The sequence below is a fragment of the Podarcis tiliguerta genome, assembly GCF_965153285.1.
Source record: "Podarcis tiliguerta genome assembly, chromosome: 5".
Lineage (NCBI taxonomy): Eukaryota > Metazoa > Chordata > Lepidosauria > Squamata > Lacertidae > Podarcis > Podarcis tiliguerta.
The window spans coordinates 33,403,056-33,537,003 of NC_139538.1; the positions used below are offsets into that span (position 1 = coordinate 33,403,056).

General features: G+C 43.2%; 5 protein-coding genes and 2 long non-coding RNA genes across 14 annotated transcripts; 3 read left to right on the forward strand and 4 right to left on the reverse strand.

Annotated features, from left to right (window-relative positions):
• Window positions 1-13,344: 13,344 nt before the first annotated feature.
• On the forward strand, window positions 13,345-34,884 carry ITM2C (integral membrane protein 2C). Its single transcript, XM_083443029.1, has 6 exons — window positions 13,345-13,626; window positions 25,559-25,708; window positions 27,161-27,346; window positions 27,778-27,888; window positions 31,029-31,179; window positions 31,953-34,884. Exons 1-6 carry the CDS (start codon window positions 13,507-13,509, stop codon window positions 32,042-32,044), a joined length of 810 nt encoding a protein of 269 aa, XP_083299155.1. The 5' UTR covers window positions 13,345-13,506; the 3' UTR covers window positions 32,045-34,884.
• A 988-nt stretch (window positions 34,885-35,872) lies between these two features.
• On the reverse strand, window positions 35,873-42,166 carry LOC310678662 (G-protein coupled receptor 55-like). Of its 6 annotated transcripts, none has more exons than XM_083442942.1 (3): window positions 41,978-42,166; window positions 37,610-37,682; window positions 35,873-37,007 (listed from the first exon to the last, which is right to left on the reverse strand). In XM_083442942.1, the coding sequence occupies exons 2-3, from the start codon at window positions 37,625-37,627 to the stop codon at window positions 36,066-36,068; spliced, it is 960 nt and encodes a 319-aa protein (XP_083299068.1). In that variant the 5' UTR covers window positions 37,628-37,682; window positions 41,978-42,166; the 3' UTR covers window positions 35,873-36,065. The 6 variants fall into 6 exon arrangements, with proteins under 6 accessions (XP_083299068.1, XP_083299067.1, XP_083299066.1 ...); XM_083442941.1 differs by having other exon boundaries at window positions 41,815-42,166; XM_083442940.1 differs by lacking the exon at window positions 41,978-42,166 and adding an exon at window positions 40,182-40,433.
• A 4,479-nt stretch (window positions 42,167-46,645) lies between these two features.
• Window positions 46,646-53,229, reverse strand: LOC310678630 (tubulin alpha-3 chain). 2 transcript variants are annotated; one of them, XM_083442860.1, is made up of 5 exons: window positions 53,069-53,229; window positions 51,942-52,164; window positions 51,547-51,695; window positions 49,752-50,432; window positions 46,646-47,351 (listed from the first exon to the last, which is right to left on the reverse strand). In XM_083442860.1, the coding sequence occupies exons 1-5, from the start codon at window positions 53,069-53,071 to the stop codon at window positions 47,055-47,057; spliced, it is 1,353 nt and encodes a 450-aa protein (XP_083298986.1). In that variant the 5' UTR covers window positions 53,072-53,229; the 3' UTR covers window positions 46,646-47,054. The 2 variants fall into 2 exon arrangements, with proteins under 2 accessions (XP_083298986.1, XP_083298987.1); XM_083442861.1 differs by lacking the exon at window positions 53,069-53,229 and adding an exon at window positions 52,702-52,828.
• Window positions 53,230-66,737: 13,508 nt separating this feature from the next.
• On the reverse strand, window positions 66,738-67,806 carry LOC310678696 (small ribosomal subunit protein mS25-like). Its single transcript, XM_083443037.1, has one exon. It carries the CDS (start codon window positions 67,663-67,665, stop codon window positions 67,036-67,038), a length of 630 nt encoding a protein of 209 aa, XP_083299163.1. The 5' UTR covers window positions 67,666-67,806; the 3' UTR covers window positions 66,738-67,035.
• A 2,214-nt stretch (window positions 67,807-70,020) lies between these two features.
• Window positions 70,021-104,523, forward strand: LOC310678736. Its single transcript, XR_014511914.1, has 5 exons — window positions 70,021-70,531; window positions 98,933-99,065; window positions 100,499-100,649; window positions 101,514-101,763; window positions 103,982-104,523. It is a non-coding gene; the product is annotated as an uncharacterized lncRNA (long non-coding RNA).
• LOC310678676 (G-protein coupled receptor 35-like) lies at window positions 78,771-85,605 on the reverse strand. 2 transcript variants are annotated; one of them, XM_083442978.1, is made up of 3 exons: window positions 85,099-85,605; window positions 82,407-82,558; window positions 78,771-80,391 (listed from the first exon to the last, which is right to left on the reverse strand). In XM_083442978.1, exon 3 carries the CDS (start codon window positions 80,377-80,379, stop codon window positions 79,417-79,419), a length of 963 nt encoding a protein of 320 aa, XP_083299104.1. In that variant the 5' UTR covers window positions 80,380-80,391; window positions 82,407-82,558; window positions 85,099-85,605; the 3' UTR covers window positions 78,771-79,416. The 2 variants fall into 2 exon arrangements, with proteins under 2 accessions (XP_083299104.1, XP_083299105.1); XM_083442979.1 differs by lacking the exon at window positions 82,407-82,558.
• A 15,305-nt stretch (window positions 104,524-119,828) lies between the features above and the next one.
• Window positions 119,829-124,257, forward strand: LOC310678763. Its single transcript, XR_014511947.1, has 2 exons — window positions 119,829-120,431; window positions 123,945-124,257. It is a non-coding gene; the product is annotated as an uncharacterized lncRNA (long non-coding RNA).
• Window positions 124,258-133,948: the final 9,691 nt, after the last annotated feature.

Below are 133,948 nucleotides of genomic sequence, written 5' to 3' on the forward strand. Positions count from 1 at the left end.
TTCAAAGTTCCATGGAAATTTATGGTTTGGTGAACATGTATATTTGGGTGAAGATGGTGAGAATTCAGTTAAGACACTCAAGCCCTCCTCATACAACTGCAGCTCCACGAGAGAGGGAATGACTTAAGCCCATTTTAATATGGATTTGTTCCCACAAGCCACTTGGCGAGGTGGATGAGTTTGCCACCTATCAATCAACACGACACCTGATGCAATCACCATGCAGGCAAAGGAAGTGCACAGAGTATTATGAATGAGATGCTGTATTGCATCCTAGGTTGCCTTGGCTAATTCCAATCTAAGGCAGCTTCACACGCCTACCTTTGGGGGTCTCCCCCCACTCCCCACTCCCCATTAATCGGAGGTTAATTTACAACCTTAAAAAAGAGCAGTAAGGAGCAGTTTTCCCCCAGTCTCTTTATGTATATCATATTAAAACTAGCTATGGTCTTCCTCTTCCTTGTTATACACTTATATTGTGTATCTTGAAGCCTGACTCTAAGGTTGGAATGTAAAACTTAATGCACCTTTAAATAACATCATGTTTGTTGAAGTACAGTTCTCATAATTTCTGCAGGATTCTTGACGTCCTCTTCTATCTTTTACCACTGCTCCCACCAGAATCAAGCAGACTGCCAAAATAGCAGGGTGTCCTTTGGGCTTAGCTGCAAAGCAAGATAAGTCAGGTGTTAAGTTGATCCTCACCTCTGTACAAAAGTGCAAATTATATTTAAATCTTCTTAGCGGTAAACCAAATTGGGCTACTCTAGGAGGGAACTTTTAAATTGCTTTAAATTAGGATCTTTCTGAGTGTTCTTAACTTCTTAACCTAGGAGTGGGTAGGGGGTGTCATTAGAAGTCATATATGGATATCTGGTTTCCCCAGCTTTACTACTAATCCTAACCTAAAATACCCTGTGAATCAGCAGGTGCCTTCATTTAGTGAATTATTTTAACACCTTGCCACTCCATTTTGGTAGGAATAGATCTTACTTGGGGTACTAAGTCATCATCTCTCAGTTCCCAATCTCTGCATATACAACTCCTTTCCCTGCTTCTCACTCTTTATTTATTTATATCCTGCCTTTCTTCCAGTACAGAACCCAAGGGCTTTGTGGGCAATCTTAGAGGGGTGGGGCCATCACAATATGGCAGTGGTGGCCCAAGTGGATAGGGCAATGGTGGGCAGCTCTTGGCTTTAATTGTATGGTAGAACACATTCCACCCACACAAAGTCAGAGGTTTTTACACACAGACGCACCCCTACACCTTCTCCCATCTCGTATCTAGGGAAGCATGAGGCATTATCACAGTTCAATGACACAATCTGGTCAAGCCAAACCACTCAAGGGTGCAAAGTAGAACTGATGAGAAAGTCCTGAGGCAAGAAAAGGTGCTGGAACCAAACTATACTTGACTATCACTGCTTGGTCTCCGCAGGCGCCATCACGTGGGTTTGTTGGTGTTACAGAGCCTGTAGGCACTGCTCTGGTGACTTCCCCAATAGCACTTTGGTCCTGTTTCACACTAGTCATTTTCAATTACAAAAAGCCTCACTACCTGTGGCATTGCACCTGCTTGGATAACAACTGAATAACCTTCGGGTACAGTTTGGCAGCAGTTCCCTTGATCATGGTGACATTTTACCCAGTAGCTTTGAACACGAGAATTGATTCGTCCATGATTGCCTCGTTCATACCTGGCAATCTATACAGAAACAAATTCCTGTGTCAAAGTGTCCATTGAAGGAGAATGGACAGGGTGTATAAAATTTCTCCCTTTTTAGCTACTCGTCTTCTTTGCGACATAAATTCATCACTAGTCTGCCCATCCCCTGAATCTTTGGGGTCTTCCAGCATTATTCTTTTCAAAAAGCTCAATAATCTGGCAGGTGCTCTCAGCCATGTTTGAGTCTTATCCAATGGCCTCCTCAGACGTGTTTTGTTAAAACATCCAGACATGTTTGTTTTTAATACAATTTTTATTGATTTTTGCACAAATTTTCCAACATAACACCAAAACATCCAGACATGTTGTATTCTGCAACATGCTTGACACTGTCATAGTGCACTAGTAATGGAGTTAATTCTGTTTTATTAGTTCTGAAATGCTCCCATCATTTCCATGCATCACTGCCAAACTTTTGGAGGCACGGATGGTGTTGAAAGCAGGATCGCACATGACCAATAGCATCATGAGTGCAAATAATCATGAATGCACAATAAAAAGGAGATCTGGAGGAGACCCAAAGCTGGCTCCTTGTCTTCCTTCAAGACCTTGCGAATTGATACCCAATTACTGGCCCAGAGAAGAAAATGTATGTCTGACCAAAATCAGGGGAAATGGGCAACTGTGTAAAACATACAGTCTATGGCAGGCTTCCTCAACCTCGGCCCTCCAGATGTTTTTTGGCCTACAACTCCCATGATCCCAAGTTAGCAAGACCAGTGGTCAGGGATGATGGGAATTGTAGTCTCAAAACATTTGGAGGGCCGAGGTTGAGGAAGCCTGGTCTGTGGTGTTACCTGGCCTAGCTGCTCCTGTGGAGCCAGTGTGGTGTAGTGGTTAAGAGCGGTAGTCTCGTAATCTGGGGAACCGGGTTCGCATCTCCGTTCCTCCACATGCAGCTCCATATGCAGCTGCTGGGTGACCTTGGGCCAGTCACACTTCTCTGAAGTCTCTCAGCCCCACTCACCTCACAGAGTGTTTGTTGTGGGGGAGGAAGGGAAAGGAGAATGTTAGCCGCTTTGAGACTCCTTAAAGGGAGTGAAAGGCGGGATATCAAATCCAAACTCTTCTCTCTACCACTAAACTGCAAATCTAGCTCCCTACCTAGCAGAGGCAATAATTTCAGTTGCTAGCACCTCTGATCCAAGGATCCATATCTCTACACACGCTGGAGGTGTTTGCAGTTGCTGGGTGCCTGCTGTGCAGAGTCCCTGCTTGGCATCTTCAGTTCTGAGCAGCTTAGATGTGTTTCCTTCTAAGTTCACAGCTCTAACCTTAAAATGCTTCTTCTTTGCACTTTGGTGCCAAGAAAATCACTAGGAATTGAGGCAGCAATTTTATACTTCTGTGGCGTTAAAATAAGCATGACCCTTGAGAGTTTTGGTTTTAACTCAGTGTCTCCCAAAGTATCCCCTGCTTTTTTTAAAACACTGGTGGATATTAATTCAGCATATGAATGTACATCAACTATGCTATCTATATTTGAAAATAAAATAGGGTGGGAAGTGGACAACAAAATGCTAAGCAGTATGGGTAGATGCAGAACACTTAACAGACTATGAAGGAGGACTGGTACTGTGTATACAGTGATGTAGTGGTAAACTTTGAAGCGCAGGAGCTCATCCTAACAGTCCCCATATCCACGCCGCTCCCCTCAAGAGTTCAAAACTGCAAACCACAGTATCTACCAGCTTATTATACACAAACCACACACCAAAGAAGGCAGAACCCACAGGGCCAGCAGATTCAGCTTGTGATGCAATGATGATAATAATTAATAGCATAAGAAAATACAAAGGGACTTAACCGGTCACAGTTTCCTTGTGCTGATCTCACATCAACAGAGTGGCTGCATTCTTCAGCACTTGCTTCGTTCCCAAATACCAATGAACAACTATCAGGAAGGGATTGCGGCCCCATTTACAATTGTTAAAACTGTGCCGCATCTGCAACCCTCCCTATATAGGCGAGTACTTTGGTGCAGGCTCATGGCTCCCATATCTGGGACCCAACTCTTGAGGGCACCCCCTGGGGTATGGTGCAGCTCTCAAATGACAATACTTTGTCGCTGGAAAAATATAATTTCACTGTCCGGTGAAACCTGTGGTTGACTGGAATGCGGTGTGACAAGTGTCATGGGGCACGTATTGGTTAGCACTTACGAAATCAGTGCTGACCAGTGGTAGTCTTCCTGTGTCATTTTGTGAGCACATTTTAATATGCCTTAAGGTAATTTTTGAGAGCTTTCAGCTGAACCATTCCAGCAGAAGCAGGATGTAGCATTTAAAAGAGATTGGAAATGGGGTGAGAGAGAAAAACGGGTTAGCATCATTGCTCTTTATTTGTTTACTATGCTTACTAAGTCACTTATTAGTGTATTACACTATTTGAAATAGTGTAATATCCATTTAGGGACGCGGGTGGCACTGTGGGTTAAACCACAGAGCCTAGGACTTGCCGATCAGAAGGTCGGCAGTTTGAATCCCTGTGACGGGGTGAGCTCCCATTACTCAGTCCCTGCTCCTGCCAACTAGCAGTTCGAAAGCACCTCAAAGTGCAAGTAGATAAATAGGTACCGCTCCGGCGGGAAGGTAAACGGCGTTTCCGTGCGCTGCTCTGGTTCGGCAGAAGCGGCTTAGTCATGCTGGCCACATGACTCGGAAGCTGTACACTGGCTCCCTCGGCCAATAAAGCAAGATGAGCGTCGCAACCCCAGAGTCAGTCACGACTGGACCTAATGGTCAGGGGTCCCTTTACCTTTAATATTCATTTACATCCATCCATCCTCCCAAAGAGCTCAAGGCAATCTACAGCGTTCTCTGCTTTGCTCACCAGGTTATCCTTACAACAACCCTGTCAGGTACACTAGGCTGAAGTAGCCAACATGGTGACCTGTGGATGCTGTTGAACTACAACTCCCATCAGCCCCAACCAGCATGGGTAGCAGCGGTCTGGGATAATGGAAATTGTAGTTCAACAAAATCCAGAGGTTACCATGTCAGCTGCACCTGCACTCAGCTGAGAGATAGTGATTGGCCCCAGGTCACCAAGTGAGCTTCATGGCTTGGTAAAAGGTAAAGGACCCCTGGATGGTTTAGTCCAGTCAAAGGCGATTATGGGGTTGCTGCGCTCATCTCGCTTTCAGGCCAAGGGAGCCGGCATTTGTCCACAGACAGCTTTCTGGGTCGTGACCAGCCTGACTAAACTACTTCTGGCACAACGGAACACCGTGATAGGAACCAGAGCGCAAGGAAACACCATTTACCCTCCCACCACAGCAGTACCTATTTATCTACTTGCACTGGCGTGCTTTTGAACGCTAGGTTGGCAGGAGCTGAGACAGAGTAATGGGATCTCATCCCATCGCGGGGATTCGAACCACCAGCTTTCTGATCAGCAAGCCCAAGAGGCTCAGTGGCTTAGACCACAGCGCCACCCACATCATGGCTGGGAGGAGGGATCTGAACCCTGCTCTCCCAGATCACACTCCAGCTCTCCAACTACTGCAGCACATTGTTGCATTATGAGTCTACCATTTCCTCTCCTGAATTCTTTTGCAGGCACCCCACTGCTGTAACACAACTATTTCTCCCTAGAGACACGCTATTCCTTTCTCCATTGAGATGTGGGTAGAGGCAGTAATTATCAGTGTTACTGTAATGCTAATAGTCATATGGGGTCAGGGAGCTTATTAGTGACAACATATCTGATGCAAATTACACCAAATTTTATAATGGATTCTGGCTGCGGTGAGGAGGCCAACGCAGGCTGACAGTAAACCATTTTTGAGGGCAAAATGGCCACAAAACACCGCAAATTTCTCTCAAGGTCAGGAAGAAGCAAGCTCTATTAAACGTGTAAATGATGGCTGTGAAGTGAAAATGTTGGGTGGCAGGGAGTCTTCTTTGCCTTCAACATAGGCCCAAACAATTAATGTGTCTGCATGTTTCATGAAAGAGTCAAGCATCTTCTTTTGATGTTCTTGGATCAAGGACAGTCAGTGTTGCCCGATGCTTCCCTTATTGACCGCTTCACCTAACAAAGTGACAGATTTTAATTGCATTTGCTGTTTAAAATTCAGTTATATTCATTAAAGGAAGTCTGAAGCGGAGGGAAACACACTGACCTTGACTATGAAAATCTCCTGGCTTAAGAAGCCCGCTGGGAATATGACTTACCGTTGCATCAGTACTGCAGAAAGCTGGAAGGGTCCAAATTAGAAAGTCGAATGTCTCCAGCTCCTCTTGATGTAGATTATCCGATAAATTTGAATTGATCATTTAAAAAACAAAAAACAGGGCAGGTCCAAATAGAGGCTCACATGCAGCAATGCAAATACTTAGCAAGACATTTATGGCAACTACATGTTTACAACAGAACAATTTCACACAATAACTGTCTACTTTTCATTTAAAAATAAATAAATAAATAAAAATCCAACTACAGTGTACCTCAGGTTACATACGCTTCAGGTTACATACGCTTCAGGTTACATACACTTCAGGTTACAGACTCCGCTAACCCAGAAATATTACCTCAGGTTAAGAACTTTGCTTCAGGATGAGAACAGAAATCGTGCTCCAGCAGTGTGGCGGCAGCAGAAGGCCTGATTAGCTAAAGTGGTGCTTCAGGTTAAGAACAGTTTCAGGTTAAGAACGGACCTCCGGAATGAATTAAGTACTTAACCCGAGGTACCACTGTACTTGGGAGCTACTGTATGGGGTTTACTGTTGACTGAAAATATCTCAGTCTGTGGCTCAAGGGGTCAGTGCATCTGGATGTTAACCAGAAGGTTGGTGGTTCGAGCCAAGCAGGAACAGCTGTGGGCAGGATTCCTGCATCGCAAGAGTTGAAATAGATGACCCTCAGGGTCCCTTCGAACTTTGCAGTTCTATGATCCTTCTCTTGCCTCTTTCCAAAATATTGCTACCCACATTATTCACTTATTACACACTTCCTTCAATCTCCACACTGCTTCCAGCACCCAAGGATGTCCCCAGTGGGAGGGAAAGTCTGGAGAGCCAGGAAGACCCAGTGGAAGCTGCAACCCTATTATCACAAGTAAAAAACAATAATCATTCATTTCTTAAAAATTACATCCCTGTTTGGAGAACACAGCAGGGAGGAAGATGGCAATGAAATGAGAATGAATTGGCTCTGCCCATCATCAGCTCTGGCTCCACCTACTGCTGGCCTTCCTGTTTTCTGCCCCTACCAGTTTCAATGGGCGCCAGCCCCCCACTGATCCTCATCCTTGCCTTCAAAGCCCTATGTGGCTCAGCTATCCTGCTACATTCCTGCCCATAGCTCTGCCTCATCACCATCTGCTGTCCAAAAATCTTCTCCCCGCTTAAATTACTCTGCACTTTCACCCTTGCTGCCCCTGATGCCTGGAAGCATATAATAATAATAATAATAATAATTTTTATTTATATCCCGCCCTCCCTAGCCGAAACCGGGCTCAGAGCGGCTAACAACAGTAAAATGATAAAACATTCTAAAATCATTCCATTATAAAATGAATTCCAATCAAATTAATGGCAACCATTGGGTTAGAAGTTCTGTGAGGATTGCCAAAGGAGGGAGTCAGGCTGTGCCCTGGCCAAAGGCCTGGTGGAACAGTCTTGCAGGCCCTACCAGAATGCCTGTGTGATGCGACCTTTCTCGCTTCAAATTCCTCTTAAAAACCCACCTATTTTGTGGAGCCTCTGTTCTCCGTGCCTTACAGTACATGAAATAAATGCAGATTCTTCTCCTTGTTTAACCCTGCCTCCATCTCTCTCCCTTTCTCTGTTAGGACTAGCTCCGCATCGACATTGAATGCTAGATTGTCAAGGCTGCAAACAAACCAGACATTTAAAGCGCATTTGCCTCCCAAAGAATCCCGGGAACTGCAAAAGAAAGTTTCCGGGATTTCTTTTTTAAATGCATGGTTTGCAGCACGTAGCCAATGTCCTTGAGCCATGGGCTTTTATGGCCCTGTAAAGAGAATAACAACATTCGACATGTTGAAGATGAGTTTTCTGGGTGAACAGATGTTATTTGAAAATGAAGCACTGATGGCTCTATTGCCCACAGCAGATAGTGGTTATGTCACCTTTGACAACTGTCGCCACAGCATAATTTGTTGCTGGATTCCAAGAGACCTGGAACATTCCTTCTCCTCAGAAGATCTTCAAAACAGGCATAATTAAATGGCATCATCAGTCACTTGGTGAGATTCTCTCCCCCTCAAAATGATATGAATTCCCTCATGACCACATCCATTTGTCTTTATGCTAGCAATAACTCTGCAGAGCTCTCTGGTAAAAAACACAAAAACCTCATTCATTTCTGGTTCAGAATTTTTAATAGGCTTTATTTGGTGTGTGGAACAGACAGGTGAGTCTGCATTTTGTACTCAGTTTAGGGTTGTTGTTTTTTTGCAAGAGACACTATTGCTCAAATTACTGCTTTAACAATCAGGCACTTTAGGTAACTTGAGAAGAGGTCATAGTAAGCAAAGCAGAATGCCTTCTCACCTCTTTTCATGTAGGCGCCATCCCTGCGGGGATCTCAGTGCTGCACATCTGACAAAAAAGAAGTGGGGTAGCATTTATTCATCATTTGTTTCCTGCTACGTTTGAGTGGACGAACTGTCATTGCCTTATATTCTGCCTGTATCTCTGACACACAATTCAGCTGGATGGAATGGATGGATTGCTTTCGGGGTGGAGTGAGAATGGGTGGTATATAAAAATCTGTAGGAAGAATCTATAGATCTACAAATCTGTAGAATTAGGCCACAAACAGCCTCTCTTTTTTGGTACAAACTCCACCTGCTTAGTCACGAATTTTGACTAGCTCTGTTTGCTCAGCCATTCCTCAGTATGGTTAGGTTCTCCTATCTATTGAAGGACCTCACTGCTGTTTTCATGCAAGTCTGTTTTCTCATCAGTTAAAACACTTTAGTGTATAACTGTTACTTTTTCACTGTATGTGGGGCTATTTTGCATAAAAAATATTGCATTTCGAGATCATTATGAGATCAGGCAGCAACTCCAAATTCATTTCCCCTAAGCCACAAAACCTTGAAGTTGCCCAATCCCTGAAAACAGGAGCAAAATTGAAATTATTGACCATGTTGGATCCAGTATGGTAGCTGCGTACAGGGCTGGATTTAGGTCTGATGAGGCCCTAAGCTACTGAAGGTAAGGGGGCCCATTATATGTCCAGCTGTCCTTTGTCAACAACAAATTGTCACTGTTTTTTGTGTTGAATATATGCTATATGGTAATTTATGGACCTAATAGGTATCTAAAGCCATTTGCACATAACAAAATATGTATTTTATCAAAGTAATTGTTGAACTGAAATACAATTAAGAAGAAGTATATTAATAGTGAAATACAATTAAGAAGAAGTATGTTGGGGGGGGTGCAAGAGAGTGGGGCCCTAAGCTATAGCTTGTTTAGCTTATACGTAAATCCAGCACTGGCCATTAAACATACAGCCATTTGGGATTTTTTTAAACGAGTTTGGACTCAGCACATCCAATACAAAACCACTTCTGTTAAAAAGGTTCGAAGAGTTAAGCATCCAGCCTCCAACCTGATTCTTGTGGGCAGGAGAAACATAATCCTTGTCGATAGAGGCAAGGCAATAATGAAAAGGCTTCTTCATCATTATTTTTTGCTATTTATAGCACCATCAATATGCTTGGTGCTTTGCAGTTGGACAACAAAAAATGAGACTAACAAAGGAAGAATATCTGTTCAGTTGCATGTAAAGATAGGGGAGAAGTTTGGTTTGAATATTAATGAGAACTTAATGAATCCATACTTTCCAAAACAATATGTGATCCAAAACACAGCTATCCTTCAAAATTTGCACCTCTCAGAATTTTCTGATGCAGTTTTTCAACCAAATAATTTGCAGGAAAATGTGTATGTTACGGGAAAGTGTGCTTTAAAAAGCATGTATTAGTGAGGACAACATATAAAATGCATTATATTGGGAGAAATTGTTTGCAAAAATGCATATATTAGGAGAAATTAGGACTAAATGCTGGCAAATTTTCATAAGGATTATTTCTTTAAAATAAACTAACATTGCAGATTGAGGCAGAACTGTGAACTGATCTTGAGACGGAAAAAATGAGAAACTGAAATTCATCCCTCTCTAGTTACATCAGGGGATGGAGATTAGAAGACCTTCCCTTGCACATTAAGAGCACATGAAGGAGCACACAGATGTTGTAAAGGTGTGGTGATGTGTCCAGGAACAATTCCATTGAAGAAGCTAAGAGTGGTTACCCAAACCTCACTGCTGGTTGCGAAGGGGCCCCCATGGTAAATTTAAGTTTCAAGGACCCCCAAAGGTAGGTCCGCCAGCCACTGATCTGAACTCCTCTGGACTGAGCATACAGAAATTTGGCAAATTCCCCTTTGGTGTGGCAGATTTTAATACGGCTTCCAGAATGTTCAAATTAGGATTCGGATGTGCTGGAACCATATTTCCCCCATTATCCCACTTCCTTTAGGACACTGGTGCTGACATTACTGATGCCCTTAGTTATGCAAAGAGATCCAAGGCTTTAAGCCTCATTATATATGTTGTGTATGGGACACGGGTGGTGCTGTGGGTTAAAGCCTCAGCGTCTAGGGCTTGCCGATCGAAAGGTCGGCAGTTCGAATCCCCGTGGCGGGGTGCGCTCCCGTTGTTCGGTCCCAGCACCTGCCAACCTAGCAGTTCGAAAGCACTCCCAGGTGCAAGTAGATAAATAGGGACCACTTACTAGCGGGAAGGTAAACGGCGTTTCCGTGTGCGGCTCTGGCTCGGCAGAGCAGCGATGTCACGCTGGCCATGTGACCCGGAAGTGTCTCCGGACAGCGCTGGCCCTTGGCCTCTTTGAGTGAGATGGGCGCACAACCCTAGAGTCTGTCAAGACTGGCCCGTACGGGCAGGGGTACCTTTACCTTTACCTTATATATGTTGTGTAAGCCGCACAGAGTGTCTGGGAAAACCTAGCCAGATGGGCAGAGTATAAATATTATTATTATTATTATTATTATTAAGCTGAAAACATCTGAGGTTGAGTGATTACGTGGGTTGAGTGCAAAGGCAAAAGCAGATCTGTCAAGTCCAGAAGCAAACATTGCCTTTTCTTAAGAAATTTCAATTGGCCTATACTGTATTCATAGTTTCAAGGTTTGTGGTTCAGTCTTGACACAAATGCTCCATCACCTAGGCAATGAAACTGGCTGCCATAGAAACCTCAAGGCTGGATTACTCATCAGCTGCTTTTTCAGAAAGCAGATGGCTGCCTTTTCGCAGGAGGTATTTAAAATAGCTGTTATCTTATGGCAGGATGAAATCAACTTCATATGGGTTAAGTCTGTTCATTTAGATTTGTGGCCCATCCTTTCCTGTGGTTTCAGGATAGGTGATACAGTTACAGGTGCACAAAGATGGACCCCTAGGCCAAAAAAATCCCCGAATTCAGTGCTGCACTCTCAAATATACTTACGTTTGCAAATTTATTAACTAGAGCTTTACCTGTAGATTACTATTTGCTTCTGGATTAATAGGTGTAGATGAGTTTTTAAGTACGATGGTGTCATAATGACCTAACTGCGGCACACACGGACAAGGTTTGAGGGCACCTTGAACCTTGTATTGTGAAAAATCCAAGTGCAAAAGATATCCGTCTCAACATCAGAAATAATGTTGTGACAATAAGGGCTGCTCAACAGTGGAAAAGTCTTCCTCGGGAGGTTGTAGACTTTCCTTCCTTGGAAGTTTTTAAGCAGAGGTTGGATGGCCACTTGTCATGGATGCTTTAGCTGATATTCCTGCATTGCAGGGGGTTGGACTAGATGACCCCTGGGGTCCCTTCCAACTCTGCAATTCTATGATTCTATATGCCACCTCTTGCTTTGGGCTGGACACTCTTCAGTTACCTCTGGTCCTTATTGCTAGAAAGAAAATAACTCTGGTTTCACCATGAAATGCAAAAGATTATGCAGCTGTTGTAATTTAGATATTATATTTTATGTGAGGGAGTCACTGGGAATTTTGGTTATTATGTACCGTATTTTTCGCCCTATAGGACGCACTTTTCCCCCTCCAAAAATGAAGGGGAAATGTGTGTGCGTCCTATGGGGCGAATACAGGCTTTCGCTGAAGCCTGGAGAGCGAGATGAGTCGGTGCGCACCGACCCCCCTCGCTCTCCAGGCTTCAGGAAGCTTTGCACAACCCTCCGGAGCCCGGCGCGAAGCCTCCGGAGGGTCGCGCAGAGCTGCCTGCCCTCCTGAGCTCCGTGCAGCTCTGCGTGACCCTCCGGAGCCCGGCGCGTTTTTATGGAAGACAATCTTACTCAGCTACGATTGATCACTAAAGAAGAAGCCTGGACTTTTGTTGTGGGGACGGGATGGGATGGGACAGAACCGACGTGATTGGTCCGTTAGTGAAGTATGTCTATTTTTTTACTTGATCTTATTTCCATTGTTTTACTTGATTTGATACTGCAGTCATGAAATTAAAAGACCCCTGCTTCTTGAGAGAAAAGCAATGACAAACCTAGACAGCATCTTAAAAAGCAGAGACATCACCTTGCCAACAAAGGTCTATATAGTTAAAGCTATGGTTTTCCCAGTAGTGATGTATGGAAGTGAGAGCTGAACCATAAAGAAGGCCAATCGCCAAAGAATTGATGCTTTTTGAATTATGGTGCTGGAGGAGACTCTTGAGAGTCCCATGGACTGCAAGAAGATCAAATCTATTCATTTTGAAGGAAATCAGCCCTGAGTGCTCACTGGAAGGACAGATCCTGAAGCTGAGGCTCCAATACTTTGGCCACCTCATGAGAAGACTCCCTGGAAAAGACCCTGATGTTGGGGAAGATTGAGGGCACAAGGAGAAGGGGACGACAGAGGACGAGATGGTTGAACAGTGTTCTCAAAGCTACCAGCATGAGTTTGACCAAACTGTGGGAGGCAGTGGAAGACAGGAGTGCCTAAACGACTAAACAACAAATACTGTACTTGCTGCTTTGTTGCTGTTTGTTGTTTAGTCGTTTAGGCACTCCTGTCTTCCACTGCTTCTGTTGTTTAGTTGTTTAGTCGTGTCCGACTCTTCGTGACCCCATGGACCAGAGCACGCCAGGCACTTCGTCCCCTTCTCCTTGTGCCCTCAACCTTTCCCAACATCTGTCCTTCCAGTGAGCACTCAGGGCTGATTTCCTTCAGAATGGATAGGTTTGATCTTCTTGCAGTCCACGGGACTCTCAAGAGTCTCCTCCAGCACCAGTACTTGTTGCTAGATGAGGCCAAAAGGCCTGTCTAGTCCAGCGACCTGTTCTTCCACGGTGGCCAACAAGTGATGCCCACAAGCAGGACTCACCCCACTTGAGCCCCACCAGCAACCATCATTCACAAGCATCCCTGCCTCCAACCGCGGAGAGAGACCGTAGAGCTCCGAATCTAGGAGCCTTCGCTCTCTCGCTTTCCCTGAGCCTCTTTGGGGTGCATCCTGAGCGCGGACTCTAGCGGCCACCTGCTCGCTCGCCAGCGCAAGACGCGCGTCCGCGGAGCCTCGTTAACTCTTGGCTTCTCCCGCGAAGGCGGGGGGGGGGGGAGAGACGCGGGAGGGGGGGGCGGAGAGCTAAGGCTGCACTTCCGGCGCTTCCTCCCGGCGGCGGGGTGGGCTCGACGGATGGTCCAGAGAGCCGCGTCGAGCGCAGACGAGGCGTCGGGTTTCGCTTCGGACGCTGCTGCTGCTGCTGCTCCTGCTCAGCCATGGTGAAAATCAGCTTCCAGCAGCCGGCGGCGGGGCTCAAGCCCGAGAAAGAGGCGGCGGCGGCGGCAACAGGAGCCAACTATGGAGCCAAAGCCGAGGTCCTCTTGCCCCACGACTTGGTGAGTGGCGGCGACTGGGAGCGCCTTTAGCTCAAAGGATAATGATGATAATAATAATAATAACAACACATTAAATAAAGAGAAAGCGTTTCGATGTCAAGGGATGGGTTCCATTAGGGGGACTTGAAAAGAAAATGAGCCCCGGAGAGTTGCTTGGGACGGAGCCCCCTGGAAGGCACAGCGCGATCCGCTGCAGAGCCCGGCCGGGGCGGGACGGGTTTGCCTGCCGGCTTTTCCCTTGCAAGCGCCGACCGGCCGGACGGGCGAGCGGAGCGGAAGAAAGAAAGTCGCCTGCTTCCCTCTCGCCCCCGAGGGAGGGCAGAAAATGGGCGCGTTTTGGGTAAAGGGAGGCTGTGCGGTGGTAGAAAAGTGGGGCAGGATTGCGGGTCGGGGGGGGGCGCATGATGGCGAGAGGGCGCGCCGTGGCGCGCAGCCCTTCCCGTTCGCTGGCGAGCCTTGTCCCGCGGCGTTTCCCCTTCCGCCGCAGGGTCCGGGGCTCCTGAGGGTGCCCGCCCAAGCCCCTGGGTTGCGGGGCCGGGGAGGCACTTGGAGGCGCCCGCCTTGGGCTCCTGCATCCGTAGGACGCGAGAGAGGAGTCGGAAAGTTACAGCAGGAAGAGGCCTGGCGCCGAGTTGCAGCAATAGTCCAGCAGCCCCAGCCGTAGAGGCAGCTCGTAGCTTCCCGCAGGCGGAGGCAACTTTTGCCCATTCCTGAAGTCTCGAGTTATTTATTTATTTTTCAGGAATGACCGGAAAAACGTGCGCTTTGACCACGAGTTCTTCCTCCCCCCCCCCCATTCGTGCACCATCATTTGAAAAACCCAGCTTTAGGAAACTGTAAAATACGTCTTAGAACTCCTGAGCTTGTGCAGATATTTTCCCCACAGAGCGTTTGTTTCTCAACATTTATATCCCACCAAGAGTCTCGAGGAAGTGCAATTATTCCCTTCCTCCGTTTTTGGTCTTTGCAAAACAACAACCATGCGAAGTAGATTGAGGCTGAGCAAGAAACTGCTCTGAGGTGATCCATGCTGTTATCTCCTGACCAGGGCCTGCTGATCAGGGAAGGGCTTCTGGGCCAAGGCAAGAGGGGGATAAGCATAGCTGTCAACTTTTCCCTTTTCTTGCGAGAAATCCTATTCGGAATAAGGGGATTTCCCTTAAAAAAGGGGAAACGTTGACAGCTATGGAGATAAGCTATCAGACATGCTAGACCTTTGTTGTCTCCCATGTTGAAGATTAAAAAAAAAATAAAGTATGTGGGGCTTGTTGGTTTCTTTGAACCCAGGGTCCAATCCGTGGCCTAGAAAAAAGGCTGTTTCAGCTGTGGTTCTCCTAGTTGAGAAACCAGCATCTCCACAATGAGTGGTGCTTTGGGTCTCTGTTTAGATTCCCTCCACCCCTGGGGTTTGCCCTGCTGACTGTGACCTGCTGAGTTTGGGGTTTGCTGTTGATTCTTCCCCTCTCCTGCCCCCTTGAATAGAATCAGTGGTTGGCATTCTTTGGCGAGATTTCAAAATATCCAGTTACAGTTACAGTTACAAAGCTGAGCAGCCGAAGCAGCCGAAAGGTTTCTGGGCTATAGTGGCTGTGTCCTTTACCGCAGGGGGCTCTTGCTAGTGTTTCTCTCTATATCAGTTCCTATCCAGTGGGTGGGTGGGGAGGTGCTGAGCTGCCTCCATGATCTCTTCTAAAGTAATGGGAGCCTGACTTCATCCTTTGTCGTTTGTGTGTGCTGCATAATATCTGCCCCTGTTTTCATCACACCAGGAATCTCCGCTTGACTCCCGCAAATTGCATTGCACCGCCTCTGTTTACTCCACACAATTTCTCTTTCTAACTCGCTGTCCCGCTCCGCCCCCATGAATAGCCTGCAGGACATCCAGCATGCTTAGATAATGTTCTCATTCAGCCAGATTGCTGAGCATTTCCAGAGGCTTTCACTGACACGAGGAATGCGCAGAAAACTGAGAAACGAGAAGCGTTGTAAAATGGAGGTTTGGATGACCAGGATTCTTCTACATTTGAGCTTAAAGTTTTGTACAGAGCACACACCTTTTGTTCATTTGTTCTGTTATAGCATCCTCCTTCCCAAAGGAGCCCGGGGGAAGCACTTTTCCATTCCTCCATATATATATGCGCCATTTATCTTAAATTATTGGCAGGGGTGAGGAGTGTGTTGCAATGACAGCTGCCTACCGTTTTGTTCCTGTAGATGTGTTCTTGTTGAGTGGTTCAGGAAGTGAACAAATTAAGGTCTCTCCCACTGTTGCCAGAACTGGATGTGCAGAAGAAGCTGCTTTATATGGACCATTGGGCTACAGAGCCCAGTCGGGCTGGTAGTGGCTGTTCTCTGTCTTCCCCACCATGTGCTTCCTGACCCTTTTAATGCAGGTGCGGGAAAGATTTGGCCCACCAAGTGTTGCTGAACTACAACTTCCATCATCCCAGCCATTGGCTGTGTTTGCTGATAACGGACTGTAGTTCAGCAAGTTTGGAGGGCCAGAGGTTCCCAGCCCTGGAGATGCCAAGATCGAACCTGGAAACATCTTTGTGCAACATGCAGAGCACCACACTTCTACCAATAAGCTATAGTCCCCATACCTGCTGCATGATCTGCACTTGTTCTCATTGGATTTGTAGCTTGGAGTTCTCTACCCAGATAAAGAACAATTCTGCACCAAGTTAACCCAGATTCTGATCCTAGGAAAGCTGAATTCTGCAATCACAACGCAGTTTGCAAATTGATACAATTTTTGTAATATACTCCGCAATTTCAAATCTTTTGCTTCATTTGCCTTTGCTATTATGGGAAAATTCAAGGAGCTATGCAGGACTGTGAACTCATTGAAACTCCTCTTTAGAATCCTAAAGGCTAGAAACTTTTTAAAATCAGACCTTGTGGTTGTGCATTCAGAATAGTATTTTGCATGGTTTCCCTCCTCTTTGCACTTTTGTGGAATAACCAGAATTATCACCATATTCACGTTGGAGAAGGCTCCTGGCACAGTTTTGCCTACTTGTAAATTTATAGTGCTAAACTGACTTTCCATGGCAACGGTCAGTGGTGACATCACTGTACCATGAGGAAGATGCTGGTAGGGATTCCTGACATGTTTTTTTTCCAGTTAAAATGAAGAAAAAGATAACACAGTTTCTAACACCATTGAATGCGCTACAGTGGTACCTCTGGTTAAGAACTTAATTCGTTCTGGAGGTCCACTCTCAACCTGAAACTGTTCTTAACCTGAAACACCACTTTAGCTAATGGGGCCTCCCACTGCCACCACCGCACGATTTCTGTTCTCATCCTCAAGCAAAGTTCTTAACTTGAGGTACTACTTCCGGGTTAGCGGAGTCTGTAACCTGAAGCATTTGTAACCCAAAGCATTTGTAAGCTGAGGTACCACTGTACTAGGATTAGTGTTCCCTTGCAGTCATCTTGCAGCCCTTTTCCAAATCCAAGGTGAAGAGAGACTTGTAAAAATTGTTTTTATTTTTCCTTTTCTTAAAAAACTATTACAATAAAAAACTTTAAAAAACTTAAACTACTCTAGAATTTATTTTATGAATATTATAAAACTGAGCGAACACAAATCTATATCTTCTCCAAGCTATGCAGCTTGCATTTGAAAGGAGCAGCAACATGAATATTATGCAATCAATTTACTTTCTTACTTCAAGTTGAGTGCATCGTATCTCAACTACTAGGATGTTTAGATGACTGATATTGAGCAAGCTGGGCTACAGCTTTTGTCTGAGGCTCCTCCCATAGAATTCAGAGTCAGCATGCTTGCTAATCTACTTCAAGTCACTCAGAGATCTACTAGCCTATTTCATCCGACCTTCCCCCCATTTCTGCTTTGTACAGGGGAATAGGAAGCTCCATTATACAGAGTCACACTATCGGTCCATTTAGCTCCATGTTGCCCACACTGACAGACAGCAGCTTTCCGGGATTTTAGGTGGGGGACATTCCTAGCCCTACCTGGAGATGCTGGGGATTGGATCTCGAATCTTTTGCATGCTGCAGGCACAAGCTCCTCTTCCTCTCCTCCCACCTGAAACCCCTTTTTGCTCCCAAAAATCTGCTTCAGAAGGTTGGGGAACTCTGCAAAACCAGGTGGGGGGAGATGAGGCCGAGGCGGATGGAGAAGTCATGTTGCACAAGCAGGCTTGCACCACTGAATGTCACTTAAGGTACAAGCCTTTAACACCTGTGCAATTTCTTCCCTCCCGCTATGGAAAGGGGTTCCAGGACAAGGAAATCTGGGTGGCTCCAGCTGCTGTCAGACCATAAGCTCTTGGCATTGGGCATGCTGAGAAGGGATGGTGGGAGTTAGAGTCCAACAACATGAAGGGACTCCGTTTCTGCCTCCTAGTTTTAGAGTCACCCTGAGGGGGCTGGGGAAACAACTGTTGGGAATTTGCATGTGTTGGCCTCCCTCTCAACCCACTCCCCTTTCCACATGACGGTGTACATTTGTCTTCCACTATGGGCTGATAATCCTGCACTTCTCTGATAGAGGAAAAAGGGTTAAGCAGCCAGGGTTTTATTGAATTCCCTTGTTCTGATTGCACACCCACACGAATCAGCACCCTGCCACCTCTTTCATTCGTGCAGTGACAAAGCTATGCATTAATTAGAAAAGCAGCTTTATTGGGTATTTTGTGCATGGCTTGCTGCCTGTAGCCTCTGCTTAGGGCAGGTGGGTGAGCATTGTTTCTCAAAACACATGGCTGGTGTCAAGGATGCAATCAGACACATCATTGTGATTGTTCTCTTCAAGTGTCTTCATTTGAGATCCCAAGTGTTTGTGACTCTCTGTGGCTTTGCACGAGTACCACATTTCACATGCTCTCTGCTGAAAAACTGCTTGCCGTGAAGACTGCATGTAGTACCTTTTCCATTCTAAAGCAAACCTTTTGAAACAGTCTGTATGCATAATTGCGTCCTGGTTTCTGTTGATGTGAGGAAACAAGAGCCATAGTGTTACGGCTGTGCTCTTGACTTCCTGGGGTCATGAGGATCTAGCTCAAAGCCAGGTACTAACAAGAATTCTTGGGTGCTAGAGAGGACAAGGTGAGAGGTTATAGGCAGTTTACATGTGCAGCAAGAATAGTTCCCCCCCCCCCTCCACCTAGCTCAGGATGTCCACTCCAGTAATCTATAACTTTTCCGACCTGGAACCTGCCCTCAATTCACACATGCCTTTAGGGACCCACTTCTTAATTTTTCTTCACTAATACATTAGTACGGCCCTAGTGTTGCTGTTGCAACACATATTAAATCAGGCTGTGCCCAGTAGTGGGTCACACGACCCACTGGGTAAGACAAATGGCATACACTGACTAGTAGCGACACTCCAGCTACTACATTTCTGGCCCTACCTGGAGGTGCTGAGGTTCGAACCTGGGCAAAGCAAGCAGTGATAGAAACTCAGATATATAAACTAATTGCCAAATGGCACCTTAACGTTACGTTCGCCACAATGGAATGCCTAGGGGCAATGAAATTATTTCATTGCATTTCTAAAGGTAAAGGGACCCCTGACCGTTAGGTCCAGTCATGACCGACTCTGGGGTTGCGGCCCTCATCTCGCTTTACTGGCCGAGGTAGCCGGCGTACAGCTTCCAGTTCATGTGGCCAACATGAGTAACCCGCTTCTGGCGAACCAGATCAGCGCACGGAAACGCCGTTTACCTTCCTACTGGAGCAGTACTTATTTATCTACTTGCACTTTGACGTGCTTTCGAACTGCTAGGTTGGCAGGAGCAGAGACCGAACAACGGGAGCTCACCCCGTCGTGGGGATTCAAACCGCCGACCTTCTGATTGGCAACCCCTAGGCTCTGTGGCTTAATCCACAGTGCTACCCACATCCCATTCCATTTCTACACCGCTTTATATTTCAAAGAACAAAAAATCTCAAAGCAGTTACAAACACATTAAAACAATCCAGAATAAAACAAATTCAAGCTTCAAGGAAAATATATCAGATCCTTCTCTAAATGACATTTTGCTTTCCCCTATTTATTTGCCTACATAATTTATATGGCTGCCCCATAGCAAAAGTACTGTAGGAAGCCAGAGCAGTGTAGTGGTTAGAGTGTTCGACTAGGACTTGGGAGATCAGGATTCAAATCCCCACTCAGCCATGAAGCTCAATGGGTTACCTTGGAGTCAGTCACAGCTTCTAAACCTCACAGGGTAATTGTAGGGATTAACTGAGAAGGGGGTGAACCATGTACTCCTCGCAGAAAAAGGTAATTAATAAGCTCTTCTGCTTACTTGCTTAAGAAAGCAGGCGATGGGGCAGCCAGATGGGGATGTCTGAACCAACCTGGCATGCAGAGATCTCCATGTGGTTGCAGTTGGATCTGCACAAGTCGCAAAATGCGTCTGGCACGTGGAAATTTCTTATACTGCAAAGCAGAGGTTCTGCTGCTGAGCTGCAATGAGTGCATTTGGGGTTCTTGTGCAACAAAGCCATGATAGAAACATGGAAATTTTTTGTTAAGAAAAGCAGGAAAAGGTGCTGGAAGGTTATTGTATAACCTCCATGCAAGCAAATTGGAATGAATGAATGAACTGCAGTATGGTGTGACCTCTGTAAATGTTGTTCAAACAGATCAGGATGAACGGTGAGTAATGGGGTTGTCTGGAAGAGCTCTTAGCAACATTTGCTAAGGACATATAGCGGCACTGAGATGCTGGTGGACATGCCCACCACTTCAAGAATTCATTGTTATGCCGCTCAGGAAACTGTGTGCCTGTTCTCCAAACCCATGTGTTTTTTTCTAGGCAGGAGGCTCTTAACCAGCATTGCCTGCAAAGCTCTCAGTGCGGAACAGAAATAATCTGCCAAACTCACAAAATGCACACATTCTCTGTGAGCACATTTTAGCTGAGGTCATTTTCATATTGCAATCTTAGTACAATATATAAGCCCTTTGGGAGCTGCAGACTGTGGTGGAAGAAATAAATAAATGGGGAAAGAATATTGAGGTCCCAGCAGAATAGAAACGGGAAGATTTCAGGGCAAGTCATAAATAATGATGCCGTTCCCTCTGTGTAATTGAATGTTCCCATCCCTGAAAAACAACAACAGAGGACCAAAATGTGATAAGAGGTGAAGGGCTGAGTGTCCTTATTTGGGGGAAATGGTCTAGGATGGCAACAGCTGGAAAATGAAACAGATGAAACAGCTTTGGAAAGCTAAGTGAGCAGGGGAGATGAAAGGACTTCTCTCTGACGGCACTGAACTCGGGTAAACTTGCTTTAATTTCCTTCCTCTTGTTTACATCAGCGGAAATTTCATTGATCAAACCTGCCCAGATACAAGCAACTGTAAGCTTGGCTGTCGCTTATTACATCTAACCTTGAACTTTATCAATGGCAACTGATTTCCTGCTGATAAAAAGGTCGCAAACGACTCTGGGGTTGTTGCGGCTCTCATCTCGCTTTAAAGGCCGAGGGACCTGGCATTTGTCCACTTCCGCAGACAGTCCCCCCTCCCCCCGCCAGGTCATGTGGCCAGCATGACTAAGCTGCTTCTGGCGAAACCAGAGCAGAGCACGGAAACGCCGTTTACCTTTCCGCCAGAGTGGTACCTATTTATCTACTTGCACTGTGAGCTTTTGAACTGCTAGGTTGGCAGGAGCAGGGACCGAGCAACGGGAGCTCACCCCTTTGTGGGGATTCAAACTGCTGACCTTACAATCGGCAAACCCAAGCGGCACAGTGGTTTAACCCACAGCGCCACCCACGTCCCTGTTGATACATACACGTAAATTATATATAACACACAGGCATACAACCCACCCTGTTTAGGAGGCCCAGGTATCTTTTGTACCCTGCCTTCACAAACATCCTTATTTCACCTGCGAGTGCTGCATTTCCCCCTTAAATCGGCTCTGGTTAATTTGAGTTATTTTCCTCTTGCCCTCCCATGATTTTGGGTCAGGTTTGCTGTACTGCAAGAAGAGGAGGCATGAAAGGAAGAGTGGGAGATACTTGCTCTAGGCCAGAGGCTCTCAAACTTTCCACCCTCAGAGCCCAACTGAAAGGGCTACAAATACCGAGGCTCCAACTATCACAAAATAGCTGTGTCAAGGTTATAGCCAGTTTCAAAACGGAGGTGGAGGCAGACATAATAAAATAAATGGCAGTTGTGGGCAACATTTTCTATTGCTTTCTTTTTTTTTTTTTTTTTTTTTTTTTTTTTTTATAAATATTTATTAAGTTTTACATAAACAATAAAGAACAACATAAACAACACATAACACAGAAAAAATACACAAACATAAAACACAAAAACAACAGTAATAAACAATAAAAATAGAGAAAATTAAAAAAAAAATACCCTTTTTATCTTCATAATGACCTTGCATTTACTTGTTTCTGCGACTTCCCCCAACCTCCCTACTCTGTATTCCAAATCAAATGTTCTGTCTGCAAATTCTTTCCCTCTATCATAATTTAAATTTCTCATCATCTTAAATCCATATCCCATAATTATATTTCCTTCAGTCTAGATTTTAGATCTTTTTCTGTTCACCTTTCTTGCTAAAAACCAGTCACCTTCAGTCCGATATCTTCAAATGTTCGTTATCTTGCAGTATTTCTGTAAATAGTCTTTAAATTTCCTCCAATCTTCCCTCACCGTCTCTTCTCCCTGGTCTCTAATCCTGCCGGTCATTTCTGCTGATTCCATGTAGTCGATGACTTTCATCTGCCATTCTTCCAGAGTGGGTAATTCTTCTGTCTTCCAATACTGTGCAATAAGTATTCTTGCTGCTGCTGTAGCATACATAAAGAAAATCCTATCTTTCTTGTGCACCTGTTGGCCAACCATGCCCAGGAGAAAGGCTTCTGGCTTCTTCGAAAATGTGTATTTAAACACTTTTTTCAGCTCATTATAAATCATCTCCCAGAATGCCTTAATCTTAGGGCACGTCCACCAAAGGTGAAAGAATGTGCCTTCAACTTCTTTACATTTCCAACACTTATTATCGGGCAAATGGTAAATTTTCGCAAGCTTGACTGGTGTCATGTACCACCTATATATCATTTTCATTACATTCTCTCTTAGGGCATTAGATGCATTTTCTATTGCTTTCTAACCCCTCTTTTAAAAATGGATTGTTTGCCACTGTGAGTTCCCAGCAGCAGGGAGTTCCACAGGTCAGCTTTACTCAAGCTTAGTGCATACATTGGGTTCTCCTGAAATTCTTTTTGTTTTAGGCAAAATGTGATGACGCAGAAGCTCCTCGCAAGTATTTTGAGTAGCCTCCTGTAGCTTCTTCTCTCCATCTCCTTTCACACTTGTACTCTGTGCCTACCCCCAATCTGACAGTTTCTTTCATCCTTCCTACCTGGGCCATTTACATTCACTCCTTCCTCCTAACAGCTTCCATGTTTTATCCCCTTCTTCTCTTATCCCCAGTTTATTACACTCGCTTTTGGAGATGCTACTGCTAGCACCTGCCCAACCCAAAGTATCACATAGTCAGGGCTGGGTGGGTTATAGCGCAGAGGCCTTCCTGCCTGAAAGTGGGTTGAGGCTCCCTAGTAGTCCCTGACCCACAGCTGGAAAAACATGGCTCTAGACGGCTTTCCTATTAATAATGAATATATTTCCATCCGTGTTTTCTCCCTGAACCAATCTAGCATCGTTTCCAAGGAAAGAAGAAGAAGAAAATGTCTCAGAATAACTCAGTCAATCCTGGTGTGTGTTAATTTATTAACCTGCCCTAAAACGGGCCAGATGTTTTTCATGGTCCTTTTGTTTTATAACAAGTTTGGGAAAGCCTGCCTTTTCATAGCTTGTTTGTTTTTTGCCATTCTGTGCCTGCCGCTCGTTGCTCTGCTTGGTTTTCTGCAGCAGACTGTGCACCAAGCTGATCTACTCCTTCCTTTATTGGATCGTACACTCCTATATATCCTGCCTGCCAACTGGGACGGACTTAAAATGCCAGAGCATGCTTCCTGCAAGTCTGCCAGGGAGACTGTTCTCACCCCCTTACTTCAAGGCCCTCCCAGCTCCGACTATGCCCACCCCACCCACTCTCAACTGAACTGTGGAGTATCTGTGGTGTTCATGGAGCTCAGCCAAGCTACACACCCTGCCTTGTTGATAAGTTTATTATTTTTCTTCCTTGCCGCCCCGGTGGAATGCTCGCTTCTCGCTTCTGCCGAATTGCATATGTCTGTTGCATACAGGGGCTGCTGCAAATGAGCTCATTTAATGTTTTCGTGCAGTGCATCCTGAGCCGTACCTTGTTTTAAGGATTTGCAGCCACAGGCTTGCTCTCAGCAGTGACCCTTCATTGTTTTCCTAGACTGTGTGCCTGATGTTACTGTGTTGAATTAGCATTATCATTGTGCAGGCTGATCTCATGAGCGCTGGAACAGTGATGTAATGCCACACGCCGGATTCCAGTTGCCCGTTTGAAATTCATTTATCTTTGCCCCTCAGATGTGTCCAAGGCAGTGTGCAAAGCTTAAATTAGAAAAGGTTCGTTAGCAAAACAGGACCTCAAACCAGTTTGGTGTTGTTTTGTGAAGTACAGACGGAAGAAACCACAGTTTCCCCAAGTTATGGACATAACAGGAAATTGTGGTTTATTCAGAACTGTATGTGAGTTTGCAACCTACAGCCTTCGCATGTGAACAAGGCAGGGAAGAGATGGGAGGGCAGAGCACCCAAGGCTCTTTGCACCTTCTTCTTTGTAACTAAATAAACTAAACAAAAATGGTTCACTGTTACTTTTGAGTCCTGATTATATAAACGAAGCAACAAAATTATTGTATGCTAAATACTGGGGAAAATAAAACAAGCTACAGGATTATGCAGTAGTGCCAAAGATCAAAACGACTATGAATTAAGAAGGACAAATTCTGGATATTTTTTTAAATCAAAAGTTATATATTCTTTTCTGATTTTTTGTGACATGGTTTTTGAATATTACAAAACATGATGTTTGTGTAATTACTATTAATTGTTTTCCGTAGTGTGTCCAAGAGACTCAACAGGGACAAAAATATTAATGGCAGTATTCAAATAAAATATGAGCCACTTGGTCTGCAGAAACATACCTTCCAACATTTAGCCATTGAAAAAAGGGACATAAAATTAATGATAATTTTACTGTTTATACCCCACACATCTTATTGGGTTGCCCCAGCACTCTGGGCAGCTTCCAACATATATAAAAACCTAATAAAACATTAAACATTAAAAAATTTCCCTATACAGGATTACCTTCAGATGGCTCGGTGTGTGTGTCTGGATAACTCCATACCTTCCAACATTTCTCCAGTGAAAATAGGGACATCCTAAGGAAAAGCGGGACATTCTGGGATCAAATCAGAAACCGGGATGGCTTCTCTAAATCAGGGACATCCCTGGAAAATAGGGACACTTGGTGGGTCTGTAGAAACATCATATCTGTATAGGGATTCCATAGTAAGTAAGTACGGCGTCCATATTGTTGACGGGGATGCTGAGGCTGAAGGAGAATGACTTGCTTAAATCTACCTAGTGAGCTTATGGCAGGGGCAGAATTTGAGTCGAGGCCTTCCTGGTTCAGAGCGCACTGTCTTAACTGCTCTTGACTAGTCATCACAAAATATAGTACAGAATACAAATCACACACCAGCAGTAGCATACCTGTTTGCAGACTACCTGTTTTCAGGCTTTGCTTTCTTTGCTTGGCACAATTTGAAAACAATAATAATCAAAACTGAAAAAGGTCTGCTCTTCATCATGGGAAACAAACTTTCTGAAATGTTTTACTCTGTATTGCCCTCTTGACTCTTATCTTCTGAAAATATTCCATGCAGCACTGAGAAATCCTGACCAGTGTTTAAGCATGTCTTGCATTGCTCATACCAATGTTTCTGTTACCTTGTCTCCTCCTTTTAAACAGGAGGAGCAGCCCTTGCCCTTTCCAGTGGAGACCAGGAAGCCTCTTAGTCGCATCTTCTACTGGACGATGATGATGTTGTTGTTGCTCCTCGGCCTGATTTTGACATCAATGTATGTCTACAGATACTTCTCCTACACGTTCCCAAATCAGGTATGTCTGGGGCAGTGTGAAGGGTCTCTACCTCATCCCCCCAGGATTCTCAAAGTTCATGTTGACTTAACCTATTGCCTTTTCCCCATTAGTCATTTGATTCCTTCATCTCTTCCCCCGCCCCAGGTTCATTTATCATTCATTCCTCACTTTTGCTTCCTAGGGAAGCCCAGATCCCCAAACAGCAGACAAAAACAAAAAGCCAGAATGAAAGATCTCTGCTGTATATAACGAAATGCAGCATAGATCAAAATATAAAACAAGTCAAAGGCAAATTCAGATCAGCAAAACAATAAAACTGTTAGATACCTAAGAATTAATTAAACAACTTAGTCTTCTGACCTTAATTTTCCCATCCCTTTTCCATGGTACCGACAGATAATTTTTTTGAGAACTCCAGGGTGGAGTCTGAGAGAAGAAGAGTTTGGATTTGATATCCCGCCTTTCACTCCCCTTCAGGAGTCTCAAAGTGGCTAACATTCTCCTTCCCCTTCCTCCCCCACAACAAACACTCTGTGAGGTGAGTGGGGCTGAGAGACTTCAGAGAAGTGTGACTGGCCCAAGGTCACCCAGCAGCTGCATGTGAAGGAGCGGAGACGCGAACCCGGTTCCCCAGATTACAAGACTACTGCTCTTAACCACTACACCACACTGGTGTAGAGAGAGGTGGACCACAGCACTTGCTCATTAAGCACACTTTTTCTTTTTTCTTTTTTGGCAAAATAAATTTCCCATCTTTAATATTAATCTGCAATTTTCATTTCCAAGTCCTTTGTCATTGGCACTTCTCTTTCTTGAGTACATTCCTGGCTCTCTTTTTACTCACTGGAGAGTTTGCTCTGTATGTACGCTGTGGTGGAGGTTTGTGTAAAATGTGTTCTGTGAGGTGATATTTAAGTAATGCAGGTGGGAAGCTGAGACTTGTGATATATACAGCTGGTCCCAGAGAACAGGAGGCAGGAAAAATGGGAAAGGTGGCCGTTGTTGTTGTGGTTGTTGAAGACTCATCATGTGCTTGATTTTGAGTTACATAGAAGCTTTGGGCAGAGAGGCAGCACTTCCTTAGAGTCACACTTGGGAGCCAGCTGCACATCATATGCAAATGTGTGCAACAAAGCTCCAACTGTCGCTTGTTTTAAAAGAAAAGCAGCTTCAGAAGGCAGCCATGTTGAGGTTGTTTGTTGTATTTGCCTCATCTTAAGGGCCTTAGCTCAGTGTGTGGGATGCAGAAAGTCCAAGCTTCAGCCCCTGGTCTCTCCAGAGGTGGGTGGGAAACACACGTCTGAAACAATGGGGAGCTCGTAGTGGAGCCTACACAGCTAATGCAGAATTTGGTGGGCCAACACTGCATAAGGCACTGTCTGCTGTTCCTGTGTGAAAGCTTTTTCTCTGACTCTTGCAACAAAGGTCAAAGAGCCCCTGGATTTACGACCACCCTTTTTATTTCCACAGTATGGCCTGGAAGATCAGGAGCAGGAGATGCTCTGCCAGCTTTTCTACGTAGACGAACTGAGGGAGCAGCTGGAGCTGCATGAGAACGTGAGGATTTACCTCGGCGAGAATTACGAGCAGATCAGCATCCCAATGCCCCACTTTGGTGAAAGCGACCCTGCAGATATTATCCATGACTTTCAGAGGGTAAGAAACAAGCAACAGGCTACAGATATTGTGACAGCTTCTGAGGAAGGGCTGCGCCTTGGCGTCTCCTGAACATGCTTGTAGCAGCTTCAGAGACTTGCAGGAGAGACAGGACAGGAAGCCCACGTGAGATGCAGTTTTCCTGACCATGTTTTTAGTACAGCTTTCAAAAGAGGTTCCTGCTCAGTTAGGTGTACCAGTTCTTTTTCCTAACATTACGTCACAGGTATCTCCTGTAAGCAGAGCTTGTACTAGAAGGATCTTTCAAGAAGAGGATGCACTAATGGTTAATCTTTGCTGTTGCATGAGATGTACTAAGGTTGCTTAGGCTGAGGGAGGCTGAGGTTGTTGGAGTAAACCTCTGCTGCTCTCTCACCAAGACCAACATAGCCTCCCTTGTGTGAGCTCATTCTGCCTGTTTTTCCTTTCAGGGTCTGACTGCCTACCTTGACATCAGCTTGGATAAATGCTATGTCATTGAGCTGAACACCACCACTGTCATGCCACCTCAGAGCTTCTGGGAGCTGTTGGTTAACGTAAAGGTAGGGGGGAAATGTTCCTTCTTCTCACAGGGGTGCTTTGAAGATAAAATGGAGTGGACACGTGAAGTAGAATAGATAAAAATAATTGTGCACGGTCTGAAACACAGGGCAGGATTCACCTTACGAGCACCAGGGCTTTTGCTTGTGCAGTTGGGACTTCCCCCCTCACTTTCTTTCCTGGAACAGCCCCTTAGTCGAGGGGGAGAGGGATGGGAGAACCCCCTGAATAGTGTGCACTGGGTGGGGACATCACAAACATGTGTAAATGAGGGGGTTGCGTGTACAGTGGTACCTTGGGTTAAGTACTTAATTCATTCCAGAGGTCCGTACTTAACCTGAAACTGTTCTTAACCTGAAGCACCACTTTAGCTAATGGGGCCTCCTGCTGCCGCTGTGCCACCAGAGCATGATTTCTGTTCTCATCCTGAAGCAAAGTTCTTAACCTGAAGCACTATTTCTGGGTTAGCGGAGTCTGTAACCTGAAGCGTATGTAACCTGAAGCGTATGTAACCCAAGGTACCACTGTATGTTGTAAACTGCCTTGATATACTTTATAGAACTGTTGATTATCAATATTTAAATAAAAATAAATAGATATAGTCGGTCATCCAACCTTGGATTTAACAAATAGGTATTGCCAGGAAATGCGTAGTAGGCCTTGCACACATGCTATCTTCTTTGTCAGTCTCCTTCCGTGATGCAGATAAACAGATAGCTTGACTTTTACAGAACAGCTCTGCTGGCATTGGAGAACTCTCCTTAATTGACTGAGACAGCAATATTTTACAACAGGCTATTGATTTAGCTTGATGTGGCAGCACAACAGCATAGCAATGTGTTAAGATGCCCTGCTCCCATTGAGTTTTCTTAATCTCCCAGGAGATAATCAATCATTAGGTCAGGAAGTGGGGTGGGAGGGCATCTGTGGCTTGGGATGCTTGCCAGGGGAACTGCCTATTCAGCTGATGCCATTCTGATGGTATCACTGTGGGATCACTCTGCTTGCCTCCTCTGCGGTTTTGGAATGTGTAGGTCAGTTTGCTGGTTCGCTTAGTAGATGGTCTTATGTTGGGGCAGGTGGCTGCTTTTAAAAATTAATTTCATTTTTTTTAATGCTGCCTTATAATTGTGTAATGTTAGGGTGGCTAACAGATTTAAAATTTGGGGTGGGAGTGAGGGTTGGTTAATAAAACATAAAGCAGGACTAAAACAGCCCAGATACCAGAAACTTAAAGTAGAAGCAAAAGGCTTAACAAAATGAAAAGGTCTCTACCTGGCACCAAAATGTTATCTAGGTAGTTGCCAGGTGAGTCTCTCTTGATAGGGCATTATATAATCAAGGACCATTGCAGTCTCAAGCCATTTCAGGTTTTAAGGGTCAAAAACCATTGCTTCTATTTGTCCCCAGAAATGGTCTGGGAGCCAGTGAATCTGGCAACACACTGTCCTGTTTCCTAATCTCAGTTCAGCAGTGTTGCAGCTCAGTTTTGAACTCTGATGTTTACAGACCATCACTGGTCCTGTGCATGGTACACAATGGGAGGTCGCCCAGGGCATGGATAACTGAAGCTGGGCTATTCCTGTCCAGGTAAGGTCACAGTCAGCACCCAGCAAAAGTGCTAAAGGGCTACACCTCCTGTGCCAAATATGGTTCAAGAAGCACCCCCAGACTGCAAACCTGATTGTTCAACCCTATCCAGAACACAACTCGCTTCACTATCTTGTTTGGGTTGAATTTCAATGTACTGAGCATCATGCAGTCTATTAATATGTCCTGGTATTGATTTAACACCTCTTCCTCCTCGCCTGAGTCGATGAAAATGAGAAATTGGGAGTCAACCACAAACTGACTTCGCTGAAAAGCTTCCAGATGACCTCACTTTGTGGTTCGTGTAAACGTTTCAGAGCACGTAGGCAATAGAGCAGGACTCTTGTGGGGCCCTGAAGCACAAGCACCCAGATATGAAGTGAACTCTCTTCTAGTCACAAACTATTTTCTAAAATAATTTGGCAAGTTGAAGCAGAACTACTGCAAAGCACTGCCCTCATTTCTCAGCACAAGGCAACCTAATCCAGAAAGAAATCATGGTCTTTTTGTTTCTAAGGAGCAAGGATTGAATTGGCACAATCTGACCTATTTGGTCATTCAGATCAGATTGAGTATGAGGATACTTGTATACCCAAAGATGAATGAGGATAGAGTCCTGCACTTAGCAGGCTCAAAACCAGCTATATTTTATTATTCTGTCCTAATATTGTTTGTTGGAAGCCTGTGGGGTGAAGAAGATTAACCCCTGCTTATTAAACTAGTTCTGTTTTCTTCCACCGACACATTCAGAACCATATTGTACACCTGTGACTTTGCAATATCATTTCTGATTCCCTATTTAGTGCTTCTTAATTATAATTCTAGCGTCCTGTGGCTACATTTAGACCATTGAGAAACAAAGCGACACTGGGAAGGTGGTCTGGCTCTAAATGGAACTGCAGTTTTCCAATTCTGCTAGGTGATTTGCTTCAGAAAAACAACCACCACCTCTCTAAACGTCTTCAGTGCGCACTCTCTCTCTCTCTGTATTTGTTCTTTTCCTCCATGCACTCCAGGGCCAACTAGCTTGATTCCAAGCCAAAGGCCAGGTGGAACAACTCTGTCTTACAGGCCCTGCAGAAAGAAATCAGATCCTGCAGGGCCCTGGTCTCATGAGGCAAAGTGTTCCACCAGGCCGGAGCCAGTGTTGAAAAGTCCCTGGCTCTGGTTGAGAACAGGGGACAAAGGTGGAGGCCCCCTAGAGGGTCTATGTGTTCATTTTTGGCCTTTTGATTTATAAAAACCAATTAAGCCATGAGAAGATTCCACCTGATACCTGTTTGTATTGATTGTCTTCAGAAAGCTTACAAAAGAATGATGTTCCTGTCAGAAGTGTGCTGCTGCTCCTGGCTGGTTTTCAAAATGCCAATTAAATCCTTTGCTGATGAAGATGAATGAATGTTGCTTGGATCAAAATATTGAAGCCCTGATAAAATCATTTCTGAGGAGCAAAGATCATGGCTGTCAGGCATAGTTTCCCCCTGAAATTTAATCCTCATCAAATAATCTCAGTAATAGTTAAGATTTTGTGAATTTGATTCTGTGGTTTCAGAAAGGGGCATACCTGCCACAAACCTACATGATCCAGGAGGAGATGATAGTGACGGAACATGTCACTGACGTGGACCAGCTTGGCTTCTACATTTATGCCCTGTGCAGGGACAAAGAGATATATAGGCTGAAGCGTAGGACTGCGAGAAGACGTAAGTTTTTGCTGTTGCTGTTGCTTCTGGAGTTACACTGCTCAGCTGGGCTTTGAAGTCAGAACAGCATTTATCTTTGCAATTCCACAGAGGATAACTATTTTATTTAGACATTTATTAACTGCCCATCAACCGTGGCCACTGGTTGGTTTACAGCAAATGTCTGAAACAGTAAAATATACACTAATGATAAATTAGAACAATAAAATCAGTAAAAACATTAAACTCAACACAATATGCATAAAACCCCTTGGAAGGCTGTTAATTCATCTAGCTGATTTACAGTAGGAGTGACTGTATGCTTTTGTAAAGGATATCATTATGATAGTCTTTATTACTGAGAGCCAGTGTGGTGTAGTGATTAAGAGCAGTGGACTCATAATCTGGTGAACCGGGTTCGATTCCCCGCTCCTCCACTTGCAGCTGCTGGGTGACCTTGGGCTAGTCACACTTTTCTGAAGTCTCTCAATCTTACTCACCTCACAGAGTGTTGTGGGGGAGGAAGGGAAAGGAGATTGTTAGCTTCTTTGAGATGCCTTCGGGTAGTGATAAAGCGGGATATCAAATCCAAACTCTTCTTCTTCTAAAAAAAGCTTATTTCTTTAATAGAATAAATGCCTTGATGGAGGCCAATTTTTAAAAAATGGTTATGGGATTATTTTTGTGCCCTTGCTTCAACATCCTTGATTGTTGAACCAGTTCTATTTCAACACTCATCTTCTTTCTTCGCCACACTATTCCTTAATCTGACATTTCTTTCTACTCTCTTCCAGATATCCACCGACGTGCTGCTGAGACATGTCATCACATCCGCCATTTTGAAAACACTTTTGTGGTTGACACAGCCATTTGCCAGAAGTTGTGAGAGCTGCACTCCCAATGTAACCCTCTTGGGCTTTTCCTCTACTCATCCGCGCAGGCGTTCTTGCTCTGTCCTTGAGAGAATGTGTCTTAATTTACTTCTTGCTCCCATTGCTTGCGCATTACTAACTTCTCAGGTCACATGTGGCCAAACACTGGGCCTTGGGTGTCATTGTTCTGCATTTACATTTAACATTCACACATCACTGGGCTTAAATTTACACAGCGGCCCCAAAATGTTGAGTATTGGGTTTCTCTTGAGAAAGCTAGCACAATAATCTCTTCTGAAAAGAGCATGAGAAGCTTGAGAATTGGGAGGCCCTACTTCAAATCTGTACCCAACCACAAAGTTATCTGAGTGCCGGTGAACCAACCACTCACTCTCAGCATTACCAACTTCACGATACTGTTATGAGGATGAATGGGGTTGGTTTGTTGGTTAGGAGCTGCTTGGAAGGTGGATTGTAAACGTAATAGTGAAAAAGAAGAGTTAGCCTTTTTCACTAGAGTGCCACTTCCTTGTAAGGGACCCTTCTCAGCACAAAGAACCATTTGTATGAATCAATTAACAGAAAATCTGCAGTGAAATTTATTCCCTAAAAGGGCAAGGAAGCTGTATCAGTATCCTTGCAGCTCAACATCGAAATTTATGGACTTGTTATTCTAGGTCAGAGCTTTCCAAACTTTTCACGTTGGTGACACACTTTTTAGACATGCATCATTTCGCAACACAGCAGTTCAGTTTTACTAGCAAACCAGAGGCGAAACTGACCCCTTTTCAGCCTTGAGGAGCAGTGCAGGGAACATTTGCCTGCAGTCAGCACACTGACGTGTCGACACAGTTTGGGAAGCTCTGTTCTAGGCTTTACATAGCAGCATTCGTTGCCTTTCTGTGCAAGCTTGCCTGCCATTTTTTCCTCATTTCTCTGTAAGAGGCACAATCCCACAATGCAAGGGATGCGTGTACCACTGATCTGCATGCAAGATTGGTTGTGTTCTCCTGAATCTTCAGGAGAAAGAAAAGCAAACTCTTAAAATCCTGAGTTTGTAGACCAGCAAGAACAAACCATTCTGGGAGATGTTGCTGGTGAAGAGTTCAATACAGCTGGCTCTCCCAGTGTCCAGATTGTCTCACCATCTCCAAGTGAAACAGGGCCCACTAGTCTTTTTACCATTGGATAGATGACAACTGAACTTGGACCAAATGTTTGTCTTGATTGACTTATCTTTGGGATCTTAATATCACTTAATATCACTTAGCAATTCATTTTTGCCAGATGTTTATAATGGAGGTTTTGTAGATGCAACAGTCAGATTGAGCTCTTGCTTTGTAGGAATGGATTGGTTGAAATAATGATGAGGACCTCCATGCAAATAGGTAGTAGGGCTGTGATTCACCCTCCACAATAATAATAAAAAGAAAGGGATTAGTAGCATTGCACACTGGAGGAAAGATTGGCTCCCCATTTCCTTGCACACTATATACCCATTGGGTTTCTAAACATCAGAAGTTGAACAGTAGATTACTATCCAGGTCCCTAGACATCTGCTCTTGTAAAAGAGTGGTTAAACAGGAAAAATCAAATGCAGTTGGACTGCAGTTAAACAATTTTCTTTTTTTGTGGCAGATGGAAAAATGTGGTTGAGAACACCCCTAGACAAGTAGAGTTCAGGGAATATGAGGAGGGAGAGGGATGCACAGAAAAGAGACCAACATTCGTTTAGCAGAACTTTGCTAAACACTTCCTACACAGTAAAATTCTCCCAGAAGATAACAGAACTAAAAGCTGTGGTTGCGTTTAATATACTGGAAATGCAAATCGCACAATCTGAAGCATCAGAAGATCTGTGGCAAGGTTGTCTCCCATAGCATGTAGTGGGAGAGAACTGTGGGTCTCATTGATCAGCTCCCAGGTTACAGAAGGTCTGAGTTGTCAACACATCTATATTTCAGGAATGTGCCTGCATCTCGAATTGAACTCTTGGTGCTTCTGAACAAGGTTTAGGGCAGCTCTGCATGAACAAATTGCAGTACAATATGTGCTTCAAGTGTCCCTATGGCATTTGCTCCCCGCGATGAAGTAGTGGCCTGGAGTGATCTGCCACTGTGCTGTCGGAAACCTGCCCACCCAAATATAGGGCATGATGACACCTTCTCTGTAGGGCAAATTGAGTGGTTTAGCCAGTGTTAATAATCACAAAATGCCTAATGTCTGGCTGCTGCAAAATAGAGAAAAACTCAAAAAAATGCACACATTTTGCCATGTGGAGGTGGACTCAGTGTGATTCCAATTAAAGCAGTCACAACATAGAGGCATATTACTTATAACCATCCTTGGATTTTATTTTAACTTTTACCTGCCCATGCAAACAGAATTTTCAGCTCCTTTTGAGGTATGCACTCTGCTTGGTTAGGAGTAATGTTCAAATTCCTATTGATTTTCATTGCAATTTCACCTGAATGGTACAGATCCTGAAGGGAAAGGAGCATCATAACAGTTTCTTTAGTGAGCATCGTGGCACAGTAATAAAAACCAGGCTTGCATTTTCTTCTGCGCTACTCAAGTTGGAAATCCAAACTTTTTGTGTTTGGTTGTGCATGTTTTAAGCCAGTCTTTAACCTTGGTAACTTTGTGCAAAACCTGAAACACACGGACAAGGCCTTAGTTCTTTGCTGGAGCTAAAGATGATTCAAAGAACAGAACATCAGTTATCAGGTGACGAGATGGGGGGAGGGTGGGTGGAACAAAAGAAAGACCATTAAATGCTTTATATATTTTGTCTGAAAGAAATCTTACCTTTTAGGAGAAATGAATGAGATAATAAAATATTTTACTTCTGGTTGCAGTTGTCTCTTATTTCTGTGTATGTATTCCTAAAGGATTCTCCCAGTGCTACTTTCCTAGAAAAAGAGGTGCCAGAACTTCTCTTACAGTGACAATGGTAGCCACTTGAGATGTGCCAGAACTGAGTTCTGGTGAGTTGTGGCTGAAATAGAGCCCAGATTATACATGTCTTCAGGCCTTGCAAAGAGGATTAATTAAGCACATGGAGGAGACAGGATGAGCGCCCCAGCTCCCACGCCACCACTATTTTCATTGCTTTCCAACCGTGGAGGGAGATGGTCTGGAAGGAGGTGTTTTGGAGCTTTGAGCTTAGAGGGGGGAAAGTGGTAGTTGCAATGAATGAATGCATTGCAACACAAGTGCTTAATTTCATGCAATTCCATCAGCTGAGAACCCCCTAGTTAGACAGCACTGAATGTCATGGCCATCTGGATGTACAGTTCCTACTGCTCGTAAAGCAACAGTAGGGCAATACCTTTATTACAACTAACTAAAATGTCACAAAGCAGTGAGCAGACTTTCGAGTTCCCTGAGAGGCCTTCTCTAACATCAGTCTTTCCATCTTGTAATTATGAAACCAAAGCTCGTGAACCAAAAGAGAATGGAAGCTGCTGAATCATATTTCCGAGTAAAGTAAATGTTCTGCAAGCGTAAAGCCCACCATGCATCTTCCTGTCCAAAGCATTACAATTTTGCAACGTAAGAGAAAGCTTGATGAAATGCAGAAAACTGTGCCTGAATTGGCTGTGCTATTCGTTTTACTGGTAAAAACACGGGAGTAACATCATTACAGCCAATGGATTTATATCAATATTAAATGACAAAAACCAGTACAATAATAGAGAAATCAGTTGCCTGTAAACTCAAATACTGTATGGGTTTGGGGACAACTGCTACCTTACCACAGTCCTCATTGTGAGCCCTGGTTTGATTTCCAGGAAATTCTGAACATAATGTGATTTAATTGGTGCACACAAGTCTGGATGTCCCTCTCACACAGTTTGTTTTATTTATTTAGGAACTGAAATGCCACTTAAAAAAAAAAAAAACAGTTTTATCAAGGTAGCTTATAATTAACATCATATGACATGAATTTAAGCACACTTCAGCAAAATTGTTCCAAGGGGAGAAATTTCCGCTTCACAACAGCACATCCAAAATGGCTGCTCGCCGAATACTTTAGTCGATGGTACTTGCTTGTGTATTCTCGGTTGAGGCAAATTTCATAAACTCCTTTAAGACGAAATAGTAGCAGAAACCATCCAGGAAGCAGTTGAGATTAGCCCAGCACAGGCTGATCTGAACAAATGAGCGAATCATCTGCCGGCAATCATCCAGTATTTGGTTCTTCACAAGATAATATAACACAAGGGCCACATGCAAAGGGGTGAAGCAGACGAGAAACGTAGTCAGGTTTGCTGTGATAATATTGATGGATTTGCTCCTGTTTGTGAGGGGCTCACCAGGCGTTTGGTTCCTTCGCAGGCATACAATGATCCGGACTGTGCAGAAGATCATAGCTGTCATGCAAATGAGAAAAGCTGTTTCCAGGGTGGCAAACAAGATGGTGTTTTTCCAAATACTTCCGGAAAAGCCATAGAAGCAGGGGCCTCCATGTTGGTGAAGTTGATACGTATATGCAGTTCCTGCCCACACCCCAGCTGAGATGACAAGACAAGTTGTGGCTGCTTTCTTGGGAGATCTTAGGGTCCTGGCGGCAAATGGGTGCAATATAGCAATGTATCTATCCACACATATGCATGTGGAGGTTAAGATGCTTCCGTACATGTTCACAAAATACAAGCTTTCCAGGAAGGAGCAAAAGGCACCCCCGAGAACCCACTCGCTTTTGTGATAGGAAATTATCTTAAAGGGAAGAGCAAAGAGCATCAAGGTATCAAAAACCATCAGGGATGCCATGTAGATAATGGGTTCTGTCCATTGCCTGATCTTGCGGCAGGCAAACCACATCGCCATTCCGTTGAACAGCAATCCCAGGATGAATGTGGGAATGTATATAGCAAGTTGGAAGCGTTCCACATAAGGTGGAATGGGGAGGCTTGTGTTCCCTTGACTAGAACAGTTGGCTTGAAGGCTGCTTGTCTCCATCAGTTCAGTTTCCTTCAAAAAAGAGACAATGAGGCTACTGAGGTGTAGGCCACTGGATGATAGTTTAAAGAACGAGTCAATTGGTCAGTGCCCCCCACCCACCCCCATTCAAAACCCATCTGAACCATGAGCTCATTCCATCAGGGAATCCATTTTCTTTCAGTCTCCCATGAGGTAACAATAAGGTAAAGGTAAAGGGACCCCTGACCATTAGGTCCAGTCGTGACCGACTCTGGGGTTGCGGCGCTCATCTCGCTTTATTGGCCGAGGGAGTCGGCGTACAGCTTCTGGGTCCTGTGGCCAGCATGACTAAGCTGCTTCTGGCGAACCAGAGCAGCGCACGGAAACACCATTTACCTTCCCGCCAGAGCGGTACCTATTTATCTACTTGCACTTGAGGTGCTTTCGAACTGCTAGGTTGGCAGGAGCAGGGACCGAGCAACGGGAGCTCACCCCGTCACAGGGATTTGAACTGCCAACCATCTGATCGGCAAGTCCTAGGCTCTGTGGTTTAACCCACAGCGCCACCCACGTCCCCGGAGGTAACAATACTCACCTACAATATTAGGGTTGCTGTAAGGGTTGAACACTTAGGAGTAGTGGAGGAGACCAACCTGGTTTCTCTGAGCCATTAGCAGGGTCAAATCCCACCTTTGCCACTTCCACTCATGTAGGCTGGGCGTGGCCCTGCAATAGGACACCAATGTGTTTGATAGCACTGCAGTAAAGCTTTGAGTCTTAGCATTCATATTGGTCCTACTGCAAAATCAACTAAATCATATCTAGTTAAGGACTTCTCTAATCAACCTGGGTCAATTAGTATATGTTCTTCATTCTCCCATTGAACTGCTGCTGCGATGCAGATGTGAACGTAAATTTTATGCCACAGCACTCAGTGAAGCAGGCAGAAGGTACCAATGGGTTTACCCATTCAAACTCCGAATAAATTATGAAGGAGTAGCTAAAGCTGCCTCCTCCATACAACTGGAAGCTAAAATAAAACAATAGTAATTAACTCAACTGGAACTGCAACCAGATGAAGACAAACATCTGAGAGAAGTAGGCAGTGAAGAGGAAGTCACAGAACTCGAAGAAGGCGACTGGCAGCAAATGAATAGAAAGGGAAGAAAAACAAGACGGAAAAAGACGAAAAGGAAGACGCAACAACAGCAAAAGCAACGCAGAGATGGTTTCCTCTCTGCCTGACATCTCGTTGAAACTACCAGCTGTAAGTTTTAGATCTATAACCAAAACAGGAAATAAATGAGATCTATGAGATCTATAACCAAAACAGGAAAGAAATGAGATCTATGAGATCTATAACCAAAACAGGCAAGAACTGGGCTATTCTTCTCTTATTTTTTGTTTGCAATATAACTATATAAAACATATTCTGTTTCTGTGGGGGAGGGGTTAGTACTTATGTTCCCCAATTTCATCTTAGCTCATGAATGGTGATTCATGAAAAAAGAGGCAAACTATTACACTCTCAGCTATAGGTGCCAAGAAGGTTGTGGCATTTTTGTCAGTGTTCTCAGCATCCGCCATTTCACATTTTAAGCTCATCGTTGTATGAGGGTGCTCTGCGTGTGTTATGTTCCCTTGGAACCTGGCTGCTAGAATTTTATTCTATTTTTGTTATGGTTTAGGAGCTGAAATGTGACCTTGAAGTGTGTTGTGGAATACGGTGCTTGGTGGTTTTTTTTTTTTAATTTCCTGCTGAACAAGGATGTGACCTTGAGCTGTGTTTCAAAACCACTTTAGCTAAGTATTATTGTTTTCTTCAAAAGAAGCCGTGGCAGACTCTTTAACTAGCGCCTTGTTGCGAGACTCATTGAGAATCCCCTGTAAGCTGCCTTGACTTTCATGATGGAGAAAGGCCATTAATATTCCAATAATATTCCATTAATATTTGACTTCCGTCACCAAACTGGTGCCCTCCAGGTGAATTCCAACTCTGGTCAGCCTGAGCCAATGATTCTGCTGGCAAAGGCTGACTTACATAATAAGTACCTATAAAACCCTATACAGTTCAATGCAAAACTACTTGAAGGACTGTCTCCTCATATGTAAATCTGCTCATCCTTTAAGCTTTGGTACTGCATCCTTCTTGTGTGTCTATCTCCTTCTGAGGCAAGATTTGTGACAGATATAACAGGGTTTTTGTTGTTGTTGTGCCCCCCCCCCCAATCTATGGAAAACTCTTGCCTCCAATGGTGTTCTTCTGGCAACTGAAATTATTCAGTTGATTCTGTTGCTGTTTGCTTATTTAATTAAATACAGTAATTAAATAAATTTATAGCCTGCCGTTGCTCCCTAAGGGTGCCAGTGTATTAATTATTGGCGTTGCTCTTCGCATTTTTTGCTTTCTGCTGTTGTTCTTGGTTTGAAAATCTGTTGCTTTTACATTTGCTGCTCGGAGGCAGGGGAAAGTGGAATGTGCATTAAATTACATAAAATAATTATTCCTATCTAATTCTTATAAAATTGGTCTGTTTTGGACTTGTTACCACGAAACACGGTGCCAGCAACTAACTTAGATGGATATAAACAGGCATGATACAAATTTATGGAGGACAGGGCAGGCATTGACTACTAGTAGTGATGAATCAGAGTTCATATGGGTCTGATTCCCAACTGTTGGGAAAAAGCTGCTGAATATGATGGATCCTTAGTCTAATCCAGCAGGGCTCTCTTCATGTTCTTATACAGGTTCTTTGAATAGACTTTTATGTTTTTATACTTTCTACAACATGCTTAATATTAAGCGCAAAAGTAAAGTGTCATTTGCATCTGTCTGTCTCAAGAGACAACTGAGTGCACCTCCAGGGGTGAAGTCAAACTGCTGCATTAGCAACATCAAAGTGACCTCCTCAGGGCGCAATCCTGGGCAGGGTGTATGGAGGTCCTAGGCTGCCCAGATGACAAGGCCTCCTTCTCAGCCTTGCAGATGTGGTCCAAAGGGAAGCAGAGCCATATGTTTGGCACCAGCCTCGCTGCAGGAGTTGCTGGAAGGAAGCGTACAAGGCACCATTCAACTGTCTTATGTAATAAAAGTAAATAAAATTATGGTATTAAGTGAACACGCTATGTAGTCCTAAAAGCTATACAACAGAAAAGGTATAAATTGAATGTATTCTTTGCTGCCGAGATGAGATTACATAACAACCAGCTAACATGGCTCACATGGTTGAGCATGAGACACTTAATCTCAGGGTTGTGGGTTTCATTCCCACGTTGGGCAAAAGATTCCTGCATTACAGGAGGTTGGACTAGATTATTCTTGTGGTTCCTTCCAATTCCACAGTTCTGTGATTCCATAATGCAACCCAAAACAAGACAGGAAAGCATTTTTCAGTTAAGACATGAAAAGGAAAGTGCAAAACACTGCTCTTTCTGGTAATGGGCGGGTGTCATTTCCTTGAAGAGGATTTATGCAGGAGTAACTAGGCAGAGCAAAGGGATGCAGGTGGCACTGTGGGTTAAACCACAGAGCCTAGGGCTTGCTGATCAGAAGGTCAGCGGTTCGAATCCCCACAACGGGGTGAGCTCCCGTTGCACGGTCCCTGCTCCTGCCAACCTAGCAGTTCGAAAGCCCGCAGTGCAAGTAGATAAATAGGTACTGCTCCAGCAGGAAGGTAAGCAGCGTTTCCGTGCTCTGCTGTGGTTCGCCAGAAGCGGCTTAGTCATGCTGGCCACATGACCCGGAAGCTGTACGCCGGCTCCCTCGGCCAATAAAGCGAGATGAGCGCTGCAACCCCAGAGTCGTCCGCGACTGGATCTAACGGTCAGGGGTCCCTTTACCTTTACCTTTTTAACCAGGCACAGGTGACCACCAGTAACCATGGTCTTAATGCCTACTACAACTGAGATCATCTTTGTTAGTTCCACCAGCTCAAGTCAGTCAGGATGGTGGAATGGGATGGCTAGGTTCAGGCTGCCCATACACCATACATTTAAAACACACGACTTCCCACAAAGAATCCTGAGAACGTTATTTACCCCTCACAGAGCTACAGCTCCCATCATCCTTAAACAAACTACAGTTCCCCAGATTCTTTGAGGGAAGCTATGTGCTTTAAATGGTGTGTACACTGCCTCACTCCCCACCTTACAAACAGATGGGCATCACTCTCAAAGCTGATAGTGTCAGCCATCTGATTATGGCTGTATATGCAGCTTCCGATACACACACAAAGCACATTTTGTACTCAGGCAGAGGAAGAAATGCACCTTCAAGTATGCTATGCTATGCACACAAACACATAGAGTTGCACAAGTATGATAGTTAAAGGACCCCTGTTTGGCTAAGTCCACTCAAAGGTGACTATGGGGTGCGGCACTCATCTTGCTTCAGGCTGAGGGAGCCAGCATTTGTCCACAAACAGCTTTCCGGGTCATGTGGCCAGCATGACTGAACCGCTTCTGGAGCAACGGGACACCATGACGAGTGCCAGAGTGCACGGAAATGCCGTTTAACTTCCCGCCACAGTGGTACCTATTTATTTGCTTGCACTGGCATGCTTTCAAACTGCTAGGTTGGCAGAAGCAAGGACAGAGCAATGGGAGCTCACCCAGTCGTACAGATTTGAACTGCCGACCTTCCAATCGGCAAGCCCAAGAGGCTCAGTGGTTTAGACCACAGCACCACCTGCGTCCCTTAGTTGCACAAGTATTTTCCAGGGCCTGCCATATCCAGTATTGAGGACTACATGAGATGGCTTGCTGGATCTAGACAGATTATTAGCCAAACTGGAGATAAAGCATTGCAAATTTAAAATCCTAGATGTGATCAGTACTTAAAGCTCATAGAACTTACCCCCAAACTCACTCTCCATAAAACCAGCCAGAACACTGGATGTTATTCAGTGAATCAACAGTAGGTCCTTCTTTACAGAGCCTTTCCTGGAGCAGAATAAACACCAGATCCCAAATGCAAATACTAGCTTCCTCTTATCGAGGTTCTTAAAACAAACATGTGCCTGCACACTACTTAATTAGCTGGTGCCATCATTTGCAAAAAGCTGCAGCTCTATTCTGTCAACTCCAGCTAACGTTCTCAACTCTCATTATTTGAACTTCTCAGCCTTCTGACGTAGTTTTTAAAGGTATTTGCATACGACGCTCCACTTTTTACTATGTGGTAAACCTGTAGCAGAGGAAATGGTATTTATAAGTCATAACTGGCTTTATTTAGCAACCTGCGTGACAAGCTTCTCAATTTGGCCATGATTAGGGAATAGGATTATGTTTATTTGAAACCACTCGAGAGACACCGTACTGTAGCATATACTGTAGCATAACCCAGGCTTTGACATTGATTTTTATATTGCACTGAACTGAAACAGCGGCATCGCCACTTAACCTATTGTTGTAAATAATTAGCTAATGAACTGCTGGAAAAGAAGAAAGCATGCAGTATAGAGTGCTACTCTTTTACACTTGCAGGTTAACTACTGGACGTGGTTCAAAACTGATTCTTGGCACCCTACGGAATAGGGCTAGATCTGTAGTGCATTGTTTGCATACTTCTTTTGAAAACCAGCCCACAACTGGGATAACTATTTTAGAACTCCCAAAGAAGGGCCACATTTGATTTTAAGAAAGTGAATGATATGCACGACCATGTTTTTTATAACCTTCCCCAGCTTACTGCCACATTTACAGAATGAGATGTCAGTGTATTTGGTGCGAATGAGATTAGTCTGCTCATTCTACAACAGTTTCGTTGAAGATGAAATCAAAATATAGTTGTGAGTTTTACTTCTGAGTAAGAAAGTTTCTAATTTACTTTGAGCAATCATTAAAGTCATTTATAAAACATGACCTTCAGTTCCAGGAAACTTGCACGTTATGAGTCATCTGCTGTTTTCCCCACGCTGTATAGTACAAGAGGGCAGACTATGGCAGAATCATCCAGTACATATGTGGATTGAATATTCATCATAAGGCAATGTCAGAATTGAAAATAGTAAGAATTTAACATCTTAATGTATGTCACTTAATACGTTTTAAAATATGAATTGATGGACAAACAGGCTGCGCATATGCCTATAGCAAAAACAGCACCAGTGATATTATTTCTTCTTGATCACCTATGAAAATCCAAACTCAAAATGAAGTACATTTAACTTTACTAGACCCATCAAGATGTATAGTGTCAACTTGTACATAAATGGTTTGTGAAAATGCTGTTAGTCCTATCTTACTAGTGAGCAGGATTTTCTGCTCAACACAGTAGTTGCTTCTACTAAATACTAGGGACACTGCCTTCTGAATCGTTTATAGCCTTTAATTAAAACTCATTAGATACTAAATTTCTCTCAGCTGTTTGTGTTCATGAGGATACTTTCAAGATATTCTCGATAGCTGTTCTACATACTCAGTCATCTCCTGGTTTTTAATTGCTTTATTAGCCATACTTCAACAATCCTTAGCTGCAGGTAACCTCAGAAAACCACTTTCATCATTTGATTAAAATGAGCTTTCACAGAACAAATATGGGATAGAATTTTCATTTGCAGAGGCAGCTCATTCATAATCAGAATGATCAAGAAATGAGACAGCAATGGTCATGCACAGGTTAACTTGGCTTTAGTGTTGGAATTGCTTCTATCTCTCTTTTGTAGACCTACTACTTCCTTAACAACTAAGTTCAATTGGCCTTTCCAATAATTATGCTGAAATCAATTCCCATTATGCTGGTTGACTATCATTTCTTCTACTTTATTCATTTTCCTCTTCTAACATACTGATTTTAACTTTTCAACTGCTGTCTCTTTTGGAACAATCCTTTTTATTAGCATTTTTCCTCCACTCCACATTTCCAATTTATTTGCTTTATGGCTAAAAGGAGGCAAGTTAATACTTTGAAATTAGACCACTCCCATTTGACAACACCTTTGAAAACTCAAACTGGGCTCTTCACAATACCTTTGCCACATAGCACTCATAGAAACCTTAAGCTCTTGCAGTTGTTCTGATGCTGCACTCTTATTGATACAAGGAATCAAGTCATTGTTATCCAATTAAGCTTATGTGGGCTGAAAAGCCCCAAATCTGGAAGTTTGTCTGCAAAATAAGATGTATGACCTTAACAACTCCATTGATGGTTAGTACCTGCCACCCCAGGGTCATTCCAGGGCCCAAGTGACCAAAATCTCTAGAATTCAGCTGCTGAAATAGAAGGGTCCTCCTTCAATGTCTTCAAGACCGCAGATGGCTGCTGAGACCTTCCTGGCCCTGAGAATGGGAGAGGCTATTTCTCAATCCAACAGAAAATTACCCACTCACAGGTCAACCCTGACACTATCTCAGCAATAAAGCAATAATAGCTAATGCATACAGAAATAAGGTGCTGGCATATGCATTCCATAAACCTTTGGCCATCCCGTATCATATACCCACATCTCATACGGCATTGCATCCAACCCAAAATCTGTTTTATGGTTCAAGGCTGTTAAGTATTCCGTGGCCGCAGGCTCATTCATTCCTACCCATTGTTCAAATAATTGCAAACGTTAAAGCTCATTTTTACAGGACAAGGGATAAATACAAGCAAGCTCTATTCATACTAACTGGAGGCTACAAAAGTATTCAAATGTTGTAAAAAATGCAACCCAAGCTTAATTGTAAACTTAACATTGAGAGCATTGCAATTTTGAATGAACGTGCAAATATAAAATAGCACCCATTCTTCAAATTTAGCAGCATTTTCTATTATAATGAATCTTAATAAAAGTCTTTGGATTCCCAACAATAAAGACAAACACACAGGCTGCCATTGTTACTTATCACAATTACCCCTGCAACCAGTCAAAATGTTTCGGTTGCAGGTTTTGCATAGCAGGGACATAAGATCTAGCTTTAATACGCTACCATGTTTAATGACTTGAACAAAAAAGTTAATGCCTATATGCTATTGCTGCTTAAGGTTGTAGTATGTACTTAAAGGTAAAGGTACCCCTGCCCGTACGGGCCAGTCGTGTCCGACTCTAGGGTTGTGCACCCATCTCACTTAAGAGGCCGGGGGCCAGCGCTGTCCGGAAACACTTCTGGGTCACATGGCCAGCGTGACGAAGCTGCTCTGGCGAGCCAGCACCAGCGCATCACACGGAAACGCCGTTTACCTTCCCGCTAGAAAGCGGTCCCTATTTATCTACTTGCACTTAGGGGTGCTTTTGAACTGCTAGGTAGGCAGGAGCTGGGACCGAACGACAGGAGCTCACCCCGCCGCGGGGATTCGAACCACGCTGACCTTCTGATTGGCAAGCCCTAGGCACTGTGGTTTTTACCCACAGCAGCACCTCAGAGTAAAACACAGTGAATTTTGCTTCTAATACAGAATGGCATTGCACATGAACTGGAAGCTACTTCATGCTATGATCCAGTTTCTTATGACACAAATACTATTCTTTGGGTTCTGTCTTGGGCCCGGTCTTATTCAACATCTTTATCAACGACTTGGATGGACTCAAGGGCATCCTGATCAAATTTGCAGATGACACCAAACTGGGAGGGGTGGCTAACACCCCAGAGGACAGGATCACACTTCAAAACGACCTTGGCAGATTAGAGAACTGGGCCAAAACAAACAAGATGAACTTTAACAGGGAGAAATGTAAAGTATTGCACTTGGGCAAAAAAAAGGAGAGGCACAAATAAAAGATGGGTGACACCTGGCTTGAGAGCAGTACATGTGAAAAGAATCTAGGAGTCTTGGTTGACCACAAACTTGACATGAGCCAACAGTGCGACACGGCAGCTAAAAAAGCCAATGCAATTCTGGGCTGCATCAATAGGAGTATAGCATCTAGATCAAGGGAAGTAATAGTGCCACTGTATTCTGCTCTGGTCAGACCTCACCTGGAGTACTGTGTCCAGTTCTGGGCACCACAGTTCAAGAAGGACACTGACAAACTGGAACGTGTCCAGAGGAGGGCAACCAAAATGGTCAAAGGCTTGGAAACGATGCCTTATGAGGAACGGCTAAGGGAGCTGGGCATGTTTAGCCTGGAGAAGAGGAGGTTAAGGGGTGATATGATAGCCATGTTCAAATATATAAAAGGATGTCACATAGAGGAGGGAGAAAGGTTGTTTTCTGCTGCTCCAGAGAAGCGGACACGGAGCAATGGATCCAAACTACAAGAAAGAAGATTCCACCTAAACATTAGGAAGAACTTCCTGACAGTAAGAGCTGTTTGACAGTGGAATTTGCTGCCAAGGAGTGTGGTGGAGTCTCCTTCTTTGGAGGTCTTTAAGCAGAGGCTTGACAACCATATGTCAGGAGTGCTCTGATGGTGTTTCCTGCTTGGCAGGGGGTTGGACTCGAAGGCCCTTGTGGTCTATTCCAACTCGTATGATTCTATGGTACGACTCCAAACCTTTGTAAAGGACTCGACTGCCTGAAAAGATGGGTTTATATTCCCTTTCTCAATGTATTGCTTGCATTTTGTCTTTAAAATTTACATGGACAGATTACATAGTTTTTCTACCTAAGCTTTAAGGATACTTTCATGAGGTATTCTTTCCAGTTGGTTCTGGAAATGTCCTGTATAAGGCGGAACATGACACCATTATCAGGTTCTATTAAACCATAGGATAGGAAACAGAAACTTTTAAAAAAAGAAATAACGGAATATATACATACATTCATTCATATTTCTTTATTTAACACAAAGCTCAATGTGCACAATGATATCCCCATGTGATTTTCATTATAAAGACATGTCTGCTAAGATTTAGGATCCTGTAACGTATTAGTATGATTCTTTTCAATATAAATTTTTCATTTTTCAGGTTTTCAAGATCGTTGCAAAAGGAATGCAAGGGGGAAGGGAGAATAGATCTTCAAATCTAGGAGGCCGTATATAGCATTTCTGACAGAAACTTTATTTTATACTTTTCTCAGAATATATTTATAACTATTCTAAGAAAGATTTTAAAGCTATTTTAAATGATTAAACGAAACTGCTAGAACGCTTAAATGTTTATTTGAAACAGAACAAGTGAACTGAAGTATGAAAATATTTTCAAATAATCATCTGACATTACTTTTTTCTAATACTCTTCCCCTTCTTCAGCCTCAGCTTCCACAGAATCAACACCCACTTCTTCATAATCTTTCTCAAGAGCAGCTAGATCTTCACGAGCTTCAGAAAATTCTCCTTCCTCCATACCTTCTCCAACATACCAATGCACAAAGGCTCGTTTAGCATACATCAGGTCAAATTTATGGTCAAGACGAGCCCAAGCTTCTGCAATGGCAGTTGTATTACTTAACATACACACAGCACGTTGCACCTTGGCCAGATCCCCTCCTGGCACAACAGTAGGAGGCTGGTAATTAATGCCCACCTAGAAGAAAAATGAAAGTTTAATTATGTTTCCCTATAGCTCCACCACCCACATTCAATGGAATCATTGCAGGGCTTATGAGTTTTGCTTTTTCCTTAATTCCCATTACAGCAGGCAAGGACATTACAGAAAGAAAATTAGAGGTGAACTGAATATTAAGCAACTTGAACAAGACAATCAGGTAGGTGAGAATATAAAAAATGTATGTATCTATTCTCCACTATGCCCTGAGGTTCTGCTTCTACACCATAGGGAGGGAAGGACAAATGGGTTTGTGGGCAATCATGAGGATCCCACTGTGAGCAGACTGTACTTTTGACCCGGGGGTTGTGTGTATCAATAAAACGATAAAACTACACAGGATTAACATTCGGAATGCAGTCATCATTAAGTTAGATTTCAGCCAAGAAAGCCCTCTGGGTATAGGGCAGTATATAAATTCAAATAATAATAGTAACAATACTGTTAAATATATGGTTAGCTTATTAATATCTTAGATCACATTCTTGGCACACACAAAGATCACAAAATCTACCAGGAAAGGGCAAACTATTTAAAAGTCTCTCTATCTAGTTAAGTCCCCCCCCCCCCAATGCTAAACAAATACTTTAAAAACGACAGGCAAACCCTACTTCTTAAAACCTACATTATTCCAATTCTGAAAATCAGTAAAAGCAATGACGGGCGCTGTTCCATCTGGTCACCTATTTGAGGGAATGGAGAAAACTGGACCTCCTTCCTTGCCCAAATGTCTTTGTTCCGCAGAGTAAAAATCTGAAGCCCATTTCTATATGAGCCATCTGTTTAAGGGGTGATTTCTGTTACATACTTTTTTTATTTTACTTTTAATAGGTTAGTTGATGTGGTGTAGCAAACAGTTGTTCTTTAATCAAGGAGACTTGTACTCAAATCCCAAACTATGCTATGAAGCTTATTTTCAGGGTAGCCACAATCTCTCTGCCTACACTACTTTATAAGGCTGTGAGAATAAAATGCGATGCCACTACATACAGTGGTACCTCGGGTTAAGAACTTAATTCATTCTGGAGGTCTGTTCTTAACCTGAGGTACCATTTTAGCTAATAGGGCCTCCCACTGCTGCTGCCATGCAATTTCGGTTCTCATCCTGAAGCAAAGTTCTTAACCCGAGGTACTATTTCTGGGTTAGTGGAGTCTGTAACCTGAAGCGTCTGTAACCTGAAGTACCACTGTATAGTACTCTGAGCACTCTGGGTAAAAGGGAAAATAAAAAATAGAAATAATAATAGTCCTTAGCTAGAAAATTTTTAAAGGAAAAATCTCACCCTTTAATATTCTACTTTGAGAGCTTAATGATGATAGGAAATGCTAACTGCCACAAATTAGTAAAAAAGTGGTACGACTATGTACTTTCCAAACCACTGGATATCTTGTGCCTCTTAGTGACAAATAAGAAATGTAATTTACATGAATTTAATATTGCTGGTTGGTGGAAATGACCGGCAGAATCCAAGACCAGGGAGAAGAGTTGGTGGAAGAAGATTGGAAGAAATTTAAAGACTACTTACAGAAATACTGCAGAATTAATGAATGTTAGAATGATGTTGGATTGAAGTTAAGTGGTTTTTTAGCAGCAATGTTATAAAGGAATATGTAAAAATGGGCTGTTAACAGGTGATAATCTAAAGCTACAATATATTAAGATAAAAGATTAAGACAAAATCAAAGAGGGAAAGGATTTGCTGAATTAACTAATTGATCTGGAATACAAGGGAGGGAGGTGTGAGGTGGTCAGGGAAACAAGCAAATGAAAGACAAGATATGGAAAGACTGATTTGTTTTTAACTGCTTTTATTTTATATGGTTTTTTTCTTTTTTCTTATTTTTGTAACATGTTGAAATTTCAATAAATATCTTATAAAAAAATAATAATTTAATATTGCTGGGATATCTAAAATGCACTTGCATATCATACGTAGTGTTTTTTAAGTGCACTGAATACTGCATACTCTCCCATTTGGATTACGAAGCACGGCACATGGGCCTGCCTCTAAAAAGTATCTGGAAATTTTTGGAATTCAATACAACTATGTGACAAGGATCTGCTCTGAAAGAATGAAAGGGGCCTCATAAATGAACAAATGTACCCTGTCTGAGACCCTAGACTGAGGCCTGCATCTTCAAGAAACTTTTAAAACCTTATTTGATTAGTGCAGCATTTTCTATGAGCTAATTTGACTAATTTCACTTTCAAAATTATGACTGCACTGTTAAAATGGCAAATGTGAAAACAACTACCTATTAGTTGTTAATTTACAACAGATTAAAAATGAACTTATGGACAGCTTGTGCACCATGAAAACCACCTATAAAGAAATGGCTGAAAGGTTCTGTAAATTCACTTAAAATGCTTTAAAATACCTTGAATCCAGTTGGACACCAATCCACAAACTGAATGGTACGCTTTGTCTTGATAGTTGCAATAGCTGCATTGACATCTTTTGGGACAACATCACCTCTGTATAACATGCAGCAGGCCATATATTTGCCATGGCGAGGGTCACACTTTACCATCTGGTTGGCTGGCTCAAAACATGCATTAGTAATTTCAGCGACAGACAACTGCTCATGGTATGCCTTTTCAGCTGAGATGACAGGTGCGTATGTTGCCAAAGGAAAATGGATTCGTGGGTATGGGACAAGATTTGTCTGAAATTCTGTCAGATCTACATTCAGAGCACCATCAAAACGGAGTGAAGCCGTGATAGATGAAACAATTTGGCCAATGAGACGATTTAGGTTGGTGTAAGTGGGGCGTTCAATGTCAAGATTGCGTCGACATATATCATAAATAGCTTCATTATCTACCATGAAGGCACAGTCAGAATGCTCCAATGTTGTGTGTGTAGTAAGGATAGAATTATAAGGCTCTACTACAGCAGTAGATACCTGTGGAGCTGGGTAAATAGCAAACTCCAATTTGGACTTTTTGCCATAATCAACTGACAGTCTTTCCATGAGTAAAGATGCAAATCCAGAGCCAGTGCCTCCTCCGAAACTATGAAAAATAAGGAAACCCTGAAGACCTGTGCACAAATCAGCCTAGAAGAAAAAGACAGCAAGCGAAATATTAATATTCTAAGTGTGTACTTAATGTACAAATCATTCCTAGAAATCACTTGTTTTCACTGTGTGCATTTAAAATATTTGGCTAATTAAAAATTTCCTTCCATTTTTCTTAAAAAGTCTTAAAATCTAATGATCCTAGACTTATTTAATGTTGTCTGATTATTTCATGAAATATGCTGTTTTGATGTTTGATAAAGCTAAGCAGTAGTTCAGTATTGCATTCTACACTAGTAAGTTCTATTTAGTGTAGAACTAATAAGTCAACTTAAATTAATCAAACCCATTAATTTCAGTGGGTCTACAAAGATGTTTAATGTTTGATACAATGCACTGAATTTAATAAGTAGTAAAATGAAATCTTTAGTACATTTTACTTGAAATCAAAGACTTCTAGAAAAATATTAAAAAATGGTATGTGTGAACAAAAGAGAATTTATTTATTTATCTATTTCAGATAACATAGTTGCCTTGGATAAAATTAGCTTGTTACTGGTGTATGCCCCCCCCATCTAAGACACAAAAAATGACTTCTAATTATTTATGTGGTCAGTTACAGTGCATGACTTTGGGAATACTTTTTAATGTGCAATAAAGAACCAATTTTCCTGTCTTTGTTAAGTCTACTAAATCTATTTCAATCACCTTTAAACTCTATTCTGACACAATAAAATTATACCTTTAAGATTAAGGACCTAAACCAAAACATGGGAAGTCTGTACATACCAAAATCCTGTGAACATAGAAGATACCTATGCAATACTCATGTGTTGATATTTTATTGCTCTCTGTACAAGTGTATGTGTTACAAAAACCTACTCACTTACAGTAGTTCTATAGCTGTCTGTGCAGATGTCAAATTAATTCAAGATTGATGGGTCTTGTAAGTTAAGTTTGTATAAAGATGGGAGGTGGTAGGTAGGGTGTGATTAGCAATTTGGTTGTGTGTGTCCTTTGGATTTATGGCCTGTTAATGATACTTTCCATTTAAATGTACTCTCCTATTTTCATAATAGAATAATTTTTCTGACTAGTTTGAAAGGTAGCGAATTGGGTTGGTGTCTGTTCTTAGTTTTCTACTAAAACTTACCAGTTTGCGAATGCGATCCAGCACTAAATCAACAATCTCTTTTCCTATGGTATAGTGGCCTCGGGCATAATTGTTGGCAGCATCTTCTTTTCCAGTAATAAGTTGCTCAGGATGAAATAACTGCCTATAAGTGCCTGTACGCACTTCATCTATAAAAAATTATAAAGAATCTTGTAAACCATTCCTATTTCACCTTTGCCTGATGCATTTAGCCTTAAAACATTATGCATGAAATGGTAAAAAAAAACAGATAGCTTGCCACAAAACTATTTTGTAAAATCTGTATTGCTAAAGTTAATATTAATCTATAATAACTCTAATATAATGCTCAAAACTGCAATATAGTCTATTTAACACTAGCAATTTCATACACCAGAAAGCAGCAATATACCTACCAACCACAGTTGGCTCAAGGTCCACAAAGACAGCTCTAGGCACATGCTTGCCAGCTCCAGTTTCACTAAAAAAAGTGTTGAAAGAATCATCACCACCTCCTATGGTCTTGTCACTTGGCATCTGACCATCAGGTTGGATTCCATGTTCAAGACAATACAGCTCCCAGCAAGCATTACCAATCTGAACACCAGCCTGTCCAACATGGATAGATATACACTCACGCTGTTAAAAAAACAACAAAACAAAGACACATAGAAGAGTGAAAATTAGTTTGCTCTTTTGTAAATGACTCGAGATTTTTTTTAAAAAAATTGTACCATCACAGATACCAAAGACTATTTTTTTAAAGTGGCTCTCTTTTCAAACACACCACTATCTCAGCCTAGATAATCTATTTAATGGAATATCCGAGGCCTGTTTAACTAACACTTTCAAAGAGGAATGTATTTCTCTTACCTCCCATATGATCCAATCAAGTTTTACTTATGCACTCATTACCTGTCATCTTTCACAGCATTTTGCCGTTATCTGGCCACTACGCACTTCCCAAACTGTTAATAATTACAGTGCATTCCCTCCCGACCACGGTCCCCTTTCGCCCTTCTCCACGATTTCATGCCAGGATAACCTGTTTTACATTTCAACACCGACTTATCCCACTGTGGGCATGATTCAAAGGAAAGCGACCGCTTTCACGCCTCCTCCTCCATGCCTCCCTTTAATAGCAAAACCACAATACTGTATTCCACCGCTCCCCACCATGGCGAATCTGAGGCGAAGCGACGGTCAGCCCTCGCGCTCTCGGCCCTGAGGAAAGACCGCCAACGGCGCGAAACCAACCGACTCTCTCGGCAAGATTCGCGCCTTTCGGGGTCACGCGGCCGCTCTCCATTGGCTGCCGGAACCGCCGCTCGTTCCCTCGTGCTCGCGCCACGAGTCGGCCGGCCTTCGCCGCGCACGATGCGGGAGACCTCGGGTTTCCGTCTCCCCGCTCGCCATAGGGCCCTGCTTACTACCCTCTTACCCCGAGCTCACGGCCCCCGTCAGAACACCCTCAGCCGAAGGGGTTCAACACCCGCCATGCCGTCCCTCCTAAAGCCCCACCACAGAAACCCCCGCTCCCTACCATGGCGCCTCGCGGAGATGACGAGTTTCACGGACACCGGTGGAGCGTTCTGCGCCCTATCCCGTCTGAGACTAACGTCAATTGTTCAGCCGTTGGGGGCAACGGCCTCTCTCGCGCCCCTTTCGGTCGCCCTACTGATGCCCTATTGGCGGAGGCTGCTCCGCTTTTGCACGCTGATTGGTTGAACGGGGCCTTCTCCAACTCGGGGTGGTTGTGGCCTGATATGATGGGGGTGGAGGGGAGCGTGACACTTTAGGCGGGAAACATTTTCGTTTCTGGGGGGAGGGGTGGGGAGCTAAATGGATCGTCGGAACCCCATGTCAACAAAAGCATCCTTCTACAATATTGGGGGGGGGGTGCACTTTTGTCACTCACTGTCAAGTGTGAAAACAGCATGCTTTTCACACATAATTGAAATGTGTGAAGTAGCCCATGATTGTGGATTGCGAAGCGCATTGAAAACAGACGTCTACCCTCTTCAAACTTTGAATTAACCAACTGCCCTTTATAACTTTATCTTCTTTGAAGGCTGCAGCCTTATATGCACTTTAGGTCCAGTTGCGGACGACTCTAGGGTTGCGCGCTCATCTCGCCCTATAGGCCAAGGGAGCCGGCATTTGTCCGCAGACAGCTTCCGGATCATGTGGCCAGCATGACCAAGCTGCTTCTGTCGAACCAGAGCAGTGCACGGAAACATCGTTTACCTTCCCACCAGAGTGGTACCTATTTATCTACTTGCACTTTGACGTGCTTTCGAACTGCTAGGTGGGCAGGAGCAGGGACAGAGCAACAGGAGTTCACCCCATCACGGGGATTCGAAGCGCTGACCTTCTGATCTGCAAGCCCTAGGCTCTGTGGTTTAGACCAAACGTCACCTGCGTCCCTATATGCACTTACTAGGGAGTAAATTCAACTGAACAAAGCAGTGAACATGTACATATGATTACAGTATATTGCTTTTCACAAAAATATGGCTCAAAGCAACTGAGAAACTCAGAAATGAACCACTTAGAAAACAGCAAAAAACAAGTATACAGAAAAACCAACAAAAGACTAGGTCTATCAGGCCTCTTCTTCTTGAGTTGCTCTCCTGGGAGCAACCATTTTATCAATCCGCCTCTAGGAGGGATAGAAAGCTAAGTTCACTCCCCACTACAAAACGACCACTATCCCAAAAACATAATGTACCGCAGTACAATTGTGTTGTAAAATATCACCATTCTCATTTAAAATTAATACAGAAGCTTCCAAAATGCACAATGAAATGTATATGTTTTAGCTAATGAGCAACATTATTCAGAAAGAAAACCACCCAACAGTGCCATCGTGTGGGAAATCTATCTGTCATTTGAAATCCTGTGTTTCTTAACTGTCTTAAACAGTTTCTGTACTTGCCACAAGGAGGAAGCAGAACCCACATTTAGAAAAGCTGCATATCTTTTAAAGAATGGTTTAAGAAAGTAAAGGTAAAGAAGTTTTCAGCATTTGTAACGAGGGTTACAAAAAGAGTAGAAGGGCTGTATTTTAATATTCTCTTCAAATCTTCAAAAATCTTCAAAAATCACTGAATTGCAAGAATGCCTTTATGTGCTAGCTGTTACGTTCTGCTTAACACAGATTAATTGAATTGGAGGCAGTTTTCAAATCAAACTGGATTTTATTCTAAGTAAAATATTATTATTATCTGGTCACTGACCAGATTCAGACACTCTGGAAGAAGACTGATTTTCTAGATCCATTTCTATCATGGTTTTGGCCTGGCTTTGGCACAGAAACTGCCTTGGTTGCCTTATGCAGTTTGCCTAGATGCAATAAAGTTTAATACGAACAGTCAATTTCAACAAGTATATGTTGGTTGAATACTGCAAATCAGTTGCGTAACCAGCCCTTGGCTTAGGCTATTACCAGAAAATTTGCAGTGGGCAGAATTCCAGTGTTAGGGAAAGGGAAGGGAGTATTTGGTAAAAGAGCTAAACCCTAAATACAAGCAGCAAATAATAATTTAAATTATGGCTGTTATTTCATAACTTTAATAAAGTTTTGTTTTAATACTTTAAGTGCCAACTGTTTGCCATTTATTCCATAGTGTTTGCACTCATTGGTTAGAGCATTTTAAGCCAGAAAAAGCTTCTTAATTGTTTACCAATAGGAGCATACAATGCTGCTGTCTATCAGGCCTGATTATTCCTTTAGTCCAGTATTGTCCACTCACCTGCTACCTAATCCACTGGAAAGGTGAAGGATTGAACCTGGCACCGTCTGCATATAAAGCATATGCTCTACCGCTGAGCTATGCTCCCTCTCAATAACAATTGGATAGTATAATTGGCTTAATGCTTTTTTATATCCCTGGAAGTTCAAACACTAGGGTTATTCCTTTTTAAATAGCAGATGAACATTCAATAAAGGAGTTTAAAACAGGTCTGCAAAACCTGTGATCCACCAAGTGAACTCCTTGCCTCCCACTTCATCTGCTATGTTTGGCAGGCAAACAAGAGATTAATAGACCTTATTTTTTTCTGCCTGTGTGGGATTGCAAAGAAGAAGAAAAAAGGTAAGCAGCCAATAGGCCCCCACAACACATAGATGGTGGGCTGCAGTAGGGTTGCCATATCACAAACTAAGTGCAGATTTGTTATATAATATCCATAGGTCCTTGCATCATAGGCAAATATATTTCTGTTATCCCAGGTTTTTTAATCTGTTTGGGTGATATTCAGTAATGGTGAAAACTTATGTAAATGGGACTTACTCTTCCTTTCCCCCCTTCTATAACTGCAACCTAAATCTTCTGTGGAGAGCTGAGGGATCCTTCAGAGCAGAGATTGAGCTTGTGGCCATACTGATATGTTGTATTCTAGCCTTTTATTTTTGTGACTCATGCTGGAAGAAAGCAGGCAAAAATATTTTTCATCTCACAGGGTTCATTGCCAGGGGCAGAGTTGCTTTACTAGCTCGCTGCTGGCTGAAATGCAGCCGGCTGTCAGCCAACGTTGCTTTCGTTCAGATGCTGGAAGTCTTTATTAATAAATACCTTCCCACCAACATCTAACAACATCATTCAGAAAACAGGATGAGCTGAAGCAGGGATGGGGAACTTCTGGCTAGCAGACTGATTGTAACCCAGGTGCTGAGATTTCCCCAAGGTTACATCCCCTGTCCCAGGACGTGCCTTTATGTGCTTTTGCTTGTGTTCAGGTCATGCTGAGAGGTACCTGTAAGTGAGGGGCACATGGGGCTCATCAGCCTGGGAAGGAAAATTCTGAAGCTAAACCTCCAACTGCCTTGTGGGATATCTTTGCGAGAAGAAAAGACTAAGGAGTTAACCCTGCACAAATCTGGAGTGGAGTCCTTAAGATGGTTGGATGGTGTGTTGTTCCTTCTGGAACTCCTGCAGCCTAGCTGATGCCAAACATATGGCTCTGCTTTCCTTTGGACTACATCAGCGAGGCCGAGAGTCAGGTCTTATCCTCTGGGCAGCCCAGGACCTCCATACACACTGCCTAGGTTTGTTCCCTGGGGAGGTCATTTGGTGCTGTTAACGCAGCGGTTTGACTTCACCCCTGGAAGCACGCTATTGCCAGCAAAAACATTTCAATGATTGCTGCATTTTACAACATACCTTTTCCCTTACATATTTAAATGGAGACATTTGATTTTATGACAATTTCCCCTATTATCATTAGCATTCATCTTTAAGCTTAGATTAAATGTGCGGGGAAAGGCGGGGAAGATGACTGATTTTACTCCTAGTTCTTGTGCCACACTGTCCTATATTCTGTACCCGCACAGCTCTGTAAGGGTGCTGCAGAGAAGAATCACTGTTCTAAATTGCAATTAGACTGGATATTTCTCATTCTTCCTTCCACTCTTTGCAAAATAATACAACACCACACAAACTTTTCTGCTGGTCTATATTTGGGGAGGGGGGGCACATTGTATACTGAGAGCCAGTGTGGTGTAGTGGTTAAGATTCGTAATCTGGGGAACTGGGTTCGTGTCTCCGCTCCACATGCAGCTGCTGGGTGATCTTGGGTTAGTCACACTTCTCTGAAGTCTCTCAGCCCCACTCACCTCACAGAGTGTTTGTTGTGGGGGAGGAAGGGAAAGAGAAATGTTAGCCGCTTTGAGACTCCTTCGGGTAGTGATAAAGCGGGATATCAAATCCAAACTCCTCTTCCTCCTCCTCCTCTTCTTTTTTAGAATATTAAATACATTGGAAAGACAGACAGAAATGAAATTTTGATGAACGCACACTACAGTAATTTACATTGCTTCAGAGAAGAGGCCAGCTGCCAAACTTTCTGCACTTACTTTGAAAATAGTTCTAGACAAGGACCTGTTTAAATAAGACAATGTAATGACTGATGTGCTGAGGCATGATTGATATACATTGAAAAGACGTGTCAGAATTCTAGCATTTAAAAAGTGCCTTATCTTAAAAATGTAGAAAAGCAAACGGAACAAGCTGGGAAATTAGCAGTCAAAATAGATCGTTGAGACCATGTTATAAATAGCAAATATAAAAATAAGTAGGATTTCTCTGTCATTTCAAATAATTTTGCTGTTACTTGTTAAGTGACTGTTAGAGCACTTTAGGACTGAGTTTTAAGTCATAAATCATGATGAGGCCCTGCCTGTGATTTCAGAGGTGGCAATATTGTATGGTGGCAATAAGCAAGTTGTATACCTGGCTGACAACACACAGGTTTGCCTTCCCAGGTGTATCATCTGTGTTTTTTCTGCCATCATTAACGGTACTTACAGACTTTCAGTGATCATTTCCCATTATATACTGGAAACAACATTCACATCAATAGCCCATTTGCTATTAGCCCCAGTGGCTGCAGGCTAAAGCAAGACGGGATACAGTGCAGCAGCAGCACACTTACACCACTATGTGGCAGAATTGTGCATATTTAGACAATGGCCCAGTTTGCATGCCACCTTCAACCACAGTTAATTTAAAGAATGAACAGTATGCTGGCGCATACTGTTTAGAAGTTTGTGCTTCACTCCTTCCCTGCACCTGCCTGCTGCCTTCTGGGGGAGAAGCAAGCCAGATAGGTTACATGCAGGTATGGGCTCATGGTTTGTGTCCCACAAACAAACCACGATCAGTAAGCCAAAACCAAACCTTAGGTTCCACTTGTGGTTTGCTTGGAGAGAAACAAACCAGTAGTCTGGTTTTACACTGTCCTTTCTGGTGCAGAAGCAGCAGGACTGGGGTTAGAGTGAAGCGCAGACATGAGCAGTGTGCAGCAGTGACTGCATTGTTTGCTTGCATTAAACAATCGTTTGTCTTACTTGTAGCTTAATGTGCAAACTAGGCAGAAAGTTAATTTCCTGGACAGAATTGATAATGAGGCAAGAGGGGCATATTAGACAAGGGGAAAGGGAAAGAAAGAAAAGGAAGATTGACGCTAGTGACATATATGACCATCTCAAAAGAAAGTTTGGAAAATGTCTATCGTGATTAGGGAACTAGGATTAGCAACATTACAGGTGCCCAGACAAAGAAAGAGGATGTGGGTACAATCTGCTTTACCAGTGGGGAAGAAGTGAGAATAAAGATTGAGAAAGCTGAGGACAATACACCGGCTTTCTGTTTTCCTGGATCACTGGCAAAAAGATTTCTGAGTACTTTATTGGTGAAAATATTCAGAATTCTGTCCTCATGAAGGATCTAACAGACAGATCTCTTGCATTCTCTTGGCTACACACCTTGTGTGTATCACACCTTGTCAGGAGGGTTAAATATTGTGTTATGGTGTAATGCGCTTCTTGGCAGCTCACATTGAGCAGGGGACATATTACTGTGTTTTGTACCAGCTGTGCCCTCTGAATACTGGCAGGCTGACAGATAAAGTCCTAAAATGGCAAAAACATGATAACAATTACTGTCTGAATACAAAACTTCCAGTCTTTACAGTATAATAGGGTAATCCAATGCTCAAGGAGCTGGCGCAAAGCATGCTGGCCCAATTGAGGCTGCTCTATAGTCCATCAGAAGCCTAGAGGAGGTGAAAGTACCAAGCTGAGCAGGTATTTACAAAGCAAATACACAAAATACAGAATGTTGGTGTATCCAACCTTGCTGCCAGCTGTTGATGTACACAGAGGAGTATTTATAAATCACTCGGTTCTGCTTTGGTCAGACCTCACCTGGAATACCGTTTCCAGTTCTGGGCACCACATTTTAAGGGGGATATCGACAAGCTGGAACATGTGTAGAGGAGGGCAACCAAGGTGATAAAGGATCTGAAAGCCAAGCCTTATGAGGAATGGTTGAGGGAGCTGGGTATGTTTAGCCTGGAAAAGAGGAGACTGAGAGGAGATATGATAGCCATCTTCAAATATCTAAAGGGCTGTCACATGGAAGATGGAGCAAGCTTGTTTCTGTTGCTCCGGAGGGTAGGGCTCGAAACAATGGATTCAAATTACAAGGAGATTCCCACTAAACATTTCAGATGGTAATATCTGTTTGACAGTGGAACAGATGACTTCCGAGGATGGTTGATTCACCTTCATTGGAGGTTTTTAAACAGAGGTTGAATGGCCATCTTTAGCTGAGATTCTGGCCTTGCGGTGTGTGTGTTTGTGTGAGCCTCGGGGTCTCTTCCAACTCTACAATTCTACTATTCCAGAAGGAGAGGGGTTGCTTGCCGTGGCACACTGAGCTCCCCAAACTGCCAGTCTGGTGGCAAATTTTGCATAAATTGCACAAACTGCAGCAGGGCCAGGAAGCACCAGGGAGCCTGCAAGGAGAGAATGGTGGGGTGGTAGAGCATCGGTATGCTGCCCACATGGAGCCAGAGAGCTTGACCCTTCCTAACAATGACCCCAGATGAGGCCAATGAGGAGCTAGTGGGCAGAACACACCCACTTGGCATGTTCCATGAGAACTCCAGAGGAGGAAGAGCAGGGTGGAATGGGCAGGCAGCTCCTGTGGTTGAAGCTTTGCATTTAAGTCAAGCACCACTTTGTACACTAATGCACAAAGCATGGGAAATAAACAAGATGAGCTTGAGCTCTTGGTACAGCAAACTAAATATGACATAATAGGCATCACTGAAACCTGGTGGGATAAGTCCCACGATTGGAATGTAAAAATGGAGGGATACAATCTATTTCAGAGAAACAGACCAGACAAGAAAGGAGGAGGAGTGGCGTTATATGTCAGGGATGTGTATACCTGTGAAGAGATCCAAGATTTAGAACCTCAAAGCCAAAGTGAGAGCATTTGGGTCAAAATTAAGGGAGAGAAGAATAATAGTGACCTCACTGTGGGAGTTTACTATAGATCCCCAAGCCAAACGGAGGACATAGATGATGCCTTCCTGGAACAGATGGCCAAGCATGCAAAAGGAAGGGAGATAGTAGTAATGGGGGACTTCAATTACCCAGATATTTGTTGGATGTCAAACTCAGCCAAGAGCATAAGGTCAAACAGATTCCTCACTGGCCTTGCAGACAACTTCATTGTCCAGAAAGTGGGAGAAGCAACAAGAGGAACAGCCATTTTAGATCTGGTCCTAACCAATGTCGATGACCTGGTTAATGGGGTAGAAGTGGAAGGATCATTAGGCGCAAGTGATCATGCTCTTCTGAAGTTTACTATACAACGGAAAGGAGCAGCCAAGCATACTAGGACTCAATTTCTTGACTTTAAGAAAGCCGACTTCATAAAACTTAGGGAAGTGCTGGGTGAGATCCCATGGACAGTAATACTAAAAGGAAAGGGAGTTCATGATGGCTGGGAGTTTGTTAAGAGGGAGATAGTAAAAGCACAACTTCAGGCAATACCAATGAGACGGAAACATGGAAGGTGCCTAAAGAAGCCAGGGTGGCTATCTAAAGAACTTTTAACTGAGTTAAGATTAAAAAAGGATGTGTACAAAAAATGGAAAAGGGGGGAAACCACCAAAGAGGAATTCAAACAAATAGCCAGCACGTGTAGACACAAAGTCAGAAAAGCTAAAGCACAGAATGAACTCAGGCTTGCTAGAGAGGTTAAAAGCAACAAAAAAGGCTTCTATGGGTATGTTCGTAGCAAAAGGAAGAACAAAGAAACAGTGGGGTCACTCAGAGGAGAAGATGGTGAAATGCAAACAGGGGACACAGAAAGGGCTGAACTCCTCAATGCCTTCTTTGCCTCAGTCTTCTCCGATAAAGAAAACAATGCCCGACCTGAAGAATTTGGAGGAAATGATTCAGCAGAGGAAACACAGCCCAGAATAACTAAGGAGATAGTACAAGAATACTTGGCTAGTTTAGATGTATTCAAGTCTCCAGGGCCAGATGAACTGCATCCAAGAGTATTAAAAGAACTGGCAGATGTGATCTCAGAACCACTGGCAGTCATCCTTGAGAATTCCTGGAGAACAGGCGAAGTCCCGGCAGACTGGAAGAGGGCAAATGTTGTCCCTATTTTCAAAAAGGGGAAAAGAGAGGACCCAAATAATTACCGCCCAGTCAGTCTAACATCAATACCAGGGAAGATTCTGGAGCAGATCATTAAGCAAACAATCTGTGAGCACCTAGAAAGGAATGCTGTGATCACCAATAGTCAGCATGGATTTCTGAAAAATAAGTCATGTCAGACTAACCTGATCTCATTTTTTGACAGAATTACAAGCCTGGTAGATGAAGGGAACGCAGTGGATGTAGTCTACCTTGATTTCAGCAAGGCATTTGACAAGGTGCCCCATGATATTCTTGTAAAGAAGCTGGTAAAATGCGGTCTTGACTATGCTACCACTCAGTGGATTTGTAACTGGCTGACTGACCGGACCCAAAGGGTGCTCATCAATGGTTCCTCTTCATCCTGGAGAAGAGTGACTAGTGGGGTGCCACAGGGTTCTGTCTTGGGCCCGGTCTTATTCAACATCTTTATCAATGACTTGGATGATGGACTCAAGGGCATCCTGATCAAATTTGCAGATGACACCAAACTGGGAGGGGTGGCTAACACCCCAGAAGACAGGATCACACTTCAAAACGACCTTGACAGATTAGAGAACTGGGCCAAAACAAACAAGATGAATTTTAACAGGGAGAAATGTAAAGTATTGCACTTGGGCAAAAAAAATGAGAGGCACAAATACAAGATGGGTGACACCTGGCTTGAGAGCAGTACATGTGAAAAGGATCTAGGAGTCTTGGTTGACCACAAACTTAACATGAGCCAACAGTGTGATGCGGCAGCTAAAAAAGCCAATGCAATTCTGGGCTGCATCAATAGGAGTATAGCATCTAGATCAAGGGAAGTTATAGTGCCACTGTATTCTGCTCTGGTCAGACCTCACCTGGAGTACTGTGTCCAGTTCTGGGCACCACAGTTCAAGAAGGACACTGACAAACTAGAACGTGTACAGAGGAGGGCAACCAAAATGGTCAAAGGCCTGGAAACAATGCCTTATGAGGATCGGCTAAGGGAGCTGGGCATGTTTAGCCTGGAGAAGAGGAGGTTAAGGGGTGATATGATAGCCATGTTCAAATATATAAAAGGATGTCACATAGAGGAGGGAGAAAGGTTGTTTTCTGCTGCTCCAGAGAAGCGGACACGGAGCAATGGATCCAAACTACAAGAAAGAAGATTCCACCTAAACATTAGGAAGAACTTCCTGACAGTAAGAGCTGTTCGACAGTGGAATTTGCTGCCAAGGAGTGTGGTGGAGTCTCCTTCTTTGGAGGTCTTTAAGCAGAGGCTTGACAACCATATGTCAGGAGTGCTCTGATGGTGTTTCCTGCTTGGCAGGGGGTTGGACTCGATGACCCTTGTGGTCTCTTCCAACTCTATGATTCTATGATTCTATGATTCTATGACCACAGGGTTTTGAGCCCCTAGTGCTTTATGGCAGTTAAATCTAGAGAAATAAATGTGTCTAAGAACCCTCATTGTGAGTAAACAAATGTGCCAAACTCCATTTTAACTGGTATCTAATCTGCAAGCAAATCAGTCTTAAATATCCATCGTTGTAAAACAACCCTTTCACCACATTTGCTTAGCATTTTTAGAATAACCATTGGACCAGGATCTTCAGTGTCATACAAACCTGTGCACATCAACCAGTTTGTGCTCAAACGGATGACTAAGAACAAATAATAGAAAGAAGGTTCTAATAATTATATAGAATCTTTTTTAGTACATGTTCTTTTAAAATCAGACTTTTAGAATTCCCTGAATAGAATGGAATGCAAATGAGATAAGGGTCCCCATAGGGACGTTGAGTTCATTATTTGACCCTCCCCACAAGCCAAAGGCCATTTTCATGATTCACTGCTGAGGAAAACCCAAGTTGAAAAACAACTGGTATGCAAACCGTAAACTTCTTCACCACATATTTTATTTCCTCTTTTTAGAGGGAAGCAAGCAGACCAAAGTTCCTGTTTGTGTTTTTTTTTTTAAAATGTCACCCTTCTGAAGTTATGGTGAATTCAAGGTGGTGTTGTAGTAGTGGCAAAAGATTAAGTACGCATTTCCACCATCACTACCAGGTACTTAGTTGTGGGAAGAAGGGGAAGATATGTAAATGGTGTCAGAGAGATGCATATCTTTGGTGTTGTAGCTAAGCTCTGTGGAAAATTACACAGTAGAGCAACTTTAATGTTGTTTTTCCTTGTTGCAGTCAGAATTATTCAGAAACTATACTAGTTACAGGCAAGCTACCAATCTCCCTCCCTTACCCTGAGTAAATGAAAAAGTAAAAAGAACCACTGGTTTCCTCTTTTCCAAATTTCTGGTCACAAAACTTCTCAGTGAACAGTGCCCTCAAAGTGGAAAACAAAAAACCAGTGCAAAACAAAACAAAAAACTTTACACCAAGCAGTTAGCTGCTGACAGTGACGCTCTACTTCTCAGAAAAACTTGTGTTTTTTAAAAAAATAAATAACAAGTGATTTACAACAGCAGAAGCAAATATATTTATTACTAGGTTAATGTTTATTGCTTGTAATAACATCTAAACTAAAACATGAAAGAGACAGGCTACAGTACACGAGAAATCCCTAGCTGTAGTTATGCGTTGATAATGGTTAGATAACTTGCCCTTTTTGGTTGCAAGCAGTATGGGAGATAGACAGGTACAGTTGTACCTCGGGTTACAAACTCTGCTAACCCGGAAGTAGTACCTCAGATTGAGAACTTTGCCCCAGGATGAGAACGGAAATTGCGCCGCAGTGGTGTGGACGCAGCAGGAGGCCCCATTAGCGAAAGCGCGCCTCAGGTTCAGAACTGTCTCGGGTTCAGAACGGACCTCCGGAAAGAATTAAGTTCGTAACCTGAGGTACCACTGTAACTAACAAATAAACATAAAAATAGTCCTCTGGATGCTATTGGACTCCAACTTCCATCATCCCCAGCTAGCATGGCTTATAGTCTGGGGTGATTGGAGTTGTATTCCAACAACATTCAGTGAGCCATCGGTTTTCCATCCCCTTATTAACGTGATATTTTTCTCTTGAAAGCAAAGTGTTGAAGAGAACAAAGAGTTAAATGTGTGGGTACAACTGAAACCAAGTGATGCTAAAAATAAAAGTGGAATTTCCCACAAACACTGAATGACAACTAAACGAGGAGGTATGTGGCAACTTAAAAACTGACAAATATACTGTGGCATTGACATTTATGAACTGAAGTGCAGTTCACACACACACACACACACACACCTATTTCAAACCCTCCAACATTTCTCCAGTGAAAATAGGGACGTCCTAGTTCATCATCATCATCATTTTATTATTTATACCCCACCCATCTGACCGGGTTGCCCCAGCCACTCTGGGCGGCTTCAAACATATATAAAAACATTAAACATTTAAAAAGTTCCCCATACAGGGCTGCCTTCAGATGTCTTCTAAAGATTGTATAGTTACTTATCTCTTTGGTTCGGCGGTCACATAATTCCATACCTTCCAACATTTCTCTGATGAAAATAGGACCATCATAAGGAAAGCAGGACATTCTGGAATCAAATCAGAAACCAGGATGGCTTCTGTAAATCCAGGCCTGTCCCTGGAAAATATGAGACACTTGGAGGGTCTGCTATTTTCATGCCTTACTGACCCACTGTGGTCAACCTCCTCAGTTGCAATCCTCTGTAAATGTTCCCCTGTGCAATAATTCAACTTGAAAATGGCTTCCTATTGACTCCAGGAGGGGCTTTTTCAGTCTAAAACCTTCATGGAGGGAATGGGGGTGGGCCTGTTGTACGCTGGTTGAGGAGGCTCCATAGGCCACTTCCAGTCTACAGACTGCTGGCTCTTCATCCCACTATGTAAGCTAGGGTTATTTGCTACAACCTTTGGCGAAAGTACTGTCTTACTATACTAATTAATCTCTACATAGTTAGATGGACAACCTCTGCCCTGTGGGAGGAAGTGGAGACTGAGGGACACAGGCAAAGCCAGCATCAACGCATTCTCCATTTGGACCTCTCCCTCCCTCGCCTGTTCTATCATATTTTTTTCAGTCCTTTTAAACTGTAAACCACCTTGGGCGCCTTGGCATAAAGACAGTATACAAATGCAATGAATAAGAAAAAAAAAATCTTAGCTAGTGTTTGGACACCTGTTGAAAAGGTGGCTCATTTTTTAGACGCGGGCGGCTTTGGGTAGGGCTTCAAGGTAGCCATTTCTTAAAGCAGCACTGCAGTCTAGTCTCTGAGAATGTTAATGTTTGCAACATATAAAAGGGGCTTGGAAATGCTATAGGAGCCTGTCAATTGTTGTTCTGAGGGATGAAATCATTGCTTATTGAGTCCGTAATCAAGCTAAAATAAACATCTGCTATCCTTCACTTAGGGATGCGGGTGGCGCTGTGGTCTAAACCACTGAGCCTAGGGCTTGCCAATTGGAAGGTCGGCGAGATGAGCACCGCAACCCCAGAGTCGTTCGTGACTGGACTTAACTGTCAGGGGTCCTTTACCTTTTTTATCCTTCATTTATTGCTTTGGTCATGGCATTCGGATAGAGTAAAAGAACAGTTGCTGCTGGTAATGCAAGGGACAAGAGGTCCAGTTCTGGAAGAGGGTGGTGGTTCCTTTCAGAAGAGCTAGTAAAATAATATAGGGCAGATACAAAGTCTTTCCCCATGAGACAAGTTGCTTAGAATGAAGGCCACAGTCTTGACACCTGAATTTTATAAGGTTTTTTGGAACCAGGTTGGCAGTGGGGAGGTTAGCTGATAGTGCCAAGCCAGGAGCCTGCTGATTGAGTCAGCCAGCTTGCATTGCAAGCAAGCTGGCACCCTTTGTCTCCAAGTGCCTTGTGTTTGCTTGAGATAGCTCATGACCCACTAGCCTACTTACATAGTTTCTATGCAGGGATAATGGCATATCTGAGGGACTTCTGGGGAGATGCACGGTGTGTTCTGTGTATAGAGACATTACACCCCACGCATGAATTCCCTGCTGGTGGAGGTAATACAACTTTATCAGTACAGTGGTACCTCGGGTTACAAACGCTTCAGGTTACAGACTCCACTAACCCAGAAATAGTACCTCGGGTTAAGAACTTTGCTTCAGGATGAGGACAGAAATCACGCGGTGGCAGCACGGCAGCAGCAGGAGGCCCCATTAGCTAAAGTGGTACCTCAGGTTAAGAACAGTTTTGGGTTAAGAACAGACCTCTGGAACGAATTAAGTTCTTAACTAGAAGTACCACTGTATTTTTTTTAATTCCATAATTTATTTAAAAGATTCATCCTTACTTGTTTTAAGTAAGTCCAGATATTTTTCTGTTACTTAAATGGTGGTTTGTAAAAAGACCAATGTGTTGTCATCAGTGTTAAGGTGCCCACTTTCTTGTCAGTCTGAATGCTTTACTCCCTGCCGTAGAAAGTTGGCTTAGGAAGCAGCACTCTCTTTCATGGCAGTTTTATATTTCCCAGTCATCTCCTTTGGTAATGGCACATTACCAGGGCAGGCAATATGGCCTCCAATTTCACACATACATTGCCGCAAGTGTTACTTTTTGGGGCCAAATATTGTGGGATGCCGTAGCTTCATTTTCTCTTGTGCTTCTCCCTGCAGTGTCTCCTCGCTTTTACCAAGAACTTTCTTAACATGTTCTGCGATCTCTTTGTTAGTCTTTTCTTCCACATCAACCAGGACTTGCTCCCCAGTATCTAAATAGAATTTTAAGCATGGCGGTGGTTTTATGTTCTTAAACATCACAATCTGAAGCCAAGGGTTTGTGTACTGAATCTGAGGTATGTTGAAAAACACAAATTTTCTGGCTCCTTTGCTGAGAGGCCCCCTCGTGTTGTAGTTCACCGTCATCACCTTCATGGCGTCCTTGAAGATGATGTCGCCCTGGCTCAGGTACTGCAGCGTCTTGCGGATGGGGAACTGGCTCTTCATTGGCATGGCGGCGGCAGCCAGCAGCCCCGCGCGCACCGTGTAGCCAAGGGCAGCGGCACAAGTCTGCGGCGCAACTTCCTTGCTCTGACCCACCTGGGTGGGAGCGAGGTACCACTGTATTGAGAAGTAATTGAGAAGAGCTGCATTGAAGCAGTAATAATGGCACATTATTTGTTGGAGCACTTTGGGGGACAGAAAAAACAGCATTTTGAGTGGTGGTGCACTTGTCACCATTACGTATATCTGGGCATGCAGTCTTTAGGTCTTGATCTTCAGTGCCTTGTTTCTGTTGTGTTAGATATTTGGTTTTTAGCTTCATGGAAGCTTCCTGGAATTCCTTGTTCACAAAGTAATAGCAAATGGCATCCAAGCAGCAGTTGGTGTTGGCAATAATTCCTGCAAGGTTTGTAAAGTTGTCAATTTTTTCTATCTGAGTGCAGCTGGCCTCAGCGAAGTCAGCTATGGACCGAATTAAGTATGCAAGATGAATAGGTAAGAAGCATATGACAAATACGCTCATATTTCCAAAAATGATATTGATTGCTTTCTGGATGCGCTTTTCTTCATATGGGTTTGTTTTCTTCTTCTTCACGAGTTTCTTTGTGATTTGAATGGAACAGAAACTAAAAATAGTTAATGGTATAAAAAATCCCCAAATGACAGATGCAAAGACATACATTGATGGTTCTCTGGAAATCCTTCTAAAGCAAGTCCCTGATGAAGCTCGTTTCTCAAATTTTTTAGTTACATATACAATGCTGATCATCAAGGCCCAGAGAAACCCAGAGATAACAGCTGACTTCAGAGGGGACCGTATATGCCTTGCTTTGAGGGGATATTTTATGGCAATGTATCGATCAACTGCTGTGATGGTGATAAGGAAGATGCTCATATACCTGTTAATGAAGTATGCAGACTCAAAGGCCAAACACAGTGTAGTCACACCGATTGTCTTATAAGCCATCTTGAAAGGCAAAGTAAAAAGCAACAAAAAATCTGCAATGGCTAAGTTGGTCATGTATACTCTCGTTTCAGTCCACTTGCTCAGAGTGCAACAGAATATCTTCAAGGCCAAGGCATTCAGGATGACTCCAAAGCAGAAAATGGGGATATAAATAAGTGCTTGAGTGAGAAATATCTCTTGACTGCTAGTGGTGTTGCAGTTCAATTCCTGACGCACTTCTTGGGTCATTTCCACACCGGTGCTGTAAAAGAAACATGCTATAGTTATTATATACCTTTATTGGCCAGGCAAAAACGTCCCTCTTCCACAGGGCCTTTGGCTGTTTAACATCCTGTGCACTTTGGGATGTGTTAGTGGGAGCGGGTGTGGGGAGTGGGGTTATTGGGTTGTTATCGTTTTTATTGTGTGTTTTGTGTTTTTATCTTGTACAGTGATACCTTGGGTTACATACGCTTCAGGTTACATACGCTTCAGGTTACAGACTCCGCTAACCCAGAAATATTACCTCGGGTTAAGTACTTTGCTTCAGGATAAGAACAGAAATCGTGCAGTAGCGGTACAGCGGCAATGGGAGGCCCCATTAGCTAAAGTGGTGCTTCAGGTTAAGAACAGTTTCAGGTTAAGAACAGACCTCCAGAATGAATTAAGTACTTAACCCAAGGTACCACTGTATTTTAATGCTGTGATCCACCCTGGGATCTACAGATGAAAGGAAGTGTGCAAATTTTATAAATAACATTAACAATAATATTCATGTAATGCCAGCATTCAAGCTGTTAATAATAATCTTTCATACTTCTACAGAATTTTGCATTCCAAATATTTTGCTTATTTAAATATGTACGCTTATTTAAATATGTAAGCAGCACTGTCATATAAATTATGACAGCAGGCCCATAAAAGTATATCAGTATTATTTATCCTCATATAGCAGTAGATACCGTAGTCCTGATCAATTATAAATATAACTGGAGATCTCTTTTTCCCCCTGGCATGGTTATAACTAGCAGGAGTGCCAGTTTGGCTCCGCAACCATAGGTGGCCGGGATTGTGGGTGCCATACAGCGTGCATGGCCCTGGCACTGAAATTTGTGAGTGCCCGGCCCCTTTATAGGGAATTTTGTGAGTGCTCTGGCACCAAGGGCCCCAGGGAGTTGGCACCTATGATAACCAGCCTGAACCAGAAGTGTCTGCAATCATACTTGGAGCTAACTGCATGGAGTTCGTGCCAACACAGTTTACAGTTATAGTCATGTTGCCATTATAATGTAGTCAAGGAGTCCTGTATGACAATCTCTTGAAACTCAACTAGATTTGGTGTCACAAAGGACTTTCTATCCGCTGAGGCTGATGTGCTGACTGTAGACAGAGGGAGACTAGTCACAATGATCCATGCCCTGTTAACTTCAAACTTCGGCTACTCTGCAGACAGTTTGGAAACTACAGCTAGTCCATAACACCGCAGCCAACCATTGCTTGCCAGTTTTGAAACCAATGAATGAGCATCTATTAGAATATTCTGTTCTATTCCCACTACGCAAAGTGATTGTCCTTATCTAGCAATTAAATTAGAATAACAAGATAGCATATAAATTATGTACAAAACAAATAATATGTAAGGTTGACCTTGCAGAGTCTTGTTTAAGGACTTCACCATCTCACAAATGGAGAAAATTGTCCCATCATGAGATTAAAAGGGGGGAGATAAACAAGCCACCCATATTTTTGATTTTCACACTATTTGCTTCCCAACTGCATATTTTTAACATCTGCTAGATTAGAAAGAAAAGCGTGAGTTTACAGACAGTAGTGGATTCTAGCCTGCTGAAAAGCCTGAGGACAACCTTTTGGGCAGGCTGCAATCCACTGCTGTGTAAACTCAGTCTTTGCTTCTGATCTGGCAGCTGTTAAAGAAATGTGCAGATGTGAACCCTGGAAGCAAAGACTTTGCAAATCTGAGTGGTGTTCAGCTGCAGCAGGGAGAAACTATCAGATTAAAAGCACAAAGACAATGTCTCCACACAGCAGAACTTACCACTCAAGAGTTCCAAGTAGTCCACTTGAACAAGTCTGGGATCTTTTGGTTGAGCTTGGATTATCCTTGCCGTAGGTTTGTTTTCTTTTCAACTCAGTGTGGTAAGTCTGGCTACTCAGCCTCTTCTTTTGAAAATCTTGTTCTCACAGTCTGTTTTTCCTGTGAACCAGCTGTTCCGCTCTTGAAAAGTTGTCTTGAAATCATATCTTGAAAAGTTTAGCATTTTAATTTTGAAGTTAGTTTTCTCAGATTTCGTAGGCACAGCGGCAAAGTTTTAAGACTGTATCTTTGTCAGTTAGATCTTTATCTATTTACGTATATATAGGCTTTTCTGCAAACACATTTTTTTCCATGACTAATAAGTCATTTGCTGTTTTTCTGTTGTTAAATAATGCTTAGTCAAGGAAATGGATTCGAAGTCGTGTGGTCTGTTGCAAAATACAGCGCAGTATCTCACTAAGAACATAAGAACAGTCTGCTGGATCAAGCCAATAGCCCAGGGGTCAGCAAACCTTTTCAGCAGGAGGCCGGTCCCCTGTCCCTCAGACCTTGTGGGGGGCCGGACCATATTTTTTGGGGGGAAATCAACTAATTCCTATGCCCCACAAATAACCCAGTGGTGCATTTTAAATAAAAGGACACATTCTACTCATGTAAAAACACACTGATTCCCAGACCGTCTGTGGGCCGGATCCAGTCCCCGGGCCTTAGTTTACCTACCCATGAGCAATAGCCCATCTAGTCCAAACTGTCTTAATATTGTTTTTAATGCTGCAAAGCTGCCCTGGGACCTTAGGGTGAAGGGCAGATAAGAAGTAAGTAAGGAAATAAATAAAAAATATTCTCCTTGCTTCCTGGCTTCCTTGCATTCTCTCCAGTTCATCCTCCTTGCTTTTTGACTTCCCTGCTTTCCCTCTCCTCCTGCCCGACCCCCCAATTTTCCTTCTCCATTTAGTGCCCCTTGCTTCACCATGACATTTCTCCTTCCCATTTCATGCCATAGTCATTTCCCTTCCTTTCCCTTCCACTAACCCACAGAGTCCCGGTCAAAGGAGCCAACTCCTAGGGGCCAAGGGGACTTTGGACCTCCCCACAATAAAATATTTTTTGGGGTGTTTCTCCAAAACTTGAGGGGCACTGCCATTCAAATGGTGTGTGCGTACCATGTCATGAGATTGATTATGCGGGAGGGGACCACTCCAATATTTTATTGAAGTTGGCACCCCTGGCTCTGAGCAAGTTCCATTCTACCTATGTGTGCAGTTTTCTGCTCCTGATGGGCAGTGTTATGTACTGAAGTTCTCACCCTGGGCCCGCAGGGGGATACTGTAGATAGTTCAGGTCCACATATGCAAATAAGGGATCGAAAGTGACGTTCAGTGATTGGATAGTTATAGAAAATGGTTACTGTTGCGTTCTAGTGGAGCTCTATATAAGCAGGCTGGCTGAACCCTTTAGTTCAGTTCTGTTCTGGCCTGTGAATAAACAAGAGCTATTTGAAGAATCGCGGTGTCGTCTGATAATGTTTACCCACAACTTAACAGGCAGGTTCCCAGCTTTGCAAGAGAACAGCTTCAGTCTGCAGCCAGTAAGCTATGGCGCAAATGCAAGAGAGACGTCAGTCTGCAGAATCGAAAGAGGAGGCATGTTTTTTGGGAGGCGGGGGGAGAGGGAAGGGAGAAAGAGGAATGCTCTTCCACTACCATCATAAGGAGGGTGCAAAGCAGGTCTGAGCCCCAGCAGAGAGGCTTGATATTCCCTATCCATGCTCTGACCCAGCACCCTTAATAAGCTACAGTTCCCAGTGGTGCACACTATTTTTTTTGGTTCACCTCAGGCAGCAGAGTGTCTTGGGCAGCCCTGGATATGACAGAGCTGGTGGATGGATGGGAGGGAGGAGCTGAATTTCACCTGAGTGGCTATATTGATGTAGCGCCAGCACAAGTAATCCGACAGCTTTGGATGGGATTGGCAGGTGAGCAGGCAGCTGATTCATTATTTCTGTCTTAACTACCGTAGATGAAATGGCGACAGCGAGCCATCACAAAACTGCACAAAACTGGTCGTCTGAATCTTTGTGGCATTGATAAAATGCACCTTATTGTAGGTTAGCTAACGTATGTGTTATGTACTGAAGTTCTCACCCTGGGCCAGCAGGGGGATACTGTAGATAGTTATGCAAATGAAGGATCGAAAGTGACGTTCAGTGATTGGATAGTTTGTATGCAAATGAAGGATCGAAAGTGACGTTCAGTGATTGGATAGTTTTAGAAAATGGCAACAGTTGCATTGTTCTGGAGCTTTATACAGTAGTGCCCTGCAAGACGAATGCCTCGGAAGACGAAAAACTCGCAAGACGAAAGAGTTTTCCGTTTTCTGAGATGCTTCGCAAGACGGATTTCCCTATGGGCTTGCTTCGCAAGACGAAACGTCTTGAGCCTTTTTTTTTAAACCGCCAATGCATTCCTATGGGAAACTGTCAATACGCATTGGTGCTTCGCAAGATGAAAAAACTCGTAGAACGAAAAAACTCACACAATTAATTTCGTCTTGCGGGGCACCACTGTATAAGCAGGCTGACTGAGCTCCTCAGTTAGTTCTGTTCCAGCTTACAAATAAAGAGCTGCTTTGGAAGAATCGCTGTGTCGTCTGATATGTTCCCCCACAACTTAACAGTATGTATTTTATAAAGTGACTAATAAATATAAATAGTAACTAGGAGCATGAGATTCTTAATCCCACGGTTGTGGGCTTGAGACCCACACTGGGCAAAAGATTCCCGCATTGCATGAGGTGTTAGACTAATGATCCTCATGATCCCTTTCAGCTCTATAATTCTATGATGCCATGAACTAGCTAATCATGGGAGGCCTTCAATGTACAGTGGTACCTCGAGTTACAGACGCTTCAGGTTACAGACTCCGCCAACCCAGAAATAGTACCTCGGGTTAAGAACTTTGCTTCAGGATGAGAACAGAAATCATGCGGTGGCAGTGGGAGGCCCCACTAGCTAAAGTGGTACCTCAGGTTAATAACAGTTTCAGGTTAAGAATGGACCTCCAGAACGAATTAAGTTCTTAACTGAGGTACCACTGTAGCTTTGAGATTGCATACACAGTGGAACAATCCTCCCAGAGGCAATGGTGTGTGGGTGTGTGTGTATGTGTACGCATGAGGAGGACAGGGTGGGAAGTCCCATTGTGCCAGCAGAAGAATAAGAGTTTGGCTTTGATATCCCGCCTTTCACTCCCTTTAAGGAGTCTCAAAGCGGCTAACATTCTCCTTTCCCTTCCTCCCCCACAACAAACACTCTGTGAGGTGAGTGGGGCTGAGAGACTTCGGAGAAGTGTGACTGGCCCAAGGTCACCCAGCAGTTGCATGTGGAGGAGCGGAGACGCGAACCCGGTTCCCCAGATTACGAGACTACCGCTCTTAACCACTACACCACACTGGCTCTCAGAAGGCCTTGTGTGGCTAGTGGGACCTGCTAGTTGAATCCAGACCCATGTACTGTATTTTAAAAAGAACTTGTTCACACATTTTTGCGTGGATGACAACAGCCTATGATGTCTCAACCACACAAAAGGAATGGTGAACTGTAAGGGTTGCTTCCTGTTCCAGACCTCTCTCTTCAAGGCCTTTTTTACATATAAATAATAATAGAAAAGTTCTTCCAGATTCTCTTTTCCCCTTACCCAATCTTGAAATAAGGCTTGGCTGCTAGTGATCCAAGGTCAGTCACCTGTGTGATTACTCCTTTTTCTGTAGCCACTAACAGGCTCACGGATAGTTCAGTCAGAAGAGCATGAGATTCTTAATGTGAGGGTCGTGGGTTCGAGACCCACGTTGGCCGAATTTTTCCTGCATTGCAGCGGTCTGGACTAAACGACCCCCTTGGTCCCAACTCTACAATTCTATTATTCTTTGTGGTGAACTAGCAATAACGAAGCTGGAGGAAGAGTAGAGAGGTAAACAAAGCCGACAATAAATCCTTGAAAGAAAATCTTTCTTCCAGCATTCAAAAGGCATCTTCAATTTAATGCTGGCCAGGAATCAGGATCCCAAAGTGGAAGTTAGCAAGCTGCAGGCTTCTAGTGCTTAAGAGCTTTCTTCTCTGAAGTGTGGTTGGCTGACTTCCTGCTAACTACAATGTCTTGGAACTGAGTCTCTGTTGTAGCTTAGCTTTAATTGCATTTCCTGTTGCACCAAAGAAGAAGTCTAAGCTTGGCATAATAAACTCAAGCTTATGATGTAACCCCATGTATTTCTATACTTAATCATTTAATTAATTTCATTATATACTGCTCAATTGTAAAAAACAGCAAACTTCAGTTTTATGTATTACGGTGGTACCTCGGGTTAAGTACTTAATTCGTTCCGGAGGTCCGTACTTAACCTGAAACTGTTCTTAACCTGAAGCACCACTTTAGCTAATGGGGCCTCCTGCTGCCGCCGCGCCACCGGAGCACGATTTCTGTTCTCATCCTGAAGCAAAGTTCTTAACCTGAAGTACTATTTCTGGGTTAGCGGAGTCTGTAATCTGAAGCGTATGTAACCTGAAGCGTATGTAACCTGAGGTACCACTGTATATGTCTTATATTACATGTGCTGTTCTTGCTACTTTTGCTTTCTTGCTGAAATCTGTTTGTTCCTTTTTTTGGCTACTGCCTTTATTTTGGTTGATCAATATATCTTGATTTGATTGTAATGTGGTTGGTGTTGTTAGACCCCTGTTCACTTGAGCAACTCATATAGCCCAACAGAATCATTAGCTAACAACACAAACCTATCTGTCTTTATTAAGAAGTGAGTCTCATTGTGTTCATTAGCACTTATTCTCAGATAAGTGCATACAATTCAACTTTCAGGGTGTTTTCGCACATTAAAGCATATTTAAATTGCTCTTGTATTTACTTGTGTGTACAGTGCAGGTATTTATTATTGCATTTTGGTACTGTCCTTCCAAGGAGCTCAGTGTCATGTTACATGGTCTTCCCCTTGCCTTCATTTTATCCCTGAGGTAGGCCACACCAGCAAGCAAAAGTGACCAGCAAGCAGTTGAATATGCACATCCCGTTTATCATTCTTTTCTGTCTTCAGAGGCGGTAAACAGGATAGAAGAGAGTCAAAGTGTATCATAAATTGTTTATTTAATACGTTTTAACACATGTTCGTGATCAGTTGTTTCAAGGCACATACACCCAAAGTGGTTGTTTTGTTTTAAATGTAAAGCTTTCGAAAACACCATCTTACGAAACAGCAATAAAACCAGCCGCAGTAAAATAAAAAACAATTGAAGCTCCAAAACCAACAGTAAACTCAGTCAGGAGGACGAAATGCCTGATTCTTGAAGGAAAATGCACCCCTTTGTCATCCTTTGAAACAAACAAACAAAAAGGGATGGTGGCAAATGGCTGACAGTTTCTACAACCACCTGGGTCTAGGGAGGGGCTCTAATAACCTCTTTCAATGGGACCAGAACCACCTCGTCTCTTAATGAACTATTTCTGGAGACACATCACTTTGTTATTTGCTTGTTGTCCTTAATATAGTTAGTAAATTGAACCAGGAACTGCAGTTCAGTACAGCAGCAGGCCTGATTAGCTGGATGCAATTGGAAACATGGTTTCACTTGGTGCCCCTCACTTTCCCCCATGGCAATCTGTGGCTGAAGCAGCGTGCTTGCAATGAAACTCTGCAATGCTGACAAGACGTGTCGGAGATCTCCCATCTTTTAAACCAAGGCTTTGTTTCCGACGGCACATTTCTCAGAGCCCCCCCACCCCCATTGATGACTATGACTCAGCTGAATCCAATTAAAAAATCCATAACAGCAAATACTTCATTGTTCACATGACCCCGATTAAGTATTGAAATATATTTCAAGGAAAAGTAAACATCTATAAGAGAAGGAGTGTAGAATGGGGAATACCGATAGGAACAGAGCGACCTGTTTTCATTCACAATAAGGTGCTCATCTTTTTTGGACATGGGTTCCACAGAGAAATGTCATAAAAGCAGCCTGCCATCTCTTTGCAGAAGTACAAAAATATTTTTTTATCGGGGGGTTGGAACCCCCAAAGGGTGCTTTTATAAACAAAAACAAGCAACTCGATAAAGACTGAGCACCGTATTTTCCCGTGTATAAGACGCCCCCTATTTTTGGGGACTCCAAATTAAGAAAATGGGGGGAAATCGCCAAGAGTTGTTGAACTATTTTTTGGGGGGATTACACATACTTGTTGAGCGTTTTTGGGGTGAGGCAGAGTTGTTGAGCATTTTTTTGGGGGGGGGGAGGGCTTGCCAAAAATCGCTCACCTGCCTAATTGATGGTGACACTCACACACATTGCAAAAGCCACCGATTTTCTGTCCCACCAATAACACGCACAATAGCCTCACAAAAGGAACCAATCCCACGTCCCCCCTATGCACTATCCGTGTATAAGACGACCCCCTAATTTTAATTTCTTAATAAAAAAACCTCGTCTTAAACACAGAAAGGTACAGTATATTCAGTGGGTAGATGACATTGATTGATTGCTGGAGGGGAAAATGAAATGCCCGGGGGGGGGGGGGCAGGAGCGCCAGTTCCTGGGGGTTGAGCCCTTTTGGCCCCCCCTATATTTTTGGAGTAAGAGCTGGGTCCCCCAATGTTCAAAAAGCATGGAGCTGATTGCAGGACAGCTCCAGTGGCTGACTCCTTCCCCTCCTACTCCTGCCACAGTAGGGGAAAGCGGGTTGAAGTGAAGTCGCCAGCCATTGAAGCCCCCCTTGCAAGCTGGTGCCTCTGCTGGGGGGACAAGGAGGAGGAGGAATGGAATGATGGGGAGTGGCTGGAAACCTGAACAGGAGCTGTTGCCAACTGCAACATTTTGTTGCAGCAGGTACCAGTTGGTCCTACATGTATTACTAATGAACTCAATTTCTAAGTTATGCAGCCAGAATGGCATCGTCCACACACAAGAGGGTGGTATTGCTATCAAGAGGCTTGGGGGGACCCTAAGGGTTGCAGAAGTACACCTACTAACCCCCCCCTACTTCTTCCTCAGGTGGAAGAAACCCCCTAAACAGCCCAATAAGGCCTGTGTTCATGCTTCCTGGTCACAGAATGCGGACTGACTGCTGGAAGGTGGGAGGGGAGATGGAAACCAGGGGAAAAGGAAGGAACTAGATGCAGTATGCTGAAAAGGGCATGGCTGGCTAGCAAGAACCATGAATAAGAGCATTTGAGCTGCAGCTCAGTAGTAGAACATCCGCTTTGCATGCAAAGGTCCCAGGTAGAATCCCTGGCAGGTAAGACTGGGAGAAACCCTCTGTCTGAACCCTGAGAGAGCCATTGCTAGTCGGTGTAGACAATATGGAGCAATGGTCTGACTCGGCGCAGGGCAGCTTCCAGTGTTCACTGCATACGGAAGGTCCTACTTCTGTTTCTGAGAACAGCTATCAAGGTGCAACCCAAGCTTGGCAGCATGATAGCACCCTTAAACCACATAGCTCAGTCTGCCAGGCTTGTGGTTATCCTGCAGCCTGGCTGCCAGGAACTGTGCTTCAAGACTTAACATTAGCAGGAAAATAACCATGTATGTTATGCAAATAATATGTGCATTTCTAAATAACCTTCTAGAATAAGCACATCACTATTTGTATGTTAAAACACACACACACACACACACACACACGTGCTTTTTTCTGGGGGGTACACATACCACTAAACATTTTGTGAATCTTTTTACTTTTGTCCATTTACTGTGTTTATTTGTCCCGATTAAATTGTGATTTTCTTGAGTCAAAATGAGTGTGTGTGTGTGTGTGTAATGAATTGACCCTTTAACTGACAGACAATTCCTTTTTGTGTATAAAAAAGAAATGTATTTATGTGTTACATTTATATCTCACCTTGACCCCAAAGAGCTCAATTTTGCAATCAAACTTTTGCCTTTCCCAATTTTATCTGCACAACGTCCCTGTGAGGTAGGTTAGACTGAGGCCTCATTTGCCCTATACATTTGAAGCAGTATCATAATGCCAGTTTAAACAGCCATGGTTTCCCCCCAAAGTATCCTGGGCAGTATAGTTTGTTAAGGGTGTTGAGAATTATTAAAAGGCAAAGGTAAAGGATCCCTGACAGTTAAGTCCAGTCGCGAATGACTCTGGGGTTGCGGCCCTCATCTTGCTTTACTGGCCGAGGGAGCCGACGTTTGTGCGCAGACAGTTTTTCCAGGTCATGTGGCCAGCATGACTAAGCCGCTTCTGGCAAAACCAGAGCAGTGCACAGAAATGCTGTTTACCTTCCCGCCTGAGTGGTACCTATTTATCTATTTGCACTTTGACGTGCTTTAAATGTATAGAGCAGGTGGGGGCCCGAGAGACAATGAGTGGCTGAAAGTTAGCTTCACAGTAGAGTGGGGATTTGAACTCTGGTCTCCTAGTTCTAGTCCAACACTCTAACCACTGCGCAAGGCTTCCATATAAAAACTATATTGCACATCATGCAAAAACCAGCATTTTTTTAAAAAAAGGTAAAGCTCTTAATATAGTATATGCACTCTGCAACCAAATGTATATCAATCATAAAACAAACTTACAATGCATAATACAAATCCATCATTGTAAGCTGTATCAAACTACAAGCACTAATTCAGCTGAGGAAGGCCTGAGTATAAAGACAGGATTTCAACATGAAAAATACCATCTTAGATACAGGGATATGTATCTTTCCGCAAGAAGTATGGATCCAGAACATAATCTGCCGTTTCAGCAAGAGATGTTAAACCAGCACACTGATCTCCATCGGCGAAAATTCAAGGGAGCAGCATCGGTTTAAAACGTATCAACTAAAATTAACGTGATATCCACTTTGTTTACTGGTCTTGAATAGTTTGTGGGGCTTCGTTCGACATAGCGTTCGAAAGGTGATGTTTCAATTGATTGGACATAGTGCTCCAAAGGTGAGACTAGATGCATCTTAAAATGACGTTGTGATTTCAGCTGTTTAAACTTTGCAGTTGTGAATTTTCGGGTGTTTTGCTTTGCAGCTGTGAATCTTGAGTTAAGTTGGACCTGGACTGCATTGCGCTGAAGGGAGGCAAGAGTGCTGCAGCTTCCTGGAATTCCTTAGCAACCATGTAATAGCACACGGCATCCAAGCAGCAGTTTAGCTTGGTCATTAATGCAGTTGCGTGTATGGTATTGGCGATGGCTTGCCACACCTCGCAGTCAGCAACTTCAAATGCTTTTGCTAAGTAGCTAAACAGTAAACTCAAGTGGAAAGGCAGGAAGCATATAATGAAGGTGGCCAGGTTGATTGAGACCACCCAGATGGCTTTCTGGGTTAACTTTTCTTCATGAGGACCAGCATTATGTTTCTTCCTGAGGCATCGGATGACTTGTATGGAACAAAACAACAATATAACCAGTGGTATGAAAAAGAAAACGATTAATCTGACCAGGGTAAGAGCTTTGTTCTCCTTAGAAAGCTTATGAAAACAAAACTCTCCTTTCAACGAGAGACTGAATGGGATTGTATAAAGCAAGCAACAGAGCCAAACAAATAAGCAGAAAAGAGCTGCCTTCCGCGGAGACCTGATTACTTTGGCTTTCAGGGGATGTTTGATTGCAAGGTACCGATCAACCGCTATTAGCATGATGATGCCTATGCTCATTGGCATGTTCATGCTACTGATTCCGAATAGGACAGAGCAAAAGTCATCCACAGGCCAGTTGTTGTAGTGAAAGTACACAATGAATGGTAAGATAAGGACCAGCGTGTAGTCTGCCAGGGCTAAATTGATCATGTAAACTCTGGTCTCTGTCCATTTGCCCAGTTTGAAGCAGAAAACCCACAAGGCAACTGTATTAAATATGACTCCGAAAAAGGTGAGTAGGCTGTAAAGAATAATTTCAAAAGTAAGTATGCCCCGCTCAATCGTGCTACTGCAGTTCGCCATTATGACAGTTTTCTGTAAAGAGATATTTTAAAAATAAGTAGCAAAAATGGAATGCAGAGATAATTAAAGCTTGATTATTTGTTCTGACAACAGCACTTGGATTATTTAGATCCATTCCTATTATTATTATTAGTCAAATTTGTATACCACTGTATACCTGTAGATCTCAGGGCGGTTCACGATCTGTGTCTGGGCCTGGCAATTGAACTAAGGCATTTTGGGTTGAGGTGCCATGGTCCCCAAATTCCACCTGTAGCTGACTAAATAGTGGGATGTGTGAACTGTTTTGTGTTTTGATTTGTCTTTTTACTGAAGGGGGCTGCCCCTTTTAGCAGAGGATTGACTGCTTGACTCATTCCCCCCTCATATCATTTCTCTGCTTTCCAAGTAAATTTTCTTCTCACAGAGATAAAATACAGTGACTTTGCATATCCCGCCCGCCCCCCCGTGGGTGAGAAAAAGCAGCTGGTGAGAGTGATTTTGAATGTGGCAATGACATTCAGCCTCTGGGCAGTCCCTTTCTCCAGTTTCCACCAGTCTTGCTCTGATGTTGCCTGACTTTGTCTCTGTCACATCCACACCATACATTTAAATTGCTATGATACCACTTTTTACAGGCGTGGCTTCCCCTGAATAATAATGGGAGATGTAGTTTGTAAGGGGTATTGAGAGTTGTTAGGACAGTTTTTCTCCAGCTCTGCTCTCCAGCTGTTGTTGGACTACAACTGCTGTCATCAATTCAATTAATTCAATTAAAAATCCTTTATTAGGCATAGCACACCGCAAATTAACATACAAACATCATATATAGACTGTATAAAATAAGGGCTCTGTGAACACAATTTATCCCAGTCTCCAGCTCGGCTCTCCAGCTGTTGTTGGACTACAACTGCTGTCATCCCTAACTAGCAGGACCAGTGGTCAGGAATGATGGGAGTTGTAGTCCAACAACAGTGAAGAAACACTGTGTTAGGAAAACCTTATTCCCCTCACACACCTACAATTCCCTGGATGGTTTCCAGTTTTCCAAGGGAACTCTAATTGTAGAGGAATAGCAGTATCCTAACAACTCTCAGCACCCTTAGCAAACCACAGTATTAGAGTGTTATTATAGTGCTTTAAATGTATGTCGTGGGTGCTGGTATGTGTGTTTTTTTGTGTGTTTATAAGAGTAGAGAGATACAATGAAACCTCGGACCCCGACCGCCTCCATTTTGGAACATTTCGGCTCCTGAATGTCGAAAACCCAGAAGTAAATGTTCCACTTTTTGAACACTTTTCTGAAACTGAACGTCCAATGCAGCTTCCGTTTGAGTGCAGGAAGCTCCTGCAACCAATCGGAAGCCGCACCTCAGTTTTCGAAAATTTCGGAAGCTGAACAGGCTTCCAGAATAGATTATGTTCGATGACTGAGGTTTGATTGTAGTTTATGCATGTCATATGTATTGTCTAGTTTGACCCTCAAGTATGGGAAGTTCCTAAAACAGGACATGTTAGTATTAATGAAAGTTGCACAGTACATAGATTTATACACTACCATGCAAGTAGGAGTAAAACAAGAACCAAGCAAAATAGGTTATGAAAAATATATGGTCTGATCTGATTCAGAAGCCTGTTATTAAACTGCTTATGAAAGGGAATCTTTCCAGCACCCCTAATATCTTACGCCCAAGCATTCTGCTATGAATGGCTGGGGCAACCCAGGATTCAGCTACATTACTCGTGTTACAATGCTATAACTGCGTCATAAACATGCGGCACCAGATGGTGCTGTAGAGCTAAAAACATTGTCTATGCAATTTTACGTAGAGTTTTTTTCCCTTTCGTTAATTTATAACTTATTTATAGTGTTTTTCCTGTGTGTAGATTCAGCCCCTAGACAGATGGGCAGGTGCAATTAATAACATTATTATTATTATTATTATTATTATTATTATTATTATTATTATGAAGTGAGAAATGTAGTTTATATTTTTGCTCAGCCTTCAGTGGAGCAAAATGTAAAAGAAGAACGCATGTTTACCTACCTTATCTGATTGCAGTTGCCCACAAGGAAATGTTCAGTCTAACGTAACTTTGATTATCTGGATGCCATAGGAAACATTTAATCTGATAGGTGATGCAGCACTTGTTCTCTCTGATGCTTCCAACTTTTCAGAATGCTAGTTCAGCAGGAGCTCTGCAGGCAAATGTCATAGCATTAGTACTATCTGAGGTAAAATTTTGCAGAGTTCCTGGAGAGGGGAAACCCAGCTCTTTATCACAAAGCGATAAGCTTCAGAAACTTAAACATACCTTGCCAGATTCTCCTCTTATTCCTTTTGCCCTTTTCATGTCACATTACTCCCTTGTGATAGTTTTGTTGTTGTATCTACCCCCCATTTCCCTCCCTCAGTATTTAATCTACAGTGGTACCTCTGGTTGAAAACGGAATCCATTCTGGAGCCCCGTTCACAACCTGAAAGGAACGCATCTGCGCATGCACGGGTCACGATTCGCCACTTCTGCACATGCGCATGACGTCATTTTGCATGTCTGTGCATGCGCAAGTGGCGAAACCCAGAAGTAACCCTTTCTGGTAATTCCGGGTCACCGCAGGACGCAACCTGAAAAGATGTAACCTGAAGCAAACGTAATAAGAGGTATGACTGTATATTGAATCATCACATTGATCAGTGTAATTTCTCGCCATATTTTCCACAGAAAGAAGAATCTAAACGGTTCTGTGGGTGCTAACATTCTGGCCTCAAGCATTAGGACTTTGCTAGAGTTGAACCACTGCCACACATGGAGCTTAAAATGGATCAGTTCAACCAGACTGCAATGTGAATGAAGTGGCAGATCTTCGGGTCTCAAATTTCAGTGACACGCTTTGTGACACCGAAATTTGGTGCTCCTCTGCCACTCACACTCCATTCTAAATCATAATTGTCGCACCTCCAAGGCTCTGTACCCAGTGTGATTGAACCGGTCACCATTCCCAAAATCTGCCTCTGGGTGATTTGGGTGATTGCAGTCCTGCATTGGTCAGAATGCTGACACGTGTCACAGATACATCTCTCCTTCCTTGGAGGTTTTTAAGCAGAGGTTGGATGGCCAACTGTCATGGGGTTAGGCTAGATGATGATGATGATGATGATGATGATGATGATGATAATAATAATAATAATAATAATAATAATAATAATATATTTATACCCCACCCATCTGGCTGAGTTTTCCCAGCCACTCTGGGCGGCTTCCAGTCGAGTGTTAAAAACAATACAGCATTACCCTTGGGGTCCCTTCCAGCTTTTCTATGATTCTGCTTTCTTGCCCTCGTTTACAACAACCAGACACATCATGTAAATAACAATAGGAAGTTTCAATGTCAATTTAAGTGTTCTTAATCCAAATTGCTGGATTGACTGTTGGACTATAGTGAGTGCCTCGTTTTGAATAGTAAGTGCTGTGATGACTAGGGTTTAGGATTTATTTTAAATACCAAGAAAACACACAAAAGACCAGGGTCTCTGATCAGGTGGCAGGAAATGGGGAAAGTCTCTGTCCGAGATTCTAAAGAGCCACTGTCATTAAACTAGACAGCACTTGGCTGGATGGTGAAAAAGCCTGACTATTTAGCATAGAGATAGAAAAAGGCTAGACTCATTCTGTCACAGCCCTTATTGGTTGGTACTTCCAGTGTAAGATTTAACTCGCTTCCCACTCTAATTTTCAGTGGAAAAAATATAGGATTTTCAGCATAGAAAGGTCAAGAGGTAGGGCAGGGGTAGCCAACATCATAATTATATTTATTTATACCCCACCTTTTTCCTGATGGGACTAAAACCAGTTTACAGATTAAAAAAAAAGAACTGCTAAAAAGCAATAATTAAAACAATTAAAATAATTAAATAAGAATTATTAAATAATTCTTAAAAGAATTAAAAATATTTCTTATTATTAAATAATTAAAAAGAACTGCTAAAAAGCAATAATCAAAGAAAAAAGCAATAATTAAAACACAAGGAAGCATTGATAGTATTAAAACTATACTATATATAAAGCTATAAAATCTATTGAAAGTCTGGGAGCAGCCACCAAGAAGATGCCCTCCTCATGCTGTTTGACTACAAATCCCATCATCCCTGACCACTGGCCATGGTTGCTGATGCTGATGGGCACTGGAGTCCAACGACATCAGGAGGGCATCACATTGCCTATCTCTGGCACAGGGTGAAGAAGACATTTATGTATCAGGAAAACACTAAATGCACCTGATGTTTATAGTCCAGGAAAGTTTATGGCATAATAAATGTGTTAGCCTTTCAGGTGCCCCAAGACTACTTGTTGTTTTAATCAGAGTGTGTAAATGACAAGTTGGATTCACATAGGAAGCTGCCTTAAACCAGGTCAGACTATTTGTCCATCTATCCCATCTGTTCTGACTGGCAGCAGCTCCCAGGGACTCAGACAGAAAGGTCTTTCTCATCACCTCCTAACCAAATTGAAGATGCCAGGGCTTGACCCTGGCACTATTTACATGCAAGGCCTGAGCTACCCTGCTGAACTTTGTCAACACTGGAAGCGTAATCTCAAAATACATGAAATTATGCGAGTTACTATACCAGGAAGCTACTCCACAGAAAATATTTCTGCAGAAATGTGGATAAAACTAATTAAGCTCCTGCTATTTCTGTATAGTCCTATAGAACTCAATTAATTATAACATACACTAACCTTTTATACAAGTTGGAAGCAACTTGTTCGATAGTTGAATGCAGAGCTTGCATCAGGAGAGGACAAACACCATTGCCAGTGCCTTTTAAAAACTAGCTGTCTTATTTGCATAGCCTCTTCGTCTCTATGATGATGAGAAACCGTTTTCTCCCCGCCGAAGTCTCTGAGTGGTTGGATATGTGGTATTAATGCGTACAGAGTCTTGCGTGCTAACAGGCTGGTTTGTGGCTTTCTTAGAAGCAATGGGTATGACTCTAGTAGAGTTTCTCTTCTCTAAGTCATGACGGAAATGTTTTTTCATTTCGCTCTTGCGTCAGGCATAAAACATTATTTCTGTCATTTACTTTCTGCTGCATCCCTGTTGCCCGTTACTGGAGAGTAAGACCCCTTGAAAAGTAATGACATTTACTGCTGAGCTAACCTGTGTAACGCAACACACTTAGATGGTATTTGTTAACTTACCTGGTTGTTTGAGGACACCGTTAAATGTACCTAGAGAGCACACTACACTGGGCAAATGAGAGCTGTCAAATCAGAATAAAATTTTGTACAGATCAGTGTTTTGTTCTGTTTGTACTAGATTCGGTGCTTTTTTCTGCGGGGACTCAGGGGTACGCATACCCCTAAATATTCTGTGAATCTACGTTTGGCCTCATTGAGGGGCAGTATTTCAATATGAGTAGGGAAATGAAATTACCCCTAAACATTTTTTTAAAGAAAAAAAGCACCAGCTAGATCTATTATGATTCTATATGAAGATAAGAATGATCATATATCCATAGTTCTGCAAGGCTTCCATGAACTCATGAACAGAGGCAGTTTTAGTCGTATGACCAGTTTGTATCCCTTCAGCTGAGGTAACAGAGCTAGGTGATTACTAGCTGTTGAACTTCTACTCCCATCATTCCTGAACATTGGGCATGCTAGCCGGGCTGCTGAAAGGTGAAACCGAGGGCACCATGTTGACTATCTATATATCAGATCATGACCTTGATGGGTGATGAAGAATATATTTCACTTGAAATAAGTCAGGCGAGGACCACTTCATATACTTATGCACCTTCAGTAGGCTGGCCATCGCTTGCTGGTGAACATGTCTTCATTTGATAGATGGGGAAGCAGAAAGGACCGACTTGGACCTTGCAAGGGCTTCATGCTCTTTATTCTAAAGCTGGTGTGCTGGTGTGCCTAAGCAACAAACCAAATGTGATGGAGACAATGGGACTGGATGCCCTCTTTTCCTAAAAGCAGTCACGTGTTGGGTTGGGATGATTTGGAATAGGGCTGCCATGCTTGGGCGGGGCAGGGGGAGGGGGGAGGTCTAACCCTCCCTGCTGACTCCTGACATGTATCCCTCTTGCAGTTGCTTTTAGGAAGAAAAAAGTGCATCTGGGATCACAGATTCCCTAACTCACCTGTAGCTTGGCCCTTAGAATCATGAATCAGAAAGTTCTCTGTTCGAATCTCACCTCTGCTATGAACTCTCTACTTTGGGCATGTCCTTGGAAACCTTCTCATCCCTGACCTTCTCCTTCCTCCCTTCTGTAACGCAGGCTATAACATGGGTAGTCAAACTAAGGCCTGGGGGCCGGATCCGGCCCAATTGCCTTCTAAATTCGGCCTGCGGACGGTCCAGGAGTCAGCATGTTTTTTACAAGAGTAGAATGTATCCTTTTATTTAAAATGCATCTCTGGGTTATTTGTGGGGCCTGCCTTGTGTTTTTACATGAGTAGAATGTGTGCTTTTATTTAAAATGTATCACTGGGTTATTTGTGGGGCATAGGAATTCATTCATTTTTTTTCTTTCCAAAATACAATGTCTGATGGACAGTGGACTAGCCCCCTGCAGAAAACGTTTGTTGACCCCTAGGCTATAATAACTATGGTTGGCCTTGCAAAGAATTACTGTATAACCCGTGCCAAGTGTTTTGTGCACGCTAAAAAAGTGTTATAATGGTTTATTATTACAGCATAGCTGATGAATTTCAGCTTTGGAAAGTCATAACATTGTGGGCTTGTATTTTTCTACGACACTCTGCATGATCTGCACTCCTTCTTTTGTCTAACATTTTTTTCTTTTTTTCATCCCACACCTCTGTTATAAACGGATGCAATTATCCTCCCTGTTAAAAACATCCTTATGAAAAGCCTAATCTGCAGACAGCAAACTCGAGTCTATTGGAATGAGCATAAATTAATTTTAATTCCACGAGCCATGTCTGTTCTGTTAACAGCTTTTGCCTAACATTCCATTATATACATACATTTTAAAAACATGTTTCACTAGATATTTAATTGCTTCGAAATATTCCAAGCCAGTTTTGGAGCCAATCTCTGGAAAGTTTCAGGATGTGGGTGGGAGAGTCACAGGGTTGAGTAAACATGGAAAATGCCATTTTGGGTACATGTTTGACATCTATGTAATTGTGAAGTAGGAAAGATGTGTATTCTGGGGCTTTGCATTATGGGTATTTTTGTTTGTTTTTAAGCAGCAGTGCCATTCACCTTCCAGTAAAATAGCCATGTGAGAGCCCGGGGTGGAGAGAGTGGCTGCACAGCTGGATGCAGCCCATGAGGCGCCCTTCTGAGCCCCCCCTGGCCCTTGGCCAGTGCCCAACCTGGTACCAGTAAAGATTTGCCTTTACTGAACAGCTTCTCCTTCTTCAATTCCATGGTACTGTTGTTTGCTGGAGATGGTTGGAGGATGGATGGTGCCTAACAGGTTGAGGTTGAATCCTGATAAGACAGAAGTACTGTTTTGGGTGGACGGGGTGGGTGGTGGGTGGGGGACTCCCTGGTCCTGAATGGGGTAACTGTGCCCCTGTCATTTTAGACTCGCAGCTGTCCATGGAGGCGCAGGTCAATTCTGTGTCCAGGGCAGCTGTCTACCAGCTCCATCTGGCACGCAGGCTGAGACCCTACCTGCCCGTGGACTGTCTCACCAGAGTGGTGCATGCTCTGGTTATCTCACGCTTGGACTGCTGCAATGTGCTCTACATTGGGGCTACCTTTGAAGGTGACCCAGAAACTACAACTGATCCAGAATGCGGCAGCCAGACTGGTGACTGGGAGCAGCCGGCGAGACCATATAACACTGATCTTGAAAGACCTACATTGGCTCCCAGTACATTTTCGAGCACAATTCAAAGTGTTGGTGCTGACCTTTAGAGTCCTAAACGGCCTCGGCCCAGTATACCTGAAGGTGAGTCTCCACCCCCATCATTCAACTGAGGTCCAGCAGTTTCCTCATTGCAAGAAGCAAAGTTCCAGGGAACCAGGCAGAGAGCCTTCTCAGTAGTGGCGCCTGCCCTGTGGCCTCCCATCAGATGTCAAAGAAATAAACAACTATCTGATGTTTAGAAGACATCTGAAGGCAGCCCTGTTTAGGGAAGTTTTTAATGACTGATGTTTTAATGTATTTTTAATCTTTTGTTGGAAGCCACCCATAGTGGCTGGGGAAATTCCGCCAGATGGGCGGGTATAAATAAATTATTATTATTATTACATCATGAAAGGCTGCTGCAATGTATTGCAAAATTAGCCCAGGAAAACTCCCATCCTGTACTAGCTGTGAGAAAGCAGCCAAAGTAACTGGGGATCCAAGTAGATATTTAATTTCCTGCCATTGTTGTCTGCTTTTCGGAATGGCAGGAACCTTTCCAAAGGCTTCAACAGTGCAGATGGGACAATGCTCTCCCCTGCACTTGATGGCAGCAGGAGATGTAGGGCACACCACATATTGTAGTTCTGCCCTCCAACATTGTCCATCCAGTTCTGGGCACCACAGTTCAAGAAGGACACTGACAAACTGGAACGTGTCCAGAGGAGGGCAACCAAAATGGTCAAAGGCCTGGAAACGATGCCTTATGAGGAACGGCTAAGGGAGCTGGGCATGTTTAGCCTGGAGAAGAGGAGGTTAAGGGGTGATATGATAGCCATGTTCAAATATATAAAAGGATGTCACATAGAGGAGGGAGAAAGGTTGTTTTCTGCTGCTCCAGAGAAGCGGACACGGAGCAATGGATCCAAACTACAAGAAAGAAGATTCCACCTAAACATTAGGAAGAACTTCCTGACAGTAAGAGCTGTTTGACAGTGGAATTTGCTGCCAAGGAGTGTGGTGGAGTCTCCTTCTTTGGAGGTCTTTAAGCAGAGGCTTGACAACCATATGTCAGGAGTGCTCTGATGGTGGTTCCTGCTTGGCAGGGGGTTGGACTCGATGGCCCTTGTGGTCTCTTCCAACTCTATGATTCTATGATCTTTCCCATCCACCCTGCAGCGATTGTCTGCCTCACTCTGCCTAATCTATCTGAAATGTCATACCCCCATGAAAGAACTGGTCACATCTTTTCTTTTAATTCTTTCTTCCTCTTTTAAAAATAGTACTGCTTTCTCAGTGTGGGAAATGCAACCAGCCAGCTAGCAAATAATTATTTTTTCTCAGTAAAGCTTCACTTTCGGAAATGCCAGTGTGTGGGGAGGTGAATCAGGTGGCCTGGCTGCATTTCAGTGTTTTGCACAAGTGCTTTCATTGCACGCAGGGAAAAGTACACAGTGGCTGAAGACTTTTTAACAAAACCAGTCGACGAAATCGCAAAATTGCTAGCTAATATTTGCGTATATCGACAGGCCTATATTACATTCATTTACAGTTCCCGGTCTCCTGAGCAGGGCAACGTTTCAGAAGCAGAGTTATCTGGGTCTGACTTCCTGAACAATGAAGACTTTTGGTGTCTTTGCAATATTTTCTTTATTAAAAAATACACAAGTAGAGCATAGCACCGGTGGAAGCAAGTAGCACAAATACTCCTAGGAAGCCGCAGGCCTGTTATTTTAGGGCATATTCAGACTTCCTTTTGTGCCACATTTCTAGGTACTCTTTAAACCTGTGGGTCCGAGCACTTTAATTTTTGTCCCAGCGCTTTCCCCATGAAAACCCGCTATTTACTGCTAATTTGGAGTAAACTGCAATCCACAGTGAAATATACTTGGAGTCAAGAGTGGATTTCATTTTCTTTATTCAGGTGAGGCGAATGAAAGTTTCCCCAAAATATCTGCTTTATTTACATTATTTACACAATGAGCTGCACATGATTGGCTAATTCCGGGATTCTCCTGTAAGCCAATCAGGTTGTGGATTTATTTCAACCTGGAGCTGGATTGGGTGGCTCCTGCAGACCAATCATACTGCTGCATTGTTCTCGGACCAATCAGACTGGTGCATTTTGGATTCTATTGTTCTAGGACCAATCAGACTGCTGCATTTTGCATCCTATTCAACTCAGTACATAACACACAGAAAACCCCAATTGCTGTTTGTTTGGATTTAGAATTAAAGAGCGGGGGGGGGGGCTTAGGGAAAGTGGGGGGGGGGACCGGGGACCCAGTGTGGATGAGCCCTCACATCAGGTCTACACAGAGAGATGCATGTACGTGAAGGAGCTTTCAGAGTAGATCACTGTTAGCTCTCAGTTCTCTTTCTCTTTCTCCCTACCCCACTCTCTTTACAAAAACTGCAGTTTCTTTCACATAAAAACTTTAAGATCTACTCTTGGAGGGGCTGGAAGATGTCATCTTCCCTTCAGGAATGATCTGGGTACATCTCCTTTTTCTAAAAAATAAATAAAAATAATTTTAATTAAATTTTGTTCATCACAATAACTTTGTCTCCACAAAAAAGCAAAATACAATTCCGAAATTCCCCCCTCCCCCTCCCCACAGTTTCCCTCAACTCCCTCTTCTGGTTCATTACATACTAATTTCTCCTGCCTGGTTTATTATCTCTCAATAAAGCTTTCATAAATCTGAATATTATTCTGATCTTGTCATTTTTATATTGTAATTGTTTTCGAGTTTCTTGTTTTATTAGTTGTAAGAGTTTAATCAAACCCACTTCTTTGCAATATTCTGTAAGTACAACATAAATGGTTCCCAGTCTTTTTAAAAGTTGTCTATTGTCTTTGTCTCTATTTTTTCCTGTTATTTTCGCCATTTCTGCATAGTCCATCAGTTTTTCTTGTCATTCTTCTTCAGCTGGGTACATATCCTAACAATTAGCTCCCATGGACAAACCACTAACTGAGCCTGAGTAATTTTTCAATGAAGGATGTAGTTGGCATGTCTTGGCCAGAATTAATAGAATCATAGAATTATAGAGTTGTAAGGAACCACAAGAATCATCTATTCCAACCCCTTGCAATGCAATAATCTTTTGCCCAATCTGGGGCTCAAACCCATGACCCTAATATTAAGCATCTAATGCTATACTGAATATACTCAGAGTCCCGTAGTGATTTCATGCTCTTTATTGCAGCTTGTAAAACAGTGACTGAATTGCCCCCCAAACGCCAGGCTTTTATATACATTATTTACACAATGAGTCCCGTCTGATTGGCTGATTCTGCTTCCCTCCTGGAGCCTGATTGGTCTTTTCCTGCAAGCCAATCAGTTGTTGCATTCTACGATCCTACCAGCCTAACAGGCTGATTAACTTCCTCCTGGAGCCTGATTGGTCTTCTCTTGCAAGCCAATCAGTTTTTGCATTCTAGGATCCTACTTGCCTATTGTTCTAGGATCCAAGGTTAGTACATAACATCTACCACCCGAGTTATCCCAGACAGTCACTATCTTTTTTCTGATGGTTCTCTCTTAGATATTCTGCAGCTTTTACCTCCTCCTTTTTGGTCAATACTGTACTATTAAGGTATGTTGAAGCAATAAAATTCCACAGCTGTCTCCCAGGAAGATGCTTTTCAATTTAATACGTTCAACCTCATATTTATAGTCTCTTTGAACCTGTCAGTTTGGAATTGATTCTCATTGATTAAACTGCTACCAGTCCTTGCTCATTCCTGTGCTAACTCTGCAGTCTCATTGCTTTTCTCCTCGTTGGGCACTTGCACAAATTTACAATTATACAGGCATTGGTAGTGGATTTATTCCAGAATAAAGGAAGTCATCTGCATAATGGGCTCCTTATAAATGCATCATTTTGTGTACATGGTTCTTTTCACAAAAAAGTAAGAACTTTAATGCAAGGAGTGCCTTTCATATTAAACTTATTATGGCTTCATTGAATTCAGAACACAGCAGACTGATTATTTAGCTGGAGAAGTCTGAAGTCTTTTAGCAGGAGCCTTGCTTTAACTAATTATAATGAAAAGAGACTTTGTTGGACGTGTGTGTCACACAGCTAGTTGCCGCAAATGGAGACTGATGATAAATTCCCGAAAACATATAGGTAAAAAGAATGTGGCCATTGATTCTTTTAAGTGGAAATACGCAGAAGTTTGGCAATTTCAGTCACTGTGGGATACTTCCTTTTTTTGCTCTAAAATGGGAAGCAGTTATTAATCTGTAGAAAAGAAAGATGGGCTATATGCCTCTAAAGTCATGGAACAAATTGCTGCAGAAGCGGACAGTCTGTCTATTCGAATCAATGGAATATTTTTCAAAGGATGTTAATCCACAGAAAATTGGAATGCCCCCCCCCAAAAAAACCCCAGCAACTTCACATTTTTAAATAAAGTTATAATCATATTGATTTATAATCCTAAATAAACCAATCTGGGAGCCTTTGCTGAAGGTTGGGGTACAAATGCTCTAAATAAATGAAATAAAAGCCCATATTTAGGAAGCAATATGAAGTATCAGAGCTAGCTAACAAACAACCAACCATTAATCCAGTGCTGTGGACCTAATGGTACATTGGCTTATTATTTTTTTTATAAATAGCAGTGCCTCATGAAGCTGGCAAACTGCTTTTGACACCGAAGTGAGTTTCAAGGCCAAACTAAATGTGATGATTTCCTATCTTTAGCTCTTGAGTAACTCCCCACCTAAAAAATTGGTTGCTGCAAGGAAATGTGAGATGGATTGGGATTATTTGTTTATTCACACTCGCCTTTCCTCCACGCTTTCCAGGCACGGACTGCAATTTAAAGCTCCATATCCAAGTTCTAAAAGAATTATTTCATTTTTCTTTTGCTCTGGATCTTTCCCTGCAAAAACCTGCACTATAAGAAGCTGAATCAGAGCAAATGGCAATCTGTGGGAAACCTGAATGGCTGTTCGTTGCACTTCAGCTCCAGCGCAAAAAAAAGAAAGAAAAAGAAAAGAGTGTTTAGACACGAAGCTTTAAGCGCAGACTTGTGCCTGGAAAGAGCGGAGCAGAAGGTAAGTGTGAATAAGTCCTATAAAGAGAGGAGAGCTTAATTCTTTGTCTGTGTTGTGGTCTGGAGCTGAATTGGATATCTGTTTTTGCTTGGCATCAAAGGGAGGTTTCCTTTTCTTGAGAATAGTGGACAAGAGGAGCCCCACCAAATTTAGCAAAGCCAAAGAGCCAACGTTCTCATCCCCTTTAACTAGGGACACCTGCCTCTTTGCTTGTCTGTGAAACACACATACAAGTGGCTCCGAAGATGTTCAAAACTAGAGAGATGCAAAGAAACACCAGCAGCTCCCACAATCAAATGCACTTCTACAATGTGATGGGTCTGCTATAGATACAAGATAACAAGCTGTTCTCTTTGCAACTTAACTTTCCATAACCATAAAACATAAATCTAGTTACAGGTAGGTAGCTGTGTTGGTCTGCCGTAGTCGAATCAAAATAAAAAAATACTACTTCGTGTATCTGAAAAAGTGTGTATGCACACAAAAGCTCACACCAATAACAAACTTAGTTGGTCTCTAAGGTGCTACTGGATGGATTTTTATTTTATTTTGTTTCATAAAACATAAAGTTCTTAGAATCCCTAATCAAAAACATTACATCTGCCAGAAACTTTATGCTACTATCAACACTCAGCCTTTGTTGAGGTGGCCTGCCAAATGAGAAACTATACAATGGCCACAGATATCTGTCGGAAGTGGAAATGGCTGCTGCTTGCTTTTTTGTCCTGGATCCAGAATGTAAAGCCAGAGAATACAATCAATGTCAGGCCAGCAAATATGATCAGTGTTTGCTCATCGTGCCCTTTGTTTTTATTGTTTAAATAGCCCACAGTCAATAAATCAGAGGATTACATACTGTGGTCCTTGGACTACCAGTGGTTCATATGCTTCATTCTGATGGTAGAATCATAGAATTGGAGGAATCATAGAGTTGGAAGGGACCCTGAGGGTCATCGTCCAAGCCCCTGCAATGCGCGAATCTCAGCTAAAGCATCCCTGACAGATGGCCATCCAATGTCTGCTTAAAAGCCTCTAAGGAAGGAAAGACCACCACCCCCCAAAGGAGCCTGTTCCACTGTCGAACAACTCTTACTGTCAGAAAGTTGTTCCTAATACTTAGTCAGAATTTCCTTTTTTGCAACTTGAATCCATTGGTTCTGGTCCGACCCTCCAGAGCAGGAGAAAATAAGCTTGCTGCCTCCTCCTTGTGACAGCTCTTAAGGTATTTGAAGTGTTACCTATTTATCTATTTATCTGTGGTCTAAGGTGTTATGTACTGAAGTTCTCACCCTGGCCAAAAGGAGTATTGTGTATGTAGTTTTCACTCAGGTCCACGTCAGTTACTTTAGGTGGGAAACCCTGGGTTGTTGTTGCTACAATGTTGACAGCCGGCTGCCTATAAAAGCAGGCCAGCTGAGCTGTTTGCTGTTCTGTTCTGTTCCAGCTTACAAATAAAGAGCTGCTTTGAAGAATCAGAGTGTCGTCTGATATGTTCACCCACAACTTAACATAAACCACAGAGCCTAGGGCTTGCTGATTGGAAGGTCGGCGGTTCGAATCCCTGTGACGGGGTGAGCTCCCGTTGCTCGGTCCCAGCTCCTGCTCGGTCGCAGCTCTAGCAGTTCGAAAGCACGTCAAAGTACAAGTAGATAAATAGGTACCGCTCCGGCGGGAAGGTGCACTGCTCTGGCTCGCCAGAAGCGGCTTAGTCATGCTGGCCACATGACTCGGAAGCTGTATGCTGGCTCCCTTGGCCAATGAAGTGAGATGAGCGCCGCAACCCCAGAGTCATCCACGACTGGACCTAACGGTCAAGGGTCCCTTTACCTTTTACCTTTATCCTATCTCCTCTCAGTCTCCTCTTTTCCAGGCTAAACATGCCCAGCTCCTTCAAGCGCTCCTCATAAGGCTTGGTTTTCCAGACCCTTGATCATCTTGATCCCCCTCCTTTGCACACGTTCCAGCTTGTCAACATCCTTCTTAAACTGAGGTGCCCAGAACTCCAGGTGTGGTCTGATCAAGACAGAATAGAGTGAGACTTACTATTACTATTGCTACTTCTATTATTAATAGAGTGGGACTATTGCTATTATTACTATATTTGGATACTATACGACTGTTGATGCAGCCTAGAATAGCATTAGCTTTTTTTGCTGCTGCATGACATTGTTGGCTCAGGTTAAACTTGTGGTCTCCAGTCCACAGGGACCTAACCTGTTCTCTAGTAATTCTCAAAGATTATAGGCAAAGGCTCTGAGATTACAGCTCCTTTAGTACCCTTGGGTCCATCTCTGGTTCCGGAGATTTTAATTCATTTAATGTACCACCCATTTCCCTATCTTGGGCTATCTTGGGCTTCAGCAAGTCTGTGGATTTGTGGCTGAAGATGGCCCATCTATCACATTAAATATTCATATTGAATTTATTTTTATTACTTCCTTTGTTATATTGTAGTGGGACGCGGGTGGCGCTGTGGGTAAAACCTCAGGCCTAGGACTTGCCGATCGCATGGTCGGCGGTTCGAATCCCCGCGGTGGGGTGTGCTCCCGTCGTTCGGTCCCAGCACCTGCCAACCTAGCAGTTCGAAAGCACCTTCGGGTGCAAGTAGATAAATAGGGACCGCTTACCAGCGGGAAGGTAAACGGCATTCCGTGTGCTGTGCTGGCTCGCCAGATGCAGCTTGTCATGCTGGCCACGTGACCCGGAAGTGTCTGCGGACAGCGCTGGCTCCCGGCCTCTAGAGTGAGATGGGCGCACAACCCTAGAGTCTGGCAAGACTGGCCCGTACGGGCAGGGGTACCTTTACCTTTACCTTTGTTATATTGTATTCAATTTTATTGCATTACGATTTGAATTCTATGGAATTCAAATCGGAATACTATATATAAGGACTAAAAGTAGCAATAAAAATACAATATAACTAGGACAGCACATTAAAATAGCTATAAAAGGAAGAAAAATATTTAAGCGGTCTCCCAAGATCCTCAATAATGTACAAAGCGGTTCATGGTGGGTGGATGGGGGAAGTTTGGGGATGACTGCAATGCGTAATTAACAACAGTTTTCTTGTGCATTGTTTTGACATTTCCTTTAAATTGACTGGTATGGAAATAATGACATCATTAATTACCTCAAATTTGTAACATAGATAAAGAATTGGGTACAGTACATTAAATAGTGGAAAGCAAGATGTACTGCGTAGTGGTAGGAATGGAAATGACATCCCTAATACTATCAAATAAAGCACTTTATTGATTCTACACATAGAATCATAGAATTCTAGAGCTAGAAGGGACCCTGAGGATCATCTAGTCTGACCCCCTGAAATGCAGGAATATGCTGCTGTCCCATACAACGTGCAACCTTGGCATTATCAGCACCACACTCTAACCAACTGAGCTATCCAGTTATCCATAGGACGGAGGGGGCGAGGGAACCTCAGGTCTGTGGCCAAATGCAGCCCTCCACACCTGTCTCTCTGGTCCTCAGGACTCTCTACCAGGCTGCCCCCTCTCCCCAGCCACACCTCCTACTGTCCATAGCTGTCAACTTTCCCCCCCTTTTAAGGGAAATTCCCTTATTCCGAATAGGATTCCTCACAAGAAAAGGGAAAAGTTGACAGCTATGCTACTGTCCCTTCCTCACATCCTCCTTGACTCAGGTAGGTAGCCGTGTTGGTCTGATGCAGTTGAAATAAATAAAAAAATAAAAAACTTTCCAGTAGCGCCTTAGAGACCAACTAAGTTTGTTCTGGGTATAAGCGCTGTGGGTTAAGCCACAGAGCCTAGGGCTTGCTGATTGGAAGGTCGGAGGTTCGAATCCCTGCGACGGGGTGAGCTCCTGTTGCTCGGTCCCTGCTCCTGCCCACCTAGTATGTCAAGTGCAAGTAGATAAATAGGTACCGTTCCGGCGGGAAGGTAAATAGCGTTTCCGTGCGCTGCTCTGGTCCGCCAGAAATGGCTTAGTCATGTTGGCCACATGACCCGGAAGCGTCCCTGCTTTCATTGGAGAAACGTTGGAGGGTATGGAATGTCCCTATTTACATCAGAGAAATGTTGGAGGGTATGTGTAATGGTTCTAGGGGTTGCTCGTGAGTAAGCCGGTGCTTATCTCCTCGGCTGGGTGCAAACACCTGGCTGGGTTGCCAAAGTGAAACTTTTCTGTCCGGACAGCCACTCACCCGTGGCTGACTCAATCGCTGGCAGAATCCGTCAGTGGGCGTTTCTTAAACTTCTTCCAGCAAAGAAGCTCTTTGATGCCTAGTCTTCTCCTACTCTCTCTGCGCGAAAGCCTTCTGCGCAAAGAGGGTGTGGGCAGCGGAGGACCTCTACTCTCCCTGCTGGTCCCCGGCAAGGAGTCATGGGACCGCCTCGCCGCTTCCCCCATCTGCCCCCCTTCTCCACTGGTGCTACTCTGATTCTCTTCCCCAGAAGATGGGCTGCTTCTCCCGATCCTTGGATGCTCTCTGGAATCCTTCTGGCTTTTGCTCTCTCCCTCCGGCACTGATGGCAGTTCCCTGACAGTATGGCATGCAGAACTCTTAGTAGAGCCTGTTTCAGCTGAGGCTGCATTAAATTCAATGCAGCTTCTGAGTAGACACGATGACCTTTGTGACCTAAGTGTGTAATTTCCCTCTACACTCCTTCTGAAGACTGTGGGAAAAGATATATTTTGTGATTACAACATTGGGTCATTGAATTCCTGATTTACATAACATCCAATGCAATGAGTACTGGAGAATTCAAAGCCTACTTTTTAGATCAGGCATAGACAAACTCGGCCCTCCAGATGTTTTTGGGACTACAATTCCCATCATCCCTGACCACTGGTCCTGTTAGCTAGGGATCATGAGAGTTGTAGTCCCAAAACATCTGGAGGGCCGAGTTTGCCTATGCCTGTTTTAGATGGTCCTGATAAAGGTATTGTTCGACTATGATGAGTTTGGGCACTTTGCTTTTAGTACTTTGATGCAGGAATCTTTATGTGGCATCCAGATGTTTTGTCTCTGCATGTGCAGTGCCAATGTTGGTGTGCTGGGGAGTAGCTGCACATGCTTTCTCCCTTCCCATAGCATAATGTATTTTACGGTTATAGGTTGTAAGAACATGAAATTATTATAGTGGCTCTATAAAACAATTTACATAAATTTAATAAAATGACTCCAGTTACAGACTGAATGAAATCATTAAACATTTCATTATGCAGGTAATATCCATGAAGGCTCCAATCTTGCAGAGTCAGGTACCTGAGAGGAAGCCCCACTGAGCTCAATGGGAATTACATTTCACTAGACATTTAAAGGATTGGGTGGTAAAATAGTTTAAGCAGCGCCCACAAACTGATTCCATTTTCTAACGGGAAATTAATATGAGTTATTAGTAATAGAAGGGTACGTTTCTTCACAAGCATTAAATGCTTATGTAAAAGTTGCCACTTTGCAATAACCGAGCTCTTAGCCAAAAATAAGAAGAAAATAAGATTCTTAGATACCAATCAGTTGGCTTTTCCTGGTAAAAAGTGAGTCAGATAGCTATTATGAATGTCCTCCATGATAGGACAATAAAATGACTCAACTTCTCAACTCCCACGAATGGACTAAAATAGATATTATCCAACTTATGGCTGAATAGAAGTGTTTCTTCCCCCTGCCCTCTACAGTAGCCGTCAGTAATAGCTGGAGCCTGGCCAATGTGAATATTCTTCATAGAAGAGATTTGACGAATGAAGCCAGAGAAGAATCACACAACTGTGTAAAAAGCTTCATCTTAGCACGCCAGTCACGGGACTGGATGTAAGTAAGGAGGCAAGCAGATCAAAATATGTAGGGCAATGTCCAATATGATCTAAAGCAGGGGTGTACAACTCCCAAGAGACTCACAGAGTTAAAAACTGGCAGTGAACTACCGCCTTTTTTTGGGGGGGGGGGGTCAGGTCAAAGTTGTTGAGATTTTCTTAGGGAGGTGGAAAGCCCCATTTTTGGGGGGTGCAGGGCAAAAATGTTGAACTTTTTTTAGGGGATCCAAAGCTGTTGAGCTTCTTTGGGGGGAGCCAGTGATCTACCAGTGATCTACCACAGACGCCCTGTGATCTACCGGTAAATCACAGTCTACCTGTTGGATGTGCCTGATCTAAAGGATCTGCCTCCAGTGGACAGTTTCCTTTGTCTCCATCTAGTCCCTTATTGTCTCCAGCAGCTTCCCAGGGTCTCAGGCAGACGACATTCTCACCAACTGCTACCTGACTGTTTTAATTGGAGGCACCAGGCACTGAGTATGGGACCTTCAGCATGTGGAACGCAGGCTCTGCCACTGAGACCCAGTCCCCTCCCCACAGAACTTGGTAAAAATTCACAGGCAACAGCAGTACAGGGTAATAAAAGGAAAATTGCACCCACGGGTGGACAGAAGTATACGTGTGACAAAAACAGACATATAGTCTTTAAAGACAATGATGGAAAGTTATGGCCTCTGAAACTGCAGCCCACAGGCATTCGGCATGAAAGCTGATGAGGTTTGCTGGCTCAGGAGGATTGCTGTATGGAGTCACTAATCATTTGCCCTCTGTGGAGGAATCCAGATGTGATTTGTGTGGGGTGGGAAGGTTATCTAGGGAAATTCTCTAGTGTGAATTGAAATCAAAATAAAATGAAAAGCAGAGACATAAAAAGGAAAGTGGAGCTCCAGTTCAGGTATTTGCACTGTGAACAGAAGCATCAATGACTCCATGCTGGTTTCTATATTACAGCATATGGGATGCAAAGTTCATTCAATCAAGGTGGAGGAGGTTTGAGAATTTGAAAGGACTTTCTTCCTTTCAAGTGTGTTTGCCCTAATATGAATTTGTGTTAAGGCATTGTGCCCATGTGCCCATCTTGTTTACGGATGTGTGCTTTGAGAATATTTGTATAGTTTTATGGGTATTTTATTATGTAATTTGCAATTTGATTTTTCTTGTAAATCACTTTGGGATTCCTTTGCGTTGTGGCCAACGAACCTAACTACCGTATTTTTTGCTCTATAAGACTCACTTTTTCCCTCCTAAAAAGTAAGGGGAAATGTGTGTGCGTCTTATGGAGCGAACACAGGCTGCACAGCTATCCCATAAGCCAGAACAGTAAGAGAGATTCAGAATTTTTTTAAATTTTCCTCCTCCAAAAACTAGGTGCGTCTTGTGGTCTGGTGCGTCTTATAGAGCGAAAAATACAGTAACTAACTAACTTTACAGAGGATGGTTTTCCGAAAGGGCTTTTCAATCCAAGTCTTCCTAATTAAAGACAAAGAACCATAAGAAAGGTGAGCTGGAGGAGTCCACCTGCAGTCAGCACCTGGACAGCAGAAGGCACACTGGTCAATTGGTCATCGTCTTCTCCACTATGGTGAGATAGCTTGTGTTTATTCATATAGGTGAGCAAGTGCAACTTTAATGTAAACCTTTAGCCTCTTTTGGGGGGCAATACATATGCAGTCATCTTGTTCCCAATAAGTTGCTGAGTAGAATTCAAATGCTCTTATCTCCGGGGTTTATTTTCTTACACTGGGCCACAACATACTGTTAGCGTTGTGAGGCCGCTTAGGCAAGACCGGCTCCCTCTCTCCTTTCCTACATGTCATTTTTAAATCCTATTCAAACGCTTGCTGTTGACACAGACTTATATCAATGCTGAAATGCAATGTAGAAAATCCAATCAGCGTTCACTACTGGTGTGCCAGCCCTGTGCTTTCTGTTGCTGAGGGAAAAGTAGATCTTGAAAGACTGAAGACCCCCCTCGACTGGTGCTTTATTTCAACTGTGTTCTGCAACGTGTTCTTGGCACAATTTGAGTGCATTCATGGTGGATTTCTCTGCTCTCATTTGTTCTGTGATGTTATCCTGATGCCACCATGTTACTGCTGTCGGGAGGGGATATAGCGCAACAAAAGCGGGACCAAAAATAAACCAGAATATTGGTGGTATAAAAAGCTAAGGGTTCTCAGTTATGGCAAATGCAATGGCTGCAAATGAAATAGTAGATCCACCCCAAAATGTTTGCAGGTTCAAGGAGTATTGAAATCAAGATCATGTGTGACCTCCCCAATAGCAATATGAGCGCAAATCATAATGAATGCACAGTAAAAAGGATGTGTGGAGTGAGAGCTCTGTAAACTTACAGGTAAATCCAACTCCAGAATGTTTGAGAAGCACTGAGATAAGACATATATTTCATCACCAGTTTTACATTGCTGTATTTGGTTTGTTTCAGCTGGGATCTTGCTGGCTGTTGAGCGAACAAGGAAATGCTGCACTTGCACCAAAAGAGAATATTCCCTTATCCAAACAGCAATGCGAAATCAACAGGAAAAATAAAGGCATCCTCTCTTCAGCTTGAATTATCGTGGGAGCATGGTAATGATTATCTACAGTGTAGATTTTACAGGATCAAGGACATCCAAAATCAAATGCATGTTTACTCAGAAGCAACTTCTGGTGTATTCAGTGGGACTGACTTTCGTGTAAGTGCGCACACAATTGCACTGCAGATCATATAGAGAACATTCAATATTAAGTAGAATAAATAGTAGTGGCTATAATATAGCTATATCAGATTCATAATGCCATAGACTCTTACATGTCTTTATGCAATATTTCCCAGAGTTCCATGCATCCCTTCTCTAGCTGAAGTCATGGCTGCAGAAACAAATCTCAGTTTATTGAGGTGGTGTTTGCTTAGGCTTTTGTTTTGTTTTGGTCTTATGCCTTTTGCTCACCACAATTTCCTTTAGAAAACAACAACAACATACCCTCCTGTCGCTTCTATCAGGATGCATCATAGATATAGGGAGACCAAAGGCTGCTGCTCCTTTTAAAGCAATGATGGCTTCAGACAAATCTGAAATCAGACCAATGGAGGCAGCTCATCGGTGGTGCCTGTAACCCTTGTTTTCTTCATTTGTACATGTTGCAATCAAACTGCAGGCAAGGCATGGGGTTTTGCAGGCACCAAGATTCAGCTGATGGGTAGTGCTTGCAAATTATTGTTATCATTATTATTTATTAAATTTATATACCACCCTTCATCTGAGGGTCACAGGGGGGCTGCAGTATAAAATCACAGAAAAAGCACACAACAACAAACAAAGCGATAACCCCTCTTTTGGCTGGTAGTCATAACTTTACCTGCCCATACCCAACATGGCTTGGAGAAAATGGACTTGCGAGCCAAATTAGGACCTCGGTAGTAGTGATATTCTGAAACTTACGTTTTCCAAAATCAACATAGCATTGTGACCTGGCATTTGGGGCAGTTTTGTAGCTTGGACCAAAATGCCTCCCATCCTTAGATATTAATGTGTATTTCTTCACTTCACCATCTGGCAAGGCAGCCCACTGTTTCCTCCCTCTGCCCAACACCTCCTGCTACCCTAATTCTGAAACCACTGCATGGCAACTCTAAGGGGACTGGTTTGGGCTAACTAGCCTATTTTTGGGGTTGCAGAGTTCTAGTCCTATGTTGCACTGCTTTTCATCCTGTTTACATACCTTATTACTGTGGATTAAAGGCAGAGTGGAAGATTGTCTCAATTAGCCATATTTCTCATGCGAATGACAGCATTAATTAATCATCATTAGATTCTTCATCACAGAAGGAGCTTAATATCTGCAAGCCACTCATTTGTGTCAACTGCGTCTTTCTTCATCTGTTTGAAAGAAAATTGGAGACAGACATTCAAAACTGAATAGGGGGGAAATATGAGCAACTATTTCCTACTGTGAAGTTGAGGCTCCAATACTTTGGCCACCTCATGAGAAGAGAAGACTCCCTGGAAAAGACCCTGATGTTGGGAAAGATGGAGGGCACAAGGAGAAGGGGACAACAGAGGACGAGATGGTTGGGCAGTGTTCTCGAAGCTACAAACATGAGCCTGACCAAACTGCGGGAGGCAGTGGAAAACAGGAGTGACTGGCGTGCTCTGGTCCATGGGGTCACGAAGAGTGCAGCAGCGGTGTGGCGGCAGTGGGAGGCCCCATTAGCTAAAGTGGTACCTCAGGTTAAGAACAGTTTCAGGTTAAGAACGGACCTCCGGAACAAATTAAGTACATAACCAGAGGTACCACTGTATGCATAAGATTGCATTGTACATTAGTAACTTATCAGATTTTAACAAAATGCTTAGAGGTCAACCTGCCTTTTGAAGCAGAGTTTCCTGCTAGGATGAGTTTAATAATCTTGCAAGTGGATCAGTCTAGGAACATTCATTCAACCACAGCAAAGGGAATCAACAGGGGCTTAACCCTATGCTATGAGATTTATTGATTTTTCAAACATTGCACAGTATACTGGTTGATTGTATATAAAAAAAAGAGTCAAACCTCTAAGCGGTCTACAGAAAAGAAAAATAAAACACTAGCATTATCAACAAAAGACTCAAAAACAGGTATTTAAAAAGATAATTAAAATGAAAAATGGGCTTAAAAGACATGTGTTTTTATCTCAACTTCTACATGTCTGGATAGGCCTGCCTAAAGAATAAGTGTGGAATGAGTACTAGGTGGCACCTGCCAGTCTGACAGATCAAAGCAGTTGAGTTGTCATGTATGGGTAAGGTGAGCCCACAAGTAACATGAATGAAAAGTTCAATTTTTTAATACAATTTAGATTCCTTGAACAGTTTAGGAAAACAACATGGAATTCAGTGTAACTACAAATTGTTGTGTGCCATTGATTTCCAGAGTGTAACAGGCTGTGACAGGCCTTGAAATAATCACACTTGTTACGGAAAATTGCCAGCATTTCACTGAAATCAGATCAAGGATAAAAATTCTCAGGGTGGGCATTCCTTTGTCACCATCTTTGACAAACTCGGTGCCTTTAAAATGTTTTCAGCTATGACGCCCATCTTCCCTGGGATGGGGCTGATGGAAGTTGGAGTCCAACCACATTTGTAGGACGCCCAGGTTGAGGAAAGCTGATCTGTTGGACTTGCACCTGTGCAGGTGTTCAAAGAGTGCGCTCCCAATTCTGTTGTCAGAAGAAATTGGGCAAGGGCATTTTCATTGAAATTGGGCGGTGTTTCAGGCAAGACAAGGGGTGAAGCCACAGATGCTTCCCCCAAGACCCTGGAGGACATTGAACACAGTTTGTGCCAGCGGGTAAGGAGAAGAGAGAGGGGAGAGACTAACAAATCCATCTGCATGTCTCTTCCTAAGCAGCTTCCTACTGACCTTGCAACCCATGAATTTCTTCAGAACTGAGAAGGGCAGAGAAACACCCAATGTGGTTTACTGACATCCTCTTTCTCTCATGTGGTTTTTTCTTCTTTTGCTTTGTTTCTGAGGTGGGTGCTTGTGGGCAATGATTCATGCCACTCAGGGCGAGAGCCTAATAGATTGGAGGAAAGTAAGTTGCCAAGGGCGTTCAGCTACTCAGAAACCACAGAGTGAGAGGCTGTTGGCTCAGAATCAGGTTCCCTTTGGGTGTGAGACAGGGGGAGAGAGTAGGTCACCACAAATGAAAAACAGGCTGGGAACTGTGGCTAATCTGGTTCCTTAATCTATTTGAATGTTTTGTGTTTGTTTTTATGTAGACATTTGGTTGAACTGGAAATTTTAATTTTTGTTGTTGTAGTTTGGCTGGTTTACCTTATGACAGAATTGTTAATTTGTTATAATTGTTAGTTCTTAATATTTTATATATTACTATATATAAATATAACTCTATATCTATCTATCTATCTATCTATCTATCTATCTAGTTAGTTTATTTTTTGAGTACCGGTCATTGACCATAGTAAAGAGATCAACTGATTGACTCAAGAGTTTTAAAAGATCAAAACTCCTTAGTCGATGAATTGATCTCTTTATTATGGTCAATGACCGGTATTCAAAAAAGAAAGATTAAAGAAACAGATAAAATATTAAGAAAGAAAGCAAAATAAGAGAACCACAACAATAAAATTCCTAGTAAGTGTATTGTACTGTAGACTGCCAGGCATAGAGAAAAAAAATCATAACTTTGCTAAAAATGAGTTTCACATGCAGCAGCTCCATATTGAGCTACCCTGGCAGAGGTGGACACGTTCTGATCTGAAAGGAGTAAAGCATAAAATGAATCTGATCAACAGGGTTTGTAGGGATATCGCAGAGTAGACAGTGGGGTCTGGAGGGAGCACACTCTCCACCAGCAGGCAGCCACAGTCTGCCTGCATGCGTGACCCTGGGGTGCAGGGAACCACCCCCCCCAGACAAGCCACAACTGTCTGGAACATCGTCTGACCTTTTGCGGTCTCAGCAGTCAGCGGTGTCCTGTCTGTAACCTTTTCCCCTGAGACCTTTTGTCTCCTTCGTCATACACTGTGCAAGGGGAAAATGACGCTGTGGAAACGGGTGCCAAAATAGCTTTGTACCACCCCACGATCTTGGGATGGAAGATGTGTAAAGGTCACAGCCCAAAATGTATCTGCCTGGCTTGCATATTTGTCTCAATAAAAGGAGGCTCCACAGGACTGGCAGCAGCTCGCTCGCTTCAGCCCACCTGTGAGCAGCTCACACGATGATCAACACCTGTCTTGGGCCTTCACTTCATCTGGCTGGTGGAGAGTGTGCTCCCTCCAGACCGCACTGTCCACTCCGCAATATCCCTACAAGGGTTTTCCGTAAAAAAGGTTTCAATATCTTATGTGTATCATGATAAAAGGAGCAATACATTAGAACATGAGTTTAGTACCAAGGCCAGTGTTTCTTTTCTCGGGGGGACACAGGGGTTCACATACCCCTAAACATTTTGTGAATCTAAGTTTGGCCTCACTGAGGGGCAGTATTTCAATATGAGTAGGAAAATGAGAGTACCCCTAAACATTTTTTTTATAAAAAGCACTGACCAAGGCACCTGAAGGTCCACCTGTGTCGTCCTACCCACCCACTGTGCTCTTCAGTGGAAGGCTTCTTATATCTGCCCCCAGCATCTGAGATGGCGACAAGAGTGAGACAGAGACAGAGAGAGGTTATTCTCGGGGGTGGCACCCCATTGTGGAATGCTCTCATCTGAGAGGTTTGCCCGATGCCTTTCTGTTTCCCCAAACCCTTTAGATGCTATTTTAACCTTGCTGGCTGTTTTGAGCTGCTTTTGTCCACTTTTAGCTCATGGTGCTGTGTTCGTATCCACCCTTTACTTGCAAACAGCCCTAGGAATATGATGCGAAAGGTGGTATAAAAAGGCCTACAAAATGCCTACAATGTCTTTCCGCCATTTTATAAAGGCGATATCTCCCAAGCGACAAAAGAGTTAATCCCATTTACCGTAGTGGGAGCAGATGCTGCAGAAAAGGTGAATCCTTTTATTAAAAATGAAATGGAATGAAATATCTCCATCAGTAAAAGCAGCTCTCTGAGTGCAACTGTGATGTGAGTTCTCTACCTCCATTGAAACTGTTCAGAACCTTCTTGTTGAGTGCATCAGAGTGTATTTTTATAGCTCGCTTGTTTTTGCTCGAGATCCATCAATATTCTTTCATGGAATCTGAACAGGCTGGTTCATCCTGGTAGCACATATTTATCAGCTATGCAGTGCTACAGTCAAAATGTCGTGACTGAAAGATAATGAGTGTCCCCATTGACATAGCTATGTTTGCAGTGCCTCTGAAACCTTTTATACTCAGGGTTGACTTGAAAGGGAATGCAGAAGAAAGGGGGAATGGTTTCTGTCAGATTTTCTCCAAGCTTCACTCACTCATGTCACTAACCTGACATCTCAGTACCAGGGTGTCTGTTGTGCCACAGAGTGTGTATGTTGACTCTGCTTTTTTTTTTGTAGAGCTTTCAGATGGATTCCAGCAGCTTTCAAGCAAAGGGTTTTTTTTTTAAGCAACGGAACTGCGTTGTTGTTTTTTTGCTAAAATTGTTTATGGATAAAACCTGAGGACTGAATGTGCATAACAAGATTTTGAAGAAAGGGTTTGGCAATGTCAGATACATGTTCGTTGAATCAAGCTTAGTGCAATTGTGATGTGGCAAATAAAGTGATATGCAAGATCTGAAGATGGCTTAAGAAGACCCCCAATAACGCTTGCTCTGGATAATACTTGATGAAATGGGTTAAACTTGATAACCCTTGGTGTCCACTCCTACTCTATACTTCTATGAAGTTGACTCTAAAAGCGCTGAACACATCACAAAATAATTAAACTTACAATTCTTGGAAATGTGTCCTTAGTCTAAAATACGGTGATTTTTGCAAGAGAAAGAAACATGCTCATTTGATGAGAAATGTTATACTGTCTACAGGGATGCTGACTGATCTTTTATATGGTACACTGGCTCACCTTTGGAGACTTTCCTGATCATGCACAAAATATTTTTTTATCTCAAAAAATAAATAGAAATAAATTGCAGAAATCAAGTCAGTCTCTAGATGACTATAGAGAAATGATACATAATTTGACATTTATCAAAATGCTGCAAATGGTAGTGATGCCTGTAATCAGTTGGCCATAGCTTGTTAAGAACTAAGCATTCTGGTCAGTTACCAAGGAAGTCCATGAAGCACTTTTTAAGAACAGCCTATTGGATCAGGCCAGTGGCCCATCTAGTCCAGCATCCTATTCTCACAGTGGCCAACCAGATGCCTGTAGGAAGCCCTTAAGCAAGAGCGCTCTCCTGTGGTTCCCTGCAACTGGCATTCAGAAGCATTTATATCTCCAACCGTAGAGGCAGAGCTATCAATGGACTTCTCAGCCACTGATAGCCTTATCCTCCATGAAACCAATGGATCCCGTAGACCACTTGAAAATTGCTGAGGGTCTTTGACGATCACGTAATCATTTTTCTGCATCTTGTAGCAATTGTAATGTTCACTGCTAGGTAGGTGCTATATGATTGTTAACTGCCTTTTTACAGACACGCTGAAAACCACCTGAAGAAAGCTCATGGACCTACAGTTTGGGAACTTGTGCCACAAAGCCAGCAACAGTTTATGCTATCTGGCTTGATTAAGGAAGAGGTCAGGCTTTATTGCCAATCTCCACTGGGTTTTGTTATGAATATTAATGTTTGCATGAGATGTAAGTGAGATGAGGGTTGCTCTGTGCAACACAGTGGCAGGGTAAAATCGTCGTTCACGTTCTCATTGCCTTGACAGCATTGACTATAAATTGATCTCTGATGATGGTTGTCATGCAAGATAAGATCCAAAGAACTGGACCTTGCTGCAGGCTTCTCCAGCCTGGTGTCTTCCATATGTTGTTGGACTCCAGCTCTCATTGGTCATGACCATTGGCTGTGCTGGGTCCAACAAAATCCAGAGGAGACCAATCTTTTGGAAGGCTTCCTTGCTGGGTCTATTCAACTTCAACAAGTCCAGATGCTAAGGGTGTACCAGTCATTTAGATCTGTGCCTGTTCGATTGGCTTTACTTCAATTTCATGTCAGACAACGTCAAGACATACATATACAGTCGTACCTCGGTTTTCAAATAACTTAGTTCTCGAAGATTTTGGCTCCTGAACGCTGCAGACCCGGAAGTGAGTGTTCCAGTTTGCTAACTATTTTTGGAAGCCGAACATCTGACAGGGCTTCCGCAGCTTCTGATTGGCTGCAGGAGCCGCACTTTGGTTTTCGAACGTTTTGGAAGTCAAACGGACTTCCGGAATGGATTCCGTTAGACTTCCAAGGTATGACTCTATAATGTATAAATGTCCAGCAACGCCCCCCCCCCACTTGAAGCTATTTGCCTGTAACCTGGCAGGCTCGATCCACTCTGGAGGGGCTATTATGTTCCATAATTGCACTCACTTCTGTCAAAAGGTTACAGCCCTTATTAACAATAGCAAATAGAGGGAAACAAATTATAGCCACCCTCCCAGAGGACTCTGTCTCAGATGGTCCAGGGAAATCTCACCCGAAGGAGTTTTATCCTGCTACATTACTTTTCCCTGCGTCTCTGAACTAGGCATTTGGTAGGATTCGTTTTGTGTGAGAAACTAAGTATGTTTTAAGAGACAGTCCCTGGAGGCAGAGTATTTCAACTTAGACCAAGCATTCTTCTTATTTCAAGTGCTTATATGAGTCCCTAGAGAGAATGAAGACATGCGCATCTGCCACTGTAAGTGGAATGTTATCGGGGAAAAGCAAAGCAATCACAAAAAGTACCCTGTGAATAATATATTGCAGTAGAAAAATAGCGGAAGAGAAGAAAGTGATAAACACTGGAAAAATACAAGCAGTCTGCATTCAGCTTAAGTTCATGACTGCAACGGGGAACATGATGCAAAACTTAACAGACGACTCCTAATTAACCTTCAAGCTCCATTGGGGCATTTTTAGCATTAAAATATTTGTCCATGGGAAGTCTGGGCTGCTCCATGTAATGTTTAGTGCTTGTGATAGACTCATTGTAATTCTTCCATTCATACAATAATTTCCATATCATTTACTGATTATTTTGTAAATGAGTATTTGCATTTCCCCCTCCCATTTGTCAGTTATTTTTAAAATGAATTTCCATTTAACTTTCTTTTTGGCATGGATCTGCCTCTTTTGCCACTATCCAGATGTTTGCAGATTCAAATGAATTTAGAACCTGTTTCTCAGTGCCCAGAAAGGTTTATTTTTTCATCATTAAAAGAATGAAAGGTGGTTTGCTAATATTTTAATTAACAAACACAGCTAGAAAAAACATGGTTGTGCTAATTAAGAGTTGGATAAATAAATGGGGTGATAAAATGTTGCACACAACACTGTAAGCAATGTTGCAGTGGGCATTGGGTCATTACATTACAGTGGTACCTCAGGTTAAGTACTTAATTTATTCCGGAGGTCCGTTCTTAACCTGAAACTGTTCTTAACCTGAAGCACCACCAATGGGGCCTCCTGCTGCCACCGCGCTGCCGGAGCCCTATTTCTGGTCTCATCCTGAAGCAAAGTTCTTAACCCGAGGTACTATTTCTGGGTTAGTGGAGTCTGTAACCTGAAGCGTATGTAACCTGAAGCATATATAACCTGAGGTACCACTGTATTTCATAAGGGCTGAAAAGTGGCCATATAAACAAGGCATGAACAGGAGTGAGTTGCTTTCATCTGGTTTATTGCCAATAGGTGGCAGCATATGACAGTCAAAGACCAGCCCCCTCAAGCTCTCTGATAGCTAGTTTTTGCACAATCTTAGGGTGGCAAATTGTTTTCTGGGGAAGGGGGCTTCTTTCTAACCACAGCACAAAACGGAAATATAACCACTCTCCCCATTGACCAACGTCCCTTACAGTGTTTTAGACAGTCTGCTGAAAACTTTTTTTGTTTCAGTTTGCCTTTCTAGCCACATGATTTAGTTACATTTGTTTTCAAATCTTTTGTTGATTTTTATCTTGCTTTTAAATGATGGATTGGTTTGTGTATGTGTTTTTTTTTAAAAAACCTGTATACCACTTGATTTCCTTTTTTTAAATTAAAAAGTGGCTTATAAATTTCCTGAACAAATAAATATTGCTTTCACCACCATAATCTGGGCAGGTAAAGAAGCAAGACGGGGGATTTTTTCCCCTGTAGGTGTGAGCCCCCAGCAGATTCCCCATCATGCATTGCATATGGTCCCTGCCCTCACCCCATTCTCTTCCAAGCACTTGGTTGGTTCCATAGCTCTTTCACCTGCCATTTGGACCAGAATTATGGAAGCCACGCAGAGGCTCCCTCGAGGCCTTGTCAGATGTTGGATGAGTACAGAGGGTAAAAGACTCTCTGCTTCTAAAGCTGCAGAAAAGCAGTTGGAGATGGATTGCATTTTCCTTCTTGAAAAAGCCATTATGTTCCCCATAAATCTCAAACACATTCTTCTGTAGATCACTTTCTTCCTGAGGTTCAAGGAAATTCTGGGTCGAAGAGTAATGCTCTTAAGGGAATGATTTCTCTGGTGCACTTTTCAATGCACTCCCCCCCCCCCATTTCCCCCCAAGTATTATCCAAAAAGTGCCCTTTTGTCTTCTTGCTGTATTTTAGCTTTCTCCTTCAAAGTATGTGGTTATTAAAGGGGGAAAACTAGCAGAGGGCTTCTGAAAGGGTCACCGTTTCAGTGATCCGAATGACTGTTAATGTTTCCTCTTTATCAGGGTATTATCAGGAGTTAAGCTTCCTATAAGAGCACAAAGGAGGATGGGAAAGCGTGACTTTCCAGATGTTGGTGGACTCCAAGTCCCATCAGCCGTTAGCCATAGCGGCCACTTGCCAGGAATGATGGGAGCTGTATGCCAGCAACATCTAGTGGTCTCTAGCCCTCAAGTCTGAATAAATCTGCCTTTCCTCCTTTCTAAGTTTCTGACAAACTTGCTGTTCGACAGTGGAATTTGCTGCCAAGGAGTATGGTGGAGTCTCCTTCTTTGGAGGTCTTTAAGCAGAGGCTTGACAACCATATGTCAGGAGTGCTCTGATGGTGTTTTCTGCTTGGCAGAGGGTTGGACTCGATGTCCCTTGTGGTCTCTTCCAACTCTATGATTCTATGATTCTATGAATTCCGCTATAAATTGATATAGTGTTATTCTCCTAATAGATATGTACATATTATTAGCTTGCTACATTAAAGGGTATCATATTGTTATTCTTCCAGTTCATCAGTATCTGTCTCTTGGCCACCATTAGGGCACATAGAATCCATTTTCGCTGTCCTGTCGTTAATTTCTATACAATAGGTATACAGTTCAAAAGAATATTCTCTGCTGAAAGATTTAACTTTTTTCTGCACTGTCATAGTTATACAGTCCAGTACTTTCTTCCAAAACTTATAGAACACTGTACAAACCTATGTTTCAGGGAAGGATTGTGACATCTCCAAAGCTAGCTAGTCCTTTTTTAAACACAGTGGTGCCCCGCAAGACAAATGCCTTGCAAGACGGAAAACCCGCTAGACGAAAGGGTTTTCCGTTTTGGAGGTGCTTCGCAGGACGAATTTCTCTATGGGCTTGCTTCGCAAGACGAAAATGTCTTGTGATTCCTGGGGGTTTTTTTCCACTCCCCACCCCCTTTTTCTAAGGCACTAAGCTGCTAATAGCCTTTTAGCAGCTAATCCGCTAATCCCTTAAGCCTTTAATAGCCGCTAAACCGCTAATAGCACTAATCCGCTAATCTGCTAATGGGCTTGCTTTGCAAGACGAAAAAAACCGCTAGATGAAGAGACTCACGGAACGGATTCTTTTCGTCTTGCGAGGCACCACTGTACATCCGTATCAGTCTCTACAGCCACAGCAGATGCCGTAACTCTCCAACGGTTTGACTTCATCGCCAAAGGTGCATTTTTCCATTATTTCCCCAGACAGGCAGTTGCCAACCATGAGTCTATGATCGTAGCTGCTTTCTTTTAGAAATCCTACTTCATGTTTCTCTTTCTGAAGGCTTATCCTTGTCAGCTTTGTCACCAAGATTTGTAATGTAATCTTCTGGGAATGATTGCATTTATTTTCTAGGGAGTTTGTTTTCAGTTGCAATTATAAAGCCAATTTGCCTCACAGGGATCCAAACGTTGGGCTGTGACAGTGACAGTGACCAAACAGAACTGCAGCAGTCCTGGACAGTAGCTGGAAGAGTTGAGTGACAGCTGTGGCAAGAATACATACTGTACAGGACCAGCGTAAACAATGCTTCTAGATTCAGGTAGGTAGCCGTGTTGGTCTGACGCAGTCGAAATAAATAAATAAATAAATAAATAAATATTAGCCCAGTAGCACCTTAGAGACCAACTAAGTTTGTTCTGGGTATAAGCTTTTGTGTGCATTTCCACAGAAGTCACCAGACCCTTATATATACTGGGAGGGTGGGGTGGGGTTTTTCTCGGAAGGGTAGTGGGAGATGGGTGATTGACTCAATAGGTATGGTAAAACTGGAGTCATAAACAATGATGCCATTAAAGTAAATGGGCTCGCCCCAGTACATATATGCGTACGAAATGAAAATATAATTGGTCAATTTTTTAAGCTTTTGATCCTAACATCTGTTTAAGTCATCACCTCTCTCTGAAAAGACAGTGATGATGGAGTCAGTGGAACTGGGAAGCTAAAAGCATTCAAGATTAAAACCAACCGACAACCTAGGTACCAGGAAACATCTACTAAGAATTCCCATCCCTAGACTAATTTATTGGAATGCTTTGGCCTTTACACAAACCACAAGAATTCTCAATGAATTTTAGTTTCTCCAAGTGTTACCATTTAAAGCTTTATTTCATTAGGTGACACAAAACTTCTTTATAATCCTACATTTAAGTCCCTGTAGGTGGAACTAACTTCTCTCCTATCATCTATCTATCTATCTATCTATCTATCTATCTATCTATCATCTTCCAGACAGCATACCCTCCCTTTATTAGACTGGATAGACTATCCTAACAATCTAACAACTGAGCTATTACCTTGAAAGTTTGGCAAAAGGCCAATTATTGTGGGGCTTCTAAAACGTTTCCGAAAGCAGTATTTTCACTCCTGTATTGTGAAAATTATAGTACACTAACAGTAATTAATATTGTCATTTAGAAAACAAAAACAACAGGCTAAAACAGATATTTTGTTTCATACTGGCTGAGAAAATTACACCTATTAACAGAACAATTCAGGAAGCAATCTCCACATAATTTTAGTCTTGGTACAATTATGTCAATGCATTCCTAGCAGACAGCTTGGAGTGTCAGACAGTAAACAATAGTTCCGTCATATTTCATTATTGTTTCTTTACAAGGAAGATGACATTTTCTATCTTCAGATTATGGACTAATTTTCAGACAAGTGGTTCTTGGAAGCTTTACCACAGTTTATGTTTATCTCATTTAAAACACTCAAGGGATTGAGATGGCTTGAAGCAAGTTTGTCAAAGGTGGCAAAACATTTGTTGCTTTAATATCGTTGAAGGATTGTTTAGTTATGGCTGAAATCTGAGCATAAACATCTTAAATAATGGGTGATAACAGATGTTCGTTAAACTCAGGTTGGACCCACTGAAATAAAGAGATTTGGATTTGGATAATTTACTTAAACAGTTTGCTCTAATCTATATACACATGCATATGAATAAAAACAAGTGTGTTTCTCAGTGTCAAATTGCATATGGTATAACAATAACGAAGATCATGGCCACTGGTCCCATCACCTCCTGGCAAATAGAAGGGGAGGAAATGGAGGCAGTGAGAGATTTTACTTTCTTGGGCTCCATGATCACTGCAGATGGTGACAGCAGCCACGAAATTAAGAGACGCCTGCTTCTTGGGAGGAAAGCAATGACAAACCTAGACAGCATTTTAAAAAGTAGAGACATCACCTTGCCAAGAAAGGTCCGTATAGTAAAAGCTATGGTTTTCCCAGTAGTGATGTATGGAAGTGAGAGCCGGACCATAAAGAAGGCTGATCGCCGAAGAATTGACGCTTTTGAATTATGGTGCTGGAGGAAACTCTTGAGAGTCCCATGGACTGCAAGAAGATCAAATGCATCCATTCTTAAGGAAATCAGCCCTGAGTGCTCACTGGAAGGACAGATCGTGAAACTGAGGCTCCAATACTTTGGCCACCTCATGAGAAGAGAAGACTCATTGGAAAAGACCCTGATGTTGGGAAAGATGGAGGGCACAAGGAGAAGGGGACGACAGAGGATGAGATGGTTAGACAGTGTTCTCGAAGCTACAAACATGAATCTGACCAAACTGCGGGTGGCAGTGGAAGACAGGAGTGCCTGGCGTGCTTTGGTCCATGGGGTCACGAAGAGTCGGACACGACTTAATGACTAAACAACAACAAATAACAATGTCATTTGAACTCCAGGTGCCTGTTTATTTTGCAAGAAGCTGGGCTTTATTGGGATCAGGATCAAACTGCAGCAGGGTGTGGAAGAAGAGACCTGGGCTCCAATTTTCCTCTTATGCTGCACTCACAATTTAAGTGCTGTGCTCTAAACCACTGAGCCTCTTGGACTTGCCAATCAGAAGGTTGGTGGTTCAAATCCCTGCGATGGGGTGAGCTCCCATTGCTCTATCCCAGCTCCTGTCAACCTAGCAGTTCGAAAGCACACCAGTGCAAGTAGATAACTAGATGCCGCTGTGGCGGGAAGGTAAACGGTGCTTCTGTGCACTCTGGTTTCCATCACAGTGTTTTGTTGCTCCAGAAGCGGTTTAGTCATGCTGGCCACATGACCTGGAAAGCTGTCTGTGGGCAAATGCCAGCTCCCTTGACCTGGAACCAGATGAGCACCACACCCCATAGTCGCCTTTGACTGGGCTTAACCATCCAGGGGTCCTTTACCTTTACCTTACTACTATAATATATGGAAATGAAAATGGAGTTACACCAGTATTTTTCTTTTCTTCTGTGGCCAATAATAGTTTTTTGGGAATTTGGAATGGAGTCAGAGTGTGCAAACAAAGTGTTAGACCCCTCTACATGCCATGCTTCCAATCCAAATAGGCCCACCCTGTTGATAAATTAAAATAATGTTAGATGTTGCACTTGCAGAATTCCCTCATCACATGTGGTTTGACCCCTCAGTTTTAGTGAAAGAATCAATGGAAGAAACAGGCTGTCATCAGTGTCCTAGGAGACACAGTTATATAAAGCTAATAGGCTTTCTGATTATGGTATAATGAATTGAAAAAAATGTTTAAAATTACTTTTGTAAAAACAAACAAACAAACAAACAAACAAACAAACAAACAAACAAACCCAGAAGCCTTTTATTAGGAATTGTAGGTACTGACATTCCAAAGGAACAGAACAGACTTTTCATGTATGTGACAACAGCAATGCGGATGCTACTAGCCCAGAGATGTAAAGAAGACAAAGTCCTTACCAGAGAGGAATGGCAAACCAAGCTGTTGAACTATGCCGAAATGACAAAACTTAGCAGGATTTTAATAACACTTGTAATGTAGTGAATATTATGGATAATATGGAAATATATAAAATATGGACTATGAAATAATATGCAGTTGAGAAGGTGGACAATAGGATCCATGAAGGGGAAGGTGGGAAGTCCAGAGATTTGGAGAAATCTCTAAATAAGGTTATGTAATTTGGATGGTTATAATTCTATATTTGTAAAATCAAATAAAAAAAAATTATATATGTAAAAAGGGAGGCTTGGGCGGTGGTGAGGTGGGGTGGCACCCTCCGATTTCATATCGGGTGATGAAACGGGATGGCACTGTTCTTGCTCGTCCCTCAAAAATGCCATCTAAGAAGAGGAAAGGAATTTCTGCAGGAGGGCCTTTTCCCTCCCCTCCCCTTCTTGAATGTACACTCTGTAAAATGGAAGACCCTGCAGTATGAGGAGACCAGTCTTACAGCACACAGTCAACCCAAGTGGAGGTGACGATCTTCTTGTCATTGCCCCAGCCCCATCCTTGAAAGTACAGTCTGTAAAGAGGAAAGGAGACACTCTAAGCAGAACAGGAGGAGAGAACTGCCTTCTACTGAGCTCATTCACAGGGCCATCTTAAGCATATGCGGTGCCGGGGTGCAAAGATCCACACAGCGCCCCTAGGTTGCCCAGAACGCAAGTTACTCTTGTTCTCAGTAAACAAAAACATATTATCAACATATAGAAGGAGAAAAGTTGTTTTCCTTCATTTGCAAGGAACTGTACAAAACAAAGTGGCACTAATAAAGAAAAGTTCCAGGGTGGCAACAGAAAGCAAACTAAAAATGCTTTTGCAGTTCATCGGAACTATCCAGCAATATCAAGTTACAGGAAAACTGGCGCTATTAACAGTAACCCTAGTTGGTTAATTGATTTGGCAACTTCCATGCACATGACGTCTGATGCTAATTCCCCCCCCCCAAAAAAAAGAGTTAAATGAGATTCAGGTGAGTGTCATATACCTTGTCAATCCCAGCAGTTATATAACAGGAAGACTGGCCTGCCCATTCAGTATATATTTTTTTATTGTTTTCCTCCTCTAAAAACTAGGTGTGTCTTATGGAGCGAAAAATATGGTAATTTAGGCACTAAATGTTATAGATTGATAGATACTATTACTATACTAATATCCTTGATTAAGAAAAGGTTCCTTGTATTAATGATCTAATGCATTAAATAGCTTCAATGAAATGACATGATTTTGGAGATAAAGTAGAAGAAGAGTCGTTATCACAGATAGATATATTACTTGCCATTTGGGCCAATTTGAGTATGGCAAGATCTTAAACAGGATAAGTGCCGTTCGCAGTCATAGCAAACGATTTCTCTAGAAAGATCTGGCATTTCTGAGCAATTGTTGGCTAGGATTCTGATCTCACACATACAGGAATTTCGCTAAAGGAAATTTGCTTTCAGATGTATGTTGAGGTCATTTGATGAGAAGTTATACAGAACTGGAAGAGACTATTTTTCCTGCTTACACAGCCAACAGCCACAGGATGCAGCTGTAGGACATCTAGAGAACTTTCCCAAATAGCAAAATGTTGTTTCTATGGATGCTTCAAAACTGTATGGTGATGCTGTCCCCTGTTTCCAGGTAATGCATGCTTATTGTGCTACATGTCTATCTCACCTTTCCTTCAAGGAGCTCAAAGCAGCATTCTGGGCTCCACACCTCCATTTTATCATCAGGACAATCCCGTGAGGCAGAATGAGTGACCCAAAGCCATGCAGCGAGCTTCATGGCCAACTGAGGCTTTTTGAACCCAGATCTCCCTCATCCTACTTACTACCCCTGATGCCTTAAGCACCCTCATTTAGCATTGCCCACTCTCATCTTTGACTGAATCCCTTTCAAAATAACAGATAACTTACCTAGTACTGAATGGAACTCGGTTTTTGCAGTCTTCATGTTTTATTCTATTTTTTGTAATTTGGAGGGTAGGGGCTTCAGAAAGTACAAAAGTGTTTTCTTAAGAGAGAAGAGGGAAGCTATCTGTGTTGTCTTGGCTATCGAACCACCTTTGATTTGGATTTAGCCACTTTTTTTTGGGGGGGGGAGAGCTCCCCTGGGTGTGCAAAAACCTCTGGTTTGTTCATTGGGGGCCCTTTTTGATACCAATGTGGTTTTCATGGGACCACTGAAGTTGTTATTAGGATGATGCTGAAAAATATGACAAGGAGATAAAAGTAAACTTCATCTCTGGGGTGAATTCACGTACAGTTTTCAAAATGATGCTGTTCTTGCCCTTTAAAGGGACTTGAACTTAAATTGTTTTAATAGAGCACAACTGAGGGAACTCTCTGACTCAGGAGACCGCACCAAATGGAACTTTGGATGGTCTTTTCTGAAGTATATCCATTTATAGCATTCCCACTACAAGTTAGTTGTTTACATGAAAATACTTTCAAATAACCAGAGGTGTGAACATTTCTCCTGTCAAAGTGACTATGGCTGTCTCCAGGCAAAGCTACTGAACCTTTAAAGGAATTGCACTGAATTTTCTCTTTAGGAATAGAGATAAAGACAGCAGCTGAAAGAGGTAAGTACCAGAAATAGGAAACTGGGTTAATGGATGGACTGGTAAGATGGGAGTCAGAAGCACCCTTTTAGAAAAATATCTTAGAAGGATGTTAATTTTTGTGAATATAAGTCTACAGGCATAAGCAAAACCAGCAAAAAGGGTGTTTGGGAGGAAGGGTAGGATATAAATCGAAACAATAATTTGCATGTTTACATGCAATTTAAATGTGAAGCTTGGTTTTTTAAATAAAAAATCCACACTAAATGGGACAGACCTATGTTTGAGGGTCAGTGAAACAAAAATGGGAGTGGCTTAGTCATGAACAGTTCAAACGATTACCGGTCCCTCAGCTCTGTGGTAAACCCCACACTGAGTAGTAGGTGATTGGTCTAGACCAGTGGTTCCCAGCCAGAAGGGGAGACAGGTGATACAGGGTTATGGCAGGGGGCACAAAAAGGTATCCCACCCTTTCATTTAAAGGAGGGAGGAGGCTTCTTCAAAGAGCACCTTAAGACAGTCTCCCTGTTCCTATTCCTCTGGGGGCTGTGATGCAGCCCTGCCCCATCTCAGGCAGACAGGACACTTCTGTGTCCTGTGGCCCACCCTGTGGAACGCCCTCCCATCAGATGTCAAAGCGATAAACACAGTGGCGTAGCGTGGGGGGTGCAGGGGGGGCCGGCCGCACTGGCCGCAACATTTGGGGGCGCGCGCTCGCAGCTCTCTGCCCCTACCTGGCTCACTCACTCTCTCTCACTGCAGTGCTGGCTGTGCGAATCCGATCCGAGCCGCCGGGTCGCCGCCCACTGTCGAGGGGGGGGGGGCAGGCATGCGGTGCGGTGCGGAGAGAGAGCGAGGGACTATCTGGGGGAGGGACAGTGCAGCGGGGGGCGCAAATTACTTGCCTTGCCCCGGGTGCTGACAACCCACGCTATGCCACTGGATAAACAACTATCTGACATTCAGAAGACATCTTAAGGCAGCCCTGTTCAAGGAAGTTTTTAATGTATGATTTTAGTGTATTTTTGGTTTCTGTGGAAGCCGCCCAGAGTGGCTGGGGAAACCCAGCCAGATGGGCGGGGTACAAATAATAAATTATTATTATTATTATTATTATTATTATTATTATTATATTCTTGTGGGCATGTAGAGTTGGGGAAATGCGAAGGTGCATGGCCCTGGAGGCAGCTGCAGCAGTTTATTCACCCCCTTCACTGCTTGGACACACTTTTGTGGAGATTGAGAATAAAAGTCTGAAGGTGCTACTTCCAAAGGGATTTGCTGCTTAGAGATCTTTCTGCCTCACCATTCACTCCAGCTGTATCTCTAAAGCTTTTTATTGAGAAATTCTCACCAAACCGCTGCAGTATACCACTGACTTTTATTGCAAGAATATTATTTTTTTAAAAAATAAAACAACAACAATCCCAAAGCTGTATTGTCAGAATTCATAATACGAGTTAGGTTCTCTTTAAAAAGGCTTCCATAATTCAAAACACTTAAATGCACAGGTTTTTGTGCATCTGCTTTTATACTCCATTCTCTCTTCTTCCCATTAGTGAGTTTGTTCTGTTTTTGTCCTTGGTTTTTTTAAAAGCCTGCTCTTACTCCCTTTCTCTGCCCCACCCCCTCCGAATATAGAACACTTGAAGACTCTTTTGTGATGCTATAACGCTTGTCAGGTATTTCCAGCTTTAATGAACATTTTCATCCTTTCACCTTTTGCCTTCCATTCTTCAGAACTTGTCCCTGTGTGAGAAAGGGACTTTACAAAAGGAGACAGAAAGTCAATAGTAAGTTGTCCTTTCCAGAGATCTTTTCTCTCTCTCTCGCCTTTTTAAGTGCAGTGCAATCCTAATATGTCTACTTAGAAGAAACTGTGGGAAGAAAGACCCTGATCTGCCCACTCTCATTTCTCTAAGCCAGTATGCCAAGCATCTCTTGCCACAGAGTGAAGGGTGCACTGGATCAGGGCCTTTTGAAAAACCAATGGCTTTGGTGCATCCCCAGATCCCCTCTTTGTTTCTGGTGCTGTAGATGAAGAGGAGGAAGAGTTTGGATTTGATATCCCGCCTTTCACTCCCTTTAAGGAGTCTCAAAGTGGCTAACATTCTCCTTTCCCTTCCTCCCCCACAACAAACACTCTGTGAGGTGAGTGGGGCTGAGAGACTTCAAAGAAGTGTGACTGGCCCAAGGTCACCCAGCAGCTGCATGTGGAGGAGCGGGGAAGTGAACCTGGTTCACCAGATTACGAGTCTACCGCTCTTAACCACTACACCACACTGGCTCTCTAACAAAAAAGGATGGTGGTGGCAGCAACTACTGGACAGTGAGACCCGGATAACAGCACTGCAGGGCTGTTGTGCAAAGAAGGGGGTGTGAGAGGCTCTGCTGAATGCTCCCTCCCCTTCACAAACCCAGTTAAGTTTAATGGTACATATGAGCAGGGGTGTAGGAAGCAGTGGGGCGGTGGGGGTGGGGTAAGGGCAGGGAGCTGCGATGCTTTGCTGGCGGCATTTCCTCCTTCCCCCTTTGTTTTGACAACTTGGGGGAGGCTTGGGAGTCGCGGGCGGGCAATGCGCCGAATGTCTGCCGTGGCGGCTCACTCTGCCCCCGTGATTGGCTTGCTCCTCCCCTAGCTGCAGGGCACGTGCGTGCTGCTCAGGGCACCCGAGTGGCTATCCTTAGCCTGGGAGGGCACCCTCTGCGCCACACCCCCCCTTGGGAGTGTGCCCACCCTGGGCAGCATGGCCATATGCTCTGCCACTGCTTATGAGAGGGGAAGCAAGTATAGAGCTGAGTTTTCAGTGACAGAAATGTGCATGCTCATCTTGTGGAAAACACTTAATGAAGAGTGCTGTCTTTTAAGTCTCTCTGTTGCCATGCTTAGAGAACAAGTGGCTGTTACATATTGGCAGGCCCTTGTCATAAAGAGCTTCCTGAACCAGGAGCTGAAGATGAGACATTGCTCAATATCCTAGGTGTGCTGATTTCTTTCCAGATAGCACTTGTACCCAGAGGGAACATTTAAAACGGGTGTCCAGTTGCCCTGGCATCAACCAGGCTTGGTTCAGCACTCTGGGTGTTTTACCTTCAACTCATGAAATTTTGCTTTACTGGCCTGATTTCTATGAACTGTTGAAGCAGTGAACAGTGTTGGACAGGTGAACAAGTTAATCCCTGGTGTGGCATAGAAAAATTGACTAGCCAGTTCCTTTCTTGACTTTACATTTACAATGGTACCTTGGGTTAAGAACTTAATTCGTTCTGGAGGTCCGTTCTTAACCTGAAACTGTTCTTAACCTGAAGCACCACTTTAGCTAATGGTGCTTCAGGTGCTGCCGTGCCGCTGCTGCACGATTTCTGTTCTCATCCTGAAGCAAAGTTCTTAACCCAATGTACTATTTCTGGGTTAGCGGAGCCTGTAACCTGAAGCGTCTGTAACCCGAGGTACCACTGTACTGACTTCTACTGCAGCCAGCTGATGAACAGTAAGCAGAGGCATCTTTCCCATAGGGCTTAGTGGTTCATTGCGCCAGGGCGCCGGCCTCTCAGGGGCACCCCAGTGAGTGGGGGAGCTGCGCGGCTTTGCCGGTGGCCTACCCTTTCCCTGCACGCCTGCCAGCTGCGCCTTGCCAACCATATGGCTGGCGGGTTTCCAGCTTCCTTCCCAAGCCTCTGCAGGAGGAGAGCGATCCCTGCAGGGCTTAGGATGGAAGCTGTGCCCCTCCAACTATATGGCTGCCCTGGCGCGCAATGCCCCCCCCTCTCTCTTTCGACTGCCCGCCCTGTGGGAAGAGGGAGACGGGCGATGGTAAGGAGGAAGCGGAGCATGAGGAGAAGGAAGGAAGGAAGGAAGGAAGGAAGGAAGGAGAAGAAGAAGAAGAAGAAGAGAGGTGCCCCCGACTTGCCCCCTTCTTCCTCCTCTAGTCAGCTGCGGAGCCTCCTCACTGGGTTTGTAGCCCTGCTTGCCCGTCCTGTTCAGCTACATCTAGCCTGAGTCGTGAGTAGCAGCAGCTGCTGCCCTGGTTTCTCTCTCTCCCTGGAATCGTGCCCTGTGTTTAATGTTACGGGCAACTCTATCTTGGGAAGGGAAGCCTCCTCCCTTCGCTCTTCTTCTTCTTCTTCTTGGGGGGTGAGCTCCTTCTCCGGCCCCACCAACAAGGTCTCTAGTGGTTGTAAAGCACGCCAGACCATTTAGCACCGAACCCATTCATTCTAGCAGCTGGCCATCACCCACTTGCTCCAAGCCCTGCAAAAAATATAATCACCATTGTTGTTGTTGTTGTTGTTGTTGTTGTTATTACTACTACTACTACTACTACTACTACTACTACTAGTACTACTGCCCTCCACCCATAGATATCAGGGCAGCTCACAGCCTGAAACTACAGTACTAAGTACATGCTAAAAACTAGGACAAAGGAAAACCAAACCAAGCCAGCAATGCTCCTTCTTCCTTATTTGTGAAACAAGCCTGTTAATTGCCTATCCAACTAAAAAAAAAGGCACTGGAGGTTTTTGAGATCAATGCAAGCTAAAAGAGTTTCCAAGTTCATAATAGTTTTTGTCATTATGTTTTCTCACTTAATGAAGCCTAACATTACAATGATTAGCATGTGGCCTCCAACAGCCCCTGGAATTTATTTATTTTTAGGTAACAAAGAGCACCTTTATTCATACAAGTTGAGAACAATTGGCCTAGATGAGCCCTAAGATTCCTCCCAGTTCTAAAATTGCTTGATTCTATTATTAAATGAACAAACAACTAGAAGCGGTGTTCAAGATGTCTAAGCAAACAGCTGTTCCCTCAATGCATGGCTTCCCTGTATTTCTCTGTAGCATCTTATCTTGGCAATGGTGAATTCAGCGTTCTTTGGTTTATTTTTGCATTGTGAAATAACTCTTCCACTGACTGTATTTATTTACTGTTTTTTCTATTTCTAAAAAAATAAATGAATGTTAACATGAGACTCTAATCTAATGATTAGATATGAGTCATATGCGATTTGCATTCATTTTGTGTGGTATTCATTGTGAAGTAAATAAAACCACTAGGTGGCAACACTCACTTTATTTAAAAAGCTTTGCAGGCAAGAAACAAATGACTGGTTTGACTTTGTGCATACATGGGACATGAATTTTCTGACTTGATCATCCTTTGCTTCTGCTTACATCTGAAGTAGCAGCTGTACTTATATAATAGCTTCTTTTCCTAAAAGTTTAATAATTTCTCACGGGAAACAATTAAAACTACCATGCTGGAGAATGGATGTTACTTTATTTTGCATTTTCTTGCTTTCCAGAATTTAATCCTAAGAAGTATTGGCATCAAAGTTTGAAAAGAATGGGCTCAGAAGACATTTTCCAGTATTGTAAGTGTTAGAATTCCTGATCCATGATTGCAGTCATGGGATTTTTGTCTTTCACATGACGGTATATGTTTTGACTCCACAGAGTGGGAAGTGACGAAGACAGGATGTTTGTGTTACTGTGTTCTGTGAAGTGGGACTATTGTCCTTTGTCTTTCTCTCTTTGCTGTCTGATGCTAGAGAGAGAGGGAGCCATATTGCAGTGCTCCGTGTGTGTTTATATGTAAATAAAGTAGATTAGCCAAAATGCTGAGTTGCTGTGGACTGTCATGCGCATGCTGCGCAAACTCTGCGGATCCCTAAGTGTGCCGGTGTCGGTTGGCATCGGTCGCTCTGATGTTCGGGCGGAAGAAAGCTTATGAAACTCCCAAACGATCGACCAGGAGGGAGAGAACATTCCAGTCAAGTGTAGGCTGAACTCCTGACAGTAAGAGTCTGGATGTTTTCTGAGAAAAGCTCTATTGCTCGGAGAGCTCCCTTCCTCTGTTTATGATTTGAATTGCGATGCTCTGTATATGGTACAGCTTGTTTTCATCCATTGTACCACAGAGAGTTTTCATCCTCCAAGCCTCTTCTCTCCAAACGACTCATCTCAGGGTTATTTGGCTGTCTTCCAAAGTATTCCTTCCACTCTGCCCTTAGATGATCCCAAGACCTTTCTGCACTTTTGAGGCATGCACACCTTCACCGTAATCAAACAAAAATGGCACCAAGGCGCATGAAGGTCAAGCCAAAGCACTTCTCATCAGCTAAATGAATAGTTTTAATAAATGCCCAGTTGGAAATGCAGACCTAGAAGTTACATTCCTGGCCTTTAGGGGACATTCAAACAAGGGCGAGCGGAACAGAAACAAATCAAAGAGACGTTCCCAAACAAAAGGTTTCAACCTGTATAATTTTAGTGGCTACCTAGAGCCTTGTATTATGAAACTCTCAATACTGAATGGACAGGAACATGGGAAGCTGCCTTATGCAGAGTACTCAGTCAGTGCTGTAGCTGCAAACTGGCAGCAAGTTTCAGACACAAGGCCTCACCCAGCCTTATCTAGAGATTCTGGGCATTGAATCTGCCACATTTTGCATGCAGTACATGTGGTGTACCACTGAGCCACTGAGGATATTTTATGTTCCCCGACTCATGTCAAACACTCCTTGAAATTATTACGGCTTTACCTGCTGAAATGGCAACAGGTGCTATTAAACAAAATGGACCCAATCCAACTGGTTCCTTCCATGTGGCATTAGGTGAATGCAGCTGATTCATGAGTCCAGCTTCCAGCTCACAGGTTGCTGCTTACTCACCATGCATTTAAAAGAAGAAGAGTTTGGATTTGATATCCTGCTTTATCACTACCCTAAGGAGTCTCAAAGCGGCTAACATTTTCCTTTCCCTTCCTCCCCCACAACAAACACTCTGTGAGGTGAGTGGGGCTGAGAAACTTCAGAGAAGTGTGACTAGCTCAAGGTCACCCAGCAGCTGCATGTGGAGGAGTGGAGACGCAAACCCAGTTCACCAGATTACGAGACTACCGCTCTTAACCACTACACCATACATTACTTTCCCCAAAGACTCACGAGAACAGTACTTTGTTAAGGGTGCTGCAAATTGTAGCTTGTGGGTTGGGGGAGTAAACTCCAGTTCCCAGGATTCTTCGGGGAAAGTCATGGGCTCTAAACCAGAGGTCAGCAAACTAAGGGCCACGGGCCAGATCAGGCCCAGTGGCCTTCAGGATCTGCCCTGCAGACTGTCCGTGGATCGGCGTGGAGATTCTGTTCGTTCAGGCTGCGTCATTTTCTCCCCTGTGCCATTCCATTCCCCCACTTCTCCCTCACACACACTGCGGCGGCACGTCCTCCCTCCCTCCTCCTGGCTTCTCCCCGCCCTGCCTAGAGGAGGAAGGGGGCTGGGCTGAGCTGGCTGAGAGCCATTTTAAGCAGCCCCTCTCTGGAGCCAGCCCTTTTGCGCCTCTCATCTTCCCTCCACCGCCGCTGCCGCCACTGCCCTGGTGCTCCTGTGGGCCAGAGAGCGGAGTGGATAAGCTCGCTCTGCCTACCCACGAGAAGCAGCAGTGGCGGCGGTGGCAGCAGCCCCCCCAGAGAAGGTGAGCACAGCGGCTGGGGCTGTGGAGGAGGACTACTTGCCCCCTTGCCTCTTCTTCCAGCTCCCCCCCGGTGCCGCTTCTATGGCTCGCCACAAGGTCTGAGGGACAGTGGACCAGCCCGCGGCTAAAAATTTTTGCTGACCCCTGCTCTAAATGTCCTCTCCACTGAAATGTTTTGCTACAGGAAACAGGTGAAGATACAGTATATTCAGGCCTGAGCTTTTAAAACGTTCATTGTTGGTAACTTTGTAGATTCGAATCCTATTTTAGGCGCCGTATAGCTCAGCTACTTCCCCATTCTACATTTTATTACGCTGGTTGACAGCATAATAATTCATAGCATGAATTCAAGCCTGACATTAAAAATTAAATGGCAGCTTGAAGTGCTTACATTATTAATAGCCATTGTGTGTGTGTGTGTGTGTGTGTGTAAATCTCTCTTTTTTACAGCTATAACGTGGTTCATGAGAAACAAAAGATGGTGAACTTATTGCAGAAGCTGCGTAGTTCTCTTTAAATAATGCCCCCCCCACTGATTAAAGGGGCAGATCAATGGGGCATTGTTCAGCCAAAGCTAAAAGTTCAATTTTATTTCAGTAGGAAACATGTCCAGCACAATCCTAAGCACATTTGTTCAGAAGTAAGACCGTCTGAGTTCAATGGCACACACTCTCCCAGTGAGTATATGCATAGGATTACAGCCTTAAGTGCACATTCTGACTAAAATTAATGGAACTCAAAAGCACCCTGCTTTGGCTGCCCTGTGGCCTCTTTCTGAATATTCTGTTTTCCTAGTCATGGTGTGAAAATGTGCAAGGCTTGAATTCTGCTTTCCCCTCTTGCATTGCAAACCTCTCGTAAATTTTTCCCTAGTAATTTTCAGCTGCTCAACATCAGCTTTTAAATTGCCAGATGTGCTGTTTCTTTCATTCCCCCCTTATATTCCTTCTGTTTTAATAACATTCATTACACCGAGTTATGCGGAAAACCCCCACATTTTATTTTTTACATGTGCAGAAGCTCAGAGCGATTGTAAGGATAAAAGAGGTTATTCAAGGATGCTTCGGCCATCTGTTCATGCATGCCTTCTCTCACTGTATGTTCTGACCTATTGGACACATTTTCTATTTAGAAGGACAGGGGGAGGAGGAAAATGTTTATATGGGGACGAAGTGGGCAAAGGGAGACCCTGGCAATTCTCTGATACCTTTGCGTAGAAATGCCACACTAAAAGATAAAATAGTAAACACAGAGGAGAAGACATCTATCTAAAGGGTTGTCACATAGCATCAGGCATTCCCAGATTACTCACTGTATAAATTGATTAATTTATCATGAATATCAGCATAACTCCAAGATAAGTGCCTTTTTCATATATCATTGAAGGAAATGTCAGACAGCTTTTGCTTATTATTGCAAGTTATTCGTCACAGGGTTGTTGTTTTTGGTTATATTTATCTATAATATACAAAACATTTCCTGCCATTCACTTCACATGTCCCTATTTTCCACGGTCTGTCCTGGAATTAAAGAAGCCATCTCGGTTTCTGATATGATCCCGGAATGTCTCTTGTTTTCCTTTTTATTTGTATGTTTATATGTCTCCCTCCACATCTTGGAGAACAATTAAAAGTGGTGGGGAGATCAAGACTCCCTCCTGTCCTTTTTGGAAACAGGAGCCCTTGCTTGTGGGTGGGTGGGTGGGTGCGTGCAGGTGCAAAAATAGAAATAAAACTGATAATAAAATACCTGCACCAAATGAAGGAAACGGTGAAGCTGACATACAAAGCCCTTCCTATAATTTTGAAGAAAAATATAACCAATCCACTTTAATTGTAGCACTTCAGCAGCCAGCAGTTTTCAGAAACCTGTGAAGTGCTTATTCCTTCATTGTAAATTGAGCCTTACGCTGCAAGCCTTTACATGTCTACTCAGAAGTAAGAAGTAAGCCACTGAGTTCAATAGAATTTACTCTCTGGCATGTTCCTGATCATTCTCACAATTTCTATTATTATTATTATTATTATTATTATTATTATTATTATTATTAATCATCCTTTTTTCTGACAGGGATGTAAGGCAGCTAACAGCTAAATTTTTATTTCATTCCATTTATCTGTTGAAGGTGTTGTGCATGAACCCTTCCCTCACACATTTTTTCTTTACAACAATCCTGTGAGGCAGGTTGGGCTGAGAGGTTGTAATTGGCTCAAGACGACAGATGTATATGAGTATATTTCATATATGTGTGAGGGAGATCAAATATGGGAGAAGCTTCCTGGTGTAGAATAGAATGTCCCTGTTTTTATCTGAGAAATCTTGGAGGGTATAATTTCATCCCTCTCCCATGTACCAGATGGGCAGCCAGCGTAGCTGTTTTAACAATGGTGACATCAGCAGGCTGGTGGCCACATTCTGCACCAGTTGCAGCTTCTGGATGAGGTCCAAGGGCAGCCCCACATGCAGCATATTGCAGTAATGCGGCCTCTTCCAGTGAGACAAGATCATGTACTTGAAGCCTTGAGAGTTCCCAACTTGGATGGCTTCGGTTTTGTTCCCGTTGATTTTGTGCCCCTGATAGGCATTCCAAAGTCCTTGATTAGCCTCTGCCAACAAATCAGCCCAAACTCCAGTAGGTTATGCATTAAACCACTTGAAGCTTGCAGCCCACAACTGTTCACAGCACCTGGGGGAGCAAGCGTATTAGTTCATGTCACTGGGTCATGCAATGAGAACAGAGGAAAACAGATTTTTAAATTTGTAAGTCTCGCTAAAGATGAAAACTAGGAAAATCACCAGCAAATCCAAGGGGCATTCCTCCGATAACCTCTCTCACAGCAGTGTGCCATGCATTTTTAAAGATGTTAAACACAAGTATTTCTGTCTGTTTGGGGGTTTTTTTACAGCAAAATCCCTCCCTTCCACTTTCCACGTCTGGTGTGAATTGTCCCTTCCTGGCGTTTCTGAACACATCTAAGTTAGGGATGACTTATTTGCCATGACAGATTTAAATATTTTACTAGATGTCTGTATAAATTATGAGGGCCCTAAACTTTTACACAATGCATTTTACAGAGGCACTATAGAAGGCACTGAGCATCAGATGGGACATATGCCAAAAAGTAATTTATTGAGACACCAGGGTGTGCTTAAGGCTTTTGTCATCTGGAAACCAAAGGTGTGATGACTTCAATATATCACTTGTCTTTAACGAGACATAATATTATAGCAAATGGGTGCCCAGCCGCAGATGGTGAGCAGTTGTCTATAATCAAATGAAGATCAGTGTCTCATCCAGAACTGGACTTACTGATTGTGCTAGTTGTACGAGGCGAGTATCAGAAGGAAGGTAGCAAAAATACGAATGCACTAGGACAGTTCCCACAAATAAGAGGGCTGACATGTTGGCTAATGATGATAAATGCTTTTTCCTCAGTACTGCGGGTTTATTCATCTTTCTGAAAATATACAGCGGGAATAATAAAATTGTACAGATGGCTGTCAGCCAGCAGTTTGTCAGCCACCAGTTTCCCATAAATATGTATATTAAAAAATGACACCAAAGTCATGTTGACTAGAATTGTTTCCAAACCTTCTGAATGTTTGAGAAATGGGATTGTTAAAAAATAATGTACCATACCAATAAATATGAAACATCACACCTGCAAGATGGGGAAAGTCCCCTTGGTGGGACTTAAGTTAGTCATATGTCAAGCCCTGCTTCCAGGACAGCTCTCAGAGCCCGAGATCCAGGGTTGGCCCATCCTGATTCTCTACCTGAGGCAAAACAGGAAGGTCCCCTGTCCTCTCCCCACTGCCTTCTCTGAAGTCTCACTTACTTTGGTCACATGTGTTAAGTTGTAGGTGAACATATCAGACGACACAGCGATTCTTCAGACAGCTCTTGATTATTCACAGGCCAGAACAGAACTGAACTGAAGGGTTCAGCCAACCTGCTTATACAGAGCTCAACTACAAAGCAACAGTAACAACTTTCTGTAACTATCCAATCACTGAACGTCACTTTCAATTCCTTATTTGCATATGTGGACCTGAGTGAAAACTATCTATAGTATCCCCCTGCTGGCCTAGGGTGAGAACTTCAGTACATAACAACATGGCTGCAGTTTCTGGGTTCTGGTGAGATCTCGTGAAAGCCCCACCACATTACCCAGAGGCCTCGTGTTACACTCTGCTTTGCTTACTGCGGTATTGGGAAGGTTTCATAAGGCCTCTTGAGGCCTCCACGTGATCTCAAGGAGATCTCAGGGAGCTCTTGTGAGATCTTGTCAAAACTCGGAAGCTACATTTTTTGGATTATTTGGAAAAAAAATATCATAACCAAATTGTGGGCAAGATTTGAAATTTGAGCAATTCAAAGAAAATGATAATATACGAAACAGAAGAATATGTATTAGGTGAAATGTGTGATATTATGCAGAATGTGGAAGGAATGGAAGGAAAGGTGGGAAGTCAAATTATAAGAGAAATTTATAACAAATTCGAAATTAATTGGTTAAAGTTATGAAAATTTAATAAAAATCTTAAAAACCAAAAGCTGCTTCTGCTTCCCCTCACTTCTCTGGTGGTGGTGTGTGTGTGAGCCTGCAGAGACACCCCTTGGATTCTGCCCCCTGAGGTGGCTGCCTCTGTCTGCCTCATGGACAAGCTAATCCTACCCAGAATGACCCTAACTTCAGAGTGTATCTGGGTGCTCCCTTGTTCCCTAAAGAATCAGAGACTATTCTCATCTCAACAGTGTAAGAAGTACACTGCTTCTTACAGTGGTTCGAGTTCTGACTCATGACTGGGTCTTAGCACTCAGACATTCCTGCCCCGCAACCTCCATACAGAATTCTACAGTGGTACCTTGGTTCTGTTCCGGAAGTCCGTTCCAAAACCAAAGCATTCCAAAACCAAGGGGCGCTAAATGGATGCATCTGTTCCAGACTTTTAAAAACAACCCCTAAAACAGCCATTTAACATGAATTTTACTATCTAATGAGACCATTGATCCATAAAATGAAAGCAATAAACAATATACAGCAGTCACACCATCAGTCAATCAGTAGCTGAACTGGGTTCCACACAGTCACAAAAAACAAAAAAAGAGCCGTAAAAACGCAAAATAAACAGCAAAAACAGACAGACCTCAGTGCAACACTCAAAATGGAAGTGTGGCACTCAAAATGGAAGCGTAACACTCAAAACGGAGCATGTTCGACTTCCAAAAAAAGTTTGCAAACCGGAACACTTACTTCCGGGTTTGCAGTGTTTGGGTTCCAAGTTGTTTGAGCACCAAGGTGTTTGAGAACCAAGGTACCACTGTATTAGGCTGTCTTGCTGCAGCCTCCTCACTTCCTCTTCCTTCGTCTGCGCGTTACCTGCCTCTGCTTCTTGCCCTTTGTCCCCTCTGGTGTATGAATCTTAGCTTTTTTTGGTCCTCTGACTCCCTCCTTACTTGTAATCAACTTGTAGTGTTCCGAGTCACTGTGTTTGGGCTCTTCCAGTGTCAGCCCCTCTCTTATATAATGCATCAAGACTTTCTGCCACCAGAGTCTGGTGGCTGCCTTTAATGTAGCCACAGTGCACTCAGGCTAGAAGTGGGATGCTGCGGAGGCTTGCAGCATCCTTCTCCATCTTCTTGCAGAACAATTGGCGTTTTCAGTGGGACCTGAACTTGGTCTGCATCCAACTCAATGTAAATTTCTCTCCCTAATGCTTTCTTATCCATGTAGCTGAGGACTTTTAAAAGCGAGTATTGAATAAACTTAGCATTTTAAGTAAATGGCTTCAGAGAAAACAAAGGCTGGAAGAAAGAATAGGTGGATATAATTTTCTCACAGGAGACAGGTAAAGTGCCTATTCTGAGGCAATGTTTTGCAGAAATGGTCGGCCAGATCTCTGGAGTTCCATTATGCAAAATTCTGACACTGAGAATCCCAAAGCAAAAATGAATATACAAGAGCTTCAAACCCAGAGTACACTGGCTCCTTCTGCAAGGCAATATATGAGGGAACGTATTTCATTTTACATAACCTCCATGCGTCTCAGTTTAATAGACTATTATAGGCCTATATACCCTGATAAGACAAGACCTGCTGTTATTGTGTAGGGCAACCAGACAGATGAATCAAATCCATTTAAAATTACAAATAACATAAAACTGTTACCTCTAGAAAGCGGGAAGATTTTACTCTTACGCTGCTGTTACAAGCATACCAGTGCCCTCGAGAATGTCTGCCTTTCTCAAGTCTGTTTTTAATCCAAATTTATTGACGTACTAAATCCTCTATAAACAAGTTATTGCAACTGTCTTCAATCTTTCACGTTTGTTGTTGACAACGTGTTTTTGTTTTAGTCAATTTTATTTTGCTTTTGCTTCCTGTGATAAATTGGAGAACTGTGCCACATAGAATCAGTGGACAGAATGGGAATAACTAAACCTAAAGGAAAGCAATAGTTCCTTACTGCAGATTAATTTGTGGCAGGAAGAGACACAGTCTTTCTACCTTTGACACTGGTGGACAGTGTGGTTGTTGGCTTCAGTAAGGAGCCAACTCACCATATGACTTGAATGCTGAAATAACGCGGAAGCAGCTATAGACATCTACAGGCTACATTCCAACCAGTAGCAGACAGCACAGCAGGTTCTGCGCTGCTTACCAGACCTCCCTCTGCCCAAGTCACTGATGTATACCTGCATAGAGAAGGGAAGGGACAATACGGCAGTGAGGTCAGTGTGGTGCAAATGTGCTGGTGGAAGCATTCCATTGGCTCTACTGGTGCATTTGCACTGTGCTGGCCTTGTCACTGCTTCCCTCCCTTTCTCCAACCTGGGATTCAGCTGGAGAGAGGTCACGTAAGACCCATGGCACCACCCACTTCAGATAACACCTTCAAAAAAAGTTGAGATGCATAGGAAGGCAGCTGTCTCATGAACCTTCAAAATTTCTCTACTTGAAAATTTACATGAGTGAAGACTGGGGCCATCTTGAGTGAAAGGTGAGGCCTAAACTGGATCCTCCATCCTTCAAGAATTTGACTGATGCTGTCAAAACCAACCGTACTATTCATCCATCAGGGATGTCTGTGGTTTGAACATGTAGCCATGGGTGTCAGGAGTGCGTGCAGGAGCCAGGCCCTGTGACCAGTAGGGCTTTGCAGGACTGGGGCCTTCCTAAGTTTGTTCTGAAGAGGCAAGGCGTGGCCACACAGGTGAGGCCACTTGGTAACTCACTGCACCTGGCGGCAAGAGCCAGGAAGGGATATAAGGTCAGCATTTCTTCAGCTCTTTGCCACAGCAACACGTTTCCTGCCTTGCTGCATTTGGCTTCTTGATCCTCAGACTCTGGCTTCCTGACTCCCTGCTTCTTGATCCTTGGACCCTTGGCTTTGTGACTCTGTACTTCCTGACCCTCAGACCCCTGGCTTCTGGACTCTCATTCCTGCTCCCACCCTGCCATCTTGCCCCTGGCCCCGATGTCCTCAGCCGGGACTTTGATCGCCCGTAGACTGGACCGTGACAATGGGTATCAGATTTATATCCATGTTTCCCCTCCTCCTGTTTTTATCCTAGGCAGCATGTTTTATGCATGCAAATTGTGAGTCCGCTTTTGCAGACTTCTTTGGAGGACAAAGGCTATCTAGTATTGTCAGTGACTAGCTCTGTTGTGCGAAGTGGATATAGACTTTGAAAACTGGATCAAGGAGAGTCAAATTTAGATACCTCCGATGCAATAAACATTCTGCATGGCTGAGCAAATCAGTCTCCTCTGTTCACAAAGCAGAAGCATCAACAACCACCTCACAAAGTTGTTGTGAGACTATATGATT

Excerpts from the sequence above, each read along its gene's own strand:
- ITM2C (XM_083443029.1), top strand. The coding sequence starts at position 13,507 with ATGGTGAAAATCAGCTTCCAGCAGCCGGCGGCGGGGCTCAAGCCCGAG. Across the intron at positions 27,889-31,028 it reads AGCTGTTGGTTAACGTAAAG|AAAGGGGCATACCTGCCACA; the intron begins GTAGGGGGGAAA and ends CTGTGGTTTCAG. Across the intron at positions 31,180-31,952 it reads GCGTAGGACTGCGAGAAGAC|ATATCCACCGACGTGCTGCT; the intron begins GTAAGTTTTTGC and ends ACTCTCTTCCAG.
- LOC310678662 (XM_083442939.1), bottom strand. The coding sequence starts at position 37,744 with ATGAATGCTAAGACTCAAAGCTTTACTGCAGTGCTATCAAACACATTG. Across the intron at positions 37,008-37,609 it reads TAATGGCTCAGAGAAACCAG|GAAACTGAACTGATGGAGAC; the intron begins GTTGGTCTCCTC and ends TCTTTTTTGAAG.
- LOC310678630 (XM_083442860.1), bottom strand. Across the intron at positions 51,696-51,941 it reads CCTTGAGCCAACTGTGGTTG|ATGAAGTGCGTACAGGCACT; the intron begins GTAGGTATATTG and ends AATTTTTTATAG. Across the intron at positions 47,352-49,751 it reads GGTGTCCAACTGGATTCAAG|GTGGGCATTAATTACCAGCC; the intron begins GTATTTTAAAGC and ends TTTTTCTTCTAG.
- LOC310678696 (XM_083443037.1), bottom strand. The coding sequence starts at position 67,665 with ATGGTGACAAGTGCACCACCACTCAAAATGCTGTTTTTTCTGTCCCCC.
- LOC310678676 (XM_083442979.1), bottom strand. The coding sequence starts at position 80,379 with ATGGCGAACTGCAGTAGCACGATTGAGCGGGGCATACTTACTTTTGAA.